The sequence below is a fragment of the Helicoverpa armigera genome, chromosome 27 (genome assembly GCF_030705265.1).
Source record: "Helicoverpa armigera isolate CAAS_96S chromosome 27, ASM3070526v1, whole genome shotgun sequence".
NCBI classification, from domain to species: Eukaryota; Metazoa; Arthropoda; class Insecta; order Lepidoptera; family Noctuidae; genus Helicoverpa; species Helicoverpa armigera.
The window spans coordinates 8,125,685-8,250,784 of NC_087146.1; the positions used below are offsets into that span (position 1 = coordinate 8,125,685).

At 36.7% G+C, this 125,100-nt stretch overlaps 6 protein-coding genes, 1 long non-coding RNA gene, 1 other non-coding gene and 3 pseudogenes across 8 annotated transcripts; 4 read left to right on the forward strand and 7 right to left on the reverse strand.

Annotated features, from left to right (window-relative positions):
* Positions 1-14,139: 14,139 nt before the first annotated feature.
* LOC135118932 (translin-like) lies at positions 14,140-18,735 on the reverse strand (annotated as a pseudogene).
* A 267-nt stretch (positions 18,736-19,002) lies between these two features.
* LOC110384633 (adenosine 5'-monophosphoramidase HINT1) lies at positions 19,003-20,018 on the reverse strand. The gene is made up of 3 exons (XM_021346024.3): positions 19,860-20,018; positions 19,528-19,639; positions 19,003-19,247 (listed from the first exon to the last, which is right to left on the reverse strand). Exons 1-3 carry the CDS (start codon positions 19,971-19,973, stop codon positions 19,003-19,005), a joined length of 471 nt encoding a protein of 156 aa, XP_021201699.3. The 5' UTR covers positions 19,974-20,018.
* A 336-nt stretch (positions 20,019-20,354) lies between these two features.
* Positions 20,355-22,364, reverse strand: LOC110384655 (adenosine 5'-monophosphoramidase HINT2). Its single transcript, XM_064042113.1, has 3 exons — positions 22,194-22,364; positions 21,752-21,866; positions 20,355-20,606 (listed from the first exon to the last, which is right to left on the reverse strand). The coding sequence occupies exons 1-3, from the start codon at positions 22,284-22,286 to the stop codon at positions 20,434-20,436; spliced, it is 381 nt and encodes a 126-aa protein (XP_063898183.1). The 5' UTR covers positions 22,287-22,364; the 3' UTR covers positions 20,355-20,433.
* Positions 22,365-23,236: 872 nt separating this feature from the next.
* LOC110384682 (alpha-1,3-mannosyl-glycoprotein 2-beta-N-acetylglucosaminyltransferase) lies at positions 23,237-45,733 on the reverse strand. Its single transcript, XM_064042100.1, is given in 14 exon segments — positions 23,237-26,917; positions 26,920-26,929; positions 27,577-27,744; positions 28,258-28,362; positions 28,652-28,742; positions 33,085-33,183; positions 33,419-33,469; positions 34,356-34,419; positions 34,422-34,433; positions 37,482-37,523; positions 37,526-37,694; positions 40,393-40,517; positions 45,131-45,361; positions 45,364-45,733. Coding segments are annotated over 14 exon segments (1,317 nt in total). The 5' UTR covers positions 45,413-45,733; the 3' UTR covers positions 23,237-26,816.
* A 6,481-nt stretch (positions 45,734-52,214) lies between these two features.
* Positions 52,215-73,146, forward strand: LOC135118982 (homeobox protein ceh-19-like). The gene is given in 6 exon segments (XM_064042240.1): positions 52,215-52,702; positions 71,815-71,839; positions 71,841-71,915; positions 71,917-71,959; positions 72,418-72,841; positions 72,844-73,146. Coding segments are annotated over 6 exon segments (966 nt in total). The 5' UTR covers positions 52,215-52,389; the 3' UTR covers positions 72,930-73,146.
* A 1,191-nt stretch (positions 73,147-74,337) lies between these two features.
* LOC135118987 (U6 spliceosomal RNA) lies at positions 74,338-74,444 on the reverse strand. Its single transcript, XR_010277910.1, has one exon. It is a non-coding gene; the product is annotated as a U6 spliceosomal RNA (small nuclear RNA).
* A 1,012-nt stretch (positions 74,445-75,456) lies between these two features.
* On the reverse strand, positions 75,457-81,781 carry LOC135118921 (protein CDV3 homolog). Its single transcript, XM_064042079.1, is given in 6 exon segments — positions 75,457-76,204; positions 76,737-76,914; positions 77,396-77,521; positions 77,910-77,944; positions 77,947-78,076; positions 81,418-81,781. Coding segments are annotated over 5 exon segments (642 nt in total). The 5' UTR covers positions 81,595-81,781; the 3' UTR covers positions 75,457-76,204; positions 76,737-76,740.
* A 3,983-nt stretch (positions 81,782-85,764) lies between these two features.
* LOC135118947 (uncharacterized) lies at positions 85,765-86,958 on the forward strand. Its single transcript, XR_010277878.1, has 3 exons — positions 85,765-85,788; positions 86,176-86,285; positions 86,853-86,958. It is a non-coding gene; the product is annotated as an uncharacterized LOC135118947 (long non-coding RNA).
* A 602-nt stretch (positions 86,959-87,560) lies between these two features.
* LOC110369617 (actin-related protein 6) lies at positions 87,561-90,970 on the forward strand. The gene is given in 9 exon segments (XM_021325110.3): positions 87,561-87,764; positions 87,767-87,946; positions 87,949-88,068; positions 88,071-88,151; positions 88,154-88,228; positions 88,231-88,377; positions 88,380-88,409; positions 89,502-89,927; positions 89,930-90,970. Coding segments are annotated over 9 exon segments (1,161 nt in total). The 5' UTR covers positions 87,561-87,730; the 3' UTR covers positions 89,998-90,970.
* A 774-nt stretch (positions 90,971-91,744) lies between these two features.
* LOC135118922 (T-complex protein 1 subunit epsilon-like) lies at positions 91,745-98,846 on the forward strand (annotated as a pseudogene).
* Positions 98,847-99,243: 397 nt separating this feature from the next.
* Positions 99,244-105,159, reverse strand: LOC135118879 (nascent polypeptide-associated complex subunit alpha-like; annotated as a pseudogene).
* Positions 105,160-125,100: the final 19,941 nt, after the last annotated feature.

Genomic DNA, 125,100 nt, shown 5'->3' on the forward strand with positions numbered 1-125,100 from the left:
TTGGTCTATACTCCGTTTGAATAGGCACTTAATCTTGATAGGAGTTTTTAAAGAAATAGGCTCTTTCAATTATAGAAATTAAATATAGAGGTACTTACCTACTTAGGTATTCGCAAATCCGGATTGCTAATAAGCCCTAAGGGTACTAGAAAGCTACCTATTTCGGTTCAGGCTATATTTCATTAAGTACCTATTATCATCGATTGGCTTAAACCTCGTCCTAATTGCTAATTACCTAAATATAGACACAAAAAGTATAAACTTCTGTTGATATTATATTGGTTTCAGTAGCTCTTCTAGTCCGAAAAGCAATTACAATCCTGCCAAAAATTAAAATTAAAATTAATTTAAAATTAGCTAAGTATGTAGTCTATTTCTATTTCCCACACATGGGTAAAAGTTTGTCAGGCTCTGTTTGTGTTCCATAATACCATTATTTTCTCTTGCCAAAACTACCGATTTTAAAATACCGAATTACCAATATATCTTGTATTTTTTTTTCCATTTTTTTTCGAAAAATAATTTATTTTCTAAAATCTATTTTTCAGGCTACACACTATGTTCGTCATAGTGTGTAGCCTGAAAATAGAAAATAGAAACTAGGTATCTAAAACGTTTTAGTAATATTTTGGGCGGTCACATCGGCCATTTAGTCCACGTCACTGGTACACAGCAGTAATTAATTTGTGGGGACCCACCAAAGTGGAACAGCTAAAAGTTTGGTACAAGTCATAGATAATAAGCGAAAGAAAAAGCGAAAATGTGGAGAAAAATATGTGTGTTCGCTAAAATTCATGCGGTTGGCTAATTTTTAACTTTAAAATCAAGGAGACAATACATCTTTTGCAAAACTAAAGTTGACTTTTAACTACATAATTGTCTCTATCGTATTTTGGTAGAAATCTATGTGCAATTCGCAATTCGAAATAGAGACCTGTTTTGCCATAAACCAAACAGAAGTCCAAATGAAAATCGTGACTAATAAATGCAGAATTTGAAACACATTATGTCACCATCACACATCTAATTCAAAACCCAAAGTCTATAAAATCATTTCACAGAAAGCTTACGTTACGCTTACGAGATTATTGTATTAAACTTGTTCTCAAGCCATTTACAAAAAAACATGAAAAACTTAAACCATTATCTGCCTAACCTTTTCCCAGCGATGTTGGGATCGGCTTCCAGTCTTACCAGATGCAACTGATTACCAGCGTTTTACAAGGAGCGATTTATCTAACTTCTGACGACTGCCAATGATGTTCAAATGACAGCTCACATGAAAAACGTAAATAATTTCCGCTATCTTTTTATTTAGACCAACCGCAAATCGCGAATCAAGTGTCGATATATTAACCGACGATATGGTCGACCTAAATTGCGCGCAAAAATATCGCTTTTTAATACTCACCGCCATGGAACCGTCTACAGCCTAGTGCCAACTCGCGAAATTGAAATCCAATAATTAAACGTATTCGAAGTTAAATTCTGCGCAACGAGGTTTTATTTAATGCCTTTTAGAACGTTTTTATGGTTTGAATATGGTGGGTTCAAAAAAAAGATGGTGAGATCGATGGTTCGTCTGGCAGTCATTTTAGGTTGATTAATAATTTATTTTATTATCTTTGAATATGTTATATAGGTAGATCAGGTTTACGTTTTTAAAGCAAAGATATTAGATATTAAAAATATTTTTTGCCATGATTTGGTACATTTGGTTGTTCTTTAACAATTGTCATTTTAACTAAAAATATAAGAATGTAAATAAATTCAATAGTTTCCACATCAAAAAATCACTGAACCATAAAAATTTAATTCACATCAAAATTTTATATTACAAATATACTTAATATTTTTGAAAAATATCCAGTTGACTGGTTTTGTAAGCACACTATTATACGACATCATAATACAAAACGGCTCTAGGCAGAACAAAAGTGAAGTTATTAATAGTGCGTCATAGACAAAAGACTTAGTCTATGGTCCAACGCCTCTATGATATGGGGCTAAATAATAGGGTCTTACTGTTTTTGAAATTTAGAAAGCTGAAATTTTAATGGCGTTAGAAAAGCTCTAGGTTTTTGTTATGCGGGTAGGTGTGAACTTAGATATGAAGCTAGACTTAGTGTGAACTACGGGTTTGCCTGTGTTTTATTTAACTTGCGTAAAACATGCCATTTTCCCGCGGTTTCCCCGCCCGTAAATAAAAAGTTTATATACGTGGTCGAATTTGCAACCTCCTTACTCTCAGAGTTTAAACTACAGAGTCCTCGAGTGAAATAAAACACCTTTCATTTTATTGTAAAAACATTAAAAATAAACGATCTAGCCCCAATATGCGCCAAAAATAATCATTATTTTTTATTACAATTTCCTAACCTTTTACGAGTGACGTTTTATTTGCCGCCATTTTGAACGTCAAAATAAACGAATTGCCTTCAAAAGTGAATAAGGTTTCATTAAACAAGATATATTTTTCTAATGTCTACAAAATGCGTCGCCGAGATTCTATCTCAACCTTTCATGAGGCTCTCCATAGACATTAAAAAAATATAAAGAGTTCTCAGGAAAAAATGTTGGAGATTTTCCTTTAAGGAACGCGGATGTAAAAGGAGGCGTGTAAAATGGATGTGGTTAAGTTATATACGCATTAATGTAACTTTGTGGACCAGGGTATATCCTTAGAAGGATACTCACACAGTTGGGGAAAACCTAGGCAGGTAATGATGAGACAGATTTAGCCACAATGCGATGGAATTTGGTATAGAGTGAAACGATCAGAAGTATCTATTAAATTACACAGGTATTTTTGTAGAATTGCGAAAATAGTAAAACTGCTCTCTATGTATATTGTTACCTACAGCCCTAACTTAAAATCTAATTAGATAAACATCAAATCAAAATCACGCAATCTCAACTACGGCTAGGTATCTACTTTTGAAAATAATATCAACGTTCCTACATCCTAGCCCCAAAACTTCGAAGGACCGTAAATAACGTAGGTATTATTGCATATTTCTCTCAAATATAAAGTCGTCCACTGTCCGCCATCTTGCTTCCCTCAATGAGGCAATACAGCTGAAGTGTTGCCCACTTACAAAAATGTTGCCAAGTTAAATTAATACTTCACGCTACGCACAGAAGAGGTTAGACTGGTCATTTTGTATTTTTTCGTTTTTCATATCGGAAAATATGGAGAAATATTTTAGGTAATTGAAAAAGGTCTTTTCGAGTGCTTGCCTACTTTTTGGGGAAAAGTTTGTCTTAAATGAAAATGGGAACAGCATTCAAGTCTCTTGATGGAAAGCAAATGATTTTCGGTTTCGGTGCTATTCTCAAAGTGTTGATAACTTATAAATAACGAATATAAAACTGATGTAGTTTTGCTTGTCAGTTAAAGGAAGATCTATTTTGTCACAGTGAGTAACGACAATTATTTATCGTGTCAACAATTCCTTATAAATCCTCCTCCTTCTTTAAGAATTTGGTTAAAATCGTCCTCAGAATCCTGAAAAACTTCAAATAGTGTTTTCAAAATGTATTTGATGAACTAGTTTTGTGCTATCCTCGTAGTGGATAGTCGTAATGGTAAACTAATGACGTAGCAAATGAAATGAGCTCACGACACTTGTGATTGTCGCGTATGCGCGCGATACATGGGTGATGTTGGGCAGTATTCATAGTCTTGTTGCAGTAGGTTAGTCTAAGTTTACATATACTATATGATTTTCCACAATCTTTCACTGTTGGGTAGCTAGACTATCCCCGAGTAAAACAGGCTATATTTTATCCGCCTACGGGCAGTAGTACCCATGAGGTGCGCCACACACAGATAGACACAGACAAACTTATAACATCACCATTTTTGCAACGGAGATCAAAATCTGCTCATTATATACTAAAAGAACAACACTAAGGAGTGTTTTGAAATGTATTTGATGAACTAGTTTATGTGCTATCCTCGTAGTGGATAGTCGTAATGGTAAACTAATGACGTAGCAAATGAAATGAGCTCACGACACTTGTGATTGTCGCGTATACGCGCGATACATGGGTGATGTAGAGCAGTATTCATAGTCTTGTTGCAGTAGGTTGATTTTAGATAGAATAGAAATGTTTTAAGCTATTTGCACTTGTTTTAACTTGACAGCTTTACGGATGGTTCATATACGTACGATTGTGTCATAAAAGTATAAGTTGCCCAATTTTAATAGGTAGACGGTCAAGTTAGAAAGTCCGACAAAGTACAAATAGTCAGAGGTTTAACACGTTCAAAAAGCAATCGCTGCATGCAAACATAAAAATAAACAAAATTATTTAATTAAATCAAGCTGAAAGTCCGCTCTTTTCAGACACCAAAAACAGTGTTCACCCAAACTCTCACTTTCATCAAATGACCAATTCGGTTTACTGACACACAGCTTTCAGCTGTCGTATAACAAAATGTTGGGATCCATCCAATTTTAGCGCTTACATTAACACAGTAAATTACTCAGTACTTACATTATTCCGGAGCTGATTGACAAATAAATCAGTGAAGCTACCAAACCTTATGTAGGTACGAATTACAATTTGAAAAATTAGACAAGAAACAAATTTTTTAACATAACAAACCTACTAATGGTCTGTTTATACATAACCTGATAAGATTTAACTAAATAGATGGTTATTACAAAATACATGAAGAGTTACCATAAAAACTCAATGGAAGGAAAATGGATGGTTTTCTGTTTAAATGCCTGGTTCACCCTTCAAATGCAGTCGGGAAAGTCATTTAATTTAATGCTTTTACAATACCTTATATAGATCAACGTATTGCTCAGCAATTAATTTGATATACCTACCCTTAACCCTTTATACATAAAAGAGCAATATATAACAACAAAACCCTATTAGATCTAATAACAATAAAATGCATTGACTCCTATAAACGTAATGTGTTGACATAAACACACTTTTACAGTGTATTCACAACGAATTAGCTGGCTTGTCGCCAAATCTCGCCGTTTCCCTTAGTTTGTTCGGCACTGGGCAGATTAATAGCTTGCGTATCGACTTAATTACTGTGTAAAGGTTTTAACAATGTTTAGTGTTAACAAATTAAAGGTGTAAGTAGTCGAAAGAGAGCTTTTAATACATATTTTTGAAATGTACCACAAAATAGCATTTTTGAACAGATGCGTGTAATAACAAGCAACTAACTCATTTAAGACCACAAATTATTTACTAAAAGTTATTTTTGTAATGCAAATTCTACAAAATATAGCTTCTCTGTCTTCCTATCCTATCTCCAAGACTCAGTAAAAATCCAGAACCAATCAAATTATTTCAATATCATAAGATTTTTTTTCTTTTTAAACTGTTAGTTGAATTGTTTTATTTACATAGATATTTACAATACATATATACATACATAGGAAAATGAAAATGAACATGTTTAAAGCTTCTGTGCCTCTCTCTGAACCTAAAAAGGATAGTCAAATTCACATATGAACTATCCGGCATCGACTTACAAATCTATCCAGCTACGATGCTAGACTATGAATAGAGCGAGATGCGTGTATTTCTATATTACCGTGGTACAGCTGCAGCTCTTTGACGAACCCACAGTTCGATAAAATGTAACACAGGGCTGTGACGCTTACATAGTTATCATAGATAGATTTTTATTTATTCTTGTAGGAATATTTGAAAGACAAGCTTAAAAACTCGTGTCGGCCTAGTGGGTAAAGAACCAAGCTCTCAAATATAAGTGTGGGTTCGATTCCAAGTCAGGCAAGAACCAATGCAACGTTTCTAAGTTCGTATGTGGTTTTAGTATATCTTAGACACCAATGACTGTGTTTCGGATGGCACGATAAATTAGTAGGTCCCGAGAAGCCAGTTAGTCGGACAACCAATCTTACCTAGGGGTTGAAGGTGGTCAGATAGGGCAGTCGATTCTTGTACAACACTGGTAGTCAACCGCATCCGGTTAGACTGGAAGCCGACCAACATGGTTTGCGAAAAGGCTCGGAGGATGATGATTTTGGAATCTCATCACTTGGTTTCAAAGGAGAAATATTGGAAGGACAAAATGTGCCTCCGATATCTTTCGAAGGTGTGTGTTCTTAAATTGCTTAAAGGATAATGTAAATTTTAACAATGTATTTTGAAATCCGATGACTTCGTTTCACAGAAGGGTACATTACTTTTACCTTTACTTTTTAAATAATATATATGTGAGGCTCAAAAGATCTCCTAAAATATGCAAAGACGTACGGAAAAATCGGATAAATAAAGTCGGAAAATATAATTCGAAACCAAATAATATATTGTAGGAATCATTATATGAAGTATAAATAAAGTTTGTGAGTTCATAGGACTACCTCTGGACCTACTAAACCGATTTTTGCAATATTTTTTATTGAAAAAGAAATAATAATAATTATAGGATACATACAATTTTGCCTAGTAGGTGCAGTAAGTCCTTCCGTACACAAATAACTGTAGATCCATCATCCAACTGTAGGTCCTCATCATCTCCTCTCATCTGCCTAGCCTTTTCCAAACTATGTAGACGTCGGCTTCCAGTCTTTCCTCGATCTTTCCTTAGTAAAACTGGCTATCATACTTTCTGGTTTCTGACTACGAATCCATGGACCGATGACGCCAGGTAGCTGTATCTTAGTGTTTTTCTAAGTAATTCGTGCCAGCCCTAGGATCCCCTCGTACTAGGGTAGTGCAACAATGACGCCGTAGGGTTGTAATTAAAAAGCGCGTAACACGTTGGCGTGAATTTTCACGCGCACCACTCAATGCCTTGTCGATGTGGGTGTGTGTGTGTGTGTTATAATATAGTGTGTATGTGTGTGTGTGGGATTAGGACTGGGGCTCGCGATTTTCTTTTTTTTGTTATTAAAATATTTTTGTAACTAATTGTTTGATTATTATCTCTGATTTAAGAAAATCTATTTTCTTAATTATTCTTTACCCAAAACTATATTTTTGTTCCTATTTGTATGTACATAAATTATGATCAGACGGTTTTTCCTGAAACTAAAATAAACTTGAATATACCACTAAGTACGTTCATAATCCAAATTACATCGAAAACCATGGAGCCGTTTTTGTCAGTCCGGAAACAGAACTTTAATTATAATTGTAAGAGAATAATAACATTCCATATAATTTTTTAACCTTGTCAATGACAGACATTTTTATTTCAAATAGGCCTATAAGCTCTTTCGAAACTTCAAACTAGTTGCACGTTGCAATGTATTCTAAAAGAAGCGCAAAAATCCGCAACAATCGCAAGTGTGCAAAAGCCTAATGTTACGAGATATGTTTTAAAATGCGTCGGTAAGTAATTAAAACACTAGCGTGCGAGTCATCGAGTTTCAAGTATTAAAATATCATATTTTATGTATGAACCCTATATACTTCATTGGTTAATAACCCAGCTCTCATGTACGCGGGTTTGATTCCAAGTTAAGGCAAGTCGTCACAGCCGAAAACGTCCTCTGCTTAACAAAATCCTCCTAAAATTTGGGGATATTGCTTTTAACCGACTTCTAAAAAGAAGGTTACGGGTAATTAGAAGCCAGTAAGTCTGACACCAGTTTTACCACGGGGTATTGAGTTGCCCGGGTAACTGGGTTGAGGAGGTCACACAGGCAGTCGCTCTATGTAAAACACTGGTACTCAGCTGCATGCGGTTAGACTGGAAGCCGACCCCAACGTAGTTGGGATAAGGCTCGGGAGATGATGATTCTAAAAAGGATGTTCTCAATTCAGATGTTTTTTTTCTGATTCGTCAATCCGCCTTGAGCGAGTGTGGTGATCAACGCTCTTTCCTTCTCTGTATGAGAAGAGGCCGCAGCCCTGCAATGGGACAGCAAAAGGCTAATGATTCTTGAATTTGACAGAATATTATTACAAGATTTTAATACATTATATCCTGCAATATTGGTTAAAATTGTCAGTTCAATTCATAATTATCTAAAAAATTGCAAACAAACATGATCAGCAGAAACTAGGTAAGACTGCTGAAAAAGCATTTTCTATTTATTTGTACAGCTAAAATATAGCACATATAATTCAACCTTTCCCTACCCGACTATTATAAACCACGGCCTCAGAAATAATTTTATTTCTATAAACTAATGTAATGAAAAGAAGCATGTATTTGCATGTAGTTAGTAAATACATAGGGGTACATAAAGCCCTGTACATAAGGTTAGGTTTCATTCGCGCATGTTAATACCTACGCATTTTTCTAGACTATGCACCGTTTCCATTGTTGAATTGAAAGATTCAGACACCTACGTCATTTTTCATTTAGAAAAGAAATGCATAAGGAACTCCGTCTGTCTGTTTACTGCGTTTTTATGCCAAAACTACTTATCATCTGCCTAGCCTTTTCCTGACTTTTTAGTTTCGGCTTAGATGCAGGAGCGTGACTGTTTTAAGGAGCGCCTGCCTACATTATCTCCTCTTACCTGTTTACCCCTGGTTTGGACTGGTAGTCAGAATTTCTAGATAACTATCCCTGACGACCTAACTACGCCCGAAGACTACCAAAGATGTGCTATGGAAACTTCTCTGGAATTCGCCAAAATCAGATAATCACCAGACCAAGAACCGTGAAAACCGTTGAATGTTCAGGCATCTACCTAACTTCCGAAGTTTTTCTAATTTAGACCAACTCCCGCATCCCAATGGACACAATCCCCGGCTATCCTTTAACAAGCCTCCATCGCTCCCCTATCACGCACACTAACACAACTCACGCACTTTCATACACACAAACACACACACACAAGCTACACGTAAAGGGCGACGCATGTCAGTTTTTAGTGCATTGACTTGCATACACCCGACCTAGTTAAGGCCTCTTTTTAAGATTTTTATAGGCTGCTTTTGCCACCGGCGTTTCAGAGGAACTATTTCCCGCCTCCGGTTAAAAGAGTAACCTAAGTATATTTTGGGGTTTTGGCGTTAAAACAGACGGAAACGGAATAGACGGTTAAACAAGACAGACAGACTTTCGCATTAGGTACCTGCTGAACTTTATACAAGAGTACGACTCACACTTGGCCGGGTCTTCCATACTATCTATACTAAGGTTTTTGGTTTGTATGTATCCTAAAGATTCAGAAACTGATGAACCTATTTGTAAAAGTTGTATATATAAGTTTATTTTTAATTTTAAAATTAATGTAAATGTTATGGACCAAGTGATAAATTGCGCAGTATACATAATGCCCGGTCATTATGAAAATGCCCAATATGAGAGTGCAATTTGATAATAATTATTCAAATAATCAAATTGACCGGGCACTATACATATTGCCCGTGACCTTTTGGGCAAAGTAATACAAACATATTTAATTTCATTTTTTGTATTGTTATTGACATGTAACTTAAAATAAACTAAATATTAAACCACTTAAATAATCAGCCTCATGATTTGGATTAATTATGAAGGACTTCTGCCTTAAAACTCCTCTAGTTTTGCATTTAAAAGTTAAGGAAAGTCATATTAAAAATACAACATAAAATATAATTAAATTTACAACATATCTTTGTTTTATACAAATGACTTATTATTATAAAACTAAAGTTTAAGCGATCGGACTCATTATTTGGAATAATTAACTTTTATTATTACACATAGAAAATATAATTAAAATAGGGTGCTATTTAAACAGGCTACTTTTAATATCATTACTCGCCCCAAAAATGTATGTTGCCTTCTAAATTACTAAGTCAGCCACAATTAAATTTGTAGCATGCTAAACTAAAGTAAACTTCTGAACTACTATTAAATGACATCATAAAATATATTTATTTAGCTTCTATTTTTTTACTCAGTATGTTTAAAATATAACACATCCCATATCAATTGACAGAGCATGGAAGTAAGCATGCAACATGCAGCAAGCATGGCTTCTGTCACGGCTTCGGCGCTGCGGGGCTCCGGCGGTCCCATGCGAGCTTATCGTCGCAGATGGTTTCACGCTCACCACCGCAGCTTCGGCTTTCTGGCCGGCTCCGCCGGCCAGCCTCAGCCGCAGCGGCGAGCGCTTCAACTACCTGCGCCTCAGCTCGCAGGCCGCCTCGCCCTCCGCGCCTACGCGGTTTTGAATTGCACTCTAGGGTAGGGCAGACAAGACTACGTGGAGTCAGTTTTGCAGATATTCGTTTTCGTCACTAAGTTCAGTTTTAATACAATGTTTTGAATCCAAAGTAAATTCAAAACGAGCCAAGAGAAACGAGGCCGAGTTAGTAAATTAGATGACAATTGTCCAATTGATAAATTAACATATAATTTAAAACAATAATCATAAAATATGTAGCAAGTAACAGGATTTATTTATTAGAACCACTGCCACCCTCGCACCGCATAAAATATAGCTTTATTATCAAATTGCCCAACTATCATGTAGCAATATAATAATGCCCGTGCAATGTGATAAATAATGAAGTTAACATAGTTATTAATCACTTGGCCCGATAAAGCTAGACATTATTCATAATGCTCGGGCATTATAAATAATGCCCGAATTAATCACATGGTCCATAACATAAATATTATATAATATTTGTAAAATACTTCCACTATTAGAAACGTAGGCTATATTTTATCCCGGTATGGGCAGAAGTGAATTGGGCCGTGGGTGAAACCGCGATAAAATAGGTACCTAGAAGATTTTAGTCAACCAGTTAGAGTCTACCACTTCCAGTCTATTTCAATATGAAAAATATTGAAAATTCCTTCAGGAATACCTAGAATTGAAATAGCAATGAAATCGTTCACTGAAATAGAAGTTCCGTTAAAAGATGAACACTGAAAAACATGTTAGAACAACCTGCATATGCCTTATACAGCATGTTTCCGGTTTATAGGCTTTGGGCGACTATCACACTGAAAAGTAATTTTTCTGTAGCGATACGAAAATAATTTATCGTGTGACAGTTAGGTTGACAGATCTACCTAAAAGCTAAACTGATACAAATGAAAATTAAAATGGTTTGTAGCCCGGAGAAAATTAAAAAGTAAGTAAGTACTTCCATCATTCTATAATATGTTGACCAATTAAGACGATATTTAACTGTTCTATTGTCTTATATACATAAGGCATAATATTAACTAATGATTCAAATCAAAACAATCAATTGGATAGCACATTGCAAATAAATGAAACACTGTAAAAACGTGCTTATTTTTTCTGATCTGTATTTTATTAAATACCAACTGAGATATTTTCAGAATTTTACATTGCAATATTACGCTACGGTGTAACAGGACCCCGATCTAAAGGCGTGCACTCACTCCGGAAGCGAACACGACTGCACGGCAAACGCAATCCAAGCTGTCTGTACCACGCTTTAAGTCATGTTGACAGACTAAATGTCATCACATTACTAGTTATTTTAGCTGTTTTCCCGGTTTCACACGCATCTCTGGTGAACTTCTTCACGTACCTACCTGGATAAAATATGGCCTCTGTTAGGCCCGGTTGTTCGTACGTTACGGTAAAGTTAAAGTTAAAATTTGACCGATGTCAATTTTGACCACGGTTAATTTGACATTTTACTATGAAATTTTAACGTTCGACAACGCTTTTGAATTTAAACCCTGTTAATTAGAATTACTTTAACTAGAATTTAACCCTAACCTTGACGTAACGAAGCTTCGAACAACCGGGCCTTAGTCGGGGATAGTGAAGCTTTCCAACTGTGAAAGAATTTTTCAAATCGGTTTAGGAGTTTTGAAGCCTTTACAACTATTATGATTCCTCTTTATGATATGAGTGTAAACAAACCCCTCTTTTAATTAGGATGATTAAATTTTCTTAATTATCGTATTAAAGTTAATTCCTATTTTGGAAAACTGCATACGTACATATTCCGGTATCTCTAGCTAGGAATACTATAAGTAGGTATTTAAATAGTTTTACGACCCAATTCTGCGCGGAAGAATTTAATTTGCCTGCAATTTTATACAAAAATATTTTTCGCTATGAACCTTGGCCTAGCAAGTAAAAACTCAATAAATATTAAAAGCGATATTCAATTTGTTGCGATCGTGCTGAAGTTATGTTCATGCATTTATTTTCGTCAGTCAATATTTATTTATCAGCTCATAACAAGTAAGTGTCTAGCTAGACCAATGCTGAGTAATTTAAAAGCTTTATTTCCTAATAAAAAATATTAATATAAAAACAGTGATTAAATACAATGGAATAATTAATTGAAAAATTTAAGGTAAACAACCAATGCATGTTAATTTAATTATCTTCTGTGTTAACTATAAAATGAGTTTTCCTCTTCACATAACAGCCCCGATTTCGGTAATTTGAACTCTGGTCTCGGCCGTACGTGCCCCGGTCTCGGCCGTCCATGTCCCGGTCTCGGCCGTCTATGTCCCGGACTCGGCCGTCTATGTCCCGGTCTCGGTCGTCTATGTCCCGGTCTCGGCCGTACATGCCCCGGTCTCGGCCGTCTTTGCCTTGGCTTAGGTCTTTTACTGGGTCTTGGTCTAAATGACAATGGTCTCGCGGAGAGACACAGGGGATAGACATGTGATCCTAGGTGTCCTGAAAATTGAAAATAAATGAACTTGTTAAAGATAAAAAGGACAGCCTTAATAATGGGTCACGCTTGTCTCAAGAACTGATTTGGAAAATGATTTTATGGGTACTAGCCGTTCGTAGTAACTACTGTGCCTGTGTTGCTCGGAAGACTGTAGCTTTCCAAAAGTGAAATCATTTTCAAATCGGTCTAGTAGTTTTGAGTTTATCCATTACAAACAAAATAAATAATATTTTTTCCTCCTTATAATATTAGTATAGATATAAATTATCCAGGTATAGAAAGCAGTTGGTGGTTTGAAATCCTCTTTATGCTCAAAGTTAACATAAAATATGTTTCCTCATTTTATATGAAGGTTGACAAGCCTTTTATTGAATTCATATTTTAGACAGTTAATATCCTTTAGACTCAGGTTTAACATTAGAGCTAAAAGTAATTCTATATTATTAGGTACCTACCTATTGACGTGTGATGAGGTACAACACTTTTCCGTTCTACCTGAGGGTCTGTGTCCCCATGTTGAAGTTCAGCAGCTACCACATAAACTATACACAAGACAATTATGATTAATACTCTCATATCTGAGACTTCACAGTTGACTTTAACTAGGTAACTGCTGACAGGATTAATGTGGGCATATAGTTGCGCCTACGACGTTATATACCTAAATAGGTAGATATTGTGTATTACAATGGCGTATTTAATTTAGAATTTCCAGAATTTGAAACAATGTTATAATGGGTTATTGTAAGTTTGTATGAATAAATAGGGATAACGGTACATATATGGAATTATTGAATTGAATAAATGGATTATTGATATGAAAAATCCCGTCACACTAGGATGGGATTTTTGGAGGTAATCCATTTTAATAAAACTCCTATTTTTTCCTAATATAGGTAAATGCCTATTGTCGCACCCACTATTCCTTCACTCTCTTAGTCCAATGGGACGGCAATCCGAGTTTCGACACGATCGGAGAGAGATCAGGCGCAGGACCGACATTACAGTGCTCTCCGATACACGAGTGTATCAATAACCAAAGTCCAGACTGCCGGCTGTATTGTGAAAGTTAAGCCAAACGTAGCTATTTCGGCCCGACTTGGGATTCGAACCCCGTGATCAGCAATTAACAGCCCTAGACTTGCGAAGAAGTATTTGGTTTGGAATACCCCAAGTGGCGCCATCTACATATCGTATCCTGTAAGCTCACGAGTTTGGTCTAATTTTAGGTCATGTCATGTTTCAAAGAGATGTCGTAACTAACATTATATCTTTTGCTGTTCATCTCATAGCCGTTTTCAAAAATGGTGGGGTCGGCTTCCAGTCTAACCGGATGCAACTGATTACCAATTTTTACAAGGAGCGACTGCCTAACTGATTTCTTCAACCCAGTTACCCGGGCAATCCATCACTCCTTGGTAAGACTGATATCAGACATATTGGCTTCTGACTACACGTAACGACTGCCAAAGATGTTCAAAGACCGTAGGGACCTATAGTTTAATAAGACCTCTGAAGTAACATCTATAATTAATTCGATGGGTAACAAAAACTAAATTTACCGCATAATCATTTATTATTATTTTTAAGTAGTATTAGTGTTAATTAATGAATACTTTTACAATGAGAACTAAGAGTACACTTAGATGGTGGGCTCGGGTTTGGGACGCAAGCCTCTAATACTGAGATCATAGACAACTTCTTCTATCTTCTTCACGTCGTATTTCAGAACGTCGAAGCGTTTGCGCAGGTGATCGTTCTTTAGATTCAGTAACCTGTAAATAAAAATAAGTAGTGTAAAACTTCTCGCCAAAGTTTATTTTATATAAGTTACTAGCTGTTGCCCGCGACTTCGTCTGCGTGAGCAATATAGAACTTCAATTTCGTTTATTTAATCATTCATTGTTCAACCCCGTAGGTGATAGCGTGATAATTTATAGCCTATGTGTTGAACCGGCCCCAGGTAATAGTCATGCAAAATTTTATTTAAATGCATGCAGTACTTTTCGAGTTTATCCGGGACAAACATACAGACAAACAGACATACAGACAAAAATTCTAAAACTACATGTTTGGGCTCAGAATCGATTATGGATCACCCCAAGTATTCGTTAAAAAATATTCAATGTACAGTTTTGACTTTCCTATCATTTTATTATATGTATAGATTTTCATGAAGACAATAATGTTGATGTTTTAAAGACACGAGAAATATTTTTCGAGGGCACAAAAAATAAGGGATGGTGCTTTTTAAACATGCCAGGATATAGTTTTATATCATGAGCGATATCAACTACATAGGTGGATACCTAACAAACGCTTGAAATTAAGGACCAACAAAACAGCGTGAGTTGAACCTAACTCTCTAATATAATAAGCAAGAGACTTTTTGCTTGTATGCGGTAATCTCAGGAACTATTGAAAAATTCTAACCATCATCATCTTCCGAGCCTTTTTCCCAATCATGTTGGGGTCGGCTTCCAGTCTAACCGGATTCAGCTGAGTACCTACCAGTGCTGTACAAGAAGCGACTGCCTATCTGACCTCCTCAACCCAGTTACCCGGCAACCCCTTGGTTAGGCTGGTGTCAGACTTACTGGCTTCTGACTACCCGTAACGACTGTCAAGGATGTTCAAAGACAGCCGGGACCTACAGTTTAATGTGCCATCCGAAACACAGTCAATATGGTGTCTAAGATATACTTAGAAAGTACATACAAACTTAGAAAAGTTGCATTGGTACTTGCCTGACCTGGGATCGAACCCGCGCCCTCATACTTGAGAGGTTGGTCCTTTACCCACTAGGCCACCACACAGATTTGAAAAATTCTTTCAAATAGCTCATTTATCAAGAGTAGCTTACATTATATTCGAGTTCGCAAAGCCGTTGAAATTACAAGTGGGAGGCAATTGAGAAAGTTGTGAATTTTAAAGTTTTTCACATGCAGTGTTATTCCATCATTTTGCATGTTTTATTATTTATAAAATTATTAAATTAATTTGTATTCACCTGAACCCTGCATTTAACTCCATGACAAACTTGGAGATCTGCAGAGGTTTCTCGTAGTCACCCGAGTTACTGAGTTGACTGCCAGGCGAGCCTGCAAACAAATAAATAGGTCAAAGAGTTGTTGCCATCTACTTAGCCTTGTTGAACTATGTTGCGGTTGGTTTTCAGTCTAACAGCGCCACATAGAGCAACTGCCTATCTCCTCAACCCATTTACGTGGGCGATATGATACCCTTTGGTGTGATGAATGCCCAGTGTATTTATTTCTGATTACTTTATAATCAGAGATTAATTGATATTATTCTGATTTCAATATTCATATTGTTATTAGCTTTTCCCGCATGCAGATCAGACCTTCCTCATGGTCAAAACTGGTCGTGTATTCATTTAAATTGGCTTAGTAGTTTTGGCTTACAAGCATACTTGCAGAGAAAAAATATCGCAATTATAATTCAAAAAGTACTTCCGCTTTTAACTAGTCAGGATTATTTTCTTGATACATTGTATATTCAAAATCAAAATATACAGAATGTTGGTAATCTCACCAGCTCAGAGCACAGCTGCAGCAGTCCATTGAGGTAGTCCTCTATATCCAGGTGGAAGCCAGTCTTCCTCTCAATGACACTTACTAGAATAGAATAATATAATAGAATTATTAGAATAGAATTTTAATATACACTAACTGTATTGTGTATTGTCTTTTAATCGATTATTATATCAATATTAATCTCAAACAACAACATAGTGAAAGAAGAAAATGTGATGCCCAGTGGTAAAACTGCCTCTCAAATCAGTGTAACTTTTCTAAGTCATTTGTACTTTCTAAGTCAGTGGTTCTTAACCTTTTGACATGAGGGACCACTTTACTAAAGTTTGTCTTGCCGGGACCACCTCATTTCTTTATTATGTATCAAAAAATATCTGAATTTTTGGGTCAGTTCTACTCGAAGCTAAACGCATGTCGGTAGTTGTGTGCAAATGCAATTAAAAAAACTTGCCTATGTAGTTTCCAATGCGCGAGCGAAGCGAGCGAAATTTTATTGGACTTAAACCAAATATTACGTAAAATGTAGCCCAAACGTACTTAACTTTTATTTGTTGACAAATGCAAAAATAAGAGCATATCGTTTCTGAATACGCGAGCGAAGCGAGCGAAAATTTATCGGACTTAAACCAAATATTACGTAAAATGTAGCCCAAACGTACTTAACTTTTGTTTGTTGACAAATGCAAAATAAGGGCTTCTGAATACGCGAGCGAAGCGAGCGCGAAAATTTATCGGACTTAAACCAAATATTACGTAAAATTTCGCCTAAACGTACTTAACTTTTGTTTGTTGACAAATGCAAAGGTAAGGGCATACGGTTTCTGAATACGCGAGCGAAGCGAGCGTGAAATTTAATTATTTTTAAGACTCAAAACCAAAATTACGTAAAATGTAGCCCAAACATACATTTTCATGAATGGGGACTAGGTACGACACACCCGATATATGTACGTCCATGCGAAAACCCCGCTCGCAATTACAAGTCGATAAAAATTAAGTTAGATAACGTATAGCAACGTCGTCAAAGCTAAGCTTCGCGGACCACTTGGAATGCCTCCAGGGACCACCAGTGGTCCGCGGACCACCGGTTAAGAACCACTGTTCTAAGTATATCTTATTGACCAATGACCATGAGGATAACTTAGTTTGAAATTGCAGATTCGTCTTGAGCAGGTGCAGTGTTTAACGCTCATTCCTTCTGGCATTGAAATATACTGGTAATTCATTGATAGATGCTTTAACTCCTACGTAACTGCATCCTTGACATTAATAATGACATCAATAAATCATAGAAATAATGTGATATATTGTACTTACTGCCTAATATCTGAGCGACAGTGTCATGTGTGGCGGATGCCTGTCTCCAGCCAGATGGTGAGCGCGATGAGGAAGCAGTAACGCTGGGTCATGTTGCACCAATGCTCCTGTCTCTATGTTAATATTATAGAAATAATGTGATATATTGTACTTACTGCCTAACATCTGAGCGACAGTGTCATGTGTGGCGAGGATGCCTGTCTCCAGCCAGATGGTGAGGGCGATGAGGTAGCAGTAACACAGTCATGTTGCGCCAATGCTCCTGTCTCTATGTTAATATTATAGAAATAATGTGATATATTGTACTTACTGCCTAATATCTGAGCGACAGTGTCATGTGTGGCGAGGATGCCTGTCTCCAGCCAGATGGTGAGCGATGAGGAAGCAGTAACTGGGTCATGTTAGCCAGTGCTCTTGGTATCTAAAGTCATTACGGAATCAGGTGTTACTTAGAATTACTAAAATATTATTGCAATAGGAGGTATCAACATGGGTGTAACACTGTATGTAGTTACATACTATTAGTGTGTAGTAAGTAAAACGCGGGAAACATCTAAATAAGTATGAGATAGTCATAAAATAATGAAAATTTTGCAAAAATAGTGAACATACTTATAATAGTCGTTAGGGGTAAAGCCTCTTTCAGTCTTGCGTAGCCTGCTTGTGCCTTTTCAAATAATTCCCTTGCCTTGACACAAGCAGGAGTGACTGCAAAAAACAGATTAATCAATGGAGTGTTGAGTAAACAACAAATAAGTTTTATTTATGAGATGAATGCTTACTGGCAGCCTCATTATGGTGAATTACTTGAGTACTGTAGTCGCTTCTCGCGATATTTGACCAACATCTTTGCAAATGTTGCGAATAACCTACATCATACAATGCGTGTTAAATTCATTGAAAATGGCGGGAAAATATTGATAAAACAATGGAAATATTGTCGGACAATGTTATTTTGTTTAGTTGGGAGATTTTTACAGTTAAATTAAAAGCTTAAATAGTAAATATAAAAGTGCGGTTACGGTAAAAGAAAAGCCTATTTGCTTGACAAATAACAGCATTATACCTCTCGTATTTCTTGATCCGTATCCATATTTCTTTGAAAGTCCGTGAAAATGGTGTTTATTACGTGATTTTCACACATTTTGACTGCTTTTCAGTAATTATTTATGAAACAACAGTGATGAAAACAACTTTTCGTGACAGAAAGAAAATCAATAAGTAGTTTTTTTTTCTCTCAGAACTTTTATTTAGGTTTGAATACGCGTCTTTTGAGCCACTATTTTATCGCGTTTTCAATGTGCTATGACGAATTCTTGTTCTTTTCGATATTTTGAATGCGCAAAAATAGATAATTTTGAAAACATTTGTAATGAAAATAACTTTTCGGTAATCGGGTAAATAATTTTAAATAAAAGTATTCACAAGTAGACACATAGAAGGTAGTCAAGGTAGCTATGGAATTAACTTTAATCTTGAAAGAAACTTTAATCAACACATTAATATCTCTTCAATACATATCACATTGTACAAGGACATAATTTGGTTACTCAAGCAACAAAAAACAAACCCAATGTTGAAAAAAACAATCTTTATTCATAGACATGAATGTGCAAAAGGTTCTACTCTTATTAGCCAGGGGCCAGTGCATTTGGCGGCCTCCTAGGATGTGGATGTGAAGGTGGTAGACGCTCTGGGCTCCGTTCTTGCCATCATTGATGACCAGGCGGAAGCCAGACTTGTCAAGTCCTTCCTTGTGAGCTACTTTGCGGGCAGCAATTAGCAGGTGTCCTGGAATAAATAAAGTTTTATTTAATGCATCCTCCTTGCTAATGATTAGTTGAAAAGGGTCTTGGCAGTCTAATTGGATTCTTGTGCCATTTCTTGTAACATAAGAACTAATTTGTGTCTTAGCAATGGTATTTTTTTAACTTTGTATTGTATCTATTTGAAAAACTACTTATTTCTAAACACTTTAAACATATTTCTAGAAAATGCAAGAAATACAAGCTGTGATTTATTGCAATACCGGTCATGCTTTGTAACAAGTACATGTATATTATAATATTACCAAGGAGTTGTTCATCATTATCCTCCGCCTTCGAGAGCTGTGTGATGGGCTTCCTCGGTATCACCAAGATATGCGTAGGGGCTTGCGGGTTCACATCATGGAACGCCACGCACTGCGGAAAAATACCAAGAATCAAATCGCAATAAGTAAATAATAAATCAAGTATGTTGAAATAACATAAGTCGTTAGAAATTCTAGAGGGTTATTTTACATTTATTACATAAAAATTCTAGGAAAAATTATTAACAACAGCTGATTTCCTATTGCAGTTTCTCAGCCAGCCGGCCGGTGCTCATAAAATGGTTGAAGGAACAAAAATATTGTCAACTTACTTGATCATCTTCATAGACGAACTTAGCAGGTATTTCCTTCCGCAAAATCTTTCCGAATATCGTATCTGCGGCCGGAGCGGCCGATTGCGCTAGTTCTACCTCACCGCCAGCCATTTTTGTGAAGAAAATCACTGACAAAATTGTAGGACAAACGTCATTGTGGTTTTGACGTTGACGTATTATACGGTTCTTGTTACGCAGAATTTTTGCTGCCTAATGATAAAGACAGATCATGGCTAAGTCGTAGGTCGATCGATCATAAAGCTAAGCACCGATTGATGCGGTCATTTTAAATCTTTGACAGTCGTTAGACATTACCGCTAGTTAGTCATCAAGTTTACCAACCAGTCTTGCAAAGGGTATCTTGATACCAAAATGCGCGTGCAGGGGTAGCTGGATCTAGGTTCTCTGGATAGGCAGTCACTTCATGTAAGTCTGGTATTCTACATCCGGATAAATTGGAAGCCGATCAATATTGGGAAATAAAACAGCAGGTAAACTTAAATACATATATTTACATAACTTACAAATTATTTTAATGATTAATCGTGATTATATCTCCTAAATTCTTATTCTAAAGTCTAGATCCAGGTCCAGTAGGCCACACCATATGATGTAATGCTCTCCCGAATACGTGAAGAGACTTGAGACTTTTAGTTTGATGCTGTTCATCGACCATCACATGATAACCAGATTTGTCTAGGCCCTTTTCTACAGCAATCTGCTTCGCTACCAGTAGCAAGTGTCCTGGAAGAAATTAACTTATTAACAATATTTTCAATTAAAAGGATGTTTCTTAAATAAACATCACCCATTTTACGGGCCAAAGCTGTGCTGATTAAGATATAACTTAATAAAAATGTTTTACGAATTTTGCAGCTGTCTTAGTTAGAGGAATGCTAACTCAACAATAGGGTTTTATATTTTCTTGATTATTTTTAGGAAATTAGAAAATTACGACCTCACTAACACCAACAGTAAAACAGAACGTGGCGACCGCGACCATAGGGTCGCGTTCAAGAACGTTTGCAAGGCCAAGGCCGTAAAATGAACAGCCTTGTCGCTGAAAATGATTAACAAACTCTTTGGAGGCCACTCAGCGTTACCTTGCGAATTCACGTGGCCTTTGATAAGAGAATATATAGGTATATCATAATAATATCTTAAGTGTTAAAGTGCCTACTTGTAAAACGCTCAGTCATTATGAGTTTTGTATTAATAGATTTGTACTTTATGTACGATATGATTGATTATAATAAACTTATCGTCATTCAAAATGTGTCATTACATTACAATGATATTATGACTAAACTAAGCAAATACTACACTTATATCTATCGATCAAGTTTCAGAGGGTCAGATAAATGAACAAAACGGTAAGAGACCAGACGACATGTCGTTATTCCCTTGGAAGATGAGTAGGCCTTTAGTATGGGACGCAACCTGTGATACTCTTGCGCCATCACACCTTCCAAGTTCTGCGTGCTGTGCTGTTGCTGCCGCTGCGGCTGTGGAGAACCTCAAGCGGCGGAAATATAGTGGCCTTGTCGGAAACTATATTTTCGAACCGTTTGGGGTTGAAACCCTCGGGTCGTGGGGTCCGAATGCCCACATTCTATTTAAAGATCTCTCTAGGCGGCTGGTTGACGCTTCTCGTGACCACAAGGCTGGCTATTACCTCGGACAAAGAATCAGCATGGCGATCTAACGAGGTAATGCTGCCAGCCTTTCGGGCACGCTCCCAGTTGACAGCGATGGGGACGAATTTTTGACGCTTTTAAGTTGCTTGTTTTACTAGGATAGTTTTGATTTCTATTGTAAATATGTATTGTAAATATCTATGTAAATAAGTACCTAAATAATATATTTTTTAATACAAAAGTTTTACATACCTAATGCTTTTTCGTGATCCACAGTTGTGGCTGATAGAGTAGGCGTCATCTTTTTAGGCACCACTATGAAATGTACGGGCGCTTGTTTGTTTCTCTGTTCATCAAATACTACGCACTGAAAAAAAAAATACAAAGATGATTATATAAAAGAAGTTACCTATATAATGAGTGAGAATTTTAACTGAAGTATAATAGCTATGCTGAAAATTAGTCTGTTTCTCCCGGTTTCACCGCGTCCCGGGGGAACTTCTTCGTTTACCTCAATAAAATATAGCCTTTGTCAACCGGGAAAAGTGTAGCTTTCCACTAGTGGAAGAATTTTTCAAATTCGGAGAGTTTAGGGTACAAACAAACAAACAAATAAAATCGCAATCGCAATTAAATTGAATTGAAAGAAAAACTATTTCCTTTATAATATAAGTATATAAATAATTAATTTTACCTGTTCATCTTGAAATATATATTCTGTATCATCCGGCTCTCTCCCGCCAAAAAACACAGACGCAACACTTGGCCTCTTTTGTGACACCGCCATTTTTGTTTATTTAAATAAATAATACTATTGTTCTGTGTAGCCTTATGACAACAATTAACTGATAATATATGAAATAAAATGTATTTGTTTAAAGGAAAATCAAGATAAGGGGCTAATCACCTGGTAGTTAGATTAATATGTTTTCCATCTCTTATACTCTTTAGGATATTGTGTATAACTGAAAGAGATAGATAGAAACGTCTATAATGATTGGCATAGTGATATGAAAAGCCAACGAGAAAACGTTAAAAGGAACGTCTATAGAATTCTTTTCACGCAAGTAATCAATTTTCTCGCTAGTGCATTGTACTTTACGATTAAACTAAAGCTATATTGTATCTCTCTCTCTTTCCAGCTATTTATCCCACATGGTGGTAGGGTCAGCTTTCCTAATTTTTCTTCTCCACTTCGCTCTATCTACGACATCGTTCTCGGACACCTGGCATTCCTTCATATCTTTCGACACCACGTCCCGCCATCTGGTCTTAGGGCGGCCTCGTGATCTTCGACCGGGGACAGAAAGTTGCAGCGCCAAATTTCCCACGTAGTCTGGTGGTCTTCTCTTTACGTGGCCATACCACCGTAATCGGCTCTCCTGCAATTTATCCGCTACATCCCGCACCCTAGGCTTCCTCGCACGTATTAGTTGCGGATACGGTCGTGCCACGTTATACACATAGATGTTTTATCAAAATGTTAAAGTCTTTCATGTGAAAAATCATAAAATGACCTCTTCCGCTGTGGGTGCAGCGTGAGGCAGCGTGACTCTTACTGACTAAAACCCATCATGTTCCTTCTTAAGCCCTTTATGTACCAGGGCCGCGGTAACTCGCGCGAACAATCCCGTAGCCCCGACAGTTTTAGTTAGACCTATATGCGTTAAATAGCGGGAAATACGTGCAACGTAGCATACGTGCGTTATTCAATGGAATAAATAAAAATACTACAAATTAAACAAAACCATTTAATATATTAAGTTATAAATACATAACTTGGGCTATATACATGCACAATAATATAATACAATGCAGATCACAGTCTTATATGGTATTCAATATATTGAAATGTCGGATGTCTGTTGATGCGAACTAGCTAGCTACCTCAATGGTGATCGTCAAAATAAAATAAATAAGTCTAATTAAAAATTTGAATTGTTTATGGAATGAAAATTATTGTGATTTTTTCACAGTCATACAATTTGGGAATATAAGGGCGCGCCTAGACGGGCCAGTGTAGCAAATCTAGATGGGCCTTAGTTAAAATCTTATTTATCATGTCACAGTTTTAAAAATCTGATCATTTTGAAATACATAAAAATTATTCTAGTTTAAAGGTCAACAAACGAGCCTTTTAAAATTTTGCTAAACTGACCAGCTTCAAAAATTAAGATCAATATTATTCGATATTATTGTTACTACAAGATCATTATTACAGAAAATATTTTTATTGCACGACAAAATCAAAATATAAGTTCAGTTATATTCGAGAATAAATCTCAAGCTTAGTCTAGAAATAAAATTAAATTGTGACCTAAGGGCACAGACGCCAGCAGGTCAACGAACCCGAATCTGTATAGTTGATAGGTTGATATCTGTTATAGTTGTGAAATAATATAGTTACCGGCACGAATCTTGAGCTCTGAGTGCCGATAACTATATCAATCGAATATTAACCTTCTACTATTGTGATAAGGTTGAAAATCTATTGAAGACATTTGACAGATAGAGGTAGGTTGACATTCTGTCATCTGTACGTACAAATCGTATACCGAAGAAACGTTTATTTTATTGCCAGTTGTAAAACCTTCCATATTATGGTAGTTTTGTAAAATGATTACATTTCTTCGATATAGGTTTTGAAAACATAAAGAGACATTAAATATTAAAATTAATGGAAGATCTTTCGTTCAATTGAAAAGGAAATTAAAACCTATGTTTGTGACGTCATTTGTCAGTTAATGTTAGGCTTTTTGGTAATGCACTATATAATAAAATAAATTAATATAATTGTTTTGAATACAGCGTTGCATCAATTGTCCATATTTTGTAGGTTTTCAAAATAGATACGTATAATTTTGCCGTCCATCCACGGTTTACCCTTTCTTAAAAAGTAATAATTTAATTATATTATGTTCTGTGAAATAATATTAAAATATAATGCATTACCAAAATAGCTTACACATAAAATTAAAATGATATATTTACAAAATTATCTATAATCACTTGATTTAGTAACTCTATAGTTAAGTTACTAAAATTATTATTACTAAATATCTTAATTTAGTCGACGTGACTTATATTAGTATTGGCATTATTATATTAATTTGTAGTACACACTGAAGCCACAATTTTGGCTCTTAAATTAAGAATTTAGTAGTATCCACTGAACGGAGAAATTTCATGGGTTTCTTAGAAAAAAAAATGTTGCTTCAGTGTATCACTACTTAAATATGAGCAAAAGCTTAGTTTCTGCGTACGAATCTAATATTCTGAATGACCATAAAAAGCGTTATTTCAAACTCATATTTTGTGTAATATCTTTTGTATTTAATGTATTTTGAAATCCAAAATATGTCAAAATTGCTCGCATTAAAGAATATGTCCGAAAATTTTCAATTTTCATAAATAAATTGCCAAAAAGACATAGATACAATCAAGAACTTATTTTTCTAAGTCGGTTATCATAATCTATATAAATAAAATGAATTGTTGTTCGTTAGTCTGATTAAAACTCGAGAACGTCTGGACCGATTGGGCTGATTTTGGTTTTAAAATGTTTGTAGAGGTCCAGGGAAGGTTTAAACGATACGAAGTTCGCGGGATCAGCTAGTCCTTTATAAAGATTCGTACAACAAAAATAAGCTTTACATACCGAACTAAACTTAGTACAGAACGCCCACGAATTACATCTAATACAGTGTAAACATTCGAAAAGACACGAGAACAAACTCGGTTGTATTTACAATAATTTTATATCTAGCGCTAAGAGTGACAAGACAGCCATTTTAACCATGTTTTTAATGTTACGCTCCATTTTTTATAAATCCGTAAAGGTGGAGTCTCATTTATCCGATATCAAAAGTCTTTGCAGACAAATCAGCGTCAAAGAAATCGTTTTATTTCCTTTACACCTGTCATAACTGTTAGCATGTAAAAAATCTAAAATTCGTTTTATTCGAATCGGATAAATGTGCGTCCACCATTTTGCTTAAAATTGGGTATGACTGGAAAAAGTTTTAGGTAAAATATGGTTTCAAGTTTTCAACATCGTTCATTGAGAGGGTACGGTGCCTTTATGTATGTATTTGTAAAGTTTATGTTAAGTAAAGTAATTATTCCGTGTTTATTATATTATTGACAGATAGGCAATTATTTTGTCATAATTAACATTTGTTTAAGGGCTTTGTTTTAGCTATTTCAGTGATTGTTATGCCATTTCATAAATACACAGTGTATTTTTATACTTCAGAGTGGTGGGGGCATATAATACCCCAAGTAGTCATATAAGGAAATTGCAGACTCAATAAGCTACACTCACTAAAACATTGGGACATTCATATAAAAATCTACCATTACAGTATAGGGTGATTGGCACCCCAAGTTGGGGTTCAAAACCCCAAGTGAGAAGTCGAATAGTCACAATTCATCCTCCATTTGAATAGGCTTAACTAAAGATAAATTATCTTGATATAACTTAATTTTAATTTGCTACTAAAAATATAACTTAATCAATTGAATAAATTTTAAGCAGTAGTTTAATTTATAAATAACTAGCGGCCCGGTACGTGCTTCGCTACGTATAGCTAAAGTCCACTATTTTGTTAAAAATGCGATAAATAAAGAACCGAAACTTTACATAAACAAATCTACTACATAGTCCGAACAAAGCCTGAATATTTGATTTGGATAGGTGACCCCTTCTTGAGTTATAACATTACAACAAAAGTGGCATTTATTTTTATTTATACAAAGGTAGAATAAATGTAAGATGTATGTATTTGTGTAAAAGTCCTATCAAGAATATTTACAACTGTTACAGCCTTTTATCGTCCCACTGCTGGGCTGCGGCCTCCTCTCACACGGAGAAGGATTGAGCATTAATCACCACGCTTGCTCAATGCGGGTTGGTGATTTCAGACTTTATAGTCCAGGTGGCCTCAAGATGTTTTCTTCACCTTTTATCAGCCATAGACACCAATGACTGCGTTTCGGATGGCACGTTAAACTGTAGGTCCCGGCTGTCATTGAACATCCTTGGCAGTCGTTACGGGTAGTCAGAAGCCAGTAAGTCTGACACCTGTCTAACCAAGGGGTATTGGGTTGCCTGGGTAACTGGGTTGAGGAGGTCAGGCAGGGCAGTCGCTCCTTGTAAAGCACTGGTACTCAGCTACATCCGGTTAGACTGGAAGCCGACCCCAACATAGATTGGGAAAAAGGCTCGGAGGATTGATCAAGAATGTTTACCTTTACTTAAGTGCCTACTTAGATGGAGTATATATTAATAATAATAATAGTATTACTAGTGTGTTGGCTAGCCCCAGGTGGGGTAGTACTTGGTCCAGTCGTAGTCGGGAGCCAGGAACACGCGGCGTCCGCGAACAAAGCATGTTACTATGCCGCGGTATGCCGTGCGGGAACGCCGCTCTGTGGGAGGAAAAATAGAATAACAATTAGGGGAAAAGGTAACAGGCATTAAAAACTGTAAATTTGTAGGTATAGTTATCGGCACGGATAATGAGCTCTCGGCGGAAGAGCGGGGATCGCTTTGCGCACTGTACACTTAAGGCAATAAACCAATAAATCACTTCTGCGCAGGTGAAGGTCAGGGCTCAATATCCTTGCTGATGATTATAATTCGTCGAAAAATCTGACTCATCAATCTTTCAGAAAGAAATTGGCTAGAGATATAATAGCACCGTGCCTGGCATGGATGCCCTCTGTTTTCATCTCTGGCAAATTATATACTATCTTACCCCAAGGTATATTTTGAATTGCCATCCATTTTGAGTTCGTCTCTTTATAGTACCCCATATCACCTTTGGATATCTTATAACCATTGCTGAACACAGCATTCTATTTGCTGCACACTGCATTCTATTGCTACACTCTGCATCCTGTTGCTATACCATGCATCCTATTCCTACACCCTGCATCCTATTGCTGCACACAGCATCCTATTACTACACCCTGCATCCTATTGCTACACCCTGCATCCCATTGCTACACACTGCATCCTTTACTACACACTGCATCCCATTGACCTAGAACCTGCTAATATTGCTACAACTCACTCTAAAGTCGTCCATAAGGCCCAGTTTCTTGGCGGCCCGCTGGTAAGTCTTGGCGTTGCTGTACATGACCCGCACGGCATTGTTGCCGGAGACGCCGCTCGCCACCTCCTCTGCCGTCATCTCGGGTAGATTGTATACTTTGTTGACTAGAGCGTCGTCGTAATTTTCCTGGAAACGGGGAGAAATTTTGGATAAATTAGATTCACTGTATAATAAATATAGGTATAAAAAAATTGTTTTGGTATTTATAGGTTTATTTTAATATTCCAACAGACCATTCGTAAATTTTACAAAAGGAGGAGGAGAAAGAAAGAGGGAAAGGGGAAAATTGAAATTATTATAATAATTAGATTTTAAGTAGAAAATGTTTATTTTAGTTCCTTCATAATCATAATTAATTTTGTAAATGTTTGCACGCCATGGCAAATGGCAAACATGTTTTAAGCACATTTATTTATTTTTATATATTTATTTAGTACACATATTTAATTGTACCATCATACATACATACACACGCAGGTGCATGTACGTATGCGCATGTTTATGGCAAATAAATGATTCTATTCTATTCTAATGAAAATTTAAATAGTATTCAAAGTTAAATAAGTTTGAGTGTCAAAAGCGATGATAAAATCAATAGAAAAATAAATCTAAAACGTGGAGAGGTCGGTGAGAACTTACCTTGAGCAAATATGTGAGGTTTAACTTTGTAAACTCCACATACTCCATGTTCAGTTGTATATTACGTAGATGTATGTCGAAAAATAGCCCTTTGCTTACGCCTATCTGGAAGGGAACAATTTATTTTATTACTTATTTTCCTATATTGCACGCACTATGCATAAATACATAAACATTTTGGAAAAGATAATGTACAAGGGCGAGTTTAACCCAGAATAGGGTTTTACATATTTTTGAGAAAGGAAGTTTTTACATATTAATTCAGTAGTTAATTAATTTAGTCATTATTATGAGCAAGTTTAATTACTCAACAATCCCTAAGATCCCTTGGAATCCACAAGATGTCGGGTGAAACTGCGAAAATAGCCAGTTTGTTAATTGTAAGTATTCTTACCTTTCCAAAGGAGTATGTCCTCGATATTTCAGGTCGTATGCACGCCTTGCCGTCAATATTCACTGGGTTACGCAGCCAGTCGTCAAAGAAACTGCAAAGCAGATTGTATGCATTTTAGAAAAGAGGAACGCAAATCAACTGGTCTGAATGACACTACTTTTATGCAACCGCGGAGGGACGTCTGTACATAATTTTTGAAGACTTCATCTGCTTCTTTGCATCCGCAAATCTAAGGCACTTGGTCAGATTTGAAAAATTCTTTCTATGTTAGATGGCTTATTTATCAAAGGAGTCTATAGTGTACACCCACGGGGCACGGGATGCTAGTCAATACTATAAAATAGCCATTAAGGCGAGGAATTGGTCAACAATAATTCCATAACCGGCACGCGCATCTAAGGCGCCAAAGGGGTCGGAGCGTCTGAGCGGGGCGAGGATAACAATACGCGCGCTAGCTTATAACTCAAAGTCGTAAGCGACAAAATGGTTTTGTAATTTTATTATTTAGAAATGATAATTTGATAAAAATTCCTTCTACAATTTTAAAGAGTATGTATATACTCAACTACTAAAAAGTTAAGAGGCTTAAATCGGTCCCGTATGCCCATAATATGTGAATCTCTTTTAAAAAGAGGTATGTTTGATATATTTTTCTCTGTTATAAAAGTTACCTAATCATGTTTCTACGTCTAACAAAATAAGGTTTATATCATGAACTTTCAGGTAGCCAAGTTGTATTTTGATCCGTTTTGTATTTACTGAGAAAAATTGAAATCCTTGGGGCCAAAATTCCAATTCGTCCTATCTGAGGGCACGGCAGTGCCAGCCAAGACTCGAGCAAAACGGGCACGGCCGAACTATCTTTCTCGAAGCGTTTCGCGGCTATTTCAGCCCCTGTATCTTCCATGTGAACAAAGCTAAGAGTTTAAGTTTTCGATGACCAAGAGTAAGTATTAAAACAAGCTCAGTCTCAAAATTACAAGACATTTGAATAAATAGTTTACGAGTTATGAGCGATCAAAGTTACACCATTTTGTCACTGAGTCACTCACTGACCGATCATCAAAAGTCTAAGGTACTTCTAGCAAACTTAGAACCTTCAAATTTGGCACCAAGATAGGTTATTAGCTACATATAAAGGGAAAATTATAAAAACCTTAAAACTTAAAAAAAAATAGGAAACAAATTTATATTTGCGGTTTTTCAAGAACATTGTGTATGTATTTTGACTGCATTGATAACTTTGTTATTTATTTATGTACAAAATTTTACTATTTGTTTTATTGTTACGTAATAAAATATACCACTATTGTTATTATGTATTAAATATACATACATATGAATAAAAAAGCTAGGTTAAAATGAAATGAATAATCATAAAATCCAGATAAAATCTTTCATATTAATGCAGTGCAATAAATACTGCATGCTCGCTCGATAGATGGCGTTGTTCTGGTCTAAATCGCGCTATGGTTTCGTTACATAGCTTAGTATAAGTAGTACTTAAAAAAAAAAACAAATAATTTCATGTGATAGCGCCATTTACCTCTGAAATAGATCTCTTTTATTCTAAAAGATATTCGATTCAAGAATTCGAAATGTTTTAGTTAAAAAAAATGTTGTTTACGTGCTACTTTAGGTGTAAATATTTAGCTTGTTTACAAGCTTTTATTTAGTTTCACCTGTCCCGTTGTCTGTAATCAAATCTTGCAACTTAAATTTGATCCACTTCCCGGTTTCCGATTGAGCTGAAATTTTGAATGCATGTATAAATCGGATGACAATGCAATGTCATTGTGACATAGAGCTGATCTGATGATGGAGCTGGAAGGTGGCCATAGGAACTCCGTAATTAAATGATGCAACCCTATCGAGTTTGAGCTCATTAGATTCGTCTTGACAAGTACTTTGATACTATATGGTAACCAGGATCTGATGATGGAGCCGGAAGGTGGCCATAGGAACTCCGTAATTAAACGACGCAACCCCGTCGAGTTTGGGCTCATTGGAATAGTCTTGACGAGTACTTTGATACTATATGGTAACCAGGGTCTGATGATGGAGCCGGAAGGTGGCCATAGGAACTCCGTAATTAAACGACGCAACCCCATCGAGTTTGGGCTCATTGGATTAGTCTTGACGAGTACTTTGATACTATATGGTAACCAGGGTCTGATGATGGAGCCGGAAGGTGGCCATAGGAACTCCGTAATTAAACGACGCAACCCCATCGAGTTTGGGCTCATTGGATTAGTCTTGACGAGTACTTTGATACTATATGGTAACCAGGGTCTGATGTTGGAGCCGGAAGGTGGCCATAGGAACTAATTAAACGACGCAACCCCATCTAGTTTGGTCTCGTTTGATTCGTCTTAACGAGTCTCTTGCTTTCGTCCCATATTAATTATATATGATTGATTGGATGGATGACCCAATGCCAAGGTGAGCACGTGCCGAGGGCTGAATGGTATGAGGGTGTATAAACATGTCTTACCGCTAACGTTGCGCCTCAAGGTACCAGGGTGAACCCTGTTGTATTGTAGCCCTTATCCTTCTACAACGGACCTCTGGGGGATGGACCGTTATTTGTCCTATACTCGTGGGAATAACATGAAGAAAACAGAAACAACTACAGAACGAAAACGACGTTTAGAGAAGACGAAATTGAAGAGACAAGAGAAGCGATGTCCACAAGCGGCAACGCTTAGAAAAATGAGTTTAGCTACTGCTGAACATAGAGAAAACGAATCGTTAGAAAACGCACACATAGGCAAAATACCGACAGAATACGTACACAAGAGAGAAGAAAAATGAATTACAAGAAGAACACTTGGCCAGACTCGACAGGAACAGAATACTCAGGCAAGCAAGACAGTTATCACAAACAGCAGAGGAACGCATTGTAACAGCACAGAATGAACGGCAGAAAAAGACTAACCAGAGGAATGTGCAACGTGGTAGCATTGAGTGCTTTAATAATGCGATAAATACATTTTGTGATAAAGTGTGTAATATTTGCACGAAGAGATGCTATCCCCATCAAGTGACCAAATATAATATTAGTGCCTCATCTCCTACTTATCTTTCACGAGAATTACGCGAGAATAAAGAAGGATTGATGCTGTGTTACCGATGTAACAATCACATAAGTAAAAGTAACACGTCCGTGAGGCATATTGGAAGAGCTTGGAACCTGGGCCTATACCTCACGTTATACAACGTTTGTCGCAAACTGAGAAGCGCCTTTTTCTCGGATAATACCATTTTAAAAATCTCGAATTAAAAATAGAGGTACTAAAAGTTAAAAATAAAATTAAAGAAAAAAACCTTTTAAAACAAGCTTTTATTTAAATGCCCTAAAAGAAAAATAAACATTTTACACTAAAACTTTTACTGTTAACTTATAACGTCATTTCAAATTTAACACATTTGACACAATTTATATATTATAAAAGCTTGTCGCGAGTATTACTAAGTATTCGTATTTTCTTAGTTTTATAATTTTAATAGGCAGCAGGTACGAATACTTAGATCTCGCGACAAGCTTTTATAATATATAAATTGTGTCAAATGTGTTAAATTTGAAATGACGTTATAAGTTAACAGTAAAAGTTTTAGTGTAAAATGTTTATTTTTTCTTTTAGGGCATTTAAATAAAAGCTTGTTTTAAAAGGTTTTTTCTTTAATTTTTATATATTTAGTTACTTGCACGTAAGTTAATTTAATTTGTTATATACTTAGAGAAGAAAGAGACCTACAAAAATAAATTATATCCCACCAAAACATTGAATGTAAAAAAAAAGCCAATCCTCTACGCAATTCCTCCACCGTAAAAAGTTTTGAGATCGCATAGAAGCCAAGTCCTGTTCAACATTATTTGTAATAATAAATCAATATTTTGTGACTATAATATCAATAGTTTTGTTCACATTACAATAATATTGTCTTGGCCATGAGCACAAGTTAAAAGTCGCTCCTTGAAATAATGTGTTGAATTGATAAATATATATTATGGACATGATTTTACGATTGGACTGATTGGAATTTGAGATCACCATGGACTAAACATGCGCCATAGTACATGTGCAGTTCATTGATGTTGGATGATACTCACTGTCGGTCATTTAGTAACAATCGAATAAACTAAAAGTATTTAATTATTTGATTTTAAACTTTATGTTTTACTTTCACCTCTCCAAGATATGCTGTATTATATTTGTAGTTTATTGTGCTCATGGCCAAGTCAATATTATTGTAAAGTGAACGAAACTATTGATATAGTCACAAAATATTGATTTATTATTACAAATAAAGTTGAACAGGACTTGGCTTCTATGCGATCTCAAAACTTTTTACGGTGGAGGAATTGCGTAGAGGATTGGCTTTTTACATTCAATGTTTTGGTGGGATTAAGTTTATCATATATTACTTACGCAGCGGGCCATTTAGGTGCGAGTGTAAGCCACATCTCTCTCCGCAGCACCCAGCCGAGCCCGGGGAAGAAGTCGGTGCGATGCAACAAGTCGGGTCGGGACATGTCTATCACTTCCAACTTACCGTTATCATATAAAACTCACACTTTTATCCTGGTACACGAAATAGTTCCCACGGGACACTAGAAGCTAGAAAATCCTATAAAGTAGTCACAAATAATAATAGTTTATTACTTACGCAGCGGGCCATTTAGGTGCGAGTGAAAGCCACATCTCTCCGCAGCACCCAGCCGAGCCCGGGAAGAAGTCGGTGCGATGCAACAAGTCGGGTCGCGACATGTCTATCACTTCCATCTTGCCGTTGTCATTCCATGCTGATATGCACCTGAAATATAACGTCAGTAGAATATATCATCAGCCTAGCCTTTACCAACTAGAGATCGCCTTGCGGTCTAAGTGGATGGGTACCAGTGTTTTATAAGGAGCGACGGCCTACCTGATCTCAACCCAGTCACTCAGCCAACCCGATATCCCTTCATTTCCCGAGCATTTTCCCAAACATTCTGGGGTTGGCTTCCAGTCTAACTGAGGGTGCAGCTGAGTACCAGTGTTTTACAAGGAGCTACTACCTATCTGAAGTCCTCAACTCAGTTACTCAGGCAACCCTTTGGTAAGACTGGTTGTCAGATTTTCTAGCTTCTGGATACCCGTAACGACTGCCAAAGGTGTTCAAATGGCAGCCGGGACTTAAAGTTTATCGTGCTTTCCGAAACACGGAAGAACTCGTCATGACAAGATGGTCACCCATCCACGGATTAAACGTGGCAAGCGTTTTATATTACACATTGCACATAATTCGGTCATTGTAGGTACTGTAAGAAGATCTGATGTTTAAAAATTACAAGAAGAGATTCTTGCACTATCAACCAATGACACTTTGCCAAAACATCGTTTAAGAATGTCAAAACAATATAGATTATACCAACTTTGCAGTACAATTCCGACCTTATTGTATTTAATTGTCTCTAGAAAAAATTGCTTTAATGTCATTCGTTGATATAACATGCTACCTTCATTTAGGTATGCAAAACATTTGCGTTGAGTTGCACCATTTAACTATAACGATAACCGAACCATTTTCAGTTGTCAAGTCGCCGATTTGACCAATGGGTGGCAAGTATACGGCTGGTTATAGTTTGGTTATCGTTATAGTTGAATGGTGCAACTGGATCTTAGTGCGTAGGATATTATAATGGTGAATGGAAACTTACCAAAGCGTATGGTCTTTGAGGAGTAGAGGATATGTGCCGAGGAAGTACTCGAAGAAATCCGGGATATGTCCAGGTCATCTGAAATTAACGATAAATCAATAAATCCCCGAGTCTTAATATATTCATGATGGAAAATAGTACACAAAATAGGACAATAACATTAAAATAAAGTTATAAAACACTGAAATGCAAAAATAAATATACGTTTACATCGATCTAGACTAGAAGTCGATATCGCAAGTTTTGCTGCTTTACTTATTTGTATTTAGTTCAAGCAATGTAAGTCTATTTACCAAGGGTCATCAGGTTGCCCAGGTAACTGGGCTGTCTCTCCATATAAAACACTGGTACTCAGTTGTATCTGTCACCGTAAGATTACAAACATCGTTACATTACAATCTATCTCGAGAGATTGTAAACTGTCGAATTATTGTGAACCGTAACATCTGATTGCAATTTAACGCATTATTTTTCGCTATATTATAATCTATCGATGAGAAATTGTCAAATTGTCAACTGTCCGAGAGCTCTCCCTGATTGGTCAGTCTTTTTGTAAGATCGACCAATAATCCGTTCTGTTCCCATGGAGTTCCCGTAGAGTTAGGAATGAAATAGAGGTGTCAGTTAAATAAAATAAATGCTCTTCAAAAATTCTTCAAGGATTTATTATTTAGTACGAGTATGTAATTAATATTCCTGACATATGGAGAGAACAAATTGTAACGAAATATTTATTCTTCAAACACAAATTGAAATTGGAAACATATTGATTTCTGACACTTACGCGAATATTAGACATTTAAATAAAACTACTTTTACGGATTTTATCGCGGTTATATTATATTATTTAATCCCGACGTTTAAAACCGACCGCGATAAATCCGTAAAAGTAGTTTTATTTAAATGAAACTGGAAAATTATAAGAAACTTTATAAAAAAAAAACAAAACAATTAGGTAGTTTGTCTTCAAACACAAATTCATTCCTAACTCTACGGGAACTCCATGGCAACAGAACGGCTGGTCGTGATTGGTCGATCTTACAAAAAGACTGGCCAATCAGGAGAGCTTTCGGACAGTTGACAATTTGACAATTTCTCATCGATAGATTATAATATAGCGAAAAATAATGCGTTAAATTGTAATCAGATGTTACGGTTCACAATAATTCGACAGTTTACAATCTCTCGAGATAGATTGTAATCTAACGATGTTTGTAATCTTACGGTGACATATCCAGTCAACACTGAAAGCCGACCCCAACATAGTTTGGGAAAATACATTAGAAGGATTTTACGCTATAAGTACGAGAGAATAACAGACGTAAATACTAAATACGTTTTGCTACTGCAGTTCGAGTTTGACTGAAATATAAACAGACAGACTTATAGTGTCATTTCATTACTAGTACTGATGACATAACAGGAACTATGCAAAGAGATTGTTTATGACCTTGCACTGAATAGGGAAGGGGACAAGCAAGACAAGATGGGCCGATGGCTCAATTATTTACTAAGTGAGTTATGTTCTAACGAAACTGCAGGTTAATTTTAACCATAACAATATTTATTTTTACATATTTTGTGTGCAAAATCAATCAAACTTTTGAACGTCGGGACAAGACAGCCCCAAAACGCCCACCCTTCACCACTTCCTATGTGATTTTGCTGGAAAGAAGTTGACATTTGATAGAAATAATGACGTTTTGTTATGGCAAAGTCACTGAACTTTGCTTCCTCTGGTAAAATTGTTGAGTGCAAATTAGTTTGCCACCGGTCAGCGATCAGCAAACAGAGATAAGTTTGAATACATTTTGGAATAAAAATACATGTATTTAGCCTTCATAACATGAAAATGTCAAGATTCTAAAGTGTATAAACCACAGATGACTAAATAGTTACTACCGTATAACAGCCGAAGCGATTCCACGGAAAACCCTGAGCTATCACTACTCCAAATTCCACGTTGAAGTGCTAATCAGTTCAGCACTCTAGTTTAAAGGCTCGAGAGTTATTGCAAAACTGTTATATGCTCTCCAAGTTTCTGATAACACCTAGGTATTGTATGTGTAAGCGATAAACGATTGCTCACTTGCTTTATGACATCGTCCATATATTGTACAAATCGCTTGTTCTCACTATTCCTTCACTCTCATAGCCCGATGGGACGGCAATCCGACACGACCGGAAAGAGATCAGGCGTAGGATCGACATTAACGTGCTCTCCGATGCACGGGTGAATCAATCACCAACTTCCAGACTACGGGCTGCTTTGTGTAAGTTTTAGAAAACCCACACACAAAGCGATTTCGGCCCGACCGGGAATCGAACCCGAGACCTCGGGCACAGCAGCCGCGCTTGCGACCACTAGACCAACGAGACAGTCATAATACCAAAATAACATAAGTGTCAATACACTTTAGTTGTTAGAAATGCTAACAATATGTTCACGATTGGTCAACAAGGCCGGGCTAGTCAATGTACGAACCACCATTGTGTCACGGTATTCTAATGAAACCATTCATATGGACTACACTACAACACTGCATACAATTTGGGACAGTTTTCAGCGAGTAGAAATATTGACAGAAGTTACGTTTTCATGGGCCATCATCTGCCTAGCCTTTAGGCAACTATGTTTGGGTCGTCTTCCAATCTTACCTTATGCAATTGATTACCAGTGGTTTACATGGAGCGACTGCCTATCTGACCTCTTCAACCCAGTTCATTGGGCAACCCGATACCCCTTGGTACGACTACCCGTAACGACTTCTTGCTTTACATACCAGTTCTAACGCTATGATTATTTATGTAGATAAAGCTATTTAGGACCGACGATTTGGAAAAGGCAATGGATGGATGCGGGCTGCCCATGACCTGTATGATTGCCGTAAGGAGAGGCCTACGTTCAGCAGTGGATAGCAATTGGCTGATATGATGATGATGTAGCTATTTATATCTTCCAAGTGATCCTTTATTCCACCAAAGCATTCCCCAAAAAGTGTTCTACAGAGGTTGTCTGGAAGAAAGTGCTGTTTTATAAGACCGCCTATTGTAGGTACTTTCTTTGTGTGTTGTTAATTTTCTAGGTAAGTATACATTAAAAATATAATATATCTATCTACTAACCTTCAACAATAATGACCGCCTCATGTCCCAGGGTCTCAAAACATGGTTGAGAGCGAACTTATAATGCCTGGCTATCTTATAATATCCTCTAAACTTGACTTTGACCCTCGGGAGCACGATCTCCGAGAGGTCTGGTTGTCTCACCACGGAGATTGAGGAATCTAGAGTCGTGTAGGACTTTATCACTTCGTATGTTGCGTTGTGGCCGCAATCCTGTGGAAAATGGATAGAGAAATAAGTTTTATTTAAGGTTATATTGAAGACTGTAAACAGGAGTATTGTTATTGTTGTTAGTGGAGGTGTAACTTCAATCCCTGGTTCAGGCCATGGTCCGGGGCGAGAGGGAATGGGATGCCGTCGCCTCCTTCTGCGAAGCGGTCATGCTCGAGAAGGAGGAGGCGGAACGCCAGAGAGTTCGCACCTCTCATCCCGGCCGCCGCGCTGGACCAGGTAGACACCATGGGCGCCGGGTGTCGCGAGATGACTCCCGGCCACCGTAGGCGTGGGTCTGTGGGCGGTGAGTTCGGGTGGCTCATCGTCCCTCTGTCTTCTAGACGACAGACCCGTGTCGACGGCGCGCGTTGTTCCACGCGCTCCTCAAAGAGATGTCAGCAACCCAGCGGGGCCCAGCAGGGCAAGGCCTGCCGGGGCTGCGGGTTGTTCGAAAGAGATACCGCGGCCCTGGTACATAAAAGGCCTATGACGGAACACGACGATTTTAGTCAGTAAGAGTCTGACACTCCTCACCGCTGCTAACCCACAGCGGGAGGGGTCATTTGATGATTTTACGTCGCTAAAAAAGGTGTAACTTCAATAGTTAATTTATTCAAGTTGAGGTGAAGAAAATCGTCGATTTAAAATGCATATGATTCTATGCATTTTAAGAGACTAAATTAAAATTGTTCAGTGACTTTCGGATTGCCACACTTGTTTAAATTCAGTGAACAGCTATTTTAAACATTTGTAATAGTCAGAAAATTATGGCATAGGTATTGTTCAGCAATTCATGGACGATATGTTGTTCAGCAGTTATTTCTATGCATCATGTTTTACCTTGAAACTTCCACATAACAAGTAAAACACAGTTGTACAAAAACTTTATCTAACCTAACCTAACCCTTTGCGAAATAAAGGGCAATATTGTCATGTCTGTTCTGTTTTATAAAATTATCGGACTCAAATATCAGTTATGAATAATAAATGGCTGCTTATAATATAAAAGTGTTGAATATCACGCTATATCAATGACATAAATACAAACAGAAAGAGTTTATGAATTTTAAATATTTTTAAAAAGACCATGAACGATTCAGGGAATACAAAACTAGGTTTCTTTAGAAATCAATGTATTTTAAGTGGTACCTAATAGTCTTCTTGGAACGGATAGGCCCTTCGGCAATTTGTTATCAATTGAATTTTGCTTTGTAACAATTGCAATGAACAGGTTAAAAATATTTCAGGGCGAAATTATAGACAAAATTTTGTTTTTCAATGCAAAAGACAGAGACTAGTTTCCGCTAATCGTACGTAATATGCAGTGGTGACTACTCCGCGCTACCGAATAAAGTCTATAGCCTTCCTCGATAAAAATAAACAAACTCTTCATGTTAATGTAAATTATCATATAGAAGTATACAGGAGAGTTTCTTTTGACTGAAAAAGGAAAATGTCTCTCATCTAAAATCAATAGTAAAGCAATAAAATCTATCATAAAACCGACATAACCTAGTCGTTATCGTGGTATCTAGCAGTAAACCGTACATAATTTCAGTTGATAATTGCAATCAGCGCTGTATAAAGATATGCTCTTATGAAGATTAACATTTTAAACTATAGTGGTAAAACTACACAGGTAATTGGAAATTTAAAAACTTCTCAAACTCAAAAACTTTATACTTACTAAGAAGTGTAAGGAGTCAAACCAACATCGTCTTGCCCCAATGGCCAAACTGACCTTCGTGGTATAGATGTCCAACAATGAACGTTTTTACGAATTTTACGACGACTCAACATAAACAAAAAATATTACTTCTGAAATTCGTAAAAATCTCATTCTCAGGAATTAAATTCCTAGATCTTGGCGACGAGATTTTAAAGCGATAAAACATAGCGCAATGTACATATTTATTAAATCTACATTGTTTTTACAAATAATAAATTACTTTGATGTTGATACTTACAAAACACCTTTTCATTAGGTACCATACCGTTTATTAATTATGTTACCTTATTTGTATTTTTTATTATTTGAAACACAAACGCGCCAAAGAAGTCATAGGAAAGCGTTGATAATCCCCACTAATAAGGCTTTTGTGGTGAACAATAAAATGAGGACTGATTTATTGATTCTGAACTCATTTTGTCCGCTTCGTTACACTACGCTCGTTTGTTAACGCAACTTCTCTCCACTTAAAACAGACAGATGGTGCATTTTATCCGACTGATCAGTTGGGTTGTTTTGTGATCAATTTTTAAAAGATGATTTGGCAAAAATATAAAGATAGGTAGGATCAGTTCCTCTCATAGTTCTAAAGTTTAGAGCTATGCTCTAAACTTATGAGAGAGACACTTTTAGAGTCTAAAGGAGGACAATCCGACAAGACCGGCGATAGATCAGGCACAGAACTGGCAGGCTTAACATTATCTCACGAAATAGGGGTGAACCCCACAAAACAACGAGGCAGTGAAAAATACTACAAATAATGCAGATCCTCAACTCAAACTATAAACACTTTTTGAAAGTCATACAAAACGTACACCTTTCACCGCTTCCTAAGGGTGGGAAGAAGACTCAAGAAGAAGAAGCGTAACAAATGTGTGCTGGGAAGAAGAAGAGGCTCAACACACTTCCCAGCAAGACCCACAGAAATATAATCTAATATTGATAGAAAATTATTTAAAAGGCACTTACCTGACTAACTATAATGGGGAAGGTCTCCTTACTGGGCCTGAACTTGACCAGGTTATCTAAACACCTCTTGACTGTCACTCTGTCACACGCTATCACTAACACTGGCAGGATTGGTTGCGCTACATCTGAAAAGAAAAACATTAAAAATATAATCAAAATATAGAAGAAGGAAAGCCTGTGTTCGCGCGAGTTACCGCGGCCCTGGTAAATAAAGGGCTTAAGAAGGAACATGATGGGTTTTAGTCAGTAAGAGCCTGTCACTCCCTCACGCTGCTAACCCAAAGTAATTTGATGATTCCCCTTGGCTTGGTTGGTAAACCCGAAAGCCCTTTTTATGGATGGTGTTTTACAAGGAACGACTGCCTCTCTAACCTCCTCAACCCAGTCACCCGGGCAACCCTATACTCCTTGGTTAGACTGGTGTCAGACTTACTGGCTTCTGACTACCCGTAACGACTGACAAGGATGTTCAATGACAGCCCATTTACAAAGTGTACATTATAATATTCAGATAGCATGTTATAGAATATATTGTGTCATAAGCGACACATGAATTTATAAATAATTGACAGATTTAACTAAATTGCGTTGACATTGAACGATTTCAACCGTCACGAATCGAGAGCAATTTTCAACGATTTTCATCCATTTCAGTACAATTTTACGACCAACGGCATTTGATATGCATACTGGTTGTTCATGAAAGTTTCAAACTATGTATTGAATGTTCTTCGATTCGTCCTCATATTCCTGGTTTATTTCCTTACTAGCCGTTTTCCCGCGGTTTCACCCGCGCTCTGTAGGAACTACTGCCTGTACCGGGATAAAATATAGCCTATGTTACTCGGGAAGAGTGTAGCTTTCCAACAGTGAAAGAATTCTGCAAATCGGTTCAGTATTTTCTGGGCCAAACAAAAATACATGTATAGTATACAATAATACATATTATGTAATAGGCACATGTATATATGTAATGGGTAGGTAGGCAAAAAATGTTTCCTGTTTACTAGGATATTAGAATAGATAGCAAAGTTAACAGGATAACATCCAAAATAAAATCTAGATAATTACTGTAGCAAGGATAAAACTAAACCTTTCTGACAATAAAAATTAGGTACATTCACGTAAAGATAATAATACCTATCCTCTAATTGACAAAATTACATCAAAACTGTACAAAATCAACTCTTATTGCTTGACATAAGGTCGAAAGTTCTTAATTTACTTATTACACTGCAAGCCAACAATACAGGTCACACAATATTAATAAAACAGTTTAATTAAGATAAAAGAATCATTCGTCGACATCTGGCGTACATGTGGCTGATAAAATGAGAATTGCTATCACAACTTTTTTGGGGTCCCGTACATAAATGGTAAATCTGGACCCTTTTATTGATACGTCTGGGTGTATCTCATGAACCGTGATAGTTAGACAGTTGCAATATTCACAGATGATGTATTATTTTGCCGCTTTAACAACAAATACTGAAAAGTAGAATACAAAATAAATATAAAAGTAAATGGTTCGACTAGTGGTAAATAGTTCTTAGAATATAAATGCAATTCGACATATTGTTTATCGGATTACATTCGCATCAAAGATTACTTTGAGGTATATTACTACCGCCAATGATAAGATCATCTCTAAAGAAATAAATCATTAAAAACATACTATGTTATCTTAATTTCGCAGTACTAAAGAGTAAAGACTACTACAAAAGTGATTTCTTTGCGGATACGGAACCCTTTGTGCGCGAGTCCGACTCTTTGACGTTTCTACTGATAAGATTGTGAGATGCGTGTATCTGTATAGTAACAAAATTGTTACATTTCTCGTCATTGATAAATCTACATAGGTATGTAGATGCTACCAGATTATCAGATTTTCTTATCAGCCTGAAAATATGGTTCTGGACGAAATTATGTATGAAAATACGCCCATCCCATACCTACTCGTTCCCTTATTATCTCAACGGAATTTATAAAACAACTAGCTTCCGACCGCGGCTTCGCCCGCGTATGGTATCGGTTATATCGCGTTTCCAAGAGAACTCTTCAAAAGTCCGGGATAAAACTATCCTATGTTCTTTCTCAAGGTCAACTCTATATCTGTACCAAATTTTATTTAAATCAGTTCAGTGGTTTAGACGTGAAAGCGTAACAGACAGACAGAGTTACTTTCGCATTTATAATATTAGTAGGGATGGGAAAATGGTTTCTGTACCTATTTACCTACATAATAACGTATCTTTTACAGTAGGCATACACAACAAGGCAATAATTTTAGCTCAGTTCTAATCATTCAATCAAAATACTCCCTTCTTAGCGAAAGTCGGCGAAATTACACCATTGCATTGTCATTCTCAAGTCTCAAGTAAGATCAGACAAAACATGTAACATTGCTTGCTTACATAACAGAACTAATTGTTTTCACGAGCCACTGAAGGTTAGCATTCCACTGAAGTTTTCAGAGAACATTTTGTAGTAAGATTGATTTACCTACATGATCATTTTCATAATGTTGGGTACGAAAATTGGATTTTTGACTTTAATTAGTGTAACAAAAGCTAAATAATCATGTAACAGTGTATGATTAGCAAATAATAGCATCCTGGGCGAATGTCGGCTACGGCGGCTGTTCTCATATAAGAAGATCAGCAGGACATATTATAGTGCACGAGCATTTGCGCAGACACAGGTGCACCCACTATTTCTTCACTCTCGTAGCGCGATGGGACGGCAATCCGACACGACCGGAGAAAGATCAGACTCAGGACCGACATTAACGTGCTTCCGATGCACAGGTGTATCAATCACAGACTTCTAGGCTCCGGGTTGCTTTATAAAAGTTTTAAAAGCCTCAAAGATTTTCTGCTCGACCCGGGTATCGAACTAGAGACTCGTGATCAGCAGTCAGCTACGCGACAACTAGACCAATGAGTCAGAAGCGATTATCAAATAAATAGGTAAGTATTTTTAGGTAGGTATTTTTTATATATCAAGGAAAAGTTCCATATGTGTGAACTGATAAGTTTCACTCTTTTTTTATCAAAGCACCTATTTAATTGAAAACCGCAAGAGCTCAGAATACCTAAAAATATAGTTTAAATGTAGTTAGGTTAAAAATTGAGGAAAAGCTTGACTTAATTATTATACAGTTAAAGTAATTGAATGTTTGAATCATTAAAATGCTAACTAGCTAACAAGCCAATTATTAAAAACTCATATTAAACAATTAATGTTTTCTATTGAAACATAGATTTAGTTTACTAGTTTCCTCCTGCTGTTTTATCCATGACCCAAGGGAACTTTGTTCCTGCTGACCATGGAATTACAAAAGTGGCCAGTTCCATTGAAATTCATTGAGAGATTTTTCTTGAAAGAGAAACTAACTTTCACATTATTAATATTGGTAGAATGTAAGATTATTCAATCTTAATATATAACCAGTATGTTTTGTTAAACATTTCATACTGTTACGTCTTTTTATCGTCCCACTGCTGGGCTGCGGCCTCCTCTCACACGGAGAAGGATTGAGCGTTAATCACCATACTTGCTCAATGCAGGTTAGTGATTTCAGACTATATAGTCCAGGTTTCCTCAAGATATTTTCCTTCACCTTTTATCAGCCATTGGTGTACAAGATATACTTAGAAAGTACAAACAAACTTAGAGAAGTTGCATTGGTACTTGCCTGAACTGAATCGAACAGACACCCTCATACTGGAGAGGTTGGTTCTTTACACACTAGGCCACCATGACTAAGCATTTCATGGTTTACATACAACAATACTAACTGTCCGTACTCACACCAGCGTCAACAAAAATAGGTGCATTGACATTTTATTTGTAATTCATTTAGCATATTACTGCTACTCACAATATCAGAGTTGACTGGACTTTACAACCTGTTTAGTGATAACCTTCTTTCTTGTTTATGGAACTTTGATTTTTTTTTTCATGAACAGACATTCATGAAATGAAAATACGCCTCACATTTTTCACACTTTTTTTTATTATATTATATTGTTATTAAATGTCTATTATGGAGTTGTAAATAAAATAAAGCTTGAAACAATTAAATGAATTTGTAAACAAACTGTTTTGTTATGTGTAATAGATTATTTTCTTATCTATGTACTCATAAATAGGTGACATACCAACTAAGTTGGGAAATTATCTATCTTTTACACAGTTCAATCTTAAGTTTGTACACAAATACATAGACAATAATAGCATTTGTGGTTTCCCATTGTTTCACAAATGTTACGTGGGACTACTGCCAATACCGGGATAAAATATAGCCTATGTAACTTGAGGATAATCCAGCTTTCAGTGTAAGAATTTTCACATCAGTCAGTTTCTGAGCCCCTAGGGCTATAATGTACCAACAAAAAATAAAGTTTATAAGTATAGTCATAAAATTAATATGGTATGACTACTCAGGTCTTAACAACACAAAGTAAATGTGTAAACAATTTTAAAATGCCACATGCAGTAAGCTGGCTAAATTATAAGGTACAGTTTCGCTATCATTTCACCCACATCCAGAGGGAATCACTACCCACATCTGGATGAAATGTAGCCTACATATTACTCTGATGAATAAGCTATATTATTGCTAAGTTTTATCAAAATTTTGTTCTGTAAGTTTATGTGTGAATCAGTGTGAAATAAACACACTTCTGTATATCAACATTTCATGATTATGATATTAGTGTGTTGTGGTACTTACGCTGTAAAACTTCCATATCTTTAGCATTCTCCTCTTCTTCTCCCTCATTAATGTCATTATCTGTCTTCCTCAACTTCTTAACTTTCTCTAACAAGCGATTGCTCTCAGCTATCTGCTCATCCATCTTTTGCTGCAGTCTTATTATCCTATTTTCTATTTCTACGGCGGCATTTTTATAGCTAGAAGTCTTCGGCACTTCTATTACAGAAGCGTACGATATTAGAATCCATAAAACACCAAACAACCCACGAATATAGTTAATTTCTTGATATTTAAACGCATTTTCGAACACTATTTTGTTAACGTCTATGTGAGAAATATGTTGTCATGGACAACTTAGCTCGTCCATAGTCCCGTAATATATGTTCCCGCTATGCGGTGGACGCAAATGTAAATAAGAAACATCACAATTGATACTCAGAACGTACAATATTCGAGTTCTAAATTCTTGTAACACATTCACGGGGCCAATCACTTCTCACACATCGTTTTAACGACAGAAACTTTATTGTAACCGTTGATTAACACTTTTACTGTTGATAAAGTGAATAGTTTGCGATAGGATAATTGAATAATTACGATTTTTTCTTTATAAAACCACAACAAACACCGCTCGTACGTGTGTACACGTCAAAAACAAATGACGGCTGACAGCTGGGTGACCAGTGTCTGAAATATTAACGTACCGTAATAAACTGCAAATGGTAGAAAAATCTTTGAACTGGGGATCCTTCCTACCAATCATATTATTTCGAAACAGTCGAAACGAGGTGCAGGTTTTTTGTGATTAGTCTGTTACTGTTTTAAGAAGTTTTTATACCTTTGAATAAAATGTCACGACTTTTGTTAAAATTATCGATTATTTTCTTCGTACTCTAATTTTTAGTTCTATAAAAGTTTATGTTAATAATTAAATAAATCTTTAGATAATACAACATTTTCGTATGAAACTACAATCTATATAATTCTACTTACATAGTCTCAAGAGATTCCCAGCAGCATGCCATGTAGATCGAACACTAATCACATCGATCTTGCTCAAGTCCACCCACAATAAAACAAATAGAATACACAGAGTGTCACACACAGCACTCTACGAGAACAGCTAAATACACATCGTCTGCAAGCAGTTTTGAACCCCAACATCTTACATTTAAAGTCCACATTCAAAACATCAAACTGTCTTGCAGTGTGTCTGCAATCGGATTGCCGAATTCACAAAGATTTAATGGTAATTATATAAGAGCTTACATTATTTTAGTTTAACAAGCGTATTTATTGAGTTTACTTCGAGAAAACTGTTTATTACTGTATTTTTAATTGAAAAATTTTGCTATAATTTAATTAAACACTCCACTTTTCAGTTTCCGAGCCTGAATATTAATTGAAAGCACTTCAGGCATATAAGTGCAGCTATAAAACTAGCACAAAGGTAGTTGTTATCACAGTTGTACCAGTAATAAACTATGGCACGGTATAAAACAATGTTATCGTGGCCAATGAGAAGAATAACACTAGATATGTCGTGTGTTACTAGTCTTTGAACTGGTTAGCCAATATAGTTACAATATGGACGAAGCATTCTATAAACTTATAAAGATTATTATAGCTAAACGGTCATCTGTTGCCTTGTATGTATGTGTGATTGAAATAAATGCAAAAGTACTGAATTTTATGACAGAGCGACTCGTTTTTCATTCATGAGGATTGAGGAACCATGTAGCTTAAGTATTCAGGATGATTAAGAAGTAATGTGATAACAAGTATTTAAAACCGGGTTGAATTGAACTCAACGTTTGGTATCTGAACGATAGGACCTTAGGAGGTGATGTAGAGACTATATGTATTTCAAGATTTACTTCATTTAAAACATAATAACCAAATGTGAATTGTTTATTTCCGCATTTCCGCCAAGCCAAGACTGACAGACAACTGACAATTTCAAAATTTCTATCACAAGTTAAGCTCCACAGATCAAGTAAAACATAAACAGTCTCTCCGCCTCCTTGGTGCTCCAATGCTAGTCCAAGCTTTTTCCGAATTTATTTCCAAATAAATGAACAAAGGATTAGCATGGTGATCCAACAAGGTAATGCTGCCAGATTTTCTTTAAAGAAATTAACAATCTAATTATTATCATCCTCCTGCAATTTTCTCAATGTTATTTAAATATAGCTAAAAAATAATATCGATTCCATAACAACCTGATACATAATACAGTAATTTACAGCTTAAAAATTTCGGATCTGGGTTGATAGCGCTTAAAACTATTTCCCGACGGGTGAATCATTCCGCGGGCGTACCCAAGCAATATATAATAAGTTATGCGGGGTTTACCTAATTATTACATGAGTCGTGTAACCATTTGGGGAATTCCGTGATAAGCTCTCGTTTTGATGACCGTTATTGGGGAAGTACCTCAAATCCGTTGTTGGTGAAGCATCTACATATAGCATACCTACACGGATATTCCAGGATACCTAACTAGCTAATAAGAAATGTGGTATCATAGCCAAAGACCATAACTGATGTCCTCCTAGCCGATTATCTTCCATGGCGGCTGTTCTCTTGTAAGGAGTTTAGCAAATTGCGCAGGACATATTATACTGCACAAGCATTTGCGCGGACACAGGTCGCAGGTGCACTCTCTATTCCTTCACTCTCATAAAACGACAAGATGGCAATCCAACACGACCGGAGGGACATCAGACTCAGGACCGACATTTACGTGCTCTCCGATGCACGGGTACTTTTCAAAGTTTCTAAAACCCACAAAGCGATTTCGGCCCGACCCGAGAATTGCATACGAGACCTCGTGCACAGCAGCCGCACTTGCGACAGCTACACCAACGAGGCATTTCCTACCATAATTAGACAAGACATAATAGATCTATGAGGCAGTAAAATCAAATAGAAAATAACTGAGCTAAATTCTTCTGAGCTGCGTTTGTTGCCAAATGTTTATTGATCAATGAAGATCGATTACTCGTGCCAGAGCAACTGTCGTGAGCTGGAGTGTTGACAAAACACGCCTAATTGCATGTTGGGAATATTCTTGATAGATTTGGTTAATTAATTTGAAGTTTTTAGGGTTTTGGGTGTTTTTTTAACTTAATGGTATCGTCAAGATTATTTCCGTGGATGATTGGCTTATTTCCTAGGGAAAAATATATTTTATTGCTATGCTAACAGTTAATTATTCCCAGCGGTTTTATTTATGTTATCTTTAATTCTATACTCACCTACATAATACAGAGGATATATTGTTTACATGTTTGTACCCAAAAGCACCGAACCTACATAACCGATTTGAAAAATATTTCACTGTTGGAAAGCTACACTCTTAACGATATAGGCTATATTTTATCCCGGCACGTTTAGTAGTTCCCATAGAAAGCGAGTGAAACCGCGAAAAGAGCCTAGTCTTTCTTTCATAATAAGAGTGAAAAATCCGCAAGAAAAAAAGAGCAGTTTCCTAAGTCTTTCTGTATGGGAAATTTTAACATGGAAACTACCATTCAACACTTTCGAATCGCTTATTAATTTTATTGCAGCAGTATTCGCATTCCAATACTGAAATAAAACATTTACTTAATGTTTATTTTCTTTCAAACGCTGAAAGTAATAAAGCATACATTCCATAGTGTGAAATCCTATGTCTTTTTGTGTTAAATATTTTGTGTGCCGTTAGAACATTTCATAAATTCCAAACAAAACTATCTTTATAGGTTCCGCAAAGTTCCGGCTCATAAATATTTGACAGCTAACGTTTTTGGTAGGAAGTTAATTGCTGTTGCCATAAACAAAAATTCGAATGATTTAAGTAGAAGTATGCGCGCAATGCCACGCTTTTAAGGGGACAGGATGTGCAAAGTTCATATTTAAAATGTCACCTATTGATCTTTAACTTTAGTGCAACATTTTTTATGCATGCAGGTATTTTAATCGAGATTAGGATGCTGAATATGATTTTTATACATAAGAAGTTAATCCATCCCTGATGAAATATGACTTATGTGTAGAAAAAAGTGTTTCATTAAATTCAATATGAGCGCATGGGTTCAAAACTGTATCCTATTTTCTTGCAAGTATAAGTCTTTCTGCTTTATCATCATCATCAGCCTGTCGCTGCCATCCAGCCATCAGCCTGCTTTATCATTCTGCATTCAATTGTAAGCCAATAAAACGTCTAAATAAATTAAAACGATACTGTTCCTAATTACACTAAACATTTTAGGAGCGGAGTAATTAAGCGGTAACCACGCTCATCCGTACACGTGTTTATTGATAAACGATGTCGACTCCTGCGCATCCAAGGAAATAGAAAGGTCAGAAGGCCCACTTAGGTAACCTACATTATAATATAGTAAAATTAAATGCAATATTGAAATGGTTCGTTAGTATGGAGATGGGTCACTCAAAAATAATTACGCACAGACCTATCAGCTTATTTAATCCGAATCGATTGTCCTTACTAGTTTATTCGTTAGTTACAGATATACTATGATGGTTACATTTTCCAGAATTTACAATGAACAATCTGTATCTGGAATCCATAGCTAAATCTTAATGCAACCAAGTGATTACATTATTTCCTCTTGTTCTCTGACAGAAAGTTCTAATTCTAAATTCCCATTATGACATACCTAAATACGGATACCTCCTCATGATACCTATTCATGATTTCGAACTAAGTACTTAATGTACAATAGCAGTGAAACTTCTGCAGTATTTAAATATTGTGTCAACTATAGTAACGTGCATGCTGTAGCAATTTAGATCATTTTGGGTGTAGGGATCGCATGCCACAGTCAAATATGCGGAAACGAAACGGTGTGGACTTGTCAAAAATTAATTCACGGTTTAGGGTGCTGCAGAGAAGAATAGAAAGCCCAGTAGAGAAACAACCGTAACTTACACTGTGTACAAAATCATATCATCATATCATAAACAGTTTCTTTTAAGAATTCATAGATTAGAACGTCTTGAAATGTCTTAACATGTTTGGGTTTATTTTACCATCACAAAACCCAGTAAAATAACCATGTGCTAATTAACATGCCCACAAACTCCACAATCAATGTAATAATTTTAATTTCTTTTATTTATTTTATACAATGTACACACTATACATATACACAAACTTAAACTACTTATCTTTATACAAAATATATATAAACATAAAACAGCATCGATCAGGCGTCGAAGTATTCCTCCGCATCACTGTCCTCCGGAAAAAAAAAATTTTTCTTGACTCAATCATAATAAAATATATGTTTTATTTTAATTTTGCTTTTACTAGGGTCCTTTACAGTTTTATTGTAAACATTTATAGTGTCATCATTCATCAAAATTAAAATGAAACAAAATCAACGGAACCAACTTACCCCTAACTATTTTTCTGGAAACACCGAACATTCATCAAATGGTAGAAAAATTAAAAGAAAAACGCTAAGCGCCACCGACCTCCTTCAGCCTAATTATGACAATATACCACAATATACGTCGGAGTTTTGAAAGGAGGAGACATGAACCATTTTTGTCTATGTTTATTTATTGCTTTCATTATGGTTAACATTTGTTTTGAGATGTTGCTTTTTATTTCGTGCCTAGAAATACTAAACTTAGTAATTAATGGCCTCTAAGCCGTTTGCCGACCACGGTGGCTATTCTCTTAAAGAGATCAGCCAGCTGAGCTGAGCAGGATATATTAGGTAACAGCGCACAAGCTTTGTGCAGGACATGAGTAAGTACCTATTACTGTGTGCACAAGTATTTCCACAGACACTATGCATTCTCTATTTCCTTAGGTACTCTCATAGTTCGAAATAACGGCAATACGATATGACCGGAAAGACATGAGGCACCGGACCTCCTATGTACGGGTGTATAATCACAAATCAAACCGCCTAGAGCGCTTCGAGTTTTACTGCCACCACCATTTTAGGCATAACTAACGTCGGACATTGCCGGTTTAATCATAGAGTATCTGAGTAAGTATTCAGTGCTTTTCGACCAGATCTAAAGGTCGACAACTACTCTCTTCCTTGCTTAAGATCTCTGACAGATAGATTTATTGGTCCATTTTGCTGGATGAGCTTTGCGTACATTCGATGCAACTGGGCGTGGAAGGATAGTTAGACTTTTTGGAGATGAGCACTCCCTTCCGCATTACCCATAGCTAGAGAGAATGTCAGACTATTACTGTCTAAAAACTTCTTCGACCAAAGCAAACTCCCGGCAAGTTAGACCTAGAGTACAAAATAGGAATTAAGTAATTCAAGCAATACTAACCGCTAAAGAGCCGGTTCTGGAAGATACCACTATCTTCGTTTATCAAGAAGAAACCGCTTCCTGTCATTATAATTGTTTCCCAAAATGCTCACTTTAAATTGTGATTAGCATTCTAATTCCTAATCCTATAACTTACACATTTAAAACACAAATCAGCTAACAAAACATAAATTAACAATTTCAAAATTCAAAACAATTAACGGCAAAATTAAGAAGTCATAATGAAAACCGTCCCGAGTCCCGACATTACAGAATCTAGAACAATAAATCAATGGAGACTCTCTCGGTTCTAATATAAGCGGCCATCTGACTAGTCCAATTAAACAAACTAACTAAATAATTATCAGAATTAATGACTCCGCGCATATATCAACGGACTCCTTAAATAAATCTTCGTTTGATGTACAAGGAGTGCTCGTACGCAACGCGACGCGCTCTCGCCACGCCCCCGGTCGGTGATTGGTCCAACTCTAATTATAACTTTGTGGATCTTCATGAGCTATTTGCATCGTTTAAGATCTTACACCTAATTATCAACTCTTTATCTCCCACATAAGAGTGAGATTTGACTGTGATTTCGTTTAAAATACTGTCATCCAGAAAGACGCCCATTAGTAAAGGCTCTCAATCTTCATTCGGATCAGTCGCACCACTGCCAGATATAACTAATTTGATAATTAAACGATTTTCAACCTTATATCTATTGGAACAAAGGTGGTTCAAGCAAGAAGATGTTGAGATACGATTATGTTTTTCAAAAGAGGTAGTTAACATTCCGTCCGCAGCCGTTTCAGCGGACGAATTGACAAAACGCATCGTGAAACTTTCTTATTAGTTTAAATTATGTCCCTGAGTGAGATACTTCGTAATAGTGCAGTGCTTAAAGTGTAATTCAAAATGTCCCTCAGACTCCTGCCGAGCACACGTTGACTAAAATAAACAATTAAATAAATAAAATACCTAAAATGGATCCTTCGGAAACAATGGACGTTGACGAAATAAAAACAGAAAAATCTGAAACTAAGCTACCGTTTTCAATTGAAAATTTATTGGCAGATAAATTCGAAAAACAGACTGATTTTGCAAATGATGCAAATGCTTCGACTAGTGGTGTGAATTGTGAATTAAAAAGCAATTTTGTTAGTGATGTGACTGAAAATATCGATTCTGACGATGATGCAAGCAGCAATAGTTCGGAAAATGTCGACGTTGAGAGTTCGACCGTCGGCGATGCGCAAGAGTTCCTCAATATTAAGTCTACTGATTATCAACAATCAGGTAATTTATTTTATAATATTAATTAACGAAGGATTATAGATCCAAAGGCTTTAATATTTTTGGAAATATAGTGCAGCATCTAGGATATGAATTACTTTCTGAAAATAGGAAGATATATAATTACAGAATATTTTTCTTAATTTTTCTTTGTCGATGCTTGAAAAAGTTTTAAAGTCGACAGCGATGGGGACGAATTTTGACGGTTATTAGTTTTAGGTTTTTAATTTAAATGTAAATACATATTTGGAAATGTGGTTAGTAAATAAATTCGTCTCTTCTATTCCTAATAGTGTGACAATTTCAGTAAACATTATTTAACTTCATGCTCTTTCTTTTAAAGTTATTTTATTCAATTAATAGGTATAGGGAGAGTGGGGAATTGCGGACGCTGAAGGGAAATAATGCACAACATAAGTACTATTAGTAATTATCAGTCTGTCTTTATTAATTATCAATCTTTAGTTATTTGTCTACCAAAACAATTATACTTATTATACGAGATCAATCAATAAGTATAATATTTTTAGCAAAAACAAAACCTTGTCAGTCCGTATTTACCCGTAGCGCTCGGGGTAAATTCGGACTGACCCTGGGTTAATTACGGACAGCATGGGGTATTTACGGACTAAGTCTACATCACTGACGAAAATCACAAGTAAAGCCTTTAGAAGAACTTCCTGCAGTGCAGTTCTCATGAGCCCACTTGTTACCTACACTTTGAACACATAATCCAGTCTTCGGCGGGTGGATCACTGTGCTTTTCCTGACAATAAATGTAAAAGTAATCAACATGTCAAACAAAGTAGCTCTGGGAATACCATATTTTTCTTCCGCCTGACGCAAAGTTATCTACTGGTCTTTATTTCTTGCACAGCTTTTGTAATGATTCGATTTTTTCTTAGGCATCTAAAAATGAGTATTGAGTAGTTATTGATTAATTTCATAATAGTTTTCTAATCAGGGGTAATTGCGGACGTACGTATTTACCCCGCGAGGCTTGTCCGCAATTAACCCAACTGGGTATTTCTAAATCAAAGAGAGAAATTTGTAGATTATGAAAACATTTCATAAAAACAAACATTGGCGATTCAAACTCCATTGACAAAGCTATCCATAGAAAATATCACTTTTTACCATCACTTCATATACAGACCTGTCCCTCGAATTGTAAAACACTAAAAATTAGATCAATATACACTTTTTTAAATTTTATCTACCTTTGAAACTGTGCGCAGCCGGGTGTCGTAAGTTTTGCGTGGCACTAAAATGGTGGAAAGAAACAGATGACAGCACCGGGCTGCCGCGGGGATTGAATGAGTAGATACTTGCTAGTCCGTATTTACCCCGCGTCCGTAATTCCCCACTCTCCCTAAAAGCATCCCATAAAAACTGGCAAAACATTAATGGATACTTACTGTTTTTTAATGATATCGAAAGACATAAAATAAAGCTAAGGATAGAGAGGATTCAGAAGGTGGTCGTGATCAAATTGGTCAGGTCGCAGTTTCGAAACTTACCAGTTTTACGGTCTTCAGCGTTCCGCATTCATCCATCTAGTTTGTCAAATAATATATATGTCAAATAATAATATATTTGTTTATATTTTTGCCGTGGCTTGCCGTTTCAAATTATGGACTAATATACTGTGAGCTCCTTTATTTTTATGTGTTTAGGAACCGAAAAGTCATTTAAGAAGATTTAAAATGATCTAGTTGGTGCAGCATAAAATGTGTTGTGCTTTGTGCAATTTGTCGGGAAAGCCCATGCAGAGCCTAGCTGGCACCCTACATATCTATAGTCTTAGTTTATTCTTTATTGCACACATAAACACATTTTGACAAACAGATAGTAGAGAGATTATGCACAACGGCGAGCTTAACCCAGTGTTGGGTTCTCTTACAGCCAACCTCTTCAATAAATCTTACCTCTTCAATATGTCTTAGATAATTTAATGAGCTATTTTATCAGGAGTACCTAAATATGAGTTTTACTTGTGGTCTTAGGCCTGAAACTACGTGAAGCAAACTCCCGAAAGGTCCGTACAAAAGGGCGCGTGTATTAGCAATGCAGTGCCTCTAGGTAAAACCGCGTCGGCGACTTCGCTTCAGGCTATAACAGTAATGTAAGCAGTAGAATTTAGATTTACAAATATTTTGTTAGTTGTTTCAGCCGATAAATGATCCGTTACGTGCGTTTAGAACATTCAAAAACTAATTATACAAAGAACTAGAATCAACGCATTTTTTAAGTACTTAACAGACGTAGAGTCCTCCGAAGTTAACTACTACAGCTACTTTTCTTACAGAATGGATTCTTTACTGATCTAAGACTTTCCTGGATCTGACTATTCACTGCTAACACACATTGGCAAATAGCAGCCTTAGCGCTTAGCGTCCTTTTCCAAATGCAACAGATGAAGTAGGCCTCAGGCTCTTAGGCTCAAATTACCGAAAGGTCTAACTATGTATTTTCAGAACTAATTTTCAAAGCAAAGAGTTTTTGAGGAAAACGGACGTTTAGGATGTTGGAACAACAGCTAATCAGCTTCTTAGCCTCAGTATGTAATTTTGGCAAGGGTGGATCGACTGGTGATCATTTGAATGATACGCCAAGCACGGCAATCCAGACAAATAAAAAGTGGTCTACTTGGACATCGGACATTCGAAGGCCCCTTCTCATGGGCTTCCCGAGATATTTCAAAGTAAACAGTTGATTTAAAGAAAACGGACGTTTATGTTGGAACAGCCTCATCAGCTTCACAGTACGGTTTTGACAAGGGTACGACTTGTGATCTTCTGTCTGATCCGCCAACCATGGCAATTCAGCCTAACGGAGAAACCTCGGCGGTCAACTTGGACCTAGCAAAGCCTTCGACCACGTCATGCACATAATACTTATTTCAAAGGTGCTCTTATCGCTTTCCCAAAATATTATGTGAACAGCGCCAGCATAATTGACTGACAGAAGTACAAATGTTGTTGTGAACAGTGAATGTTCTGACTGACTCCTCGTCGGTAACTGCTGGTGTTCCTCAAGGCTGAATACTGTCGCCTACTCTATTCGTTCTCCATATAAATATGTTGCTCATTAGGGTGAGTTGCACTATTTTACTATAGCGATAACCAAACCATAACGATCCGTGTACTGATCGCCGAATTGGTTACCTAAATCCCCGATTTGGCAACTGTAAATGGTTATGTTATATCGTTATAGTTTATAGTTAAATGGTGCAACTCACCGTTAGAACATATTTTTATTTATTTAATTCAGGGTTTTATCTGCATGGATATATCAACCCCGTTGTTAGAATATCCTTAATTATCGCACCATTTGTTGCTATTCAAATAAAAACTCACGAACCCTAGACGCTTTAGGTAACATTACTGACCACAGAGTACTATAATAAGGTGTTACTGACTATTCAAACAAAATTGTTAATGGTTAACTCAAAGATAAAAGTATCTAAGTTGAAAACTTTGACACATATAATTACTCCTTCCGGCGACAAAATAAATCAAAAATATACAATTTCAAACTGAACGCTATTCGTAACAAACAAATAAATCACAGAAACGCGAGCCTGTAATTTGAAGCAACATAATTAATATAAAAGATAAAAGTAAAGCAATTGACGCCTTCCCGCGCCATTTGACGCCACGCCACGCTCCCGCGGTTCGTATATTTTGGCGCCAATTAATCTGTTGGTGCGTTCGGATACAACTTCATAATTCTAAAATATCACCCCTAAAAATATTTAGATGTTAAATAGGGGCAAACGATTCGTTGGCATAAGTCATCAATATCGGTTCTGAAATTAATAGTTATTTATTTCAACTGGGGAATTTAAATAAAATGCTACAAACAAATTACTTACATAAGTATTAAAACTTTTGGAGCTTTTACTTTTAGTACGAAGAAGTAGGTAATAGGTAGGCAATTCATAAATTTCTGCGAAAATGCAGAAAAATAAGGAGGTGCAAAGGTCCAATATGACAAATGAATTTATTTTTAAAGTCGTTGCTCATTTTTCAGTAAATCATATTAAGAGCTGCAACTACCTATTTAATACCTATCTAGCTTCTTATTACCTAAGCAAAACTGTAATTTTCACTAAATAAATTCCAACAAATTGTAGAATAAGCAGAAAAACAATCTAAAATCCATTTTTCATACAGATTTTCTTCAAACCGTTTCATTCTACGCAAGGAGACAGCTGACACAGTCCGTTTTTCATCAATACTGTAACGAAACTGAGAGAGTTTTGATTAATGATTTTCTTGTTTACATGAAATGAAAACTTTTATAATTTTTCGGCTGCTCGGGTGGTCCGTGGTCTTGCTTTCTGAGTGTCTGTCTTGCAACATCGGAGAATCGTCGAAATGTTGGTAAATTGAGAGGAATACTGGATAACATAAGCAGTAACTTCATTCCAGTGTATCCTTGTGTTCTAAAACAAATGTTCTCTTTCTGTTTAAGTCTTTTAAACAATGATCTACTAATACAGGGTTTCTTTGGGTACGAACCCACGGCATGCGTATTAGGGGTCCGCAGCAGTGGCGGATTTACCAATAGGCCAAGTAGGCCAGTGCCTAGAGCGGCAGATTTAGAGGGGCGGCAAATTTAGCAATTTTTTACAGGTTTTTATAATTGAGTATATGAGTACACAATCCATATATAAATAGACGATTAATAAACGCAAAATTAATAAATTGTAATATATACTTAGGTACATACGTGATCATGAATTTTAAAATATTCTAATAGCGTTTCAATAAAAATAGAATAAAATCCGCTCGCTTCGCTCGCGGTTTCGCGGCTTTTTCATCATTCCTGGTTTGTTCTGCGCTCTTTGAGTCCTCAATCTAACAAAAGTTAAAGCACCGAAGTAGCAAAACAACTGACGCTCTAAACTGACGATTTCTAAGCTGTTTATGAGAGTGGAGGACTTTTGTGCCCCAAAACTCGAAAAATTTCGCGCTAGCTGCGCTCTCAGCTTTTCACTTTGCACCAGTGGCGGATTTACCAATAGGCCAAGTAGGCCAGTGCCTAGAGCGGCAGATTTAGAGGGGCGGCAAATTCAGCATTTTTTTACAGGTTTTTTATAATTGAGTATATATGAGTACACAATCCATATATAAATAAACGATTAATTAACGCAAATTAATAAACTGTAATATATACTTAGGTGATCATGAATTTTAAAATATTCTAATAGCGTTTCAATAAAATTAAATAAATCCGCTCGCTTCGCTCGCGATTTTTCATCATTCCTGGTTTGTTCTGCGCTTTTGAGTCCTCAATCTAACAAAAGCTAAAGCACCGAAGTAGCAAAACAACTGACGCTCTAAACTGACGATTTCTAAGCTGTTTATGAGGTGGAGGACTTTGTGTCCCAAAACTCGAAAATTTCGCGCTCGCTGCGCTCTCAGCTTTTCACTTTGCACTGGTTTTTTCAAACTTGTTTGAGTATTTTGTGTTCCAAGACTCAAAATTTCGCTCGCTGCGCTCGCGCCTTTCACTTGACAGTGACTGTTTTCTGATTTCTTTACGTATTATTGCGTCCCAAACATCAAAATTTCGCTCGCTACGCTCGCGGCTTCTTCTGTTTACAGTACTTTTGTTTCCACTCTTGTTTGGGTAGGTATTTTGTGACCCAAAACTAAAATTACGCTCGCTTCGCTCGCGACTTTTCACTTTACGGCGGTTTTTACTCGTTTTGGTACAAAATTATTGATTTTGGAACAGAAAAGTTTTACATTTGTAGTTTTTTGGGGTGCTCAATAGGTAGTCCGCCCCGGTGCCACCGATGCTACGCCGCCACTGAATCATAGCACCCGAACGAATGAACCGATTTCAATTTAGTTTGTTTTTGTACTACAAACTTGTTAACATTAAACTCTTCGGTACATAGAGGCTTGCAAAAATAATCTAGTAAGTAACTGACAGAAATATCATTAAGTTCACAATCATTAGGGGCGGCAAAAATTGAATGGCCTACTAGCGGCAAGTTTGTAAATCCGCCACTGCTTTGCACTGGTTTTTCAAACTTGTTTGAGTATTTTGTGTTCCAAGACTCAAAATTTCGCGCTCGCTGCGCTCGCGCCGTTCACTTGACAGTGGCTATTTTCTGATTTCTTTACGTATTATTGCGTCCCAAACATCAAAATTTCGCTCGCTACGCTCGCGGCTTCTTCTCTTTGCAGTGCTTTATTTCCACTCTTGTTTGGGTAGATATTTTTGTGTACCAAAACTAAAAAATTCGCTCGCTTCGCTCGCGACTTTTCACTTTACGGCGGTATTTTTACTCGTTTTGGTACAAAATTATTGAGTTTTGGAACAGAAAAGTTTTACATTTGTCGTTTTTTGGGGCTGCACAATAGGTAGTCCGCCCTGGTACTACCGATGCTACGTCGCCACTGCATCATAGCACCCGAACGAATGAACCGATTTCAATTTAGTTTTTTCTGTGTTTGATGAAAATCGATTGAGCCGTTTAAAAGTTACAGTTGAAAAGTTACGCTTCAAAGTCGCTGTCATATAAACTTGTTAACATTAAACTCTTCGGTACCTACATAGAGGCTTGCAAAATAATCTAGTAACTGACAGAAATATCATTAAGTTAAGTTCACAATCATTAGAGGCGGCAAAATTGAATGGCCTACTAGCGGCAAGTTTGTAAATCCGCCACTGGTCCGCAGTAGGTCAGTTTGTAGGTAGAGAGTAAACATATTCACTAAATTGCATTGTAAAACGTCGAGACGCAATGTAGATTGGGTGGCGCAAAGCTATGAAGGTTTTTCTTATTTTCAAAATATTTTCTGACAGGGGTCTGTGGAATTGTTTAAATTGTGAAAGAGGTCCGTGACTGCAAAAGTTTAAGAAACCGCGATCTAATAGAGGTACCTACCACTTGTGATCAAATCACTAGGTACCTACCTAATTCGAATATTGTCAACTTACTGTCCCCTGTTTCATAAAATTAAAAGTCGTGTAAATATTGCTTCAAAAAAGTTTACTTTTCATCTCAAATTTTACTTCGCGTAATAATCAGGCAATGAAATACAAACAAACCCATAAATTGAAATTCGTAGTAAAACAGAAGTTTTAATAAAAAAATATCACAGGATTTTTTCAGTGACAATGCCAATAACTCGTTGTAACGAGTTTTAAACTAAAAACGTAATAAAATGCTAATTTATTTACGATCTGCCAACTATAAAGCGCCTCTGGACATTTTGTTCGAGCAATTGCGGCTCGAATTAGCCGTTTGAATTGGTTTCCGCGTTCCACTCACACGTTTGCAAACAAAACGATTTATAAGTTTACACACACATACGTGAATAGGGCGCTTCTTTCTTATAAACATTTACAGGATTATGAAAAATAATGGAAAATAATTAGCAAGTCGTTTGAGTTTTATGATTTCGCATGCAAATGACAGTACCTATTGCAAACTTTTTATGTAGACGTTATTTTTCCCCTGACTGTTCTTTAACCGACTTCCCAAAAGAAACGAAGGAAGTTCTCAATTCGCCCGCTTAAATATTTTATGTAGATTTTAAAAATACTATTTTTAAGCTTTCTCGCTTTATTACAACCAATTAAAACTCTTCTGTGCATCTTAGTTAGGTGAAGATTTTTCCAAAAGACAAATTACAAAACATGTTAATCCCGAACCGGCAATCTATCACTATGTTCATAAAACGTCAAATATTTTGAGTAAACTGACAGCCCTACACTTATACAACCGTTAACCACGCAGTGATGTCTCATTTTCTAAATTTGTTACGAAAAGATAAATCTCCACGCGTCCCGGCTCTCGTTAGCTAAATCTTTCTCCCCGTAATTATTCACCCGTTAGAATAACACCCCGTCGTTTTGCGTCGGGGTTAAAAAAGGAAAAACATGAAAAGAAACGTCTCACGACTGAAATTTAGTAAGTGGCCTGGGCTCATTAAAAGCTGTAAAATTCTATTACCAGACAACGGATGGGTGTGTATCCGAACGACTCAAACGTCATAGAGAATGAACCAATCTATTTTCATCACTTATGTTTTGGAAAATAGTCTTTATTTAAACGCGTTAAGAGTGTCAATAGACTAATTGGTTGGTAAATAAAATGGCGCGGGTTCACAATGGCGGGAAACAAAGACATGAAGCGTTGACAAGCGAGGATAAATTGACATTAATTGCCTTACCAGTGTCGCAGTGGTTTGCATGCGTGTTACGACGCTCGTTTTGACGGCAATGGGATTATTTTAGGCGCTAATTAATTTACTTTCTACATTATTGCGCGCGATTTGATGTATGGAGTCTGGAAACGTGTTCGGTGTTTGAAAATGTTTGACGTTGGATGTTTAAATGCGTTCGGATACATTATTTTGTAAACAAGGGCTTAATACTGAATATTTATTTTGATGTATCTTAAATACCTACTATAACTAAATAGAATTTCTCAAATGATTGACTTAAGGAAAACATACTCCCTACCTGCATATCCATGTAAAATGTTTTAAATAAAAGCTGGTAAATAAGATTCTAACACGCCTATTACTTACGTTGCTTAAGCTTTGGTTTCCTAGGAAAGCGGTGCCGTCATATAGCGACCGTAATACAGCGGTGAAAGACATCACCAGAACGTTGTCTATGTAAACAAAATGGGGTGGTTTCCTAGAGAGCGGTAACTGACGCCGTAACTTCAAAGCGGTGCCGCCATTTGCATGACGGCCGTCTTGACGGTGTCAGATAGTTTGGTGAACGTTTTATTGAAAGCGGTGAAGCTTTTTAATATCTACGTATTTGTGTTTTTTTCGGAACAACGTCAAAATTTGTTACAACTCTTGGAACAGCGAGGACGACGAAATTTTAATAGATTTCGTTCGAAACCACGAAGGCAATATCTAACATAAAAGTAAAGATTATAGAAAAGTCAACTAAAACAGAATTGGTGTTGTGAAATTTGAGAAATATTAAATAAAACAGGTTAGTAAGTATGATACAACTAACAAAAGTTCATGACGGTGTGTTAAAACGGCCGTGGAACTTTCCACATGTAATCACCGTAAAGACGACCGTCTATTTGCGTCCGTAATAAGACGGCCGCTATTTGACGGCACCGCTTCCTAGGAAACCCAAGCTTTAGTATAATTATTTGGCATGTATTTAACGCGGCGACTAAGTAAAACGAATATAGGTTTTAAAAATAATAGAGTGGGTACCATTTATAATGGGTTGGCAGCTAAAAGGAGTATCATAATAAGTGAAAGGTAGCATATTAATATATCAGTTATGAGGTCCGTTTTAATTTAAACTAGCATCAAGTTTTTCTTTGGCGACTGAATTAATATCTAAGAGAAAGCTTAATGATGACAATAAAATAGAAAATGGGCATTCATAAATAATACAAATCAGGTTCTATTTAAAATTGTTTGGATGAAGAATAAATATAAACTAGCTCATATTATAAATATATTGTGCGACTTTTTAATAGCTTTAAATAAAGTCTAAAATGGCATGAAGAAAAATATTTTGCGGCTGTTATTTTCAAAATTATAGGTAAATAGCATGGAAGTAAGCATGCAACATGCAGCAAGCATGACTTCTGTCACGGCTCCGGCGCTGCGGGCTCCGGCGGTCCCATGCGAGCTTATCGTCGCAGATGGTTTTCACGCTCACCACCGCAGCTTCGGCTTGCTGCCTCAGCCGCAGCGGCGAGCCTTAAAACTACCTGCGCCTCAGCTCGCAGGCCGCCTCGCCCTCCGCGCCTACGCGGTTTTGAATTGCACTCTAGGGTAGGGCAGACAAGACTACATGGAGTCGGTTTTGCAGCGTTTTCGTCACTAACTTCAATTTTAATACAATGTTTTTTAATTGAAGGTTATAAATGGCAATATGCTAAATAAAATGAATCCAAATTAAATTCTACCATCTTCATAGTGCGCCAAGTGAGATAATACCACCGCACCTTCCGCCGTTTTCATGAAATTATGATACACAATATTAATAATTAACTCTTATTCCTTTTATTGTACTCCTTTTAATATTTAGAGCTATCCGTAAAGCGAAGCCTGAAATTGGGTTTTAGTCGGCACGAAATAGTTGGTAACATATTATCTTTGCCACCCAACTAACATTATTAGTCGCCAAGTCATTATAAATAGCTCCTCACCTAATATTTCAATCGACTGGTATAGTTTATTTGCTACCCAAACGCAGCTGCTAGTTTTAGTTTTATAATACCCTTAATTTTGAACCTTACATATTATAATAGTCGCGAAAATATTTAATCGCTGGCAAGTTATTTTATTTGTTGCCAACATTTGTCGACTTTTAAGTTATTAGTCACCAGGAATATAATAAGCCTAATTATTTTCTAGTCTTTTCAACCCGTATTAACCGCAGAAATCACTGAAAGCCCAATAAAATCCAAAATGTCCCAGTTCCAACTATTGTGAAACATTTTAAAAGCAAGATGATCTATAATTTTAAATATTATATCCCATTTTAGCACTTATCAAATCGTTTCAGAGATTTATTTTGTCATTACTGATCTTATCTGAAACGTTATTTGTGCTATAAATTCTAATTTTTCATTTTATTTCTGTAAATTGGTCCATTCCAGTTATAAGTGATGAAATTGCGGTGTTTCTTTGTTAAAGCTACCGGCTTTTCCCGCCGTTTTGCCGGCGTTCCGAGTGAACTATTTTACGTACCTGTACCTCTAAAATAATTGCCGTCCTCAACAAATACCTAGGCTATCTAAACGTGAAATATTTTTAGAATCGTGTAGCTCCTAAGTATTTCGAGCTAAATAAATCTCTTTTAATGGTCTTTGGTCGACATTATATTGTCATCTTAGAGTGATGAAAACACGAAAATGCAATTATTGATTTTATTTTGTTTCTATGAAGAAAACTTCGTAAAACATCCCACTTCATGATCCTGAAAAGTTAAGTTTTCCACACTTATGAGGTTTTCACTTAAAAAGTTATTTAAAGAATCATTGTTTGCAAAATAATCTAGTTTTGTTAAAAAATATTATCTAGATAAAGACCGACACTACAGCTATAGACAGTCAGTACAGGCATAGATATAATTAGTGAATAGGATTGCATGTTAAATCAATAAAAATGCTTCGTGAAAATTTCATCAGAGTTATATTCCGAAAGACATATGTTTGACAGAGAAAATTTAAAAAGGATAAAACAAAATACAGACATAAAAAGGTTTCTAGTTTACAGGTTTTACATTAAAAGGTTTCACGTCCTGTTTATCCCGAACATCCCCGGGCGTTGAGAGCTCGACTCTCAACCAGAATCTTCCGAGTGAGCTATAAGTAAAGGGCATATCTTGCTGAAAGCCCGACGAACCACATCACCGCTTGAAATCATGATGTCCGCGACACGACTGATGCCATCATGTCCAGGGAACACCTCTGTGACTCGGCCCAGGCACCACTTTAAAGAAGGTACCCTGTCCTCCTTAATGAACACAAGAGTGCCTTTTCTAATGGATTTGTGCAGGATCGCCATTTCGTTCGTTGCTGGAGCTCCGACACATATTCCTTACACCATCGTGACCAGAAGTGCTGACGAAGTTGCTCTATACGCTGATATCGGGTTAACTGAATCAACGATCGGTCCTCGAGGTTTGAAGATGGAAGTGATGTCAGCGGTCGTCCAATTAAAAATGTCCAGGCGTAAGCGGCGACAAGTCGTTAGGGTTCGAAGAGAGTGGTGTGAGTGGGCGAGAGTTCAGTATAGCTTCGATCTGGACTAATACAGTGTTCAACTCCTCATATGTCAGATTACAATTGCCCAGTACTCTTTTTAAATGATACCTAACAGATTTTATACCGACCTCCGAAAGACCTCCAAAGTGCCGGGAATAAGGAGGGATAAAATGAAAGTTAATGTCTCCATTTGATAACTCACCGGATAACGAATCGCAACTACCCTTTAAAACTTACCACGTTCGTGATAAGCACCAACAAACGAGGTCCCAGTATCAGAGTGTTTAGGTTTTCCCTTCGCGAAACAAACCTACGCAAAACTGATAAAAATTGCTGCTTGTTAAATCACCTGCCAACTCTATGTGTACAGCCTTAGTCGTAAAGCACACGAAAAGAACAATGTACACTTTCGTAAGACGACATCCACGTCCCTGCCTAGTGGCTGACATAATAGGTCCAGCATAATCTACACCTACTGTTTCAAAGGGTAACCTCCCGAAATCAAAGGGTTTTGTGGCAAGTTACCCATCAGAGGAGCAATTACCTGTCCCTGTGTACGACAGCAAGCAATACATTTCTTATAAATTGATTTAGCTAATCGTCTACCACCAATTGGCCAGAAATTCTCTCTTATGGACGCGAGTAAGAGCTGCGGTCCAGCATGCATAAGTTTTTGTGCATAAATTCAAATAATAATCGTGTAACGACATGAGTGGACTGTAATAATAATGGATGCTTTTATCGTAAGCAATTTGAGGATTATCAAGACGACCTCCAACACGAATTAAATGTTGGTCGTCCAAAACACATTATACTTATTTGAGGGACTCTTTTGGGTAGTTCCTTTTATTCAATAACAGTGCGAATTCGGGAATGATACCTTTTGTGAGCTTCGTATAACAACACGAAGAGCCTGTTTTAACTCATGAGTGGTAAGAAATAGATGTTTAGATAACTTCTCTTTTTACAACGACTTATAAATCTGTAAATACGTAAAATATGTAAATACGTATGCAACCGACCGTTTGAGTGTAGTGAAGTTTAAAAACTATGAAAGTCTACAAAAATGGTCGAGAATTTTTATTTGTAAGTAGAGAAACTTCGGACCTAATTTCGGGAAGTTTTTCGTTGCAAATGTTGGATCATCAGGCCATTTAGAGACATATCGTAAAAATTCAGGGCCTGGCCACCATAAATCTAAAGATTGCAAAGAAGTTACATCTGTTCCACATGATATAATATGGTCAGCTGGTTTTAAGTCTGTGGGAACATGTCTCCAAGAGCAGACCGCAGTCTTGTCCAATATCTCAGCGACACGGTTACGTACAAAAGGTTGTAACTTTATTGGCAACATTTTAATCCAACTTAAAACAATCGTTGGGTCAGTTAAAAGGTCACATAGTACGATCCGTGGAACCCTCAATGCATTTAATAATGGTAAGTCGCGTAAGATCTTGGACCAAATTCTGAATATTTCAGACGACAGCTCATCGTCCCATCCCAATTTAACTACCCAAAGCTTTTGCATGAGGGTTTTATGACAATAATGCAATGAGCTAATAGACCCAGTGGATCAAAAATTTGAACAACTGTAAAAAATTTCCACGCTTTGTCATGACTTTATTAATATTGGGATTTAATGAAAATACTAAGACGTCAGGCTCAGTAAGCCAGCTTTTACAAGGTTCTATTGAACCAATATTCAAACTAAATGAAGAATGACCTATATGATCGGGTAATACTTGAAGAGTATTAGATTTCCATTTATGTAATGGCACACCAGCTGAAGCCAGCTCAACGGGTCCTTTAGTAGTAAAAGTACTTTCACAGATAAGGCCATGATGAGCTATTAAATATGCAACCTTCTGTGGATCAGGTGCACATAAAGAAATATGTTTTAACTCTAAATACTCTTTCATAAAATCACAATAACGAATGCTAAATGATGTCTGACTCTGAACGCTACGCTCTAATGAAAGCAAACACTGCTTAGATTTATGTTCAGAGTGACTTAAGTTATAATGTGATTGTTTTACCGTTGATCTAACACAAAAATGGCCATCTTTCAGACACGGAATGTTTCTAATAAGGTGCTCTTCACACATTTTTTCTTCTAGATAATGTACTGATGACTGATGGCTAACTTCCTCAAGCTGCCTAAAACGCATTAAACGGTTTTGGATGTCATCGGTACTTGAGTCATTCTGTAAAACATTAGCTTCAGAATGATGAATATTTGTAAAATTACAAATTAATGAGGGTGAACGCGACACTTGACCACTATTAACCATAGGGCCTGAAACTATCCAACCTAGTCTAGTCTCAAATAGTACCGGTTTACCTATACCGAGGTTTATCTTTTCTGTACCCAAGATGTCCCAGAAAACATCTGCACCTATAATTAAGTCCACGGAGGATGGTGCATAAAAATGAGGATCAGCTAGACATAAATCACTCGGAATATTTATGTCATTAAGATTAAGTTGACGACAAGGCACTTCTTCAGTGATAGAAGGTAAGATGTAACAATTAATATTTACAGAAAAGTTTTCATTCAATGATTTTATCGGAACGCAACACATTTTACTTATTAGTGAGTTGGAATTATTTATGCCAATTAATGTCTCGCTAACCTTAATAGTCGGCAAACTTAATGAATTACAGAATTTCTCTGTGATAAGGCAGCACGTACTACCACTGTCAAGAACAGCACGACCAAGATGTTCGCGGTTACTGCTATCATAGAGTTTTAACAAAGAAGTGGCTAAAGAACGTCTCCTTTATTTCGCACATTCGCCGTGACTTGTGCCGACAATGTTACGTTGTTATTGGGCAATGGCTTCGCAACTTCACTGCTGTTATTGTCGTTACCGATAGAGGTTGATGGTTCAATTGACGAGTTAGCTTTAAAATCAGAAATATGAATAAGAGTGTTATGTTTGCGCTTGCAGACGTTGCAGCCGCTTGCTTTGCAACGATTTGCATAATGACCCGAACGGAAACAGTTAAAACATATCTTATATTGTGGTAGTAACTCCAACCTCTGTTCATTACTAAGACCTAAAAATTGTGAACAGTTATTAAGATTATGTTCACCGCTACACTTCGGGCAATGTTTAACTGAACTAGACTGCTTATCTGGCGCACTGGTTACAGACACCATGCTTTTATGTTTAATGTTAGAAAGAGATGAATTATTAGCACTGTTCTGTGACATTTCAATAGTCTCTAACAAATCTGCACGGCTTCGCAAAAAATCAAAAAATATGTTCAAAGTAACTGACTTGTCCTTAACAAACCTACCTTTAAATTCTTCCCACTCTCGAAAGGTTTTAGCATCCAATTTGGTTGATACCATGTGAATCAACAGTGTGTCCCAATGATCTGTTGGCTCTCCTAACGATTCCAGTGAACGCAAATTCTTATTTACAGAATCAATGACACGTTTTAACGCTACTGATGATTCTTTTTTAACCAACTCGAGGTTGAACAGTGCTGCAACATGGTTGTTTATTAAAACCCGCTTGTTGTCATAGCGATCGCATAATATCTTCCATGCGACAGCATAGTTGTTCGCGGAAAACTCAATGGATTGGATCACAACAGCAGCTGATCCCTCGAGACACGCTTTAAGATAATGAAACTTGTTGACATCATCAATATCATCATTAGAATGTATCAAGCTAGAGAACGTGTCATGGAACTCCAACCATTTCTCATAGGAACCACTAAACTTAGGCAGTTGTATGGTAGGTAATTTAACAAGCCTGCGATTACGCGTTTGTGCTGAACTATAATCACTTTCCAAAGGTTCATTCTTAGTTGGTTTCAAGTTACGTGTAAGTAATTCTTGAGCCTTTGCAAAGATCTTATAATACTTAGATTCAAACTCGTTACGCTCCGGTAGTTGACTATTGATATCATCAGCTAAACACTCTATGGTCGACTGAACCTCGTCAAATTGTGAAATAAACTTTCCATCTTACCCAAACGTAGTTGCAATTCGCACACCTGTAACGCATCCAATGACTCATCCAACTCGTTGACATAGTTGGTAAATGCTGTCAACCGACCTTTGCAACTCGCGCGTTTTCTGACTGACTCCTTGTCGGTCATTTTGGAGACCGGTATTAATTACACTGTAATGTTAAAGAAGTTAATACCAACTCTTAATGTCTCACAAACTTAATAAGACTTGCAAATAATAATAATTCACGTAGGCCGTAATTAGTTCTTCTTATTTTATCCGGCTCGAAGGACCAATGAATAGGATTGCATGTTAAATCAATAAAAATGCTTCGTGAAAATTTCATCAGAGTTATATTCCGAAAGACATATGTTTGACAGAGAAAATTTAAAAAGGATAAAACAAAATACAGACATAAAAAGGTTTCTAGTTTACAGGTTTTACATTAAAAAGGTTTCACGTCCTGTTTATCCCGAACAATTAGGATAGCATAAAAAAATGAAATACTTGCCTAAGTAGATATGTAATAGCGTTTGACACTATGACACGCAGATCTTTCGCAGTGACAATAGATAAATGAATAGAGCATTCATTTTATGCCTTTTGATGAGAGAACAACGAGACGATAGATACATTGTAATTACGTTTAAAATTAGAACCCATTAATGGAGACATATGGCTTGTTTCATCCAATGACGTTCCACCACTTCTTATTATGCCTTAGGTAGTTGACTTTAAGGCATAATAAGAAGTGGCCGCTGGACGAGGTAGACACCATGGGCGCCGGGTGTCGCGAGATGACTCCCGGCCACCGTAGGCGTGGGTCTGTGGGCGGTGAGTTCGGGTGGCTCATCGTCCCTCTGTCTGCTTAGACGACAGACCCGTGTCGACGGCGCGCGTTGTTCCACGCGCTCCTCAAAGAGATGTCAGCAACCCAGCGGGGCCAGCAGGGCAAGGCCTGCCGGGGCTGCGGGTTGTTCGAAAGAGATACTGCGGCCCTGGTACATAAAGGCCTATGACGGAACACGACGGCTTTTAGTCAATAAGAGTCACACACTCCCTCACCGCTGCTAAACCACAGGAGGGTCACTTGATGATTTTTGACGTCGTTAAAAAAAAAGGTAGTTGACTTTCTTTGAAGGCTTGGCATTCTTGATGGGGAACAATCAAATGACCCCTCCCGCTGTGGGTGCAGCGTGAGGAAATGTAACACTCTTAACTGACTAAAACCCACCATGTTCCTTCTGGAGCCCACAGTGTACCAGGGGCTCGATTCTCCTAATTTTACTTAAGCGACTTACGATTCACGTTCGACTCGATTCGACTGAGATCCAATCCCGACTCGATTACGATTGATACGTATGTGGTATTCCGCTATTTTTCTTTGAAATAAACGTTTTTATCCTTTTCTGTCATTCAATAATGAATCATTTTGTCTGCAAATGATTTACGATTGCAAAATGATTGTACAGCAAACTACCGTATAGAAAAAAATCACCAAAATAGCAGACCACACCAATCAAATGTCAATCGAATACGATTGGTCTTTTATTAGTAGCAGAATGCCCGATATGGTTAAAACGGCTATTGCGATCATATTGCGAATCGATTTTGACATTATTAACTTAGGAGAATCGGACCCCAGGGCCGAGGTAAATCTTTCGTACAATCCCGCAGCCCCGCAGTGCAAAGGCTGGGTCCGTTGCCTTTACAGCCTTATTTATTGCTTAATTTGTGAACATCACATTTTAAAAACCCTTAGATTTTAATGTGAAATTAATAATGTATGACAATTTTGAGAGTCAAGGGTGCCCATGAGAAAGACCCGGTGCAGTGGCTGCGCTAGTATCAGGGCCCGATTCTCCTAATATTACTTAAGCAACATACGATTCACGTTCGACTCGGTTCGATTGAGATCCAATCCCGACTCGATTACGATTGAAGCGTATGTGACATTCCGCTATTTTTCTTTGAAATAAACGTTTTATAATTTTCTGTCATTCAATAATGAATCATTTTGTCTGCAAATGACTTACGATTGCAAAATGATTGTACAGCAAACTACCGTATAGACCAAAATCACCAAAATAGCAGACCAATCGCACACCAATCAAATGTTAATCGAATACGATTGGTCTTTTATTAGTAGCAGAATGTCCGATATGGTTAAAACTGCTATTGCGATCATATTGCAATTCCATTTCTATTCGATTTTGACATTATTAACTTAGGAGAATCGGGCCCCTGAACAAAATTGAATTGCATCTAAACGATCACATTATTGAACCACTTAAAATAAATTGTTAGCATCATTTAAAACCACAACTCGCCACTAAAAACTGTAAAAAATAAAATGACATTTATTTTGGCGCGCTAATTAACGCGTTCGGATATTCAGCGTGGCGCTCTCAGCTCACAGTTCCAAGATGGCGGCGGGACGTTAGTTTGACATGTTGATATATTACCACTAATTACTCAAAGAGGGAGGTGTTTATTGAAAATAGCTGTAAGGTGACGACAAGTCATGTCTGCCACGATATCTGTGTCCGTTCGGAATGACTTCCGTAATAAATTAAGTGTACAATCATTAGTTTACGAAACCTATTCTAGTATTGACGTAGTTGATGGACAATACGTCATTATTGACGTTTGAAACAATTAATGAAGCTCCGAAAAGTCGTTAAATACTAGGTAATTACTTGTCCTGCCAAAAGAGCTTGGCTTCAAATAGAACAATTGTAATCAATCAGCATAATAATGATAACTATTGGCAGGATCATAGTTATGTGCATCTTTTTTTTTTAATTAGCCTATGCTGTCCCACTGCTGGGCAAAGGCCTCCCTTTATGTGCATCTACTACACTATAAATATTCTGATGAGTTGCGGCGTTCGCGTTGGTTCATTGAAGAGGCCAAAACTATTCCAGTCTATTAAAGTACTTCCAGTCATTGTGGGTCACCTTTACTAATATTATAAAGCTGCAGAGTTTGCTTGTTTGAACGCGCTAATCTCAGAAAACACTAGTCCGGTTTGAAAAAATTTTCACTGTTACATAACCCAGTTATCGAAGAAAGCTTTATACTTTTATCCAGCTTCGTAAGGAAGTTCCCGCGGGACGCGGGCAAAACCGCTGGCAGAATCTAGTAAGAAAAGTTAGCTGATGGTACCTACAGAGCCCAACATTTACTTATTATGTAGGTACTAACACATTTTATAAACTGAAGAGTTTGTCTGTTTTTTACTTGAATACGCTAATATCATCAACTACTTATCCGATTTAAAAATCTTTCAGTGTTAGATAGCCCATTTATAGGGCCTACTTTTATCCTTGTTCAAGCTGAAGACTGAAGTTCCCAGGCGAAACCATTAGCAGAAGCAAGTAATTAATAATATCATGAACTCCATTGTTCCAGGATCATGTTCATCGCGAGGCAAGCGCGCGCACGGCATTCAGCGCGCAGCAGATCAAGAGCCTGGAGGCAGAGTTCGAGAAGAACCGCTACCTGTCCGTCGCAGCGAGGGAGACTCGCCCGGCAGCTGCGGCTTACTGAGACACAGGTAGATAGAAAGATATACTTTATTTGATTGATACATCGTTTTTTATCTTAGAACTAATTTAAAGTTCCTGACATAATGGGAGCGATCCATGATGACAGTTCAGTTTATAGATTATAAGAAACGATTGGTTTAACTTACGTTTTCATCCAACTTTAAATAGGAGGTTCTCAGTTTGATCTGTATGTATGATTGTGCGCGTTTGGCTGAATCAATTTTGATGATTTTGTCAGACTAAGGAGAAGGAGAAGATAGGTATAGGTTACAAATGATTTATCTGTAAGGAACGTAAAATTGGGATTTATCAGACGATGATAAGTTTTATCATTATTTCTTAGCGTATAGGTATAATGTTCTGAAGGCTCATGTCAAAATCTACCGTCGGCGTCGGAAGCTAACAAACTATTTCATATAGGTATTCTCGAAGCAAGACTAATATTATAATATCATTTTGATTACAGATAAAGATATGGTTTCAAAACCGCCGGACGAAGTGGAAACGAAAATACACAAACGACATCGAACTCCTTGCTCAACAGTATTACAGCAGCCTCGGGATCGTGAGCCCTCGGCCCATGTTCGTAGGCGATCGCCTCTGGATCTTCAACTACCCCAACCGGGTCCCACCAACACAGCAGCAACAATGGATGAAATCACTCAATACAATGAGCGCACAAAACCAAATAATAGACAGAACAAACATGTTTCGAAATCTACCAAAGCCAGAGGTCCCATTTCTAAACCCTAGTGTGTATCCGAACGAAAGAGTCTTCATGGACCGCGGTTTGAGTTTGGCGGGAAATGTCAATGTCAAAATGCCCGCCCAAAGTCGAATTTTGCCGAGAGAAGTATACAATAATATGGCTCAAAGGAGTATGGATGTGTATAAAATAATATTTTAAGCCATAGCAGCCCACCGCAAGAGTCTAATGTGGACCATTTGAGAAGGTTAGAAGAGAATTTCAGTATTTAGTTTAAGTAAGACTTTGTTTAAAAGGTTGTCAGTAGGTTTAAGGGCCGCCGTACACGGACTGCTCGAGCAGTTAGCGGCTGAGTGAAATACACGGACCGCTCGAGCGGTCGGCGTCGACTGCTTGAGCTGTCGGTTGTTGACTGCTCGAGCTACGACCCAACTGCTCGAGCAGTTGATTTTCTACCACAGTCGAGTCATGGATACTGACGAGGAAGCACTGCTTTGCTGCTCCTGCTCAGGCGGAGACGACGGCGGTGACGTCAAAGAGAAAATTTTGGGTTCATCCAATTTTGCAATTAAGAGAACAATTAAGTCGGAGAGCTGTCGACTGCTCTAGCGCAGTCAACGGCTCGAGCAGTCGGTGTATGCCTCGCAACCGCTCGCGAGCGGTCGACGGCACGATGGAATTTCATCATGCAGTTGACGGCTTGAAGCGGTCGCGACTGCTCGAGCAGTCGTGTACGGCAGCGAATGAATGACTATAGTTCACTGCGCGGTCGCGGCTTTAAGCAGTCGGTCTCAACTGCTTGAAGCAGTCCGTGTACGGCGGCTCTAAGTATTCGTAAATAAAGTTTTCATTGTGAATTTGTCAAAGTACGTATTTGATGTCGTCTTTTCCAGCCTTATTGCCTCTCTCACCTCACCATCTGTTTTCCCTCAATTTCACCCGCGTCCTGCTCGTGGAAACTTCGTCCCGTCCCGCGATAAAATGCTATTTTTCTCGGGAATAGTGTATCTACCTACCCAACAGTGAAAGAATTTTTCGAATCGGTTCAGTAGATACCTACGGAACCTTTCAAAGATACAAAAATCTGTTTCTTGTTTATTACACTAAATTAAAGTATAGATTAGTATCGTAGTATTTGTATAGTATGCCTTGAACAAGTGAAAACACCAAGTTCGCCTCCATCATCCCGATTCCTGGATCCCATGTTATAGTTCTCCCAAACATTTTGGTGACTCGGAGGGCATATAGCGAATCGTCTCTCGTCATCATCCAAGCTGCTTACATTTTGTCTCGGTGGCGAAAAGAGCGTATTTAATTTACCTACTAATTTTAGTCTATACGGTAGTTTGCTGTACAATCATTTTGCAATCGTAAATCATTTGTAGACAAAATGATTCATTATTGAATGACAGAAAAGGATAAAAACGTTTATTTCAAAGAAAAATAGCGGAATTCCACATACGCTTCAATCGTAATCGAGTCGTGATTGGATCTCAGTCGAATCGAGTCGAACGTGAATCGTATGTCGCTTAAGTAAAATTAGGAGAATCGGGCCCCTGATATGGTTAAATAAAACTGCTATTGCGATCATATTGCGATTCAATTTCTATTCGATTTTGGCTTAGGAGAATCGGGCCCCAGGACTACAAGCATAATAATAAAAACAATCCAAAATCGTCCAAAAATGTGGAACGCTTCACGATTTTGCGTGTCATCCTTGCGCAGGGGCCATGCTAATCTTCTCTGTATCGTTCCAATTTTAGTATATGTACTGCCGAAGCAAGTACAACTGCAGGAACGAAATTTTCTATACAAAATTGTACTTACAAAATTTCATTAGCGCGATGTAGAACAATTTGGCATAACTCCACAGAAATAACATACTCATCCATAAAATCCTATTTCATCCATGCTGTCTTTTATAACATTACTATTCAGAAATATATTTTGATAAATAACACTGTAATTAACGTAAATTCAAGAAATATCAATGTTTTAAGTGACATTTATAAAACAGCGCCATCTATGCAAGATTTTAGAACTATCCAAACATGACACGTCACAAACACGTTCAGCTTCTACAAAACGGATTAAAGATGGCGCTTTAGCATGGCATATTGTTTTCTATTTTGTGACACAGATGGCGCTAAAACTCAAATTCACGCTTTTGTGTAGTTGTAATGAGGTAGCAGCTAAGCGGATACTCAAATACGAAAGAAAATATAGGTTATCATTGAAAGGCAGAAACTGAAGAATAATTATCAGAAATGAGGGTTTTCTAAAATGGCAATCCACGAGGTGGCAGCACCGAGTCGTCAGGTCCAATAACTGTCAAAGTGCTTATCTTTACTATGAATAGTGAACGATTTAAGTGTTTTTTATTTTATAATTAAAGCACTGCATTATTGTTTTACTATTGCGGTTGAGTAAATAAAAAACTAAATCATATTGTGTTAACAAATTTTTCAACAAGCTTTTCCTTAGTACCAGTGACTTTTGCACCTTCTCTCTTAGCTCAATTTTTAGTTCGGAAACCTTATTCTGACCGTAGTCCATAATAAAATCAATAACACTTCCAATATAACAGAATTTCAATAAACAATAAGTTCGGCACCTACAATTCCATACTATTTGACAGCTGTTTGGACCAGACGCATACGTGGCGCCACCCGGTGGCAGAAAAATTTCAAAACCCTCATTGCGACGACAATTTATTTAAACTTGTGACTTTCCTGTTAGTATTTTGGAATTGTAAGTTTTCCAACAGGTATTGTTTTAAACACACGAATAAAATAAACCTTTGTTTTAAATACATAATTTATTTCTATGGTACAAGATATTTCCAATGATTTGCTGTTACAGAATTGCAATATCAAAACAAAATGTACAATGTCATAGAACGGAGCACTTTATTTTCCAAATGTTTCTTATTTTTTTGTATAACAATTTCGTTTAAATATAAAAATCTATATTCCACGCTTGGTTTATTGATTATTAACACTTTAAATCATCGGTTTTGTATATAAATAATTCCACCAATTTTTTTCCCTAAATGTCCATTTCCACGCATACGAGACACTTTTTTAAATATTTATTTATCAATATAAACATAAAAAATAACAAATCGCACATTCATTTCTTGCTTTTACACTTTTTTTAAGACAGTTGCCATATTGTGTTGTAAAAAGTGTTCGTAACATCCGTCCTTACATTTATGTGGAGAAAGCACTTTAGGCATTAATTTTATTGTCTACAATTCATACGAAACGGACGTCTCCGAGATGTGGTAACGATCAAACATTACTGGCTTAACAAATAACAGCACTGAAGAGTAGTTTGTAACATTTATAGTCGGTATAGCAACTGTCTAGCCGCCATTTTGTGAATCCTGCATGGGGCTACATAATCGGAAATGCATGTTGTTCTGTCTGTATGAGTGTGTGTTGTATAGGTAATATATTGTATATGCTATGCGCCAGGCTTCGCTTACAAGTCCATATTGACACTTCACTTTAATGCAGCGTATCACGTTGTGGCTCTGTGTTACCTGTCAACAAAATCTACATTGAGTTCTCAACTCTAATACAATAATTATAAAAACTTGCAAATCTCTCAAATAGCTAGGGACTTTAAAGTCCAAGTTTACTTAGATAATTGAACAAATCTGAGTTGTGAAAATGGGCTTAACAATAATGGAACTTTAGCTCAAAATATAAAATTTGATATTGGACGCCAGCTCTGGCACAATTAAAGTTATTCTGTGCGGGAATCGAAACAGTGCCATGCAGCGCCGATGCTATTCACTACTACATCAGTCCAACAGAGTGTTGATTCCGAAATTTGTGAGGGTTCGCACTCGATACCTTACAATTCCATTGAAATAAAGAGTTGTGTGCTACGTCACATGATTTCGATATTTTGACGGTTAATGATGCTTTTACTCGTATAAGTGAGCGCGAGTTTAATACGACCAACTATCGATGACAGTCTTTATTAAAAACAATTCTAAGAATAGTTCTACGTGATTCAATAGCATGATAATCTTCGCATCGAAAAGTTAAAGTTAAGGAGTAGTTCACCTGGCTAGCTGTCGTCCTGCAGCGAGGTGAAGCGGTTGCCGAGCGCGAGCGGCTGGCGCGGCGCGGAGGGCTCGCGCGCGGCGCCGGCGCCGGCCGTGCTCCAGCCGCCGCCGCCGCGCTTGGCGCTCGCGCCCAGCACCGGGAAGTAGTCGTCGTTGTGGATGTCGGGCGCGTGCTTCTGTAAACGGATAATAAAGAACTGAATATCACATGAGAAAAGCACCTTTTCCTGGCCTGTACTGTCCACATCCAAATCCTCACTGCTGGGCAAAGGCCACACAAACAAACAAAGGTTCCCACCAATGGCGGCTGTAAGCGTCCAGGTTTTCTCGCCATCTATTCCGGGGCCTACTACCCGTCTGCAGTGGCTGTCTTGAAGTATCCACTGGGTGACAATATTGAGCTGTCTGCATACATTAAGGCTGGCATTTGCAGCAAGGGAAAAAGAAAAATCATCATAAACTTCAGGCTTTCCGCTCTCACAAAGAAGAATTGAGCGTTAATCAGCACGCTTGCTCAAAGCGGGTTGGTGACATAGCTAACAGACTTTATAGTCCAGGTTTCCTCAAAATATGAGAAGAAAAATACTTGTCTTCACACTGATCCAGTTTTCAACTTAGTTCTCATCCTAACCGCCCTGAAAGCCACCACAATCTTACCGTACTCCTGCGAACGTTCTCAATGGGCCGCTGACGCGAGGACGGCGGCACGTAGGTCGCCGGCTTCACCTCGCGGGGCTTCGGCTCCTCGACGGGCGGCGGCGCCGGCGCTTCCACTTCCGGTTGCTACAAGTTATGTGGGTACATCATTATAATGTTTATTAGGTAAAAGTGAGGATGGAGTATGTGTTGTTTAACTAATATAACTTGATGAAAATTATTGACTCTTACAAACTGACGTAATTTAGGTATACAAGAATGATTGATCAAATTCATATGCGTCACGTATAGGCTATACGAAATTAATAAAAAAAACAAGAAATAGTGTATCATGTGGTCTGACTATGTGATAGATTTTTGTTTTTGTCGACCAAAACATTGCGCGAACCACTGCCCAGATTTTTTAAGCCGATGCTCAACATACTTTGAATGATGTGTTGCTGGATGGGTATATATGGGCCACAGAGCTCGGAATTTAGTTGCCATCGACTTTTGCAATAACATGAATACATACAGGCTTATTCCACGGTCCCTTGACCTTCCCTCCCTCGGGGCGGTGTCCTCGGAGGCAGAGTCGCGGCCCGACTCGCCCTGCTGTCCGTTCCCGCCCTGCAGCACCTGAATCTTCAGCCCAGTGTAGTCCTTCACCGGTTCTTCGTACTCCTTCCATTCTTCCTCTTCCTGAAATTGGAGAAGGATGTTTGGTTAATTTAAATAGCTTTTGAAATTACAACGTAAAAGTTTACCTACATGAAATCAAAATTTTGGGCATTTATGAAAACCTACAAAATATTTTTCTTTTTTTTAAACATTTTTGCATCAACACTCTTTGGAGACAACTGACCCAACAGCATACGACTCTCTTGTAATATCACAGTGCTTGAAGTCCACTAAAAAATGTATGGTGTATACAAAAATAAAAACGATTGGAAGGAACTCTAGATGATTTTAGCCTACTTTTGTAAACACCAGCACATCCGCCCTAAAATTGATCTCTAGTATTTAAATTGCAGGAAAAAGAGAATACGAAAACAGGTGAATCACCAAACATACAATTTTGATAATCCCATCACCGGATGTCAATCATATCTTGTGGTGAGTATATCTGCCGATAGTTAGTTCATTACTTTTGTGCATCAATTGATAAGTTATATGATAGATACTGGTTTATCTGTAATGGGGCTTATAATCCCTGGATTTTAAGGATATCCTTGAAGCGACTTGGTACACAGGAATGGCGTAGTACTTTTACTGTTACCCTTATTTTAATTTATTTTGGGATATTAACAAATAATAAACGTAAGTATGAAATATATAAAAATGAGAGCCCTTTATTTTACTCAAAAAATATGATTTCAATACTTACAGGGGAGTTTGGTATGACCCTCCAATCGAGACTTAGTTTACAATTTATTTAAACAGTAAATTGTGATTGTTTCCTGCCTAAGGATCTATATGAAAGCAGGGGATTCCCCAACCTTAAAGGCCAACTGAATCTACATAAATACATAAACATGATAAGACTATTTATTGGCACACCACATTGCATTACAAACAATGAAATATAAAAACATAAGTGACTATAATGAAATTTATTACGAACTTTTAGACTAGTCTACAGTTTTAATTCAAATAAAAATAATCACACAAGGTGCACTTTTATTGCAATACAAAAAATATTGTAAAACTTAAAAAATACAAATAAAAACTTCTACCTTCACTTAGAAACAATGTTTCTAAGTGAACATGATGTACCTATTGTTTAAAAATTCTTCAAGTCAAAACATAGATAATAAATTGAAACAGTCTGGAGATGACGCCGCTATTATTATCATTGATAGCTTAATAGTTTTACATTAAATATTAATGTTTTTAAAACAAGGCTAGACAAGTTTGCTATAACAATGGTTTCCACGAATGATGGATTTTTGTCTCTTTTATCTAAACCTATCATTTTAGAGAAAAATATGATGCCATAAATATTTCTTGACATTGCTAATGATTTACTAATGTTGTTAAAAAGAAAGTGAAGGTCAATATAACCATTTGTTTGTGTTATCAAGCACTTTTACAACAAATTAGAATTTACACCAAACTATGTTTTAACCAATCGTTTCGGCAACATAGGTTACAAATCCCAAATAAAGTGTTTGTCTTCGACAATGTTAAGTATCAAAATTAAATCCTCAATGGAAGAAAAATAAAATCTATAGTTCAAAAAGATATTTATGCACATACATTACGCCTCAACAACAAATGTAAATAGATAGATATATGTATTTACAAGGAGAAAACAATATAATATTTTTCCATCAAGAGCATGCATAATAAATAAATACTGGTGACAAGTGGCATTGAACATAAAAACAATATACTTACAACTTATAACTTTGAGATAAATACATATAAGGGGATACAACGAGAATGATGATTTACAAGGAAGGTAATGCAGACAGTTACAAGCTTTACAAATCTATACTAATATTATAAAGCTGAAGAGTTTGTTTGTTTGCTTGAATGCACTTAAAAATTCTTTCGATAGCCCATTTATCGAGGCAGGCTATAGGCTACTTTTATCTGGGTTCATGCAGAGGTTCCCACGGGATGCGGGTGAAACAGCTGGCAGAAGCTAGTCTATTATAAAATGACAGTTCAATTTCTAAAAGATCGCATAAAGCAAGTCCAAGATAAACTGGTTTTGTATAGCTTGATATGTAGCCATATGTACTAAGAAGTATTTAAAATTTACCATTTTGTTATTCAAGATTCATTATGTATTATTAACTGCATCATTTAATTACAAAGATATCAAACATTCAGTTGTCAAATTGCTGATTTAACCAATGAGTGCCAAGTATAGGGCTGGTTATGGTTTAGTTATTGTTATAGTTAAATGGTTTGATTCACCCTTACTTAAAGTCACTATTAACAAATTCATACATTGAAGAGACTATCTTTTTACCAATTAACTTTGAAGAGCCCTTCAGGCAAAAATTTAAAGAAAAAAGAAAAAGAAAATGTGTTTGATAGAATTCACTATTAACAGACTATTTATGTTTTTCTCTCAAAAAGCCTTATAATTCTGAGTTTGTCTGTTTGGGTACCCTAAACCTTAAAGTTCTTCATGTCTAATTTATATATTATTTAGTTACAAAATGAACATGATTTAATTCAATCTCACAATGAGAATGGTTCAATCAATAATTCCAGTCATCTTTAAACGTTAAATAACCAAGCATCACAAGATTATGGTTGAAATAACATTTTACTATCTGACAAAATTATTTTCCTTAAATACTACATAAATATTTATGAGACTTAAATAATTGAATTGCTGGAGTATAAATATACATACATAGGGATTTAATTGTTTGAGTTGTTTACATAAAGTTGTTTATTATTATTACACATGTAGTTAAGATAGTGTTTCACTTATAAACACAAAGTAGGTTGCATGAAATCATGTATTTGGCTGTATCCAGTTTCCTTTGCATTTTGCAGACAATAGACAATTAAGCAGTAGTGATGTCTATGGATAACTCATGACTAATTTCATGATTGTTCTTTACTTTCTACTTGTTAGCTTTTATTGTAATTTCTGTGTGTTCAGCTCATTAATATTGCACACATAAGTAATTTTCATTTGAGAGAAATTAGTCTTGGTAAATTGTTCAGATAAAACAGTGATTTGTTGAACATAACCTATCATGTTTCTTTATTGCCATGAATGACATTGCAGCTTCGTCTGAGAAGACACGTCTACGACAAAAGACAGCTTCTGCATGAAAACCAGCACGACACACATGTTAATAGCCCAAAATTACGCTTATTGAAGACGACCTACTAAAATTGCCAGATTTTCATACAAAACCAGGTCAATAGTGCTAGTGAGACGAGAAGTAGACATTAGTCACCGCGAAATGGACAAGACTTAAACAATCATCAAATTGACCACGAATCGCCCAGTCACACGAATGAGTCGAACTTGTGATAATATACTGATGTTTGATATCAGAACTCACCCCTGCTCGGCCTCCTTCCTCTCCCTCCTGAGCCGGCCGCTCCTTCTTCGGCCTAACATCTGATTTCTGTTTTGGGTCGTCCAATTTTTTGGCTAACTCATCGGCTGTAGCGAACTTTTTCACTGCCTTTGACTTTTTGCGATCTTTTTTCGCGAAGAAATCGTCTAAGTCGGCCATTTCAAATTTTGACTTACGATTTAAAGTTTTGCTCTGGTAATGAGGTAATTACAGCAATATTGGAACTAAACGTAAAGGGGGAAAATAGGCCCCCAAAAAGTGAAATGATTTCTGTAGCAAGCGTGGCCGACTGTTTCTTTTTTTTAAAATGGCAGATCCTATGTTGCCACTTCGGCACGCAAAAATGTCATTCGCAAATTGCCATTCTACTAAATAAAAACGCTACTATTTACTTGAAGTTGATACGAGAAGTTGTTTAATTTTTATCTTTGAAATAACCATTATACTCCTAAGATACCAGATTTAATTTACTATAACGAATGGCTAATAGACTCAACTATAATCAACAACGTTCTAAGTTGACATTTGAAAAAAATGTAAGCACGGTATAAATAAATCTAGTTGGCATTTAAATTGTAAAACATTTGAGGAAAAGTTCTCAGAATATTGTTTTGAACTAACTAAATCAATACGATGTGGATATTCAAGTTTTCCTTCCTTATTAAATGAGTCAATATTTTGGGCGTGTTGCAGTAAATTTTATTATTTGGATTTATTAATAAATCGCTGCTGCCGAATGTTTCGCAAGCCTTAATAAATAATGATATTTCACAGTCGTCCACTTTTTATCTTGTTTGTTACTCTCCTATTTTGTCTTGAATCTAATGTTCATTATCTATCTACTGTTCATAGGCATACTTTTAAACCTAAGTTTTAATTTACTGCTATCATAATATCTTAAGACAAGTTCTGATACTGTTTGATGAAGTAGTCATTAGCTGCTTTAATTTGCTGTAACCAGCTAAGCATGTACATGGACCCACCTCAAAACAATAATTTAAAATACCAGACATTTCAGAAATGTCTATTAATTTCATTGACCCACAACATAACAACCCAATCAGTTTGAAAAGGTTCTCATACACACTCAAACAGGCCACTCACTACATCAACATCATATTGGCGGATTATACCAACGCACTTATTTGCTTTAAACACTCCAGTAAGCTTATCAGCTCGCGCCGGGCAGTCAATACCCAATATCGGATACGATTATCTTATCTACCTGTAAACCTGGCCATTTTGTTCAGTCTGTAAAGGAAAAAGTCAAAATGTTGGGTCCACTAGCGAGGATTTCAAACCAGTCGGGAAGGAATGTGATGAGAAGTTTCATCAGGAACGGTTCCCATGGAGGTGTTCCCGGAGAGGTAAGTCCAGATTTTTTGTTACGTAATTTCTTCGTTAGTCAGAACACGTTTCTGATCTTTTTAAATGTCTGCAGTGCTGTACCTGCGTTGTTAATTTCAGTTAGAATACATAGGGCATGTAATTCTTTTAGATCATAATATAGGGTGAACGGCTAGGCAGAAATAATAAAGTCAGTGTATGTAGGTATATTGTGCAAGGAGAATTTTATAACAGAAGTTTATTGATTCGTTATCATGTATCGATTACATTTACTCTTCCATATAAGTCGGCACCACCTATATAATATTTAGGTAGATACCTATGCAGTATCATTGGTCAATCTACTTCACTTAATTAATTTCATAGTTAAAGTTTTGTTTCAGTATTTTTAATTATGCACACGATTTCGGTTGGTAGCATTCGACCGTAATAATCAAGTTTACATAATTCTAGATGCGTTGTATTTATTTAACGCATGTAGGTCTTAGGTTCTCCATCATCAGTTCGCGTTAGTCCACATCGGAGACCAATCACTTTCATAATCTGTTAATCATGTATCCATTTATAATTTCTTAGCGCTACTATACTGATGTAACTATCATTGCTCCTCCTTAACCAAAGAATTTAAGATTCATTGGATTCTCTTAATTTTTACATCACCAGGAAAATTGACACTTAGGTAAGTACTTAGTGAACACGAGAAACAGTTTAAAGAGGTAAAAAACAATAAACTTTATGTACCTATCCTACAAAACTAAGGCGTTATGACGTGACCACATAATTAGCCATAAGTCATACTCATAACAGTCTCAATGAATGCATGTTTACCAAAGCCGTGTTTGTTAAACTTACATTCATATACTACGTAAATATACCACACATATAGGTACAAATATACTCAATTCAATTACACAAAACGTAAACATAGGTAATTACTTACGAGAAAACGGCATATCTCTCACTATAATCGTAAAAACTAATCAGTATGAAAGGCTCCGGAAAAGGTAGCTACCAATAGTAGTTTTCATTTTGATAAGGAAAATAAAGCGTTGCCTCGGCGAATAGTTTTGTGAGTTTACTTTGGGTACTAAGTAACTACCTCTAGGTACTGTAACTAGGTAGGTATGTCTATCGGACTTTCATGGGATTTCATTATTAATTACTTTGGTAAACAGTTAGTTGACCCACCTAAGATGAGATCAGAGTCCTAAAATATATCGTAATGCACTAGGTCCAACCTTTATCAATAAAAATCTGTTTCACACGGGTCTGTTAAAAATCCTAAGTTTTACCGCAGTTTTGCTCGCGTCCCGAAAAATACTGCATGTATTTGACAGCATCACCGTCAAGATTGGGTATATACCTTGAAGATAAAACGTCAAACTAACATTACAACATCATCTCATTCCAGAACCTTCCATTTGACATCCACAACCGCACGCGTCTGACCGTCAACTTCTTCTGGTTCGTGGGCACCGGCCTCGCAGCACCCTTCGTCGTGCTGTGGCATCAGATGAACAAGAACAGCACATAGATCAGAAATTAACTTGGTGAGTAATGTAAACTGCTTTTGGCAAAGAACTATCTTTCTCAAATTCTGTTAAAATTCGGCGGAGATGAGAATTTGAAAGTGTTTACGAAAGAGACCTAATGAAACTCAATGTGGCCAGGACCCAGCTCTCAACATGGGAAACAATTTGCGTTCTCATCTAATCACAAAATGTTTAAATTTTTTCAATCTTTATTTCCTTAATTTTCGCCAAAAACCACCTTAGGTGATACCAATTTTATTTGTCTAAGAAAGAGATTAGTATCTTATGTCTTTTTGTCAAACACGCGTAGGTACAGTTACCATTTTTGTGCCACTAAAACGAAGTTATTAGCCTAATTGCTATATATTTGTGTCACCTACACCAATTATTGTTCGACAACACGCAAACATTCCTATGCCCTTATATTGGGCGGGGTAGGCTAGAAATGTGGGATGCTTACACAACCTTTTTCACTGTTTATTCAAACCATAAGTATTTTTTAAATATTTATATGGTTCTGTCCTAAAGGGTCAGACCAGTCAGACCAATAGGTACTTATTATTTACTTTGAAAATCTCATAGTAAAAAATGTGGTGATTTACATAATTATGTAACTTAAGTAGTGGATTAAGCCTCATAAGCAATCTGAAATTAGGTTTTCGGTAACGGTCTTCGTGTTTCAATTTTAGATAAAGTTAATTGATATCAAGTTTGTTTTCCATTACTTTTTATTAGTTTTAACGTAAATCTTAAGTTTTTCAAAGCTGTATAAAGATTTATCTTGAAATAAGAAGCGACCGTAGTATAATAGGTAACAATCTACGAAGCCTCATATAATGCCCATATAGACAGTTTATTGCTCATTGTGTGTCAAACATGAGCTTGAAGACTGAATAACTTGATGTGTGCCCTTGGCCAATGTGATTTGAATGAATGTACCACGGAATGTACCTATTTGTCCCTTCAGGTAGTAAATAATATGAAATCAACACTTCAATGCCTTCTGTAGGGATAGGCAGTGTTGATCTTTTGTGGTGATCTTTTTGCGATCCTAAAACCTCTCGAGACATCGTAATAAACCTAAAATTATAATTATTTTTCAGGTAACTTCTGCTGGAGCTGGAGTTGGTTACGTAAATAATAAAACAATGCTGTAACTATGTAGATAAATCTCAAATATAACTCATAGAAAATACTAGAAGCAGTTTCATTTTTCCCAAAATATAGTCGCGTTCATTTCAGAATCTACCAAAAAATTAAAACACGGGAGTATTGGGAACGCAGTGGTAGTTTCGATTAAAAGTTCACCACTTTTCGTGAAGGAAATCGAATTTTCTGTTTTTCGCGAGATTTGTCAAGGAAATCTTGTAATAACAAAATGTTTGCTCCCTTAGCCCGTATTTCAAACAAACTTGGCAGGAATGCCATCACCACCATGGTAAGGAACCACTCTCACGGTGGTGTCCCTGGCGAGGTGAGTTCTATATTCAAAATTTTACGTCATTACATAATCTTGGAATGCGTCAATTGTTTTATTATAGTTAAATTAATGTCTAATTAATTACGCTCCTGTAAATCCAAACCAATTTCTATAAAATAACCATTAAAATAGTTAACATGAAATTGCAAAGTTCATTACCCAAACGTCATAGGTTAAGTTCTATCAGAACAAAAATATTGATTTGCCTAATTCATCGAACTACATACTTCAGTTAAGTACGATAAATTATGTAAAAATACAATCAATAGCAGTGACAAATCTTATGCCTCTCTATGTAAACAGAATGTAGAAAAGTCAATGTAAACATAATTTTTCAACTTTTTGGCATACATATTAAAATATTTACCCAAAATGTTTCAGAACCTGCCCTTCGACATCTCCAACCGCTACAAGCTGACTGTCTACTTCATTGCATTCTTCGGCTCGGTTTGGCTGCCTTACCTCATCTGCCGTCACCAGCTTTTGAAGAAGTAATTATTGTGGCTTATTTACTCTATGGGTTAACAAATGAGGTTTTATTGGCAGACTTTATTGTCCCTCTGCAGGGCATAATCCTTTTCTCATACAGTGAAGGATTGAGTGTTAATCACTATGCTTGCTCAATGTATATTGGCCATTTCAGTGTGGGTTCTTCAAGATTTTTTCCTTAACTGTTAACTGTATTTTGCTAATCATAAAATAATATAAAATCAATTGTGGCTCATGTGTATCTGTGCTCTAACATACAACGGGTTAATCAGTCTTTGGTGACCAGACTTCTTATCCAGTGAGCTGAAGGTTTAATCACCTTTCAAGGTGTCAGAGATTTTCAAATCTACCTGACAGCCTGTGACCTGTAATTGTAACAAGTAACTACATTATGTACTTCAATGACTTACATTGGTTCTAGACTGGTCCAGAATCAAACCTTCACACTCATACTTGAGAGACTGGTGTTTTAACTACTAGATGTACACAAAACTAAGAGCTGTCTCAAGAGTTGCACACTGTGGATGAATTCATAATTAACTGCATTGTTGATTTGTTTCTTTTTACAGGTAAGCTTCTAGCGTCCACGTTGCGGATCAAAATGTTTTAGGGTTAAGCTAGCAAACTGTATATTTTAATCATAATTTATGATTTAATAAATTCCGTTTAGAGTTACTGGTTGTTTGTTTTATTTTTCTCAACAAGTACCTTTGTGCGTACCTTAGTTTTGACTAGTAGTTTTCTCTTAAGAAGCTTGGAACTATCAACTAAGTTAAGGGTTTGTATGTACCGAATGAACTTGACATTGATATCAGGCCAATGATTTTCTTTAACAGAACCTGTTAGCTTGAGTAAAGAAAAAGTTCAGTGGCTTATGGCCTGAAATTGCTTGGTATCTTGGTATGGTTGGTACAGTAGACTGCACATCAGTGGTAACTGTCATGCACCTTAACTCGATAGTAATAAGCACGATTTTCCTATAAAACTGTTACCACTGACCTGAAGTTGACTGTACTTAAGGGTCATTGCATAGTTCCACAAGAGTCTTGCCAGTAAAGTAACCCTTCGTCATATCATAACTCATAAACCAACTCAGATCAGTAGAAAGAAAGGCCTTAAATTCTGAGGGCCGAGAAAACTAATGGCAAAGATCTAAGTAGCTAAACTTCAGCTTACTTTGACCTAATGCTTAAAATGCTCGAATCCCTCCGCAATAACAAAAAAATAGTGTCAAATCGCTTTTCTGTCACTGTCATCTTTTGACATTAAAATTGTTTTGTTTTGTGAAGCGTCGGTTTTGTGTTGGCGATTTTCCATTAAAATGTTTATTCGACGAAATCTTTGAATTGAATATAGTGTGAAGAAATGTTCTTCATCAAGAATTTATGAGTATAAATGTATATTCGTCTTAGAAACTTTGAACCGGTAACCTAAAAGTGTATCAACAATGTCTGAAACATCTTGTTATATCCTCGACAATGGGGCTACACCGCCAAGGTGGGGTTCTCCAACATGGAGCCGAAGGTAGTCCCGAACTGCATCATGAAAGCCAAGTCGGAAAGACGGCGTCCATTCATTGGGTCACAGATAGACGATTGTCGCGACGCCTCTGGACTATTCTACATTCTTCCTTTCCAAAGAGGTTTTCTTATTAACTGGGACACACAAAAACTGTCTGGGACTACATGTTTAGCAAGGAATGCTGTCCTGTGAACTTTAGCGAGACACCTTTGATTATAACAGAGCCATTATTTAACTTTGCCTCCATACAGGAGGCTATGACTGAATTTTCTTTGAAGAATACGAATGTACGTCGTTATTACGGATAAATGCTACAGATTTAGCTGATTACAAGTACAGGAAAGATCATAAAACAAATGCACACTTGTAGTTGATACTGGTTACAGTTTTACAAACATAGTTCCTTATATTGATGGCAAAAAGTACGGGAGGGCATAAGACGGATAGATGTGGGTGGAAAAGTGCTGACAAACCATTTGAAAGAGGTTTTATCATATAGACAGCTCAATGTGATGGATGAGACTTTTGTAATTAATCAGGCAAAGGAGGATTCATGTTTTGTCTCTCAAGACTTTTAGCAGATATGGAAATTGCAAGAAAGAAAGGTGAGTTATTTTATTTTAAGAAAGTATTACCCAATAAGTGGGTTGTAGCTGTTTGATATGCAAGGGCTCCATCATGGTGACTTGTCATGTCTAGTCTTACAACAAGCGGTTTCCAAGTAGAAAGAGTTTTGGTAGCAAAACATTGCTTAAGAGTTTAAGGATTTACATAAAATGCACTGGTATTTTCTCACAAGTAACTGTTTCTTACTTGTGAGATGATGTCAGATAGGAATATATGAAAGAAGACATACTGTGCTGACCGCAATGTATAAATTCTTGACCAATAAAGTTCTTTCAACTGTATATTTCTCTGGGACACATCATCACCCCTCATTATACAATGGTAATGGACGGTGGACGAATTAAAGTACCACCTCTTGTATCGGGTGTGTTATACCTAATCACATTAAATTAAATACTTTAATATACTGGTTAATATAATGTCCATTAGCACAAAGAATAAAATAAAATACGTAAGGGTGATTTCAGACCAATGCTTTTTCTCATATTTTGGGTTTGACTTACGCGCATTTTCCGATGTGTTCTTTCGAATCAGTACATGTGAAAAGGTAAGTTTCGGAAACGAGTTCGCTGACTACAGCAAAGAATCGGTTGTTATCTGAGGGCGACTACATGAGTGTTGCTGCTGGTCCAATCTAAATCGATTTCATGTATGTGGTACATCTACGTGGCGACCCGGCACGTGCCGGGTCGCCTCCAAAACGTATTTATACAGAGGCTCATACTTATACGGGATTGTAAAATATCAACGCTCTCGTACGAGTTGCGTGTTCGTACGCGATTTTCACTCTCACAAAACAGAGCTTCAAACGCGTATAAAACGCTAATATGTACGAAAATGTTGGTACTGTGTCTGGTCGTTTCTGACTACCCTTAATACAGCCAAACATGCACAAAGATATTCAAGATCCACCAATTTATCTTGCCTTCCGAAACGTGGAGGAATTCGTCATGACAAGTTGGGCCACTATCTGCCATGATCTATCGATCCGTGCCCTGTTCCTAATCATTCTGCCCTAAATTCTGCACATTGATTCAGTTGTCCATTAAAACTGGCATTTCAAATTCCAGGTCCAGAAAACACGATAGTCAAAGACTACGTTCTTCCAGACTACACGTCAATCCGGCGCGGGTTTCTACGAGACATCGTCAAACCGGACGAGGAATTGGAACAGCAAACTCTTCGGCTAAACAACGAAAGATTCGCTATACCTGAGCTGCTATTCCACCCTTCAGACGTGGGCATCCCTCAGATGGGCATACCAGAAGCTATAATGAACTCAATAGCGGCCTGCCCAGAGGAACATACAGAGAGTTTGTTAGAAAATATCGTTTTGTATGGAGGCAATGCTATGTTCCCTGGTTTCCGAGACAGGGTCTACAATGAGGTCCGATCCTTCGCGTTAGATCATTTTGATGTCAACGTTACGAAAGCGGAAAATCCTTTGACTTATGCCTGGGAGGGAAAGCAGATATTCCGAGATCCTGATTTCTATTCGTTTGTGTGACGAAAGAAGAATATGAAGAAGAAGGGAAGGCATTAGCTTTCGAAAGATTCGATATATAACGTCGAAAACGAGCGAGGAAGTCTTCAGATTAAGTCTTCTGTCGCTCGGTAAAAGTTTTCGGTCGAACAGTGAGGACATTGTCGAAAGTGTATTTGTGAAAGGATAGCTAAGACATATGTTATGAATATGAATAATGATGTATTAATTATGATGATAGCAATATAATCATATTTTTGCGTATTTTGTCTTATTATCTTATTTTTATATTTGAGTGCATGACGAAAACAGATGCTGGTGCAGAGCACCACTTATATTGCTGCACCACATATGGTGCTGCCCAATGTACCCCGCCTGCACAGCGAAAATCTGTATTCCGCCTCTAACAATGCTGGAAAACAGTAACAAGGGTAGCTTTATATATACCTATAGCGGAAGTGATAGCTGTAGCGATTGCGATAGATTTCAAGCGGTCATGCTAGGCCCGCAGGCGTCTTCAAGAAATCGAATAACAATGACAAAAATATTAAGAACCTCTTCCTTTTTAAGTCGGTTAAATTGAAAGCTACAGAAAACAGGTTTGTAGTCGAGCAAAAGGTCCAATGAACCAAACAGCCAGTAACTTTCAAACCAAAACAACTGGCCAATAAACAAACTCAGACGTTCTAAAAAATATAAATCTGTCAAAATTGCTTTCAAAATCATTTAATTCAACAAACCGTTGCCGAACGGATCAAATTATAATGTTACTCACTATTGTTGCAAGATATTTAAGACGAGGCATTACTACCACGCCTCCACTGCTACAACAGCGAAGCTTGGTGAAATTGAAGAAATTACAAGCCGATTTTCAATGCGAAGATGGACGCCCTGTATTTTTGAAGGGTGGGTTTTGTGATCGGATCTTGTATGGTATTACTCTAATAGCTTGCGCTTTTGGTCTATTTTACGTCGTTGCTACTATTTATGATAATGCGAAACCTCCTTCCTGGAAGACGGTCTGTTAAATTATGAAATAAAGTTATTTATTCGTTATTTCTGCTCTTTCATTATTACGTATTTTAGGGGTGTGATTGTAATACTAGGATGGCACATAAAAGATCCTAATGGCGCATCCACACGTGCCCGGCGGCCGTGCCGCCGGCATTTACCACATCTCAGACGCGGCACGCGCGGCTTTGGTTGCCGGCGGCAGTTTGCTTGCGGCTTCGATACGGAGTGGTAGTGTTGTCGTATAATTTCATAGCAGGCCGCCGGCAACCGCCGGTATACCGGCGGCCTGCATTCAGCGGCAAAGCGGTCTGAAACCCGGCGGCATAAGCCGGCGGCATGTGGATGCGCCATAATGCCTCCATCGGGCACCTGTGTTGCGGCCGGAATGCTGAGATCACAGTGCTTCGTTTATCAATCTGTCTTGCAACTCAAATAGCAGAATGGTGAATTATGATACTTTAACTGCCCGACATAGATGTGGATGAATGAATAGTGGATGTAATATTAGTGGAGTCTAAATCTATACTGCCATGATACTGCCCAACTTCCAAGGAACATAAATATCATCGCATCGTGTCATGTTGCCATCTCTTCCCAACGTCACGTCGCGTAGGTAGGTACCAGTCCATTAGGCTCTGATATAGCTGATACACGGTTCACCTGCAGTGAAAGGAGCCCATCGGATAGTGTCTTGCTGGCGTACTGCGGAATTCAGTCGACAGGCTTTGGCTTTTCACTACCGTTCAACATCAAAGTCACTTCAAGGTTCTGCGTAAAACGGAATTTTTCAATAACTCATCTGTGGTCACATGGCCAATTGTCAAATTCAATTTACAGAACTGTCATTTGGTTTTTGTTTCGATTTTGGTGAAAATCTATGAAACTAAATCTGCTTTCATCTTGAGTTTGTGAAGTGATAATATAATAAAAAATGGCTCTGTTCCCCGGAGCGGTGGCCTTTGACGAATATGGTCGTCCATTTATCATTTTGAGAGACCAAGATAAGCAGAAAAGGCTAACCGGTATCGATGCCTTGAAGGTAATTAATTCCAAATTCTTTACTTTAAATAACTGTCTAGCAACTTCTAAACACTAATTAAGGGTCTTAGATACCGCTTCTCACAATAATAATACGACAGCTTTATATAATACTCCAGAAAAACGAATAAAAAATGTATAACCTAATCTTGTCAACATAATTCGGAATAATCGAGAAATATCATAAAATTTACAAATTAATCACTGAAACTTGGGTTAAAATTGTGATTTACCTTCAGACGAACGTTTCAAGACCAAGAAAGTATAGATTCGTGGTTTATTTTCGAAGTTACATGCAATAGTTCTGTCAGGTGTTATGAATCACATGATCAGTATTCGGACAACCTGTACGATTTTTATCTCGATATCTACTTCATATTCTCTCTAAATGGGTTATTATCCTAGTATAACTTATTAATGTACTGAAAAAGCTGTATTACAGTTATATTTACTTAATGAAATTATTTGTTTAGATTTTCTTTGTTCTATTAATTTACCTCATATGTACCTATATACTTTAGAAGTTACTTAAAGTATGCGACTTTTATCAAAAACTAAGTGTGAAAATGAGATGGAAGCAATGTTTGAGCTATCATTAAAATTGTTGTTTCAGTATTTGGCTATCTGTAAGCTTATTTTTACTCAGGCATTAGGTATATTGGTAATAACTCTTAGCAAAACTTCACCTTAAAATGAACTTCACGATTAACACTTGTACCCTGTAAGGTAATTACATTTTATAAAATGAACAAAAAAGAAAATGAATCATCAACTTTTACTCATTACAAAACAATTTGCATATATCCCATACATATATTATTGTTGTATATGTATTTGTGAAGTGAAAACATGCAAATGAAATTACATAGCTCCCAGCTAGGACCTGCATACTGCATTTTCCCAGAGTACTACAAAAAATACACAAAACACAAACATTTGTAGATCTCAACTAACAAATTAAACCTTTCCACAGTCGCACATCTCAGCAGCCCGCCAAATCGCAGCATCCTCCGACGTCCCTCGGTCCCCGTGGGCTGGACAAGCTCATGGTCTCCCCGGAGACGTGACCGTCCACCAACGATGGAGCGACTATCCTGAAGCTCATGGATGTGGAACACCAGATCGGCAAGCTGTTAGTGCAGTTGGCTCAGAGTCAGGACGATGAGATCGGTGATGGTACCACTGGGGTTGTGGTTTTGGCTGGTATGTTCAGATTTTGCTGCTAGAAATACCATTGTTTGGTGCTCAAAATGTTGTAGACAAAATTTTTGAAGTGTACAATATTATCAAACTTTACTTTTAACTTTCAAAATAAAATAACATTGCAGTCACAAACAAAGAAAAGTTCTTTTACAGCATAACAATCAAAATTACAATCATACAAGATATTGTCTGACCAAAGACATGTGATATTATTTTATAAATTTGCTATCCCAAATCTATAATTTAATTAAAGACTCACACTACAAACTCACAGAGCAACATAATCAAAAATATATTAAAATTACACCAATCCTAAACATGTTTTTATGTATATTAAAAGCAAACACTCCGACCCACAGGAGCCCTTCTGGAGCAGGCCTCCAATCTCCTGGACAAGGGCATCCACCCCATCCGCGTGGCTGACGGCTTTGAGATGGCAGCAGCCACCGCCCTGGCCCACCTGGACGGCATCAGTGAAGCTTTCCCAGTTAACAAGGAGACTCGCGAGCATCTCATCAAGGTTGCCATGACAACGCTCGGCAGTAAGGTCGTGGTGAAGTGCCATCGGTTGATGGCTGAGATTGCTGTTGATGTAAGTATATTTCTTTCCTTAATTTGTAGAAAAATATTGGCTTTTGCGAAAATTATAGTGGTTTACAAGGGATCTATTCAAAATCCACTAATAAATAACACTGGCTTTCGTCAGTTGGCCGCGACCCGTATGACCTACGTACTTCGCGCACCTGCACAAAACCTGGCCTTCATTAAATGGGCTGTCTGACACTGAAACAATTTTTCTAATCGGATCAGCAGTTTCTGAGATTACCACGTTCAAACATACAAACGAACTCTTTAGCTTTATGAATTTTGATATGGTGTTACCATAATGCTGTCCAAATGTAACTATCAAACACACACAAAATCGCGGGCAAAATCGAGTAAAAGATATATTTTCCGCGTCGTCTTCATTTATTTCCAATATTATTTCCAGGCGGTACTCTCGGTAGCAGACTTGGAGAAACGCGACGTGAACTTCGAGCTGATCAAAGTTGAGGGCAAGGTGGGAGGCCGTATGGAAGACTCCATGCTGGTCCGAGGAGTTGTCATCGACAAGACCATGAGCCATCCGCAGATGCCTAAGCAGTTGAGGGTGAGTAAAACTAGACTTGCAAAATCAAGTACCAAATGGAAAAGCTTGCTACGAACAAAGTCATATCAGGAATTGTAAGCACCAATCTGCGGAAAAATATAATTTTAAGGTCGACATTGATATTGTCCAAAAGACTTGATAAAGTTTACGAAAATCAGTTTTTCGCAAACGTCTCGCGACTTATTTTTGTAGATCAGTACAGTTCACTATAAAATTATTTATCGTAATAAAAGAACTATATAAAATGTCTCATTACTGAAAATAATATTATAATGTAAGCTTTCTCCTCGTGAGAGGAGGCCTGTGCCCAACAGTGGGACGATAAAAGGCTGTAACAGTAACAGCAATGTAAGCTTTGCAAGCTCGATTTATTTACATTTCTTATTTATTGCTAACTCCACATTACCTCCATAGGACGTGAAACTCGCGATCCTGACCTGCCCGTTCGAGCCGCCGAAACCCAAGACCAAGCATAAGCTGCAAGTAGGCTCAGCCGCCGAGTACCGCGAGCTCAGGCAGTACGAACACGACAAGTTCTTGGAGATGGTGCGAAGAGTTAAGGTTAGTTGTCTCCGAGAAGACCAAGCATAAGGGGGTAAGAGAAAATTGGATTGGATGGAGGCCCCATGAAGGGAGGAATACTTCCCTAGGTAGATTATGGAGATATAAAAATGGTGTGAATTTGACAAGCCCAATCTCATCAAAGGAGTTCTAACGCACCAATTTACCGGGGCTTGCGAAACACGGGGAACTCGTCTTGACAAGATGGTCACCAAGCGACGGACTGTCCGCCAAGCATTGCTTAACCTTACAATCCATCGATGGGTTTGGCTATAACTTAGCCACAAACTCCTGCCATTATCCCAATTTTATTTGTGATCGGCGCAACATGTTTTGTCCTTCCATACTCTTCTATCACAAGTGACAATTTAAAAGCAATATTTTTCAACATATAGGATGCTGGAGCAACTCTAGCCATCTGCCAATGGGGCTTCGACGACGAGGCGAACCACCTTCTCCTGGCCGAAGGTCTGCCAGCCGTCCGGTGGGTGGGAGGCCCGGAGATGGAGCTCATTGCTATCGCCACCGGGGACGTATTGTGCCCCGGTTTGAAGAGCTGACCCCGGACAAGTTGGGCTCCTGTGGCCTTGTGAGGGAACTTAGTGAGTATATTTTTTATTTAAGTGCTAGTCACATTGAGTGTAATGATGTTTGTAAATAATTTTATTAGGTTTCACTATAAAAATTACCAATTGTGAAGTGTTATCAAGTAATTTTGAGAGAACAGTGCTTAAAAGAGCTCGTAAATTAACATGGGCTCATTTATTTTATTAAACACCAATTTTCTCGTTAGTTTATTTACACAAACGATTCATGTGTTAGGTTGCCCATTTATCGAGGAAGCCTATTGCCTTTTATCAGTGCGCGAAGATGTTCTCACCGAAACCGAGTGGGAAAGTCATTTATTGAAACTTGCTGCAAAACAGCACTGCTTGAACATCAAACTTTAGAAAAGACAGCCGTAAAATGCCGAACCTTTACTTCCCATGCGTTTCCTAGTTTCGTAGCTTCCTAACCTATCTTTATCTAACATATTATCTGTATAATTTTTCAGCCTTCGGAACCTCCAAGGAGGAGATGTTGGTGATCGAGGAGTGTTCCAACAGCCGCGCGGTGACGGTGCTGATGCGCGGCGGCAACCGCATGATCGTGGACGAGGCCAAGCGGTCCGTGCATGATGCCCTGTGCATCGTACGCAGTCTGGTGCAGGTATGTTAATATATAGGATGATTTAGGCATCAAAATAACTATAAATGTCACTACATTTGTTAATGTGGACTAGGTATAAATCTACCTAGAGCTTAGGCCTAAATATGTGGACCACAGTGTATCTGACTTCCTCAACCTAGTTTCCCAGGCAACCTGGTAAGACGGTTGTCGTACTTTCTGGCTTTTAACTACACGTAACGACTGCCAAACATGTTCATTTGACAGCCGGGTCCTACCAATTTATTTCGTTGCCTAAACCTTGTGTTGGAGTGGAGACCACGGACTAGCAAGCGCAGCGTAGGACGTCCATTAATAAGGTGGGCAGACAACCTTATAAACGTCGCCGGAAGAAGCTGGATGCAGGTCGCCTCCAACAGGTATCTGTGGAGATCTTAGGGGGCCTATGTTCAGCAGTGGGCATCCTATGGCTGAGATGATGATGATGATGAAACCTTGTGTTTGATCGATCCACCCGCCTTTGACTCAGCCATCGTCAACTTCAATTTTCTTTTGACCTTGCACACTTAAACATTTTCTTTTTATGAATATTCCAGGACTCCCGCGTCGTCTACGGCGGAGGTGCTGCCGAGATCTCGTGCTCGTTGGCCGTCGCCCGCGCCGCCGACAAGTTGTCGTCTCTCGACCAGTACGCCTACAGGGCCTACGCTGACGCCCTGGAGGCTATCCCATTGGCCCTGTCTGAAAACAGGTAAGGAATACTCAAATAACTGCTAATGCTCCTAATAATATTAAACTCTATAGAGCCCTGACCGCCGGTAGCTTGGACCATGTTTCCGATGCCAGTGAGACTATTTTTATATTTTAAATCCATATTTTAAAATATAATTATAGATAATAGTATCGAAAAATGCCGAAAGACGTGCCATGCAGCTGAATGTATGAGTTCGCCTTTCTTATGCGTATGCATGAAGGCAGTTGATTATACCCATGCTGCATGAGAGTAGGATTACATCCTGCAGCCAAGCCTCGATTTATTACTATGAATATCTTTCCTAACTTTTAATGTAAACCTATGAGCATAGGCATGGCATCTCTCTTCTCTAGTAATCTTATATTAGCATCTTTCCTTAGTTTTAATTGTAATTGTTTGTTTACAGTGGTCTGTCCCCGATCGACACTTTGTCTGAGATCAAGTCGCGACAGGTGTCGGAGAACAACCCTACCTGGGCATCGACTGCATGGGCACAGGTAAATATAGACTTGTCTAATTTACTAATATAATAAAGAGGATTATTTTGTTCGTACCCTTAAAGGCTCCAAAACAAATAAACCAATTTTAAAATTCATTCACTTCCGCGAAGCTACAGTGCCTGGTACATAAGCTATATTTTTCCGTGTCCGGAAGTTCGACAAGAGAAATATCTAGTACATATGTATTTCTAATGGTACTTAAGTTTAACTTAACTTATACAGCTATGTACAGATTAGGTTTTATTATAATGGCGTCCACGGCCGATTTCGGCCACGGCGGCTGTTCTCATATATGGGGATCAGCCAGCTGCGCAGGACATATTATAGTGCACGAGCATTTGCGCAGACACAGGTGCACTCACTATTCCTTTACTCTCATAAACCGATGGGACGGCAATCCGACACGACCGGATAGAGGTCTTATTACATAGTCCAATAACGATCAATTAAACTGTGCCCAATGTGTAAACTCAAAACCTTTTCTCAGGATCAAACGACATGAAGAAAATGAACGTGATAGAATCACTTCACTCAAAGAAACAGCAGATCTCTCTCGCGACACAACTCGTGAAAATGATCCTGAAAATCGATGACGTCCGCTCCCCGGCTGACTCCATCGACTACTGAAGTATTACTCTAACTCTTATCTACTGTTATATCTATGATCTTTTGTAATAAAACGCCTAACGTATTTTTGTGTGCACATAGGTTTTGAGAAGGCAATGTAATGTGGAGGTCATTTCGATGACACAGTTAGGATCAATTTGAATTTTCTATGTACTGTCTGAATACAAATCTTTGTGCATACAAGAGTACTAAAAATAGATATTATTGAAAATGTAGAGTTTGTAAGTGTATTTGGTTGTTGCTTGATTTTAAATACTGAAGTTGGCCTAAAAACACTACTGCTGACTTCAGATTGGCAAAATTATTTGACAAGAACTGTACAAGAAATTTTATATCTTATGAGTATTTCAAAAGACTCATTAACCATGCAAAAATATTCTCAACAAGCAACAACTCTGGACTTGACATAAACTTATAAAATACTGCTAAATATTTTACTATCAATCACAAATGTACATATTTCATAATATGTAGTACAATACCACATTGTTAGAATATAATTGTTTTATTATTTTAACCTTATAACGCTAGACGGATTCGCTAGATATCCTGAATACAGCTTTTATAATAATTCTGTCTCAAAAATATGTATTGAAAATTATCAATTTTCGGGCCCAAAGATGTCGTCTAACTTTGGATGCTAGAAAGAATTGATATTTTTGGTAATTTATGCTAACCAAAAATAATTGCCAGTTTAAAAACCTCGATCTTTGGTAGAAAATTGTTTTTATTAGCATTCAAAGTGAATTTTAAGATATTTTAAACGCTTAGCACCCGCTAGGCACCTCTCGGACTTGGCAGTAACTAGAATATTATTTTAATTATAATATTAAGTCAATGCATTTTCTGTATGCGAGCGGTTATACCAAACGTGTGATGGATGCCTTATTGCACTAATAAAATAATAAGCTAATTTAATTTATTGGAGTTTTAATTGTCACCTTTCAATACCTACCTACTTCTTACCTCCTACAAAAATTCGGTCACCTATTACCGGACGTGGGCGGACAGCCATATTGTGAAACCACTCTTATGAGCGACTAAAACCAGCGCTTACGCAAAGCGCTCCAAAATCTCGTATTCACAATCCTTCAAATTCAAAATGAAACAACAAAAATAGTATTACGATAATTTTATTGTATTGAAGTAAATAAGCCTATATACATTCCCGTACCGTAAAAACAATGCTATGAGCCGACATTGCAGCCTTTGGATCCAATTTGTGTGAGTCAGCGTGACGCGAGACACCCGCCCGCTGTTTTCGGAGACTTAAAGCTAGGAACAGTTAACATACTCTTGACTAAGAAAGCAGGAACTACATCGTCAGCTCCTGTAAGTAAAGAAAAATAAATAAATTGGTGAAGTTTTAATTGGAAGAAGCATTTATGATGACAGGTCGGTCCCCACGTGCAATAACACTGGTCAACAAAATTAGACCATCTTCCAGCCACAGAAATGAGACTTCACTTTTAGGATGTTTTCAGTGCTGAAGCCAAATTTGGACTGGTTTATGTGGCAAAACTTGTTAACCAGTGTAATCGGTGACCAATTTTGAAAGAGGAAAATAGAACACACTGATAGCAATAATGCAATGCATACATCTTACGGAGTCAGAAATTATAGTTTATCTTTCAATTAAGTTCTTGATAGGCTATATAAACTTTATTAACCGATGAAACTGGCTAAAGTTATAATTTATTTGTCAGATAAGTTCCTATTAGGCTATCAGAGACTTTTTCTAATAAAACTGTTTTCAAAATGTACATACCATAATAGCGTTGACGATATCCGACTGGTTGTTCCTGAGGGCTCTGACCGCTCGTGCCCTCGACACGTTGGCCTGTGACATAACTATTTCCACGTCCTTCTCGTCTACTCGGTCTCATCCACACCTTCTTCGTCTTCTTCCTCGGCTATGGGAGCTACGGTCTGTGGAGAAGTGGAGAAGAAATGAGGTTTAGAATATGTATGTATAATATTCCTTATATTAATAGTAAACTAAGTAGAAATCGCGCTATGGAGGCTAGACTTGAATTATTTACTTTTATTTTGATGAAAAGAGGTTGAATACACACAGTACAGTGTGTAAATATTTTTAACCAAGAACTAAAATATACTTTATATTTAAAATATTTTCTGTATAATTTGTATGATAGTTTTTATAGTTTAGTATAGAATGATATTTGCACAAGACACTTCAGACACAGCCAAGGAAGTTTTCATGATGGGTCAATAGAATAATCATGATTTTATCATCATTAGTGTCTTGGGTCTTGCTTTTAAACTTTCTTCTTCTTTAACTATAAATAAAAGTCGAGCAAATTGGACATCCTACACAACATATGTAGCCTCTTGTAGCCCATTGAACACACAATTTTCTTGCACAGATCCAGATTTCAAACAGTTTTAGGTTCGTTTTGAATTCAGATATCCGACAGCGACTGCACATCCTACTGATGCTTCGATTCAAAACGATTTCTTGTAAATGCATAAAACCAGTAGTGCAGCTGCGGCTGACATGCAATCGCGGCCATGTGCTGTCGGCAGTTGCAGTTGGCAGCATGATTGAAAACATACCTCTATATCCCATTTCCCTCAACATTGTATACAAAACTACATAAAACAATATTCTTAAGTTTATCCAACATACCGTGCCCGCAGCAGCCGCATCATTGCCAGCAGCAGCACTCTCCGAGCCTTGAACCTCTCAGCGGCAGCCATGGTGGCTTGCTGAGACAGATCCTCAATCTTGGCCTCTCGAACACGATGTAGGTGTCCGAGTGGGGGTTCTTGTATACGTCCGGGGAGTTGATCACGAAGAGAATGTTCTTGGACTTCCTGATTGTCACTCTGTTTACGCCTTGCACCTGGAAATGTTATAAAACGTTAAGCATGAGTTGAGCAATGGATATCTTATGTTTTTGTGTGATTCTGATAACTAAAGGAAATCTTTACAGGTTACAAATATAATGAAGTTGGTAATTTCTTTGAACACACTAATCTCTGGAACTACTGGACCAATTTAAAAAAAAATGTCAATATTAGATGGTTTATAAAGGCTTATGTTTAACTGATCACCAGATATAGTAACAAACAGCAGACAAAAATAGTAAATGATCACCAAAATGAAACTCGCATTTTAATGTAAAACTATCACCAAAGTTTTAACACTTTGCTATCCTATTTAAGTGAAATTACTCCAAAATAAATCATGCGTAAGCCAAAAATAGTAAATGATCACCAAAATTAAACCACCATTTTAAAGTAAGATTATAAACCAAAGTTTTTAAATTCTGCTATCCTATTTAAGCAAAATGAGTCCAAAAAAATCATTGTTATCCCAAAAGTAGTAAATGATCACCAAAAGTAGTAAATGATCATCAAAAAAGTTTTTACATCTTGCTATCCTGTTTAAGTAAACTGACTCCAAAAAAATAAGTTCGGCCTGATAAAATAAATGTAATAACATTATGGGGACCCTTTTCCTGCACTAGCGTGGAAAATTGTCTATTGCATGCCTCTAAACAGTGCGATAAGAGTGTATTGAGAAACACATTCTTCTTCTTCTTTCTCCTGCCCTGTTCCCAATTTTACTTGGCGTCGGCGAAATATGTCATTTTCTTCCATTTTCCCTGTCACTCGTCATACTGACACTCACGCATGCATTGCAAGCCGGACACATAACTTAATATGGCATCAAAATACTTTATTTAGTAATAAGCCTACATTTTATGGCAATCACAGTGACTTATTTAGGCAAAAATAATACATTAATTTGGTCGTCAAGAGTTGGTGATCATTTACTAAATTTGGTGGTCGAATACAATTTAAAGTGAAGTCGTGACTAAAATAGCTGGTACTATTACATTTTTAGACTTTATTTTTCTGGTGTTCAGTAGATATTTCTGGTTGCAAAATTTAGGGTATCAAAGCATTTTATGGTGGTCATTATATTTGTTCCCGTTTATAAATGATATAGTATTACGTCAAATAAACGTGTTATCTAATTATTTGTGGTGAAAAATGTGACCACAATGTTCCTGTTTGTGGTCGGGAGAAATACATATAATATGAATTAGTAGTTGACACAAATTCTTGCTAAACAGTCAGAACTAAAAAAATATTTAAATAGTTTTGCTAATTTATTTAGGTCACGGTAATTTACTAAACATTCTAGTGTAGATAGAATGCATGTCAATAAGTGCAAGAAAATATTTTTCTAAATAATACTTTTTATTTGTATCTGGGAAGCCTTCTTGATTTTTTTATATTAATTTCATGATAAAATAAGTACTTTTCCTTCAATCTTTTAGTATAAGAAAATTCCTAAATATAATGTATCAGTTGTGAAGATAATCCTATAATGTTTGCATATTAAGCCACTTCAGACACAGCCAAGGTAGATTTCACGATTAATCAACATATAATATTTGAATCATCATTAGTGACTTGCAAACATTACAAATGAGTCATATATTTTTAACAATTTGAAAGATTTTTATTGATGTGTATCCCACCCTGTTAATCTTGTAACAACAATTTTGAGTACTCAACAAATCTTTGTGAGAAAAGTTAGATGTTTATAGGAATTTTACAGTTGCATGCGGCTAAACAATGTTTTCCGCTATGCGCTTACATTTAACAGTAATGTAGCTCATACATCAGAATTATCATCCTCCGAGCCTTTTTCCCAACTATTGGGGTCGTCTTCCAGTCTAACCAGATTCAGCTGAGTAACACTACTTTTAGGGCGGCCTAGATAAAACTGCGATGCGATGCTGTTTTGTTCAGCATCTGTTTGGTAGGTTAACCATACTTTCAAGTGTATTCAGCCGTATTGGACGTTTTTAGGATTTGCAAGATGGATCGCAAAAAGATTATTTGTATGGGCGCTATTAATCCGATTGCGCGAAGTAATTCCCTTACAAAACTGCTGAAGCCGGCTGGCAGGTTTTTTTTTTTTTCTTTTGCAATCATGCGATCAGTCTTCTGACTATAAGCAGATAAGGTGAAGTTTAAGTGGCTGGTGGCAGCTAAGGAGATATAATTGGAGTGACTTACAGGCTTAAGACCGAGTTTACTCATGATCTTGCGCGCCTTCTTCTCTCCGCGCGACTGCTTAGCCTTGGACACGATGTCGATGCCAGCAATGGGGTTGGAGATACCTCCGGTGCCTGGTGCACCTGTAGATAATGAATACCATTGTCAGTTATGTATGAAAGCATTTTGTTAAAATTATTGTTGGAGATCAGCAGTTGAATGTTTTATTGTTACTAGATATTGAACAATCCTCTTGAGAAGTTGAGATACTCCTTAAAGCAGGTATGTATTACCATGCTGCAAAAAGCTGTTCAGAGAAGAACCAATTTGATATTTTTGTAAAAAGGATGTTCCTCCGCTCCTAAGACACTGACCGGTTCTTAAAATAGGCAGATAGTCTCTTCAAAATCAGCTTAGCAGCAAAGATAATTATTTAGAAAATAGTAGAATGTTGTGTTTAAACGCTACTGGATCCAATCATAGTTCAAAAATCTTTAAAAAATTCCTACATTGTATAAAGTTAATTTATTCCAAGGAATAAACATACCAGCATCTTCCAATTCAGGAATAGTATCATCAGAGTCGCTGTCCGAGGACGGTCTCCTCCTTGCTTCTCCGTCATGGAGGCGGTGGCTTTGTCCAGCTCAGTCAGTTCCGGCATTGTGGAGTCTTCGCTGGATCTTGTATTATGTTGCTAGGAGAGATTCCTGTTGGTAGATAAAGATTTTTTATTGTAACTGCAGATTAAAAGAAATGCTTATAAATAGAATATGATTTTTTTGTAGGTAAAAATTTATAGGCTGAGTATTAGCTATACTTATGTTGATATATATCATCAAAAATCTAGGTATATGATTTGTCTGTGCACAATAAACACAGAAGCTACTGCACGGATTTTCTTGTGCTTGTCATTAACTTCTTGTATGTGCAGATCCACGCGAGACACATTGATTTTCTATTGTTCTCTAATTAGCTCCATACAAGAAATTAATAGATATGAGTGATTTATGAACAAATACAGAACTGTATTGGCCTACAAGTGAAAACGAATAATAATATAGCTAACATTATCTGTTTTTGTAATGATATCTTAAAATACTGGTGGGTAGGTATATAAACACAAGTTTCATAATAGAGTATCAGATTACTCATTTAAAATAGCTTAGTGATGATAAAAGAATGTTAGTCACTTTTTTATAGGTCCCAATTTAAGTTAATCAATGTTTAAATGAGAGTTTAGATTAGTATGACCCAATTTATAAAGAATAAATTAAGACTGAATTCAAGTAACAAAGAACCATCTAACACTCTGGTATCTCATTATAATTTATTAACTAAATAGGAATGTTACTTTACTTTTAATATTTTTGTTTCGGCGTAAGGTATGCCTGGCGTTTTGTAATACAAGAGTAACCTATTAATATCAGTCTCTCAATACACAATGTAACTACAATATTCATGTAACTGGCGACGACAAATAAATTGTAATTGATTGAACGTACTTGCAGAGTTAAACAGAGTTACATAAAGTATGTAGGTACCTCTCTTGAGTGCGCAAATGCAAGATGCATAATATGCATCTCGTTAAAATAAGTAAAATGAAGATATAAACGTGATGTACGTCACTTTTCGACAAAAATAAAGGTGCTAAACATCTTCAAGTATTTGGAAAACAGAATATTTTTGAAATTATAGACCTGTGTAGGTTCCATGCAAGTGCCGACTTATAACCAAGCAAATGGTATGATTTTAAAGTCTTATTGCAGTAAATACTTAGCACTAAGCCCTATTTAGGGGTTTAAACACTTGAATTCTTATCTAACGTTAATATATCGCCGCCTTATCACCGTAAAACACAGGAAATTAAAATTATTTCAACACTTGTGCGAAAATAATATGGGCGCGGGTTTTGGTCTTACACTGAACGTAAATATTAAAATAATAGTGTAGATACGTGGATATTCTACCGCAAATCACCACAGCAATTTCGTAGTTCACTTAAACACTAGGATTTCTTTAGAAACTTTGGATTCATTACCTTTAATTAGGAATTTTCGATCTAAAAAGGAATCAGCGGCGACTCGCTTCAATTTGACAAGAGCGCGGATATGTTGCTATCCGACAAAATATATGATGTACTAAAAACATTTTTAGTTGTGTATCCGATCGCAGTTCCACAAAGTAATTCTTGCTGGCAATACCACGTAAAATGTCATTGAGCGGTAGAGATTTCAATATTCATGACCTCATTTACTATCGATATCGATAATTAAAGATTTTTTTAGAAAAAATACAACCATCTTTAATAATATACTCAAAACCTTCTCCTAAGTCTGTCAAATTCATATATACTAAGAGCTGCGTCAAAATCGGATCAGTCAAGCTAAGATAATCGCGCACAAACATGCGTAAATACATGCATGAAGCTCAAATTAAGAAAATATTTTTTTTGAAGTCGAGTTACACACAGTTATTTTTCAAATTATTATTTAACAGAGGCAGAAAGTCAATTCAAAGTGGAACTGAACGCAAAATGCAAATTACAGGACAAAATTAATCGATATCGAAAACTGGTTAACCATGTAATAGCCCAACCCTAGGCTAGACAAAATAAATGTCAATATTGTAAATTGACAGGTTGCTTGCTAGCTCGGCGTCTCGTTCGTTTTCGTTTCTCGTTTCATTTCATTTCGTTCGAATTGAAGGCGGTGCTATTAATCGTAGTTGTCCTTCACAGATTTTGTTACCTTTCATCGCTTTATCTTTTAAAATACTTTCGTTTTAAATACGTCACGAAGCAGCGATTACAATTAATATTCATTGAGAGTGATTTCAGTGATTGTGTTAAAAACATGTCGTTTATCGTGCTGTGATTCGGTGTTTTTATTCAGTCACCAATTATCAAGTCCAAAGTGCGTGTTGTTTTCAATTAATATTTAGTGTTTGTGATTAACTTAAACGTGCCAAAAATGTCTTTGGAAGATAAATTCAATGCTGCGGTGAATGTGATCCGGAGTTTACCAAAGAGCGGTAAGTTTTTTTTTTTATTTTAAATTTAATGGCCCTGTTTATCGATTACGTGTGAGGTATGTGGTAAGTTATTACATAAATAAATCGCGGCTAATCTGTTTCTAATGACACCAGAAACGAGATATGATGCAAACGGCTATCATGATGCATGTCACACATTGTATGGTAATGTAATGTAAACATGGAAAAGTAACTGATTGGCTTGCACATCGTTTTCTAGCGCGTTAATTATTGTTCCATTTTCAAAACTGTTGAGTCATTTGAGCGTTTGTAAAAGTAGTTTTTTTTTTCTTTGTAATAAAAGTCTTGTGTCGTGGTGGCCTAGTGAGTAGTGGGTAAAGAACCAACCTTTCGAGTATGAGGGTGTGGGTTCGATTCCAGGGTCAGGCAAGTACCAATGCAACTTTTCTAAGTTTGTATGTACTTTCTAAGTATACTTAGACACCAATGGCTGATAAAAAGGTGAAGGAAAACATCTTGAGGAAACCTGGACTATAAAGTCTGAAATCACCAACCCGCATTGAGCAAGCGTGGTGATTGATGCTCAATCCTTCTCCATGTGAGAGGAGGCCTGTGCCCAGCAGTGGGACGATTAAAAGGCTGTAACAGATAACAGATAACAGAAAAGTCTTGTTTTGTCTAGAATACACAGAGAGATCTTTTATACTCTATTTTAAATAAGAGTATATGCAAAATAGAATAATAACAACTACTGTTAACAGTTGTTTGTGCTATCATAACAGTTATTTATATCATAAAACATATTGTAGGTATAAACAGTACATATAGCAACAGTGTAAAGTCCTTCTATAATATTTATTACATTCTTATCAAAGCACTTGATAATAAGTTCAACAATATACTAAGTACATATATCTACTTTAACAATAAACTGTTTTGTTAACAACAAGGTTGGCCTCCTGCCAGTGAAATGACTAAAACCTTTGACTCAAGTCAATTATTCATAATCTTTATTCATACTAAGTTATATTTCTATTATTAATGAGAAACATAAACATAGCATTGGGTAGTTTCCGAGGGAGTCTGACCAATAAAAAAAAATGTACATATGTGCAATACCTAAGCTATATTTTATCCAGGTGCAGGAAGTAGCTCCTTAGTTAGAGACAGTAGTAAAACAAAATACAGAATGGTTCTGTGGAATTGAACTGGATATTAATGAATACCGTCTTTATGCCACTTATGGCTAATAAATAAATATGGGGTAAGCTATTGATTAAAATGTATTATGAGTGCCAACAACTGACAAACTACAAATACTATACACATATATGTATAAATAATATAAAATATTAATGGGAACAAATATAATGACCACCATAAAATGCTTTGATACCCTAAGTTTTGCAACCAGAAATAACTACTGAACACCAGAAAAATAAAGTCTAAAAATGTAATAGTACCAGCTATTTTAGTCACGACTTCACTTTAAATTGTATTCGACCACCAAATTTAGTAAATGATCACCAACTCTTGACGACCAAATTAATGTATTATTGTTGCCTAAATAAGTCACTGTGATTGCCATAAAATGTAGGCTTATTACCAAATAAAGTATTATGATGCCATATTAAGTTATGTGTCCGGCTTGCAATGCATGCGTGAGTGTCAGTATGACGAGTGACAGGGGAAAATGGAAGAAGATGACATATTGCGCCGACGCCAAGTAAAATTGGGAACAGGGCAGGAGAAATAAGAAGAAGAATGTGTTTCTCAATACACTCTTATCGCACTGTTTAGAGGCATGCAATAGACAATTTTCCATGCTAGTGCAGGAAAAGCGTCCCCATAATGTTATTACATTTATTTTATCAGGCCGAACTTATTTTTTTGGAGTCAGTTTACTTAAACAGGATAGCAAGATGTAAAAACTTTTTTTATGATCATTTACTACTTTTGGTGATCATTTACTACTTTTGGGATAACAATGATTTTTTTGGACTCATTTTGCTTAAATAGGATAGCAGAATTTAAAAACTTTGGTTATAATCTTACTTTAAAATGGTGGTTTAATTTTGGTGATCATTTACTATTTTTGGCTTACGCATGATTTATTTTGGAGTAATTTCACTTAAATAGGATAGCAAAGTGTTAAAACTTTGGTGATAGTTTTACATTAAAATGCGAGTTTCATTTTGGTGATCATTTACTATTTTTGTCTGCTGTTTGTTACTATATCTGGTGATCAGTTAAACATAAGCCAATATTAATACATACAGAATACAGCTAATAAACTTGCTCATCAAACAAATGATGACTGTTCCGGGAATTGAAGCAGGGACTCTCTATATGCAGTGTAGCATGTTGCCCATTGCGCTAACTATGTGGACATAATTATTCTTATGTGACTAAAACCTATTCAAATGTAAACTGGCCAAATACATTAACTTTCATAGACTTTTTCTGTTTATTTTGTTATGCATAGAATATTATGTACAAAGTACATAAGACTGTGAATGTAAAATCAAACAAAAAATATGTCCATAAATACTTAATTACATAATAATCTACATGTAACAGGTTTTAAGAAGGAAGTTATTTTGTTTATCTTATGAATAAATTGATTATCTCAACTTCCTTATCTTTACAAATAATTCAAAGTTTATAGTGTATATTTCTCTCCACTTATTGCTGTCATTATAAGTTTAATTAAATAAGAAATCTTCAAAATGACCTAGTAGTTCCCGAGTTAGCATGTTCAAGCTAACATACAAATTAAAGGTTTAATGAATTTTTCAATACCTAGCAAATAACATAAACATAAATAAGTACAGTTGTTGCAAAGAAACAAAAAAATATTCAACTTTCCAGCATTTTTTATTTCATATTGCTTTTAGAACTAAAATCAACTGTTTTTCATCTATACTAATATTATAAAGCTGAAGAGTTTGTTTGTTTGTTTGAACGCGCTAATCTCAAGAACTACTGGTCTGATTTGAAAATTTCTATCAGTGTTAGATAGCCCATTTATCGAGGAAGGCTATAGGCTACTTTTTATCGCGGCACGGGAAGTAGTTCCCACGGGATGCGGGTGCAACCGCTGGCAGAAGCTAGTTAAAAAATAAATATTAAATTACTAACTTATCATTTATCCTCACGAAAGATAATTTTATTTTAATCCGTTTTATCTTAAGTAGAAAGTGGTCTCGAATAGCTACATTACACTCATATCAATAATTTTATTTTGAATGCAAAAAATATAATCGGTACCTAACTAGGTTACAACTTGCTACCATTTAGCCTTGGACACTTATGTTCATTTCACAACACTTCAGAAATGTGTGGTCTTGGGAAACTAATATAAACTCTGCTTGAGTACTTAAGATCCTACACATCTGGCTGATCTAAGAGAATCAGCCTAGATCATTATTTTCAGTAAGTTATACTTTCTAACATACTATTGAATAAATAGCCACAGTCACTTAAGTTACTCAAGAAACAAGAAAGTATTGCGTAATAAGTTTTCTACGTCCATAAATACCTACGACCATGCAAAATGTATGGGTTTAAGTGTTATGGTTTTATGTTAAACCACAGGAACATTTTAGAGAAAGTTTTAGTATTTTATTGGGAAATGAATGTCTGTCTGGTCTTCGTAGTTTTCATTAAATCACGGTTCTCGTCTAATAACTTGGTCGCTTTGTATTATATTGTCCAAGCTTCCTCCAGAAGCCCTTGAAACTACTCCGCGCACCCGGATAAAGAGTAGCTAACAGCCTTCTCCGATAAATGGCCTATCTAATACTGATTAATTCTATTGAAATTAATTAAGTTTGGCAAATCAGTCTAGTAAAGTCAAGTAAGTTTTAAATCTGTCGAGTAGTTCCTAAAATTAGCGCGTTCAAGCGAGCAAACAAAAAAAACTTCAGGTCTATAATAGTAGTATAGATTTGATCAGTATGGTGTAAATTAAAATTAGAAGTAATCCGTTCTACTTCGATACAGTTATGAAGTTACCTATTATTATGAGCACGCACAACTTTTGTGCGCAAAAAACTAAAGATCCGTTGCAATAAATTGCATAAGTTTCTTAGAATAATAGCACGGTTCTTTGGATATAAACAGCCATATTTTAGTATCGTTTGGTGTAGGCATTTCAATTACCATGTCCAAAACAGTATTGTTGAATTTCAAGGTGGGATTTCTCAGAACTAGCCCGTAGTTTTCAAGATTTTCACGCTGGCTTGATAATAATTTCCCTAGTAAAACATGTGGCTGTGGATTGCTAAACACCTAAAAGTTATATATAGATCGGCAACGGTTGCTGTTCTCTCTGAGGAGATCAGCTAGATGCCCAGGACTCATAAATACTCATAATCCGTTGGGAATGCAAGCCGACTCGAACGGAGAGAGATCAGGCGCAGGACCGACATTAACGCGCTTTCCGATGCACATGTGTATCAATCACTAACTTCCAGACTCCAGGTTGCTTTGTGAAGCGATTTGGGAATTGAAGCCGAGAGCCGAGTGCACATCAATCGCGCTATGCGTAATTATTACCTCAACTTCTAGAATATATATCACAGGATGTTACAACTAATGATTCATGAGTAGACTACAGAAGAAATTACAAATACGCCACACAATGTCAAAGGATTTCATATCAACGTGGTTTTTCAGTATTTCCGCGACATTGCGCTAACAATAATTCCATTGTTGTATGCAGTTATGCGTCTATCCCACGCCTCCCATACAATAGCGGTGACTTGCTATAGTGGACTTGATAAGGATGAACCGGCAAGTTAGTGTTCACGGTCTACTGGTGTTGGTCTGGTTCCCAGGGTGTCAGGTTGTCTATGTATGAAATGTTTTGATGTATGGGAATTTATCATTGATGGAAGTCATCAAATGAACTTCAGTTCTGTCAGAGTTTTGCAGACAAAAATCCTTCTGTAACTTCAGATAAGTAGTGACTTTTTTTAACGATCCTATCGCAGGGGCAAAGTAAGGGATGATTATTATCTGTAAATCATATTATTTCATTGATATTAAGTTTAGTTTTCCTTATAAAGAGTATAAAGGAAAAAAAATCATAAACATGACTGTTAAGTGTGCTGAAGGAAAATCATCACAAAAACATATTTTTTCTCTAGCACAGCAACGTGGTTTAAAAACAATATGTCCATTTATCAACGTATAAACTCAGATAGCTCATTATCTCAATCATTAGCCGCTTAGTGTAATCTGTTATCGCAATCATTAAGACACTCGGATCAAGTGTTTTGAGTTCTCTTGTATGACCGATTATAAAAAGTAGCGTATGTCCTGTCTCAGGCTCTAGACTGTGTACTAAATTACACCCAAATCGCTTCAATAGGTTTGGATCAACATTTAGAGAGGAGGCCTGTGTCCAGATTGAGACATTAATTATGTAAGTAGGTATTTATGAAGGTAAAAAGCGGCCCCCCGACACGTCAAAATTTAGTTTACGTAGTGTTAAAAGTTATTTTTTGCTTTTATAGGGTTTAGCGTTTTTAACCTTTCGTCATATTTATTGCGTACTTTTTTTGTGTCGTGGGTTTTTTTAAATTTATAATTTAATTTTATTTCATGCTTTTTAAAGGAGCTCCTTAATTTTTCCTTCTTTCATTTAATTTATTTTATCTTAAGATGGGGTCGCTATATGCGATCTCGGCCAAAGGAAGCTGTTTAACAATCCTCATGACAAACTGGCTCTGGGAGAATTGCACAGATTGAGAAACAATAAAGATTAACCTTTGGACATTCTAGATTTTCAGCAAAAATATAAATCGGTTTATCCGTTTCATTCCGGCATTCCAGGTTTTCATCCGCCACATCCCATTTTCAGCATCAGGTTCTCGTCAATCAGAAACATGAAGAGAACTCGTCAAGACAAATTCAACGAGCCCAAACTCGACGGGTTTACTAAAAGGCAGTTCAGGGTTACGTCTCCTACCTTCGTGCCCTAACAGCAGACCAGCTCAGTGGTTCCAAAAGACATTAGTGTTTCAAATTTCAGATCCCACATATACTTGCAAGTAAACTGAGCGTGTAACATTCGTATCACATCTAGCAAACGAGCTGATGACCTTGAAGACCTGAACCGATTTCCACCAAACATAGCTAAGAACACTCCCGACTGACATACCTTTTAAACAAAAAAAACCGCATTACAATCGGATCATCCGTTTGGGAGCTACGATGCCACATACACACACACACACACACACACACACACAGACACGTCAAACTTATAACACCCCGTCGTTTTTGCGTCGGGGGTTAAAAAGCCTGTTGAATGAAGGGTTTTTCGTGAATGCCGCGGCTGCGGGATTGTCCGAGCGTTACCGCGGCCCTGGTACTTAAAAGGCCTACGACGGAACACGACGGTTTTTAGTCAGTAAGAGTCTCACACTTCCACAACCGCTGCTAACCCACAGCGGGAGGGGTCATTTCATGATTTTTCACGTCGTTAAAAAAAAAGGTTTGGCGTGAAAGCGCGACAAACAGCCTGAGTTACTTTCGCGTATAGAGTTATTAGCAAGCATCAGGTAAAATTAAGAGACCTTTGAGAATCGTATGATTATGTACGGCTGGGACGAAGTTTAAAATTACCTTAAAACTGGTTTTAACATATAAAAAGGTGACTTTGACCTTTATAACGACGTATGATTAATATAATACTTATGAAAATGAGTAGTGGCACCTCGGAATAGTAATTGTATAGTAATGGTACAAAAGAATACGATGTCTTGATTTTCGTTATGCCTAAAATTAAACAGTAGGCGTGTAGGAGGGTCGTAATTAAAGAACTTTGAGGCAAGATTGACAGACAGTGGTTGTGGCCTAGTGGTTTTTAGATAAGAGTGCGCGGGTTCGACTCTGGCCCAGTCTACTATTTAGTTACTTTTCTATTTTGTATCTTGGACACCTATGTCGAGTAAAGGCGATCAACGCTCATTCCTTCTCTGTATGAGAAGAAGCCTGTTCCTTGCAGTGGGAAAATAAAGATGATGTGTCTATATATGGTTTTCTTCACGTGTCTTTTGACAATCTCGACCCAGGACCGTGTGATTTTGGTCTGATCATTTCGGTGTCAGACATTGATCATATTTTCGCGATCTGCTAATGTATAACGGTATTTAGCAAATCTTGATTATCCGTAGGTCTTTGACCTAATTATTTCAGAATTATGTAAATACTTAGTATTCGTGTTGCTAATCAGGGTGAGACGGGGCGCTGTTTTGTTTATTTTGTTGCATTATTAACCGTTATTATTTTTAATTATTCACCGTGTGAGCATTGATAACCTTGGATGTGGTATCGCAAAAAATGCATTTACATCTTCATATTTCATATTGATACTGTTCATGATCATTTCGTTATTTTATCCTTGCTTAATGTTATAAATGCGAAAGAAACTTATGTCTGTCGGGATTTCATCCTAAAACTACTGAACTGATTTATAGAATCAGAGCCATAGATAGTCTAGAGCTTTAGGAAGGACATAGGCTACTTTTAAAATCAAAGTTTCCATGTCAAGTTGACTACTTTAACCAGTTATTAGGAATCTCCAAATGTTCTGTGGCCTAATATAGGTCAAAATTAAGATGGCGAACCAAAATTATGACGTCACAGTTATAGCACTCAACGCGTGCCACCGAGAGTGGAATTTTACCAGTTTATGCCGATAACCTCCAAAACAAGTTGCTATATCTAGGTGAATGCTTCTTAATTTTGTATCATTACGATTTGGACTTGGTTTGGACTTCGAACGAGTAGTTGAAGTTCTAGAAAGTTCTTTAGTAGTCTAATTAGCTGAGTAAGTGGAGTGGAAAATAACGAAGTCGAAGAAGGCTTAAGGCCATGGCCAAATGTCACTAAACTGGCCGAATCACCCATTCGTGAATACCCAGATGCCTGGATATATCTGGCATCAAAGAGCACCGAGTAAGGAGAGGTTTCGTTCAACTATTCTCAGAGTAGTTTACTCCAATTAAATCGGCAGCTGCATCAAAAACCTATTCAAATATCCAAGTTTCTTTCATTTTGAAAATCCGAGCTAAAATAATAGATATTCTTGACGCACTAAAGAGACTTGGACCTCATTGATCTTTGAACCATTTTCAATGAAACGCATACCATACATAATTACTGTATACTTATTAAGAAATTCAGTATACATTGTATTTAATTATGTACCGACATACAAGTCAATGTCCTCTATTAAGTACGTGCAATTGAAACTACTAATTTTATGTTAAGTCGTTGTAATATACATACTACATTTCATCATTAGGTTACTTTAAGCGGTGATTTTTTGAGTTATTTTTCTTTTATCCTGAGGATAACTAATTTCGATTACCTAGACCATCATCCTAGCCTTTCCCTTTTGGGCTGGCTAACCAGTCTAACCAAATGCAGCTACCCATGTACCATTTATCCAGGAATCCTGATACCCCTTAGTGAGTGGTTTTCCGTTGTCCGTGTGGTTTTCCGACCCTATGGCTTCTGACTGCCCAGAGCTACGAAAGATTTACAAATGATAGCTGGGACCCACAAAAACGTGCCTTCCAAAAAACGGAATAATTTTCGTCTAGATAAAACCTAAAATACTTTCTAGATTGTCCTCGTTGATCTATGTCGCTATTACTTTCGAAATGATTCTGAGATAACTGCCATTTCATAAGGAACTTCTAAATATACTAGGAATGTGAGTTTGTTCTTTGGCACCCTTAGGGCATATATCTTGATATCTTTCTATTATGTAGATACCAATCAAAGACAACCAAGGAAATTATGGATAAATTGTGTGGAAGCCGATGTGGCTAGGATGAATGTGTCTTGTGAGATGAAGGCGGATTGCAGAGTATGGAAGGAGAAACTATGCAGCGCCAAACCCAAATAAAATTGGGATAAACCCATGATGATCTTGCCCAAAATTATTTGGGATCTTTTACATGGATCGCCTGTCAGACCTCCTCAATCCAGTTACCTTGGCATCTCGAAACCCCTTGGTTAGACTGGTTGTCAGACTTTCTGGCTTCAGAGTACCCGTAAAGACTTTCAAAGAAGTTCAAATGACAGCCGGGACCCACCAATTTATCGCACCTTCCGAAACACGGAAGAACTTGTTATGAAGTCTTAGACATTAGACGTAAATTGCACAAAGCCGGTGTTAGCAGTCAGCACGTTGTAAAACTTAGACCGATGCTGCAATAGATGCATTTGAGTGCAACAGAATAAATATTCTGTAAGCAGATGTTGTACTTGTGATGCAAGTGCAATAACAGATATTGTGCATTTGAAGGGACTGTATATTTAAGTGTGGTTGAACTATGGTCGTAGAGAGTAACTCCCATTTTGCGCACTAGAAGGTTAAAAGTACTGCGACTTTAAACTTGTTTTGATGCAGGCGGTTTTTATTTGAATAGTAGTTTTTATGCCAGGTTATATATACTTAATGGTTACATAAAAGGCCTTTAAATACATTTATATATTGTCATTTTAAGCTACCTTTGATATTATTGTGAAAAACAATTCTTAAATAACAATTCACTTGTAAAATAACTTATGCGATGACTAATTCACTTGGAAAACCGGTTTGGTATAGTACCATTTCGTAGCCAGCTTCTATTTATATACTTTTTTCTATTTTGCCGATAAATACTTCTTAAGTAATATTTTCTCAATATGAGTCTGTTCGTTATCACGTAACAGCTTGACTGGTTTTTACCTAATTTTCTAGTTTAAATGGTCTGGAAATAAGTGCAATTTTCACGCATTATTTTCTGAATGAATTATTCTAATTTCTGTGTAATTTTCGCATTCTAGCAATTTGCTTGGCGTGTGATTATATTTTTTATATAATTGTCATAAAGTACATTATGTACCATTTTGAAGATGGTCGATGCGGGAGAGTTGGAAATAGCAGTTAGTAGCCGGGTTGTTAATGATAAAAATCTTCCTACAGTTAACAGTTGTACTTTGCTCTTTCATAAAGTCTTATAGCAAAACCGGACCGTATTTGCGTTGTATCTAAGTGGAATATTTTCAAGTTTCATTCGGACTTTAACCCTTGTGGTTGGGAAACCCATATTAAAATAGGCTCTGCGACCAATGCCCACTCTTTTGTTTTTTTTCCATCAAGAATTATCTAAAAAAATAATCCTGTTATTAATATAAGCTGGTTGCCTTTTAAGCAGTTACTATAAAGCAAAAGTTATAGTCACTGTATAATATGTAGATTTTTTGGCTTATCGCATTAGGTTGAGTTGTATTTAGCCTCAAAAAAAATTGTCAAACAGTTGCATAACTTATGTCATAATAGCCTACGAAATACTTTAAATATAATATGCAAGAATGACTTGCAAAAAATAAAATACTAGTCGCAGTAAGCCTTGCTATACCGATATTGGAAATATCGATTGCTCATTAAAATACATCTATTTTATATCGTCTGTCCTTGAATGCAACCTGTAATCCGCTGCGGTTTGTACCTACAATCTGGATTGTCAGTAATTTGCGGTTCGAGAGCACTGCCCTACAAACTTGTAAACTCCATAATTATCCCCTAGTTTGGGCTGGCGGGCTGCAATTTTGTTTTGGTACTGGTATTTTTTCTGGTACCTGACTTTTGCGTTGATAATTATATCTGCAAGGTAAGCTGCTCTTACTGTGGTAGGCCCTTTGATGGTATGGTTAACAATTTTAGAATCCTGTATCATAGTTAAATAATTAAAGTTAATCCAGCATTTCAATTGACAGCGAAAACCTTTACGTGTTCTTTACCTGTTTAAGAATAACGTTTAGATCTAAGATTACCTCCCTACTTACCAACACCCTCAAAATTGTCAAAAGTGTTGTTTTTCAAGTGAAGGCGAATATTACTTTCAATTTCAATACACAAATAAAAGTTTCCTTTTACCAGCAAATACTTATATCTCAAAGATAATAACACTTCCGACAGTTACACAGGAACTGGTTACGGTAAACGTGAAAGTGACGTAAGAAAGCAATCTTAAGATAATTTACGTAATCGTTTCTCGGTCACGGGTGCAACGAGTCGTTTCGAGTTATTGTCTCGATGTTCTCTGGTACTCGATTTTCCAAGAATTTCAATGTATTGTGTGAAAAGTCTGCCTTTGCTTCATGGTTAGACCTGTTACCAACTTAAAAAAAATCTTTTTTACAAATATTGTGTCCGATCGAAAGCTTCATCTAATCAACTTTTCTACTTAAATTGTTTTGACATGTCAAAAATGTTCTGTCAGATCCTTATAACTGTATTCATCCTACATTATGGCTTTTAATTTCGATCGTATCTCATCCATACCTTTTAAACTGACATTTATTAAGCAGGTACAGGCTGGTACATCGTAATTATTCAGAATACATCCAATTGCTTTTAACATTTTACTTTAACAGTTGTTTATATAGATGACATGATTGTTTGTCTGTCAGATCGATCCGTGGCCTATTTTTGATAATGGGTCGTGCACGTTATGAAGAGGTACTGATGAATGTTTTGGACTGCTGATATTACTTTTGCGAACAGTTCGTGTCAGATATGGAAGCAATTAGCAGTTTGTAATTGAAAGCACGTTTGTGTATGAAGAGGCTTCGGGACAGTTGTCGTGTAAAGTATTTATTAGGCATTCATTGTTTCGTTTTATGATGACACTAGCTACTAATTGTTTTTTGCTTTATGGAGATCAATTCGATGATAAAAATGTCCACACTAGACAAACATTGAGAAAGTATTCATAATGTCTTTGATGACTTTTATTTCTTCACCACCCTAAGAAACTTGTAGACAACGCCTAAGGCGTTAAGTCGGCCGTTGTACATTGTGCAAAAAATACAAAGTAATAAATAAATGAATAATGTTTGATTCGTGGTTTATCCTTTACGCCAATATGCATTTACACATTTGCTTACAAATAGGATAAAGAAGCCTTCCAGGAAAACGGGTTAATCATATTGCAAGCGTGTAAGCATTTCACGCCCTCATTTCATATCTTCAGTAACTGGCTGTTAGGGAAAATGTAATTGCATGATGGACGATTGCAAGTCTTATTAAATTGTTTTTCTTTCGTTTCTGGATTATTTCAAACGGCGTTCCTGTTTAGAGTCATATTCTATTTTAAAAATACTTCTATAAAATTTACGGGTTTTTTTTATTGTTTGCGTAAAGAGTAAACACGTTCAATATAGGCGTTTTTTAAGAGTAATGAATATGCTTATTCTATTAAATATTTTTTTATTATGCTAAGTAATTCATTAAAATTCTTTAAGGCCTAATGAACGTGTTCCGTTAATAGAATTGCTTATAAAAAAATTAAGACAATGCGTCAACAAAACATAATACAAGATTATGAATATTTACAAAACTGGAAAATACTAATGACTTAGCGCCATTGTTCTGAAATGAAAAAACACATTTTTTTCTTAGGTTTTATACTAATTTCAGATTTTTTGTCTGTCATTGTTTAACGCTACTAACAATATTATTCGAGATAAATATTTATCTTCAATCTTATTTTTAAGCTTAGTACATTGACACGAAATTTTTACATAAATAAATTCAAGTTCTATTTACAACATTTTCATCATTATTAGCGATGTCTTAACTTTTTTTTGAGATGAGAAATCACCAGAGGACATCATGAGTGCCACTTGATGGTGTTACCGCGGTACTAGTGCTCAAAGGGCTCCAGAAGGAAAAACGATGGATTTCAGTCAGTAAAAGTCTTAACTTCTCTTCTTAGAGGCCCTGGGCATAACAACTGTTAAAATGGGGCCCTAGTGACAACGTTCAACACTCTTACGGACGGTCCTAACTAAGACTTTTAGCTAAATTAGCAGAGACGTATCGATACGGGTCTTGAGCACACAGTCATAGATTACGAACACTGCCGAATATAAAAGGGGTTTGTAAGCTATGCAACGATTGTTCATCATCATTCCAGCCGTAGGACGTCCACTGTTAAAATTATGCCTACCCCAATAACTCCAAAACAACTAGCTTGAAGTGGCCTTTTTTCTAACGACGTCAAAAATCATCACATGACCCCTCCCGCTGTGGGTAAACAGCGGTGAGGTGAACTCTTACTAAAAACCGTGGTATTCCGTCGTAGGCCTTTTATGTGCCAGGGCCGCGGTATCTCTTTCGAACAACCCGCAGGGCTTGAAGTGGCCTGCGTCCGTAATTTTAGTCAGATCATCCTACTATCTCATCGATAACCATCTTCAACTGTTATTACAAATACGAACATTGCGTAGGAAGTTACATACTCTCTTTACGTCATCAATGATGGAAGGTGCGAACAAAAACATGGTTATTGTTCTAGAAATTACGACAACAATAACAAGCTCGTTCAATTAACACATAGACTATAAGGTTTGAGGTCATTTTGTTTCATTGTTGCTATATGTATAAGTGTTAAATAATATTTATATCCATATACAACTTAGCGCTAAGTACCTACATAACAGACGAAGCATTTTTTTTGTGTACTGGTGTTCTTGCGGTCTGCTTAAATTCTGACTTGTACCGCTTTATAATATAAAATGAAAAAATGTAAAGACAACTACTTTTTGACATTGACTTTAAGTTGGACCGAGCCAGTATGGATCATAAACCGGCCAGATAGTTTGAGAAGATCAATTTTTACAACCCCGTTTTTACCTACAACATTTTATGCCTTAAGTTACACACACACAGTGTTACTTGCACTGCCTAGATCTGGCAAAACTATCCTCAAGTTAAACGCACATCCTGAACCATGATGCAACATTGCAACTTACCACTTATTATTCCTGACGCCACAATAGGCTGGGTATTCTCAGCTGCCTCCCTATTAACGGCCCGTGCTTCGAATGACAAGTCACAAGGTCTGTATCGATCAGGAGCCTCTGCTTTCTATTTCTGGTACTTATCCATCGATTGGCTTGTTGACTTTGAAGCTTTGTGTCTTGATTTGTTTGAGAGTTTACTGTTACTGTATAGTTGACAAAGGTGAATGAATAGTGAGGACTGTTTTTGGAATTGTTATCTAGAAGTATAATAGAACTTTTATGTATGCAAGGAGTCATCATCTCCCTAGCCTTTACCAAACTTGTTGGATTCGGGTTCCAGTCTAACTGTTACCAGTTTTAGTGTCTATCTAGTCAGTCCCTCCACCAAAGACACTAACAGAAGTAATCCGGCAAACTGACAATCACAGCTTGAAAAGACTCGTTATTAAGTTGTTGTCGATTGCCAAAAACGTTAAAATGACAACCGGTACCCACCAATGTAAATCACTTTACGATGCCACCGATAGACAGAATTCCATAAAGCCTTGTCTGCTTTCAGAACAAAACATATTATTGTAAATATTTTACTAAAATACCCTCCTGATAAACCTCGATATCTGCTATCGAATGCATTCAAGTAATAATCGATATTATGCGCACAGTTCAAGGCCTATAACGTTTAAGTGCAAATGTAGCCAAACTAGTTTCTGAGTACTGAGTAAGTAGATCGTGTTATAGTTATATGAAGCTGATAGTTTCAGTTATATGATATGTATATCGTTGTTTTTGCATCCGTTTTGAAGCGTTGACTCTGATAAAATCTAGTACACTTTGTTTTATATGTATGTGAAATATGTAGGTCACTCATACCTTCTTATTTCCTCCGGGACGCAAGGATGGCATCACTCGGATAAAACATAGCTTATGTCTGTTTCCAGGTATCTTCGTGCCTCGAGGTTTTGCCTCGAGGCACGAAGTGAATTTTGAATCTGCATTCACTATCCAGATTCAAAATTCAAAATAAAAGAATACCAATAAAAGTTTGGCAATGACCCTCAAAGTAGGCTACAGTCTATGTCTTGAGGGTCCGAGTCGCGACATTCAAGTATTGACTAACAATAAACATAAGGAAATATAAAGATGTGGTTAGTGTTTCCCATAGAATGTTGTCTATTCTGTTTTCTATTCTATGAGGAAAAACTCTTCTCTGTTACTTGTCATACTGGCATTCACTCCTCTTGTCTTTGGTCTTCCTCTCTCTTTCTACACATCCATATCTACATTCACACTTAATATACTGTTTTGGTGCACTTTAGAAAATAGTGTATTCAAAAATAATTTCATAACTAATGTCGTTTACTATGTATTAAAGAAAGTCACAATTCTTGTCTATCAAAACGTCTAGCGTTGTATCAACTTTCTCTTTAGTGGGCTCCGTCCAAATTATTAAGCGCAATTGTTTATTTTATGTTAATATCACACTTCTATTAAAGATTTTATTACTTTAATAAATACAATAAATAATAATAAACTACTTTAGCGATGTGTTAATTGTTAGAATTGATTTTCTATTTTAATTAGCTTTCTCCTGCGGTTTTCCTAATGTCCTCTAGGAACTAATTTGCAGAGCTTGCTTCTTCTACGTTGCCGTGCCCTACAGGGTCCATACTGTACTATATTATTATGTAACACCTTTTAAACATATGGAGTGCAATAAACGTATTGAGTATTGAGTACTGAGCTGGTTATAAAAGCCTTTCTTTATTAATGGGCCATCCAAAATCATAACGAATTCTTCAAATATGACCAGTATTTAGCCGAGAACAGTGTGTTTAATATTTGTATGAGTTATGGATCTTCTATCAATGGACAAAAATGGATCTGAGCATATAATATAGTTTTTCTCAGGCGAATGAAATACTTTCATGAAGATACGAGTAAAAGTGATAGCTGTTTTTGTTTCTTCGCCCCGCCTGAATGTTTCCTCTTATTTAGTATTATCCAAAAAGTTTCATGCATTGTTATCTTTCTATTTGGTTTTCGCTGTAAAACCTCTGCACCGATTTATATGGTAAATAGCTAAGATCTGGCGGTGGGTTATTTTTTGTGATAATACTTTTATCCTATCCCGTGAAGTGTATGGGGATCCTCTAAACTAGTTTACGCGGTTTTCACCCGATCTCCGTGGAAAGTACTCAGTCCACCCTAATAATAAGTACCTAGCCTAGAGGCATGTTTTCTCAATGAATGGGCTGTCAATACCTACTGAAAGTTTTTTTCCAATTGGTCCTGAGATACTAGCGCGTTTAAGCAAACAAACTCTATATTATTATAACAACTCTACGGCTCTAATATTATATCTGATGTAAATAAGTGAATGTAAGTAAAATGTTTTATACATAAGCGTAGAAAGGGGAAGTTCCATTACGAAGTAAATAAAATAATCGCTTAACCGAATTATCTTTATTTCCTTTGTCGTGTAGGCCGAAATAATGTACTGAACACAAGTTAAAGCTTTTTGTCAAGTACAATACCTTAGAATTAAGTAGCCGTGGTAAGTAGTAATAGTAGCTTACTTAACAAAACTCTATGACACGAATTGTACTTTCTCTTGTCTATGTTCGTTGCCTAAAACGGAACGTTATAAGTAGGTAGCTGTGTGGAGTGCCGTGGATTTTATTACAGGTATTTGTAGGCCTGGTTTAAAAATATAAAAAAAACATAATTCCTGTATTTTTTTGGGATATGGGCACATAGTTATTATTTAAATAGTATATACAGTCATCCTCATGGACACATTGCGAATAATAAGAAGTACAGTCATTCGCATTTTGGTCATTGGCCATGCTGGACTGCCGGGCCGATTCTCGGTGCAATCGATATGTGTGATGACCATGCTTTTTTTGTGTTTGGGAAGGTGTCCTCATATTATTTTATATTAGCCTAAAAAAACCGTTCAAGTGTTAGTCGGACTCGCGCTAATCTTTTTCGTACCCTGTAAAATACCTATTTATTATATAATTTGTGTTTCATGAAAATGCTAACGGACAGCGAAGTCTTAGCAATAGGGCCGTTTTACTCTTTGGGTACGGAACCCTAAAAAGCATTTGGTCATTATGCACTCCAGCCATTGACGTCAACTATGGAAAACATGGTCTTTTCCTCCTTACCAACAAATATTTGACTAAGATATTTGCGTGTTATGTGCTTACTCCTAAGTTTTGTTTGCTTGGTAAGTCATTATTGCTTCAGGACGTGATTTTTCCTTATTTTAGAGAAAATTTTATCTATTTGTCTAGTAGATTACGTTGAGCTTTGACGTAAGAGCAACTATAAAAAAATGGTAAGTATGTAAATATTAAAGGTACATCATCATTGAGGTTGCTCGGGTAACTGTGTTGAGGAGGTCAAATAGGCAGTCGCTCCTTGTAAAACACTGGTACTCAGCTGCATCCGGTTAGACTGAAAGCCGACCCCAACATACATAGTTGGGTAAAAAGGTAAGTAGATGATGATGATGATGATGATGATGGTACCAAAAAACAAGGTTGCAGAATCTAATCCTACCTTCTCTGCTGCTCTCAACCCAACTCAAAGTTTTTGTATTTCAAATGGGCATTTGCAGGCTTATAAAAAGTCACACTAGTTGCTCGGATCCAAAAAGTTGGTCTCATGGAGAAGAGCCGGCAAGAAACTCCATGGACCTATATGTATAAAAACATAGTTCACTCACTGGTATGATTGATATGATTTAAAACAAAGCTAGATATTATATTTAGCAATATATAACATCAACATACCATTAAAACTTAGTAGACACAAGCAGACTACACAGGTCAAAAGTTCAACCTATGTTCAAACAAAGAAGTTTTATGTTATTGCAAAATGTACTTTATTACTTGGGAAATATGGTTGCTTTTGTAAATGAGTGGGTTTATCTAAGCGTAATGTGGATAGAAGGAGTGTGTCAATGTATAGGTATTTATAGAACTGAGGTCAATGCATTTTTAATTTGCGATTTTTAAATGATATTATTCCGAAATGATAGAATAGAGGAGCCTCACTGTTCGATCAGAACTTATGCAATTTATTTAGAAAGTCCCAAAAAAATATTTTCCAAAAAATACTAACAACTGAATCGGACGTTCTCAAAACCTCCTCCTTTTTTTCAGAAATAGGTTAAAAAGTGAATGCGTAAGATAAATACAAACAATCTTAATTTTAAGTAACCAGTAGCCTACTTATAAATTCAACCCAAAAAGGGTTAATATACCTTGAAACACCAATCTTGTTCTAATTAACTACTTTATTATTTATGTATTTATAATTACATGATTTTTAATTACTGCTTAACCTTGTTATATAATTTAAGAAGCACGCGTGATGATTAATTGTACTGATTTTAGCACGTTCTGTGCTAAATCTGATTCCATTATATTTTTTGCTTTAATATGAATTTACAATTGATCAAACAATTAGATATTGCATAAGCATAATTTGCATATTTTATATAATTTGAAAAAATATTGTTATGTTGATCTGAAAAATATTGATACTTGGAGCTTAAAGCCAACATTTTTTATGAGAAGAACCGGCAAGAAACTCCATAGACACTCATACTCTCTCTAGGCCAACATACATAGAAGTCGGTGCCCCTAAGTTATTTTTGAATTTTTTGCCACTGACTGTAAAGCATATAAATAAATTAAAAAATTATGAAATAAAACTTGATTCTGACATGTCCTTGACCGGTATAAATTATGGCGTTTTTGATCACCTCGAATGCCAAACAAGTTTTTTCGCCTTTTACGTACGATTAAAACATACATGGCGAATTTGTTTTATTAATCAAGTGTGACAATTTAACGCAATCAAATGATGAAGTAGTCTGTAATCATGAACTTCTCAAGCTCAAATGCTCAATAAGTTTTTTTTTTAGTAGACCAGTACATGTTTTTCTTTTTTCCTCTTATTAGTCTACTAGCCTACTCGAGTAGTTCCACTGGTTTCCTTACGAAACTATTTCCCGCATCCAGATAAAAAAACTGTCAATAGATATGTTATTCTAATGTATAAGCTGCATTACAGTTTCTTCAAAATCCATTCAACTTTTGCCTCTACAAGAATAGTGTGATATGCCTCTCCTAACGTGTGCTGCCTATTGGTCTTTACCTTAATTACTCAAAAGAACAGTATTCTAACGACGCCATGTTTCCTCTTTCCAGGGTCATACCAGCCAAGCAATGAGTTGATGCTGCGTTTCTACAGCTACTTCTTCAAACAAGCCACAGAAGGTCCGTGATAAGCCTAAGCCTGGTTT

What these genes read in the sequence shown, in the direction of transcription:
- LOC110384655 (XM_064042113.1), bottom strand. Translation starts at nt 22,286, where the DNA reads ATGGCGGTGTCACAAAAGAGGCCAAGTGTTGCGTCTGTGTTTTTTGGC. An exon ending in ATATATTTCAAGATGAACAG is followed by an intron (nt 21,867 to 22,193) that starts GTAAAATTAATT and finishes TTTTTTTTTCAG; the next exon opens with TGCGTAGTATTTGATGAACA. An exon ending in GGATCACGAAAAAGCATTAG is followed by an intron (nt 20,607 to 21,751) that starts GTATGTAAAACT and finishes AATTTCTTCCAG; the next exon opens with GACACTTGCTACTGGTAGCG.
- LOC110384633 (XM_021346024.3), bottom strand. Translation starts at nt 19,973, where the DNA reads ATGGCTGGCGGTGAGGTAGAACTAGCGCAATCGGCCGCTCCGGCCGCA. An exon ending in TCGTCTATGAAGATGATCAA is followed by an intron (nt 19,640 to 19,859) that starts GTAAGTTGACAA and finishes ATTTTTCCGCAG; the next exon opens with TGCGTGGCGTTCCATGATGT. An exon ending in TAATGATGAACAACTCCTTG is followed by an intron (nt 19,248 to 19,527) that starts GTAATATTATAA and finishes TATTTATTCCAG; the next exon opens with GACACCTGCTAATTGCTGCC.